The sequence below is a fragment of the Antechinus flavipes genome, chromosome 1 (genome assembly GCF_016432865.1).
Source record: "Antechinus flavipes isolate AdamAnt ecotype Samford, QLD, Australia chromosome 1, AdamAnt_v2, whole genome shotgun sequence".
Taxonomy (NCBI): Eukaryota; Metazoa; Chordata; class Mammalia; order Dasyuromorphia; family Dasyuridae; genus Antechinus; species Antechinus flavipes.
Window position 1 is genome coordinate 52,251,620 of NC_067398.1, and position 127,383 is coordinate 52,379,002.

The following is a 127,383-nucleotide window of genomic DNA, read 5'->3' on the forward strand; positions in this document are numbered from 1 at the left end:
CATCTTCCAAGGATAGGGAAAGAGGGTGGGAAGAAGCTGTAGAATTTGGAACTCAAAATTTTAAGTAAAATTGTAAAAAAAAATAACTGCTAATAGGCAAAACAGATCAGTGGATTAGCTAGATATATCAGATAGCACATCAAATTGTATAAAATGTTAATGTTTAATAAATCTATGGGGGAAAAGAGTTTTCATGGTTTTGTAGATCTTTGAGATCAGTGGATTAGCTAGATATATCAGATATCACATCAAATTAAGTTAAAGATTAATGTTTAATAACACATTTTAATAAATCTATGGGGGGAAAGAGTCTGCATGGTTTTGTAGATCTTTGGGCATAGTTACAAATTCACAACTCTACCAACGGTGCATTAATATTTCATTTACCTCATATCTTTTCCAACATTAGTTGTTTTCATTTTCTGTCTTATTAGCCTATATAATAGGTATGAGGTAATACCTCATGATTGTTTTAATTTTCATTTCTCCAAACAGCAGTGAGTTTAGAGCATTTTTCCCCTTACAGGGCTAGAGATAGCTTGATTACTTCATCTGAAAATTATTCATATCTTTTGATCATTTATCAATTGGAGAATGGGTCTTATTTTATAAATTTGACTCAATTTTCCATGTGTAGGGTAAGACAGATTTTTATACCAAACTGAATGTTTATGTTATTCTTCATTTGTGCCAATTCTAATGAGAATAAGGCTCAAGTACTCTTTCTCACCTTCTCCCATCTTCCCCTCTACTGTAAAAGATTTTTCTTGCCTCTTTTATGTGAGATAATTTGCCCCATTATACCTTTCCTTTTCCCTTTCTCCCAGTGCATTCCTCTTTCACCCTTTATTTTTAAGATGTCTTCCCTTTATGTTCAACTCACACCTATGCCCTCTGTCTATTTTTATTATCCTCCTACTAACAGCCCTAACAATGAGAAAATTCTCATAAATTACAAATATCATTTCCCTTGTAATGTAAACAATTTAAACTCATGAATCCCTAATGATTTCTCTTTCCTGTTCACCCTTTTGTGATTTCTCTCTCTCTCTCTCTCTCTCTCTCTCTCTCTCTCTCTCTCTCTCTCTCTCTCTCTCTCTCTCTCTTTCTTTTTTTATCCTTCTCTTGAGTCTTGGATTGGAAAATAAAATTTTCTATTTAGCTCTGGTATTTTCATCAAGAATGTTTGAAAATATTCTATTTAATGAATGTTCATCTCTCTCCTTTCCCCTCCTCCCCCCCAAGGATTATACTCAATGTGAATCTTAGGTATAATCCTAATCCCTTTGCCCACCAGAATATCATATTCCAAGTCCTCTGATCTTTTCATGTAAAAGCTGCTAAATTTTGTGTTATCCTATGATTTTATGATACTTGAATTGTTTGTTTCTAGCTGTTTGCAATATTTTTCTCTTTGACCTGAGAACTCTGATATTTGACTATAAGATTCCTGGGAGTTTTCATGAAGTAATCAGTGGACTCTTCAATTTCTATTTTATCTTTTGGTTTTGCAATATCAGGGTATTTTTCCTTGATTTCTTGAAAGGTGACAAGTAGGCTCTTTTTTTTTTTTTGATCATGGCTTTCAGGTAGTAATAGTAGTATTAACAGTAGTAATAATTTTAAAATTATTTCTCCTGGATCTATTTTCCAGGTCATTATTTTTCCAGTGATATATTTCATATTGTCACCTATTTTTTCATTCTTTTGGTTTTGTTTTATTATTTCTTGATTTCTCATCAATTCAGTTTCCATTTACTCAATTCATATTTTTAAGGAATTATTTTTTTCAGTGAACTTTTGTACCTTTTCTCATTTGGCCATTTCTACTTTTTAAGGAGTTTTCATCTTCAGTGACTTTTTCTGCCTCTTTTTCCATTCGACCAATTCTGGTTTTTCAAAACATTTTTCTCTTTATTGGTATTTTGTAATCTATTTTGCTATTTGACTTGTTTTTTAAGAAGTTATTTTCTTCAGGCATGTATATGGGTATGAGTATGTGTGTGTTTCCTTTACAAACTGTTGACTCATTTTTCATTATTTTCTTGTATTACTCTAATTTCTCTTCCCAATTTTTCCTCTATGCCTCTTACTTCATTTTCAAAATCCTTTCTGAGCATTTCCATGGTCTGAGACCTATTCATATTTTTTTGGAGGTTTTGGATATAGAAATTTTAACTTTATTATCTTTTTTCTGAGTTTGTGTTTTGATCTTCCTAATCACACCATAGTAATTTTCTATGGTCAGAAATCTTTTCTGTTGTTTGCTCATTTTCCCAGTCTATTTCTTGATTTTTATCTCTTTGTTAAAGTAGGACTTTGCTTCCCAGGTGGAGGGTGCACTGTCCCAAGTTTTAGGCTTTGGGGCAGCTGTTTTCAGATATATTTCTATGACCCATAAGTTTTCAGTTCTTCCAAGGTGATATGATCCAAAGAGAAGTGTTTACTATTCTCCTGACCTCTATTCTGTTCTGTGAGTGATCACAAGTACTTTTTTAGCCCTGGAATTGTGATGAGGCTCCCTACTCCATTGTGATCACCAAGCTCTGGTGAGTTAGTGCTCTTCCTTGTCCTGGGACTGCCACCAAGGATTCTGACCCATATCTGAGTAAGGATAAACAATAGAATTCTGCCTCAAGACTAGTAAGGAGATCCCTGCAATCTCTTTTTGACCAGTTATTCTACTTCCTTATCATCTGTGGGCTGAGATCTCTGGAAGTCACCTTTGCAGCTGAAGATTCAATGACTTCCAAGTCCTGCTCCTGGTTTGTTGGGGTCCTGTCTGTGCCGACACAGTCTCTACAGTGCTGCACTCTCACTCTGGTGCTACAGACTTTTCTTTCTTTCTAACCTTCTAAATTGTCTTCAGCAGGATAGTTATTTCACCTTGCTCTTTTGAAGGTTCTGCCATTCCAGGAATTGTTTTATGCTATTATTTAAAGATTTTCAGAGGGATTGGGGAGAGAGCTCTGAGTCACTGAGTCACTCACAATTTGTATGTGAGTGTGTGTATATGTGGGGGGGGGTGGAATCAGGCTTGCACTTTAGAAAAAATCACTTTAGTGGCTAAATGGAGGATAGATTAAAGTGGGAAGAGACTTGAAGCAGGCAGATTTAGCAGCAGCTATTGCAATAATCCAAGTGTGCCATGATGAGGTCCTACATCAGGGTGGAGGCAGTCTCAGAGGGCAGAAGGGGGTATTATTGGAGAAAAGTTGCAGAGGGGAAATTGACAGACCTTGGCAACTTCTTGGATATGGGGGAACAAGAGTGAGAGATAATAGGAATCTAGGACGACTCCTCAGTTGTGAGCTGAAAGACTTGGAAGATGGTTTTGCCTTTCATAGTTATCTATAAGATAAGAGGTAGGGAGGATTTAGAGTAAAAGATAATGAATTTCCTTTTGGACATACTTAGTTTATGGTGTCTATGGTCATCCAGTTTGAGGTGTCTGAAAAACATTTGGAGATGTGAGTTTGGAGGTCAGCAGACTTCCAGTAGAGACTGGAGGAAGAAAAATAGACTTGAGAATCAGCAGTACAGAGATCATTAAATCATGGAAGCTGATGAGATCACTAAAGAAAGTAATATCAAAGGAAAAGAGAAGAGAGTCCAGAACAGAGATTTGAGGGATACCTGTGGTTAGAGGAGGTGATGTAGAGGACTTCATCTAAAACCATCATAAGTCAAGAAGAACTTAGAGGAAACCTGGTCTTGTCCTATCAAGGTTGACATTTTAAAAGAATAACATTCAGGAAACCTGAATTTTAGTTTTGATTTAGTCATTGGCTTGCTCAGTTCCCTCATCAGAAAATGGAAGTTCAGAAATAAACAACATCATGATACTTTTCTTAAGTACCTGCATTTTGGAAGGTATGGTCTCTCAGTAAGTACTCAGTTTTATAGAGAAGGATGAAAATAATAATTCAAGTGAGAATATGATAAGCAAATGAGTAATAGATCTTGTATTGTTTCTGACTCTCCATGAAAGTTTTCTTCAGCATTTTCTTCTCCAGCTTATTTTATAGATGACGAAACTGAGACAAACAGGATGAAATCACTTACCCAGGATCACACAATTAATAGGTATCTGAGGCCAGATTTGAATTCAGAAAGATGAGTCTTTGTGACTGTAGGAATTCCATCCACTTTGTCCACTTCCCCATCTAGCAGCCCCACTGAAGAGGAATATGAAGAACCATAGGAGATAGAGAGTGTTTTCAGCTGGAGAGAATCAAAGAAGGCTGCACAGAAACAATGCCAATTTGAAATGGGTCTTTGAAGGATGGGTAGGAAACGAAATGAAGAGGGTGGGGTCAGGGTGGTGGTGGATTTTAATACTTATTTTCCCTATTTCATGAAGTTGCTGTGAAAATGAGGTGATGTAATATCGGTAAAAATGCCACACAAATTTAAAGTGTTGTTAATTATTAATCATTCATATTCTTGTCATTATTAATTTATTATATAGTTATCAAGTGGGAAAATGGACCAGTTCTGACATTTTTTTTTGCTCCTTAGGACCCAGAGAATAACTTATGAAGATGCTTGTAGTTTCTTTTTTCTTTTAAAAATTTTCAATTTAGATTATACATATAAACTCATTTTTTTTACATATTTCCATATGAATCCTTATAGGAGAGAAAAATTAGAACAAAAAGGAAAAATCATGAGAAAAGAAGTAGAAGAAAGAAAAAAGTTGAAAGTAGTATCTATTGATCTAAAAGTTTATTACGATTGCTCTGGATTAGTGAATTGCTGAAAAAGAACGAAGTCTATCATACATATTTGATCATCAAACAATCTTGTTGCTGTGTAAAATGTTTTCCTGGTTCTGCTTGCCTCACTAAGCATCAGCTCATGTAAATCTTTCCAGGCTTTTTAAAAATCAGCCTGTTTATAATTTTTTAAAAATAATATTCTATTGCTTTCATATATCATAGCTTATTCAGCCATTCCCCAATTAATGGGATACTTGAAGTCTTTAAAAAATAATGAATCCTGTGCTAATCAGCATGATGACTTAAAAAAAATGTAATGATATAGGGTAAAGAATTCTGACCTTGGAATAAAAAACAACTGAGATTAGACCCTGCTTTTTAAGTCAGATACTTTTTAACTGTGTGACTGTGGCCAAGTCACTTAACCCATCTCAACTTCAGTTTCCTCATCTATAATACGGAGATGATGTTGATAACATTATTTATAGTTGTTATAAAGATCCAATGAGATAATGAATATAAAATTCAAAATGCATAAAATACATACCAATTATTGTTATATTCTATATAAGGTCATTTATTATCTCTGAAATAAATTGAATTCTTCCATTTTATCACCAGCACTGAGGAATGATTCCCAGTCACAAGAGAGGCAGCATGGAGTCAATTGGTTAACTGGCACTTATTTTTATTTTTTTTTATAATAATTTTTTATTGACAGAACCCATGCCAGGGTAATTTTTTTACAACATTATCCCTTGCACTTGCTTCTGTTCCAATTTTTCCCCTCCCTCCTTCCCACCCCCTCCCCTAGATGGCAAGCAGTCCTATATATGTTAAATATGTTGCAGTATATCCTAGATACAATATATGTTTGCAGAACCGAACAGTTCTCTTGTTGCATAGGGAGAATTGGATTCAGAAGGTAAAAAATAACCCGGGAAGAAAAACAAAAATGCAAATAGTTCACATTCATTTCCCAGTGTTCTTTCTTTGGGTGTAGCTGCTTCTGTCCATCATTTATTAATTGAAACGGAGTTAGGTCTCTTTGTCAAAGAAATCTACTTCCATCAGAATACATCCTCATACAGTATCGTTGTTGAAGTGTATAATGATCTCCTGATTCTGCTCATTTCACTCAGCATCCGTTCATGTAAGTCTCTCCAAGCCTCTCTGTATTCATCCTGCTGGTCATTTCTTACAGAACAATAATATTCCATAACATTCATATACCACAATTTACCCAGCCATTCTCTAATTGATGGGCATCCATTCAATTTCCAGTTTCTAGCCACTACAAACAGGGCTGCCACAAATATTTTGGCACATACAGGTCCCTTTCCCTTTAGTATTTCTTTGGGATATAAGCCCAGAAGTAACACTGCTGGATCAAAGGGTATGCACAGTTTGATAACTTTTTGGACATAATTCCAGATTGCTCTCCAGAATGGTTGGATTCGTTCACAACTCCACCAACAATGCATCAGTGTCCCAGTTTTCCCGCATCCCCTCCAACATTCATTATTATTTTTTCCTGTCATCTTAGCCAATCTGACAGGTGTGTAGTGGTATCTCAGAGTTGTCTTAATTTGCATTTCTCTGATCAATAGTGATTTGGAACACTCTTTCATATGAGTGGTAAAAGTTTCAATTTCATCCTCTGAAAATTCTCTGTTCATATCCTTTAGCCATTTATCAATTAGAGAATGGCTTGATTTCTTATAAATTTGAGTCAATTCTCTATATATTTTGGAAATGAGACCTTTATCAGGACCTTTAACGGTGAAGATGTTTTCCCAGTTTGTTGCTTCCCTTCTAATCTTGTTTGCATTAGTTTTGTTTGTACAAAGGCTTTTTAATTTGATATAATCAAAATTTTCTATTTTGTGATCCGTAATGGTCTCTAGTTCATCTTTGGTCACAAATTTCTTTCTCCTCCACAAGTCTGAGAGATAAACTATCCTATGTTCCTCTAATTTATTTATAATCTCGTTCTTTATGCCTAAATCATGGACCCATTTTGATCTTATCTTGGTATATGGTGTTAAGTGTGGGTCCACGAACTGGCACTTATTAAGTATCTGCTATGGGCTAGGTGCTGTGCTGTGAGAGCTGAGAATACAAATAAAGATTAAAAACAAACAAACCCAAAACAAACCTCCTCAAACCCAAACCTAAATTAAAACAATAACAACAAAACAACTCATTCCCTACTCTGAAGAGGGGTGGGAGACAGCTATGCAGAGGACACAATGCCAGGAGGACCTGAGTTCAAATGAAATCTTAGATACTTATTAGCTATGTGACCCTGGGCAAGTAACTTTATCCTGCCATTGCCAAGAAAATCCTAAATAGGGTCCCAAAGAGGGACCCATTTCTCAATAAGAACAACAAAATACCTTATCAGGAATCAATCTTCTAGAGGGAGATAACATGCAAATGTTTCATACAAACAAGATATCAACAGGATAAACTGGGGTAATCTCAGAGGGAAGGCACTGATGAGAGTCTGGGAAAGGCTTCCTGAAGAAGAAGGCTTTCTTTGGGACTTGAAAGAATCCAGAGGGGAATGGTCTTTAAAAAAAAAAAAAAATGAGGAGATCGCCAGGATTATCTGACCCGGATTGTCTATCTTGGAATGTTTTCTAGAGAGAGGATACAGAAAAGAATCTAGAAAAGATTGAAAATACAGGAAAGAATCTAGAAAAGATATTTTTCCCCTGAATTGAGGCTCTAGAAAAGAATGTAGAGAAGAGTATTTTCTAGAGAGAAGATCCAGAAAAGAACCTAGAAAAGAGTTTCTGGATTGAGGCACTAAAAAAAGAATCTAGAAAAGAGTTTTTAAAAGAGAGAGAATCCAGACGAAAATCTAGAAAAGATCAAGGATCCAGAAAAATTACCCAGAAAAAAAACTAGAAAAGTTTTTCTGAATTGAGACTCCAGAAAAGAGTGTTTTCTGGATTGAAGCTTTAGAAAAGTATCTCAAAAAGAAACTTTACTAGTGACCCTTCTCTAGTAAAGAGAGTAAAGAATACAGAAAATAATACAGAAAATAGGTTTTTCTGGATTGAGGCCCTAGAAAGATTGAGGATCCAAAAAATAATCCAGAAAAAAAAATCTAGAAAAAGTCTTTTTTGCATTGAAACTCTAGAAAAAAATCTGGAAAATAATTTTTTTCTGGAGAGAGAATGCAGAAAAAATCTAGAAAAGTTTTTTCTGGGTTGAGGCTCTAGAAAATAATCTGGAAAAAAGTTTTTTTCTGGAGAGAGGATCCAGAAGAAATCTAGAAAAGTCTTTTCTGGATTGATGCTCTAGAAAAGAATCTAAAAAAGAATTTTCTGGATCAAAGCTCTAGAAAAGAATCTAGAAAAAATGCAGACAAGTCTTTTCTGAATTGAGGCTCTAGAAAAGACTCTGGAAATAGTTTTTTCTAAAGAGGAAATCCAGAAAGAATCTAGAAAGAAATCTAGAAAAGTCTTTTCTGTATTGAGGCTTTGGAAAAATTCTATAAAATAGTTTTTTTCTAGATAGAAAATCCAGAAAAGAATCTAGAAAAAAAGTTTTTTTCCCCCCAGATAGAGGATCCAGAAAACAATCTAGAAAAAAATCTAGAAAAATCTTTCCTGGATCTCAATCCAGCATAAGAAAGTAACCTAGAAAATTTTTTTCTAAAGAGAGGAGCCAGAAAGAATCTAGAAAAGCATTTTCTGAATTGAGGCTCTAGCAAAGTATCTAGAAAAGAGATTTCTGGATTAAAGCTTTAGAAAATAATCTAGAAAAGAGTTTTTCTGGATTGAGGCTCAAGAAAAGAATTTACAAAGGAGTTTTCTAGAGAGGGGATCCAGACAAGAATCTAGAAAAAATTTAGAAAAGTCTTTTCTGGATTGAGACTCTAGAAAAAAATCTGGAAAATAGGTTTTTTCCAGAGAGAAGATCCAGAAAGAATCTAGAAAAGTCTCTTTTTTTGCATTGAAGGTCTAGAAAAGATTCTGGGAAAAGTTTTTTCTAGAGAGAAAATCCAAAAAAGAATCTAGAAAAAAGTTTTTCCAGAGAGAGGATCCAGAAAAAATCTAGGAAAAAATCTAGAAAAGTCTGTTCTGGATTGAAGCTTAAGAAAATAATCTAGAAAATTTTTTCTAGAGAGGATCAATAAAAATCTAGAAAAAATGTAGAGAAGTTTTTTTTTTTTCCTGAATTGAGGCTCTAGAATCTAGAAAAGGTTTCTGGATTAGAGTATTTAAAAATAATCTAGAAAAAAGTTTTTCTGGAATGAGGCTCTAGAAAGGAATTTAGAAAAGAGTTTTTCTAAAGAGAGGATCCAGAACATAATCAAGAAAAAAAATCCAGAAAGGTCTTTTCTGGATTGAGACTACTGAAAAGAATCTAGAAAAAAGTTTTCTAAATTAAGGCATTAGAAAAGAATCTTAAAAAGACTTTTCTAAAGAGAGGATCCAGAAAAGAATGTAGAAAAAATCTAGAAATGTTTTTCTGTATTGAGACACTTGAAAGTTTTTTTCTAGAAAGAGGATCCAGAAAAGTTTTTCTGGATTAAGACTCCAGAAAATAATCTAGAAAAGAGTTTTTCTACATTAAGAGTCTAGAAATTATTTTTTTTAAAGAGAGAGTATCCAGAAAAGAATCTTTTAAAAATCTAGAAAAGTTTTTCCTGCATTGAGGTCTAGAAAGGAATCCAGAAAAAGTTTTTTTCTACAGAGAGGATCCAGGAAAGAATCTAGAGAAAATCCAGAAAAGTTTTTCTTGATTGAAACCACAGAAAAGAATCTAGAAAAGAGTTTTTTTTCTTCCGGGAGTGGAGCCAAGATGGCAGAGAAGGCACACACGACTCTCTAAGATCCTCTCATTCCCCTCATAACCAACTATTTAATTCAGCCTCAAAAATAACTCTTCACTGCTTAAATTCATAAAGATTAGAAGCACTACAACTTACCAGTCAAAGTCAATCTAGAAGATCGCCAGGAAAGGTTTGTCCTGAGGGGCCAGGAATAGACTACCACAGGCAGCGAGATACTAGCATCCTGAGCAGACTAGGGGCAGGGCTGATTTCTGTGGCTAGAGAAGTTATAGGGACCACTCTGCTATAGGCTAACTACTCTGCCTTGACTACAAAGCAGTAAAGTGGCAAAGAAATTAAAGCCTAAAACAGAGGGTACTCTAAAAAACACCAGAACCTAACGAGATCTGGCTGTAACCACTCAAACCCGCAAGTGACTCAGGCAGACTTTAACGTAGCTCTGCAGCCACATCCCGCAGTTCGGGGCTTTTGCTGGGGCAGTTACAAATCTGTACTGCAGCGGGGCACAGCCTGGGCAGCCTCTAATCCGCACAGTGCGTGGATCAGCCTGGGGCAATAGAACTTCCCCAGCTGACTGTGCTTCCCGGCCAGATACTTCCTGTCCCTGCAAATCCATTCACTGCTCAACTGTTAATACCCACAGCCCCAGGGCGGGTTTTGCCTTGGGTAGTGAAAATCTCACTGCTCAGCGTCTAGCCCCAGGGCAGTCGTTATCTCACACAGCAGGGGGTTCTTTATAGGGCACTTTCCCAGCTCCGCCCTGCCGGCCTGAGTTACTCCCGGTGGGGAACTTGTTCCCAGAGCACTCCAGTACCTCACTGCTTTTTGTAGCCGGCTGGCAGGACAGCTAACCATACATACACCTTTCACTGCTCTGCAGAGGAAGCTGGTAACCTTCTGGCTTTGAAGGCAGACCCTACAGGCTTTAACAAAATGAGTAAAAAAATCAAAAGAATGATTGATAGTTTCTATACAGAAAGAGAACAGCTTTTCAACCCTGAAGAGACTAATAGTATACAGTCTCCAGACAATTATTGGTCCCCAATACAAAAGGCTCTCCTAGAGGAGACTATTAAAAACCTTAAAAGAGAGCTAGAAGAGAAATGGGGAAAGGAAAGAGAAGCCATGCAAGAGAATACAGAAAAGGCATATAACTCACTAAAAGAAAAATTTGATAAAGTGGAAAAAGAACTGAAATATGAATTGGAAAATGTAAAAAACTCCCAAGAAGTGCCGGGAAACAGAATTTGTGAATTGGAAAAAGAAAATATCTCGCTTAAAAAAAAATTAGTGAAATGGAAAAAAATTCCATAGAGCAAAACAACTCAATTGGACATATGCAAAAAGAAGTAAAAAAAAAAAAAAAAAAAAAAGCTAATGAAGAAAATAACTCACTAAAAATCAGAACTGAACAAATAGAAATGACTGATTCATTGGGACATCAAGAATCAGTTAAGCAAAACCAAAAACATGAAAGATTAGGAAAAAATGTCAAATATTTACTTGGAAAAACAACAGACCTGGAAAATACATCTAGGAGAGATAAGCTGGGGGTCATTGGACTACCTGAAAATTATGATGAAAAAAAGAGCCTAGATACTATTTTACAGGAAATCATCAAAGAGAACTGCCCAGAAGTAATAGAACCGGGAAGGTAAAATAGGCGTTGAAAGAATTCATCGAACACCTTCTGAAAAAGACCCTAAAATAAAGACTTTGAGGAATATTATGGCCAAACTTCAGAATTTTCAGACTAAAGAAAAAATTTTACAAGCAGCCAGGAAAAAAACAGTTCAAATACCGAGATGCCACAATAAGGGTCACGCAAGATCTGGCTGCCTCAACATTAAAGGATTGAAGGGCCTGGAATCAGATATTCTGAAAGGCAAAAGAGCTTGGAATGCAGCCAAGAATAAGCTACCCAGCTAAGCTGAGTATTTTTTTCCATGGAAAAAGATGGGCATTTAATGAAATAGAGGAATTCCATTTGTTTCTAAGGAAAAAACCAGACTTAAACAAAAAATTTGATCTCCAACAACAGGACTCAAGAGAAGTAGAAAAAGGTAAAAGGAACTCTTGAGAACTGTATTTCTGTTGTGGATATACATACAAACCATATGTATAATTTGATTTTACTGACATAACATAAAAAAGGGAAGTAGAAATGGAAAGGGGATAGTGTCAGAAAAAGGGAAAAGGGGAGATAAAAAGAGGGAAACTACATGTGATGATGAGGCAAAGGAAACCTATCATATCTGAGGGAACTTAGAGAGGGGGAGGAACATTGTGTGACTCCTACTCTCATCAGAGTTGGCTCAAAGAGGGAATAATTGACATATTTGTTTTACAGAGATTCTTCTCTCACTTCATTAAAAAGTGGGAGAGGAAAAGGGAAAAGGAAAAACAGTAATAAGGGAAGGGTACAAGAAAGGGGAAGGAATTCAAAGGGAGGAGGGAGGGATACTAAAGAGGGAGAGCTGCGTGACGCAAGTGGGAACAATAAGTTTAATACTAGGGAACAAGGGAAGAAGGGCAATAAAAAGAAAAGTATAATCTGGGGATATAAATAAGGATGTCAGGAAATACAGAATTAGTCATTTTAACCGTAAATGTGAATGGGATGGACTCTCCTATAAAGAGGAGGCAGATAGCAGACTAGACCAAAAGTCAGAACTCTACAATATGTTGTTTACAGGAAACACATTTAAAACAGAGAGATACATACAGAGTAAAGGTAAAAGGCTGGAGCAGAATCTATTATGCTTCAGGTGAAGTCAAAAAAGCAGGGGTAGCCATCCTTATCTCAGATCAAGCAAAAGCAAAAATTGATCTAATTAAAAGAGATAAGAAAGGAAACTATATCTTGCTAAAGGGTACTATAGACAATGAAGCAATATCAGTATTAAACATATATGCACCGAGTGGTATAGCATCTAACTTCCTAAAGGAGAAGTTAAGAGAGTTGTGAGAAGAAATAGACAGCAAAACTATAATAGTGAGAGATCTCAATCTTGCACTCTTAGATTTAGATAAATCAAATCACAAAACAAATAAGAAAGAAATTAAAGAGGTAAATAGAATATTAGAAAAATCAGGTATGATAGATCTCTGGAGAAAACTGAATGGTGACAGAAAGGAGTATACTTTCTTCTCAGCAGTTCATGGAACCTACACAAAAATCGACCATATATTAGGACATAAAGACCTCAAAATTAAATGCAGGAAGGCAGAAATAGTAAATGCTTTCTTTTCAGATCGCAACGCAATAAAAACTACATTCAACAAAAAGTTAGGTGTAAATAGACCAAAAAGTAATTGGAAACTAAATAACCTCATCTTAAAGAATAATTGGGTGAAGCAGCAAATTATAGACACAATTAATAATTTCACTCAAGATAATGACAACGGTGAGACTTCATACCAAAATTTATGGGATGCAGCCAAAGTGGTAATAAGGGGAAATTTTATATCCTTAGAGTCTTACTTGAATAAAATAGAGAAAGAGAAGATCAATGAATTGGACCTGCGACTTAAAAAGCTAGAAAAAGACCAAATTAAAAACCCCCAATCAATCACTAAACTTGAAATTCTAAAATTAAAAGGAGAAATTAATAATATAGAAAGTAAAAAACTATTGAACTAATAAATAAAACTAAGAGTTGGTTTTATGAAAAAACCAATAAAATTGATAAACCTTTGGTAAATCTGATTAGAAAAATGAGAGAGGGAAATCAAATTAGTAGTCTTAAAAATGAAAAGGGAGAACTTTCCACCAATGAAGAGGAAATTAAAGAAATAATAAGGGGTTACTTTGCCCAACTTTATGCCAATAAATTTGATAACCTACATGAAATGGATGACTACCTCCAAAAATATGGGCTTCCCAGATTATCAGAGAAGGAAGTAAATTGCTTCAATAGTCCCATTTCAGAAAAAGAAATAGCTATTAATCAACTCCCTTAAAAAAAATCCCAGGGACCAGATGGATTTACATGTGAATTCTACTAAACATTCAAAGAACAATTAGCCCCAATGCTTTATAAACTATTTGAAAAAATAAAGAATGAAGGATCCTACCAAATTCCTTTTATGACACAGACATGGTACTGATACCTAAACCAGGTAGAAAACAGAGAAAGAAAATTATAGACCAATCTCCCTAATGAATATTGATGCTAAAATCTTAAATAAGATATTAGCAAAAAGACTACAGAAAATCACCCCCAGGATAATACACCACTATCAAGTAGGATTTATACCAGGAATGCAGGGCTGGTTCAATATTAGGAAAACTATCAGAATAATTGGCCATATTAACATATGATCATTTCAATAGATGCAGAAAAAGCATTTGACAAAATCCAAAGTCCATTCCTATTAAAAAAACTCTTGAGAGTATAGGAATAAATGGACTTTTCCTTAAAATAATCAGTAGCATTTATTTAAAACCAGTAAGCATCATATGTAATAGGGACAAACTGAAACCATTCCCAATAAGATCAGGAGTGAAACAAGGTTGTGCACTATCACCATTACTATTTAATATTGTATTAGAAATGCTAGGTTTGGCAAGAAGAGTTGAGAAAGAGATTAAAGGAATAAGATAGGCAATGAGGAAAACAAATTATCACTCTTTGCTGATGATATGATGGTATACTTAAAGAACCCCAGAGATTCTACTAAAAATTTATTAGAAAAATCCACACCTTTAGCATAGTTGCAGGATACAAAATAAACCCATATAAGTCATCAGCATTCTTATATATCACTAACAAAACCCAGAAGTTAGAGTTACAAAGAGAAATTCCATTTAAAGTAACTACTGATTGTATAAAATATTTAGGAATCTATCTGCCAAGGGACAATCAGAAACTTTATGAGCAGAACTACAAAACATTTTCCACACAAATTAAATCTGATCTAACCAACTGGAAAAATATTAAATGCTCTTGGATTGGGTGAGCAAATATAATACAGATGACAATACTACCTAAAGTAATCTATTTATTTAGTGCTATACCAATCAGACTCTCAAAAAACTATTTTGATGACCTAGAAAAAATAACAACAAAGTTCATATGGAAAAACAAAAGGTCAATAATTTCAAGGGAATTAATGAAAAAAAATCAAATGACAGTGGCTTAGATCTAAAATATTATATTATAAAGCAGCAGTTACTAAAACCATCTAGTATTGGCTAAGAAATAGACTAGTTGATCAATGGAATAAGTTAGGTTCAAAGGACAAAACAGCCAATAACTTTAATAATCTAGTGTTTGACAAACCCAAAGACCCCAGTTTTTTGGGATAAGAATGCATTATTTGACAAAAATTGCTGAGAAAATTGGAAATTAGTATGGCAGAAACTAGACATTGACCCACACTTAACACTGTCCACCAAGATAAGGTCAAAATGGGTTCATGACCTAGGCATAAAGAATGAGATTATAAATAAATTGGAAGAGCATAGGATAGTTTACCTCTCAGACCTGTGGAAGAGGGAGGAGTTTATGACCAAAGAAGAACTAGAGATCACTATTGACCACAAAATAGAAAATTTTGATTATATCAAATTGAAAAGTTTTTGTACAAACAAAACTAATGCAAACAAGATTAGAAGGGAAACAATAAACTGGGAAAACATTTTTACAGTCAAAGGTTCTGATAAAGGCCTCATTTTAAAAATATATAGAGAATCGACTCCAATTTATAAGAAATCAAGCCATTCTCCAATTGATAAATGGTCAAAAGATATGAACAGACAATTCTCAGATGAAGAAATTAAAACTATTTATAGACATATGAAAATATCTCCAAATCATTATTAATCAGAGAAATGCAAATTAAGACAACTCTGAGATACCACTATACACCTGTCAGATTGGCTAGAATGACAGGGAAAGATAATGCGGAATGTTGGAGGGGATGTGGGAAAACAGGGACACTGATACATTGTTGGTGAAATTGTGAATACATCCAGCCATTCTGGAGAGCAATTTAGAACTATGCTCAAAAAGTTATCAAACTGTGCATACTCTTTGATCCAGCAGTGTTTCTACTGGGCTTATACCCCAAAGAGATACTAACGAAGGGAAAGGGACCTGTATGTGCCAAAATGTTTGTGGCAGTCCTGTTTGTAGTGGCTAGAAGCTGGAAAATGAATGGATGCCCATCAATTGGAGAATAGTTGAGTAAAATGTGGTATATGAATGTTATGGAATATTATTGTTCTGTAAGGAATGACCAGCAGGATGAATACAGAGAGGACTGGCGAGACTTACATGAACTGATGCTAAGTGAAATGAGCAGAACCAGGAGATCATTATATACCTCAACAACGATACTGTTTGAGGATGTATTCTGATGGAAGTGGATCTCTTCGATAAAGAGAGCTAATTCAGTTTCAATTGATCAAGGATGGACAGAAGCAGCTATACCCAAAGAAAGAACACTGGGAAATGAATATAAACTGCTTGCATTTTTGTTTTTCTCCCAGGGTTATTTATACTTTCTGAATCCAATTCTCCCTATGCAACAAGAGAACTGTTTGGTTCTGCACACATATATTGTATCTAGGATATACTGTAACCTATTTAACATGTAAAGGAGTGCTTGCCATCTGGGGGAGGGGGTGGAGGGAGAGAGGGGAAAATTCGGAACAGAAGTGAGTGCAAGGGATAATGTTGTAAAAAATTACCCTGGCATGGATTCTGTCAATAAAAAGTTATTTAAGAGAGAGAGAGTGAAAGAGAAAGAGAGAGAGAGAGAGACACACACACACACACAGAGAGAGAGAGAGAGAGAGAGAGAGAGAGAGAGAGAGAGAGAGACAGAGAGAGATAGAGACACAGAGACAGAGAGACAAAGAGAGAGATAGAGAGACAGAGAGAGAGACAAAGAGACAGAGAGAGACAGAGACAAAGAGAAAGAGAGAGACAAAGAGACACACAGAGAAAGACAAAGCGAGAAAGATAAAGAGACAGAGAGAGAGAGAGACAGAGACAGAGACAGAGAAAAAGGAGGACGAGGGAAAGGAGAAGGGGAAAGGGGAGAGAAAAGAGTTCTTTGTGGGTTTCTTCATTGATATTTTCTTTTTTTGTCTTGGAAGAGGTTGTTTTTTATGCTAATGAAGGATGTTAGACCCTCAAGATATACCTCACCCATTCCTGAATTAGCAGGTAATAATATTAGATATATAGACCAAATAATAAAAAATGGAGAAAAGTTAAAAAAAAAAAAGAAAAGTTTTTTTTTTTTTTTTTCTGGATCACTACTCTAAAAAAAGAATATAGAAAATAGGTTTGTTTTTTTTTTTTCCCTAGAGCCAGGACTTAGAGAAGAAGCTGGAAAATATTTAGAAAAATTTTTCTGAATTGAAGCTTTAGAAAAAAAAAGTAGAAAAAATGTTTCTGAATTGCGACTCTAGAAAAGAATTGGAAAAAAAGTTTTTCTGGGCTGAGGCTCTAGAAAAGGATCTAGAAAAGAGGGTTTTTTTTTTTTAGAGAGAGGATTCAGAAAAGAATCTAGAAACATCTAGAAAATTTTTTCTGGATTAAGATTCCAGCTCTAAAAAAGAACCTAGAAAAGTGTTTTTTTCCTAGATGGAGGTTCCAGAAAAGAATCTAGAAAATATCTAGAAAACTTTTTCTGAATTGAGGTTTTAGAAAAGAATCTAGGAAAAAATCTAGAAAAGTCTTTTCTGGCTTGAACCTCTGAAAAAGAATTTAGAAAAAAGTTTCTCTAGATTAAGGCTCCAAAAAATAATCTAGAAAGAGTTTTTTTTCCTAGAAAGAGGAGCCATAAAAGAATCTAGAAAATATATTTTTTAAAGTTTTTTTTTTTTGCTGGATTGAGACTCTAGAAAATAATACAGAAAAAAAATCTAGAAAAGGTTTTCTGGATTGAAGCTCTAAAAAGAATCTAGAAAAGTTTTTTTCTAAAGAGAGGATCCAGAAAAGAACCTAGAAAAAATCTAGAAAAGGCTTTTTTTCTGGATTGAAGCTTTAGAAAAGAATATAGAAAAGTTTTATGGGTTCAGGCTCTAGAACAGAATCTAGAAAAGAGGTTTTCCTAGATTGAGAATGTAGGGAAAAGATGCAGGAAAGTTTTTTTCTGGATCAAGGATTCTGAAAAGAATCTAGAAATTTTTTTTCTGGATCGAGTCTTTAGAAACTAATCTAGAAAGTTTTTCTGGATTGAAGCTCTAAAAAAGAATCTAGAAAAAAGGATTTTTTTCTAGAGAGAGGGTCTAGAAAATATCTAGAAAAGTTTTTCTGGATTAAGACTTTGGAAAAGAATCTAGAAAAGAGTGTTCTGGATTGAGACTTTAGAAAAGGATCTAGAAAAATAGTTTTTCTAGAGAGAAGTTCCAGAAAAGAATCTAGGAAAATCTAGAAAAAATTTTCTGATTTGAGGCTCCAGAAAAGAATTTAGCAAAGAGTTTTTCTGGATTGAGGCTCTAGAAAAGAATCTAGAAAAGTTTTTGGATTGAGGCTGTAGAGAGATTTTTGGAAGAATCTAGAAAAGAGTTGTTTTGATTGAGGCTCTAGAAAAAAGTTTTTCCTAAAGAGAAAGCCTAGAAAAGAATCTAGAAAAGAGTAGTTTCTGGAGTGAAGTTCTAGAAAACTTTTTTCTAGAGAGAAGATCCAGAAAAGAATCAGGGGAAGAAAAGGCTTTTTGTGGATTGAGGCTTTAGAAAAATATTCTTGAAAAGAGTGTTTTTCTGGATTGAAATTCTAGAAAAGAGTGTTTTCTGGATTGAAGCTCGAGAAAATAATTTAGGAGTGAGTTTTTCTGGATGGAGGCTCTAGGAAAGAGTGTTTCTCCCCAAAAAAAGAGTCTAGAAAAATTGAAAATACAGAAAACAATCTAGGAAAGACTAAGGATCCAAAAAAGAATCTAGAAAACAGTTTTCTAAAGATGGGATCCAGGAAAGAATTTAGAAAGGGGGAATAATCTAGAAAAGATTGAGGAGATTGGCAGGATTATCTGTCTTAGATTACCTATCTCAGAATACATGCCTTTGTGTTCTAGATCATCTGGACTACAAGTCTTTGTATTCTTGATCATAAGGAGTAACTGTCCCAGACTATGCATCCTTGTGTTCTAGATCATCTGGATTACATGTCTTTTCAATTACATGTCCTGGATCACCTTCCTGGATTCCATGTCTTTTATTCTAGATTGCCCAGATCATGTCTTTGTGTTCTAGTTCATCCAGATTGTGTGTTTTTGCATTTTAGATCACCCAGATTACATGGCTTTGTGTCCTAGGATCACCTGTATTAAGTGTCTTCTGTGTGCTAGATCACTTAGATCAACTACTCCAGATCACATGGCTTTGTATTCTAGATCATCTGGACCAACCACCCCATTTTACATGTTTTGTGTTCTAGATCACCCATGTTGCATGTTTTTGTGTTCTTGATTGCTCAGATCAACCACCCCAGATCACCCGTCTGTGTTCTAGCTCACCCGACTGAGGTGCTTTTTTTGTTCTAGATTGCCCAGATTATATGGCTTTGTATTTTAGATCACTCAGATTGAGTGTCTCTGTGTTATAGTTCACCTGGACCCAAATCACCACAGATCACATGTCTCCCTGTTCTACATCACCTGATCCATGTGCCTTTGTGTTCTAGATCACTCATATTAAGTGCCTTTGTGTTCTAGATCACCCAGATTGCATGCCTTTGTATTCTAGAAGGCCCATTTCATGTGTCTTTATGTTCCAGATCACTCAGATAACTCAGATTAATTCACTTAAAAGTAATCATTTGTATGTCATAGCATCATCTCCTTGTCTTCAAGAATGAAGGATAAATGAACTGCACTGCTCAAGCACTTTCAATGGTTCCCCATTATTTATCAAATAATAATTACCAAAAGTAGGAGGGGAAGAGGATCAGAGAAGGTGGTCAGAGAAGGAGGTGGTCAGAGACAGAAGGAAGGGCACATTAAAGGAGGAGTTAGTCAAAAGAACAAAACTTTTGAGGAGAGACAGAGTAAAAGGATAGAAAAAGGAATAAATAGGGGTGTGGGAATAGTATGAAGGCAAATACAATTAGCAATAGTGACTCTAAAAACAAATTGAAACAAGTGTCTCTAATAAAGGCCTCAAACATATGGAGAACTAAATCAAATTTTTAAAAATAAGAGACATTCCTCAATTGATAAATCATAAAAATATATGAAATGGTTTCAGATGAAGCAATCAAAGCTGTCTATATCTATATGAAAAAACTAACTCACTATTGGTTGGAAAAATGCAAATTATTATTCTTTGTTTTTTTGGAAAGGCAACTGGGGTTAAATGATTTGCACAGGGTCAAACAGCAAGAAATGCAAAATAAAACAACTCTGACGTACTACTTTATCACTATTAGATTGGCTAATAGGACAAAAAAAAAAAAAGAGAAAATAACCAATATGGGAGGGTATGTGGGAAAAATGAGACATTAATTCACTGTTGGTGGAGTTGTGAACTGATCCAACCTAAGAAAGATGAGATGACAAAGGAATGTATTTTAGATGGAGGAGAGAAGAGGAATTGTTTATACAAATGAAGTGAGGTTAAGATGATGGGAACAGTGATTTTTGCTTGTGGCTCTCATTTAAAAAAAAAGTTAATATGTTATAAAATTGTATATAATAAACTGTATAATATTTTAAAATAAATATTCATTTTATTATATATTTTATACTTATTTATAAATACTTATATGTATATAAAATATTTATAAATCAATTCATATTTATTTATATTTATATTATGTAATGTATACTATAAATAAAATGATATTAACATAAATTATATATAATGTATTAAAATATTAAATTTATTCCAACCAAATATGTAAATATATTAAATTAATATAAATTTTTATGCTATAAAAATTATAGATTATAAATCTAACATTGACTAGGAAGAAAAACAATTCAACTTAGTAGCTATTTACAAATAATTTTTTAAAATATAAAACATCACACAACACCTTCGAGTTTTCCAATTTCTGATCAAGATTTTGTCCATTCTCATTCCCATCTCCATACTTATGATTGTGCTTATTATGAATTCTATTCCTTTATGTATGTGTGCTTTGTTGTTGTTTTTGTTTTACTTTATTTCATAAAAGGTTCATCAGAAGATGGTTTTTTATTTGAATTTGTCATAGTTATTTTCCCTACTAGACTGTAAACTCCTTGAGGGCAGGGGATTAAAGAACCCAACAAAAACTTTGTATTAGGACAGTAAGCTCCTTGAGGGAAGGGGATTAAAAAATCAACAAAAACTTTGTATAAGGACAACCTGCAAAATGGCTGTCCTTTATAAATATTTGTTGAATGTTGCTGAAGGAAGAAAAACTATATGGTCCTTTATCTGTCCATTACTAGAATACAAAGTGCCTGAGGATGATGTGAGGAATGAAATCAGACTGAATATTAAAAATAAAACTCTGGAGAGGCACACTGGGTCTTACTGATTTTGTGATATCGATTAATGTTACAAAGAAGTCTTTAAGGTTTTGATGTATAATAATAGAGCAGAGGCTTAATTTTCCCACATTGCCCCCTTCTTATGCAATAGCTCTGCCTTCACAGGATCCAAACAGACTTGGAGTCAACAGTCTAAATCTTGGCTCTCCTTCCTGCCTTGGTGACCTTCAGCAAGTCACCTTACCTCATTTTCCTTCTCTGTAAAATCAGATACTTGGACTAGCTGATCTCAAAGGGTACTTTTAATTGAAATAATTTAAGATTTCCCTTAGTTCTGCCAGGCTGTCTACCTTTCATTGCAAACTAGTCTAGTGATTGCCGGGGATCATCACCCATCTTGCAAACCATTCTCTGAGTGACAGGAACTTCAGCTCCCCAAGGGTAGCATGAAAGTCCAGAGAGTCTTCCAGAATGTATTCCCACCTGTAGGCTATCCGCCTTGCTCAGTCCTTGCGACTCTAAGAACTCAGTAACAGTGGATGTCTCCAGTATCTTAGAATTTTAGTTAGAAGGGCCCGTAGAAATAAGACAATGTGGCCCACCCCAGCTCTCTTTGTTTCAAATGAAGGGAAGAGATCAGAGGAGTTTGACTTCTTGTCCGAAGTCACACCGCGGTAAAGGCAGAACTAGAACCCAAGATTTCTGATTTCCAGGCCAGTGCTTTTCACACTGGCTCATCTGCCCAAGAATCGCGAGAGTCTCCTGCATGTGGAGTTTTATGTAACATCAGATCTGTGAGCAGGGCCATCGTGTTGGGATGGTGGATCATCAGGAGAATGGGTGACGCGGTGGAAAATAGAGGGAAACTGTATAAGTAATAAATTTGGGATCAGAGTTTGATGATTAATAAGTGAGTCTTTAACCTTAAAAGTGTCAAGCCCGAATGAGTGCTGGTACTTTTTTGCTCCTAGCTAGCTGTGGCAGCTTCGAGCAGTGTGTTGTAAAATTGGATGCCATGACTACAGTCCCGCAGCTTCGATTGTACAGAAGGGCAGCTTAGAACCTTGACGCGACCATTAATTCGGCACATCAATGTCAAGCACGCCACGGCTACTGCTACAGATCCCGACCTACCTTGGTTGTGCAAGCAGGGATACTGCTTCCGTCATCGGGAATCTAGAGATTCAGGACTTCTCTCGGCTCTCTCGTGCTTTAAGCTCTGGGAGGGAGAAGCCAGGATATCCTACGCCTTTCGCCACAAGGAAAGCAAAGGCTAGAACCAAAGAGATAATTCAATTCACTGCAATAGACATTTATGTTTAAACATTGATTATGGGCAGAGCGCTGGGTTAGGGCAGCGTTAAGCACTGCCGGGATACAGACTTCACGTAATAATAGTAACTTAGGTGCAGTAGTTAGAATATCGGGCTTGGAGTCCGGAAGATCTGACTTCAAATCCCCTGGGCAAGGCATTTGACACCTATTTGCTCCAGTTCCTCATCTGTAAAATGGGAACACTCTGGAGAAGGAAATGGCAAACACTCCACTATCTTTGCCAATAAAATAGCATCGGACACGACTGAACAACTGTATAATTTCCCTGTTCAGTTTCACTGAGAATTATATTTTGCTCCTAATTATCATGTGTTAACTTTTTGAATACATCTATCTGTATTTTATTTTCCCCTTAAGGAAGAACGTTATCTGTTTTTTGTATCCTTTATCTTATTTTTAGCACTATTATTAATGCCATTTTCAATACCCCCAAATCTGCTTTCTCTGGTTTGCAGAATCTCTGGTGGATATCGAGAGCCTAATTTTAAATGGTGCTCAGGTTATGCCCATAAGCGACTATTATTTCACTAGAGACCGCCCCCAAGAGATCTGAGCAAATATTCTAAGCAGAATTCTGAATTATTATGGCTCTAGTGTGAAAATGGATACTTAGATGTCCTTAGATCCTATATATAAAATATTAGAATACCATGCTGGGTAGCTGGGGAGATAAAGAGCTTCAGGAGAATAATAGAATCACAGGACTTTCAAATCTAGAGCACATATAATGGTGGAAATAAGTAAATCAATTAATTCATCCCATTCTTCTTTAAATGATAAAATACTGGACATCTCTATGAGGTGAGAATCAACTAATCAGACTAACACTAGATTTAGTGAAAATGTTCTTGACAACTGGAAACTGAGTGGATGCTCATCAGTTGGGAAATGGCTAAATAAGTTATGGTAAAGGAATGTTATGGAATAATATTGTTCTATAAGAAATGACCAGCAGGATGGTTTCAGAAAGGACTGGAGAGGACGTTAAGTGAAGTGAGTAGAACCAAGAGAAAATTGTACACAGTAATAACAAGATTATGTGATGGTCAACTCTGATAGATGGGACACTTTTCAACAATGAGGTGAGTCAAGCCAATTTCAATACTTTTTTTTTTTTTTAACACACATTGCTTTATGAATCATGTTGGAAGAGAAAAATCAGAGCAAAAGGGAAAAACCATGGGAGAGAGAAAAAAAAAACTGAAAGAAATGAACATAGCATGTGTTGATTTACATTGTCTCTATAGTTCTTTTTCTGTAAGCAGATGACTTTTTCTGTCCAAAGTCTACTGGGGTTGCTTTAGATCACTGACCCACTGAGAACCAAATCTTTCATAGTTGAACATTGATTGCACATTCTTGCTGTTATTGTGTATAATGTATTCCTGGTTCTGTTTGTTTTGCTTAGCATCAATTCATGCAAATCTTTCCAGACCTTTCTAAAAGCAGCCTGCTCATCATTTTTTTATATTTTAATAAATTCTATTACCTTCATATATTATAGCTTATTCAGCCATTTCCCAATTGATGGACATCCCACTCATTTTCCAATTCTTTGCTACCGCGAAAAGAGCTACTACAAACATTTTTGCACGTGTGGGTCCTTTTCCTTCCTTTATGATTTCCTTGGGACATAGACCTAGTAATGGCACTGCTGGATCAAAGAGTATACACAATTTTATCTCCTTTGGGCACAGTTCCAGATTGCTCTCCAGAAGGGTTGGGATCATTTCACAACTCCCAATTCCAAAAGACGTGCTGGAGAAAACTATCTGCATCCAGAAAGAGGACTGAGGACTGAATGTGGATTGCAATATAGTATTTTCACTTTTTTTGTTTGCTTTTTTTTCTTTCTTTCTTTTTTCTTTTTGATGTGATCTTTCTTGTGCAGCATGATAAATGTGGTACTATGTATAGAAGAACTGAACATGTTTAACATTAAAAAAAATTAGGTCAGATACAGATTTACTCTTTTATATATTTCCTTTAACAACAACAAAATACCCCAATGACTTCGATCAATCAATAAATATTTATACTACTACTAAAAATAAAAAAATAAAAAAAAAAAACAGAAAGAAATGAACATAGCATGTGTTGATTTATATTGTCTCCATAGTTCTTTTTCTGTAAGCAGATGACATTTTCTGTCCAAAGTCTTTTGGGATTGCTTTGGATCACTGAACCATCGAGAACCAAACCTTTCATAGTTGAACATTACACATTTTTGCTGTTATCGTGTACAATAAAGAAAAAGAAAAATGTTCTTGCATGAATTGAAGTAAAGTGTTTGACTGGGCTAAGGAAATTTTAGTCATGGCCTGTGGGGTATCTATCAAATAGAAGACCAGTTCAGAACTCAATTTATTATAGCATTTAAGACAGCAAACAGGTAGTCTTGCAAGGAATCTTTTGACTTGTGATAATTTCTCTGGACTATACACAGTCTTCTAGTAATTTCCCATGAGGATAACTTGGTGTGTGGTAACTATGGGCACCTCACTTGGGATACCTTCCTGTATTAAGTATCAACAGCACTTTAGAGATGTTCCCAAAGTCTTAGTGTGGATTAAAACTATTGCAGTTTAAAAATCAAGACTTTTGGGATGCTCTGAATATAGTATGGCATTTTCTTTTTGTCTTAAAAAATTATCCAACACACTTAACTGATAAATAAAACAGGCATTTTCACTAAAAAGAACCAAAAAGAGAGAGAGAGAGAGAGAGAGAGAGAGAGAGAGAGAGAGAGAGAGAGAGAGAGAGAGAGAGAGAGAGAGAGAGAGAGAGAGAATTGTCAATGAAACTACAAATTTCTGGGTTATACAGCTTGCTTTTCCTTTCAAGCATGTAATAAATTGAATATAAATCTTCCAAATCTGTGCTACTTGTATATATCTGTTCTCTTCAGTTCATTAAAATAAAAAGGTGCTTCAATGACTCAACCATCATACTCTTCCTGTTCCTTTCTCCAGTGTGATAGTCTTGTAAAAATTAGGTAAGGAAATTAGCTTTGACATTGAAGTAGCTTTTCCAAGAGGGAGTGACTTATTCTGGATTAATTCACACCAGGATTATTAGAAATAACGTCATGGAAGGACCCAAGTGTCTTTAGGACAGGGACCTGTCTTGTAATAACACAAGAAATACTTGTCTTTTCAGTGACTGTGCCCATGACTAAGTATGTGTAAGGGAAGATTAGCCATATTATCTGTGGAGGATGATGATCAAACATTGAAAAGGTAAGGTTAATTTTTTTTTCTTTTCAAACCATATGCATGGATACTTTTTCAACAATGACCGTTGCAAAAGAGGTACCAGAATACCAGGACTATCCCCCTCAGTCCTATTCATTGTCCTTCTTTCTCTCCCTCTCAGAACCTGCTCCTAGATCTAAAAGTTAATTACATTGGATCTCACAGTAAGAATCATCTAGAATAAAGATGTCAAGACATGAACACTGTTCCTAAAACTTTTAACAAAATAACAGGTGACATTACATTTTAAAATTAATATGCAGCTAAGGGAGCTTATGTTTGGATTAAAGGCCCCATCGTTGGGGGACCTTTTTGTTAGCACTTGGCCAGAACTTTTCCCACGTCAGGTCTCTAGGTTCCCACAGGATTAAAGTTCCTGCCTCTCCCTGATCTTTTCAGATCTGAGAAGACTCAGGGTGCAATAGAAGATCTTAAAAAAAAAAGACCAGAAAGGCAGGAAACTTGCTTATTTGAGACAGAACAGTCATTGTGGTGATATAACGTGAACATAAATAAGAATAATGACTTTGGGATATGGTTCACTCCCCAAGACTGCAGATTTTCTACCAATGGTCTTGGCATTCCGTATCTCCCCTATTAGTTCCCAATAAATTTCTGTTTACTGGGCATAGTTTTACTTATACTTCTTAGGATTTATTTCAAAGTAATTCACACTAAATTATATATGTACACATATACATATAAAAGACTGAAAGACATATATTGTTCCCTATTTCCAGGATATTTGAATTACAACAGGAATTAAGGTTCTATCATGCTAGAATTCTAGTTTTAGTCAGCTTATACAGAAAGTTTTCTGATTATCTTTCTTACTTTCTTTTTGTCTTAAAAATAGGAAGCTTTTAGCTCTGAAATCACACAATCAGGAGACATATAAATCTTGGGATCCTTTTCCAGGTCTAGATCTTATGCAACTTATTTACTATGTAAAACCAGGCCTGGCATTACTTTTCTTGAGAAAAAAAATTCCTTACAAAAAGCTGAATTTGATCACTTTATTTAAAAAAGTATCAAAGCATTTTTCCAGCACATTTGGTTACAAATGCCTTGAAGAGCATAGCTACTATTTAATACAATTTGTGTAGTCCGGTCCCATCCATGTTATCAATGATTTAAATCGGTACAGGCTGAGAGTGTGCTGAGCACTTGTGATGACTCCATGTTCCTCAAAAATCAAGGTCTGATGCAATCAGAAATCTATTTAAAAAGTCAAGTCTTTTCAACTAAGACTTAGTTTTTCATGATTTTCCCAGAGCCAATCATGATATTTATTTAACTTGTGGTCTTCAGGATGGACCTGGAAGAAAACAAATGAGAAAAAAGATAAGCAGAAGGAGAAACAACTCTAAGCTGTTCATTTCTATTGAAATAAGTCTTAAAACGCGCGTTTTAAGCAGAATCATTCCAATCAGTCATCGGTGTCTTGCCCACGGTCCACTTGTAGTTGCACAATGAGAGTTTATCTAATAGGTTTAATAACTCTGAATGGCAATGTAAGAGAGTGACAACAGTGCTAGATAGGAGTCAGAGCCTGGGTTCAAATCCTGCTTCTGCTGCTTACTACCTAAATGAATACAGAATGAAACTCACCTGAGCCATTTTCTTCATCTGTAAAATGAGGGTGAACATTAAACTACTACTGGGGGACAAGGGGAAGCAGGACGGTCTCGAGGCTGAGGAAAGTATAAAAAGGAGCCATTTACTAAGACCTCACTATTTTATAGACAAAAAAGGAGGATATGAACTGGATTACAGGCCTCAGGTGGGTCCATAGCTATACAAACAACTAAACTGAAGAAACCCTCTTAATCCAGAGGGGGACTTCGACTGAGTCTGTCTTTTCAACAACGATGAGCTAATTATCTTTACAGGTGAGAATCACCTGGAAAGTAAAATTTATACATGCAATGACAGAACTGAGATCCAAAAGGATCCCCAAGGTGAGAGAGAAAACCCCAAATCTAACAAATGCTAATCTATTAAAGCTCACAGTGGCACTAGGATTTTGGGGTCAGCCCATTTAATAGCAGTGAAAAACCTTGGCAGGGACATCTTCATTTTAGAAAAAGCCAAGTAGAGGATGTTGGGAATACGGTGGCAGCTCACAAGACAAAGTCTTAGGGGGTTTGTTGCCTGAGACATCATGCTTTTGTTGTCCCGCCCAAATGAGAAACGGATGCCACGTTAGGCTGCATTACTTGAAGTGCAGGGTGCTCTCTGCAGTGTTGTGCTCTATTACATGAGCTATGATGACAAATGTCCTGAGGAGGGGGACCAGGACAGTGAAGGGACTTAAAACTATTATATCAGGAAACAAAGGGACCCAGGGAGATTTTATTTGGAGGCAAAATAATTTAGACAGAATACTACCCCTTAAATAATCAAAGGGCTTGTGTAGAGGAGGAACCGGATGGATTCTGTGAGACCCTCATAATAAAAACAGGCCTCCTTGAGAGGGAAGACCCCCGACCTGCTGCTGCTGGGAGTGCCAGAGCAGAGCAGGTTCACCTGGGGAGAGGGTGTTACCTCCAGATGGGCTCCTGTTTCACAATGGGACAGCATTCCTCAGAACAACCCTCAGGCCGATGAGGATGACCACATGCTTGTTGGTGAAGAAGCAGAGGCAGTAAGAGGGAAACCATCCAGCCAGCCCCTGCTGGGCTCTCCCCGCTTCCTGCCCATCTTCAGGACCGCATGGCCTTTTAAGCCCGAGTCAGGAGGCGCTGTGACACGGACGGGCTGGAGCTCGGATGCTGCCCAGGGATGACAGAGCCCATCCCCCAGCTGAAGCCCCCGACGGGGGCTGAAGCAAGTGGCGCTTCCTGAGGCTGTGGCTATGGAAGTTCCTCACCTGTTTCCACTCGTTGACACAAAAAATTCTGTAGGAGTCATTGCCGTATTTTCCAATTCCGTGCAGCTCGATTGGGTACTTCCACTGCTTGGTCAGATATTCATCTAGAGGAAAGACTCAGGAGATGAGCAGGTTTCATCAGCCCCAAGATGGAACACACCAGTCCAGGAAGTCCTCCCCAAAACCCTAGTACTCCTCCACTCACTCACTGCCCTCGGTTACCTCCTGAGAAGAGGTCAGGCTCTCCCTTGGTTTCTACGACACCTCTCTGGTGTTTCAAGGGGCTGTGAGCGGCACAGTGCACACAGCTCCAGACCCTAGCTCAAACGGGGGTCAGTGAGCACTTAGTAAGGCTCCGCCCTTTGACAGGCCAATTGGAGGAGGGCAAAACAGTGTCAAGAGGCAAGTTCCCTGGAGGACAGGTCTTAAGATGCTTGACCTAAGGTTAATCTGAGGCTCAGAAGAGAGCCAGCCTGCACTAGATGACCGCGTCCCTTTAACAGGTATAACAGGGGCATGCCTTCTGGCTTTCTCTGAAGATTAAACACTTTCACATTCATCTGTAAGGAAAGTACCTGAGAATTTGATGATGGTTTTGGCTCTGAGATCATAGAGCCCGAGAGGCTTGAGCAACTCGGACACTTCCTTCCAGTCTGCAGCTCTCGCCACCTCGGCCGAAGGGTACTTCTCCAGAAACTCCCAGAGCACAGGTATTGCCATCTTGCCTAGGAAGATACAGTAGCTGGTGAATACCGTCACTCAAAACGGGGGGTGTCTTGCTCACTTGACTTTTCTGTCTGTTCATTTCTTGTGCAGAGATTATGAAGTTCAAAGAGATTTAGTTTAAGAGTTGGAAAAAAAGATTTTCTGGGGTTGAACCTTTTTGCTCCTGGGCAGGGTTTTTACTGATGATACCCAGGTGATTGGGCCAAAATTAGCTTTCTCTGCTAGGGGAAGCTGCCTCTACTAGTCATTCCTGAAACCAGAAAATATCTATACTAGACAACCAATACTTACTGACAAAGAACTTGAAATACATAGAAATGATTAGTCAGGGGTTCTATGTGATGTTGAAGGTAACATCCCATTCAAGTAACAAAATAAAATCACAGTTAACCACCCCTTCCCCCAAATAAAACAAAACAAAGTGGAAATAGCAAATGATATTGGGAAATTTTTGGAAAGAAATATGCACAAATGAGATGTGGGACTTGCAGCAGGCCTGTCAAGTGAGTGACCACAACTCAAGTCAGTTCCCTCGATTACAAAAAGAATAACAAATGCAGCAAATAAAATTAGAGATTAAAAACAAAAAGGAGGGAAAAGGACAGAAACTGTTTATTAGTTCAACAGTTTTCTTATTTTCAATTTTATTAATCTCCCCTTTTATTTTCAGAATTTCTAATTTGGTATTTAATTAGAGGTTTTTAATTTGTTCTTTTTCTAGTTTTTCTACCCTGGGAAGGCTCTTTCCAGGGAGGCCAATGAAAGAAGGAGGATATTTGTAGTAATATATTCTGTCATAATGAAGAACTGAAAATAAAGTAAATGCCCATTGACTGGGAAACAGCTCCACAAGCTGTGGAACCTGAATGCAGTAGAATATTACTGACATCTGATGACTGTGAAGAAGCACGGCACAAAGTATCAATGGATGCAAAGTGGGTAGAACGAAGAAAACGACATACACAAGGACTACAACTATGTTTGCGGAAACAAATAATCTGAAACTGATCGCAGTGAAACCGTAATGACTACGCTTGCTCCCAAGGGAGAAAGAGGAGGAAGCAGGCTCCGGCTTCTCTGCAGTACGTTGTCTATAATGTCAGACTTTTTAAGGTGTGTCTTACTAACCTTTCTAATCACTAAGCACTGCAGATACAAAGGGAAAAGATGCTGACACAGTTCTGTTCTTTCAGGAGCTTGGATTCTGACTGGGGAGAAGACACATAGATGGGCAAATTCAGGATTCAGTGGCAGACCAGATGACTGGAAATAAGACTGTCCATGGAATTCAAGATGAAGAACATCAGAAGTGACGCTAGAGGAAAGATCTCACTGAAGCCTTTCTATAAATAATGACTCTGAGAGAAAGAAAAAATGAAAGATGGAAGAACAAGCAATAGAAAAGAATGTTTTAGAAATGTGAAACTTGAAGAGCCTTGACTCTATAAAGCAAAGCAACAGATGACAGAGTTGGGGATACAAGCTGAAAAGAAAAATATGAAGAAACTGTTTGAATGGATGATGTTAGACTATTACAGTTCCATTAACGACTAAAGCCTAGTAGGTTTTCTACAGAAGTAGGAAGGTAATTTGGTGAAAAAGGAATAAGGTATTTTCACCCACAATTTGGAAAAAGGAAAGAGGGACCTTGGATACCTTCTGGTTCAAACCCCTCATTCTAAGCATCAGGAAACTGAGGCTCTGAGAGACAATTTGCTTCCCCCAAGATGACATTTGGTTAGTGGGCTAAGCCAAGCTTAGAAACCAGCAAAATGTAGTTTGAACATTAGTCTCACTTACCTGAAGTCCTATTGAGAAATATAGTAGCAATGAGGAGCTTCCATGGGTCATGAAAGAGTGTTTCCTGGACAAGATTAAAAGGGGATCGAGGAGGGGTCCACTTTTTAAACAGTTTCCGTCGAGGTGGACTAAGGGCTAAACAAATACATCATGTCAATGTTAGATACTCAAAGTGGCTTTAGAATCCAACTGCTATATTTCCATACCTTCTTGGTTATATTTGTTGGAGAAATACTGGCTGGTTTTCCTTCTCTCCACTTGTGGTCGCTGGATGATGTTTTCTGGAAAGAGAATTAACAATGGATAGAGTGGAGGAACTGGAGTCAGGAAGAGCTCAGACACTTAGCATGTGATCTTGGTCTTAACTTCTATCTGCCTTAGTTTCCTCAACTATTAAATGGGGACAATAATAACATCATTTCCCATAAAGGGTTGTTGGGAGGATCAAATGAGATAACATCCATAAAAATTACTGCAAAACATTCTATAAACACTAGCTTTTAGTATTGTTATTTGGGAAATTCATGATTGAAATAAACATTATAGGAGCAGAAACAATAAAAAAGTGAGGGAAAGTGCTCAAAGCTTAATGACACAAGGGGCTACAGACACTAATGATGACTTAAACTATCATCCAGGAATAGCAGCCTGTATGGCTGTGGAGACTGAGCAAACCTTGTTGTCCTGAAAGGTTTAAATGCTGAAGAAATTGACCCCGAGGGAGGGGGCCAGCAATCAGAGTATCTGGGCAGGCCTCTTAGTCCCTGGAATTGAACTGGTCACTTTTACAGTGTTATCAAAACTCCCCAGAGAAGTTTCTATAGCCCTCATACCTTACCTAACTCTCTACTTAATATGAGTAACAGTTGACAGTTATAGGGTACTTTAAATAAGGTGAAGCAACTCATATTATCTCATTCTGATACTCATTCCTGGAGGGCTGTGAGGTTGACACCATGGACTTCAAGCTCACTAATCTTTCCATTAAGCTCTCTTTACTATTGCAGCCAAAGCCTTTCATGGGAGTTTAGCTCCTAGTGGTAGATAACACTCCCACTTGCAGAGCATGGTAACATGTTCTAGTTTTATCTCAGAATCTCAGAGCCGGAGAAAGCCAGAGTCCTTTCTAGATCTGTTCTACAAACCTCCTGCCCTGTGATTCAGTTTATGAGGGCTGCTGGGGCTTCTGTTCAACCTACTGGCACAGTTGTGGAGAACCTGGGTCCCCTCCACCACCACAATGGGTATAGGTCTGTAGAGGGTAATGAGGTATCCACTAACATCCCAATGAATATGTAAATTATTACAGAGCTGTTTAAAAGGAGTCACTTTTTAGGGATGATTGCAGAATCCATTTTCTACTGAAGCATCATAATAGTAAAAACACTGTTAAATTCTGGTCTCCATATTAAAACTAGACTGCAATTTAGAGATGACCCACATGATGATAGTCGTGAAGTATTTAATGGAATATTTTAGAGCAGTTATATAAGCAGAAGTTAAAGAAAAAAATTTTGCATGATCTATAATATACAAATAATTTGTGGACACAACATAATATACACTGAGGTACGAAGAATGTCAGAGAAGGAAGTGATTTCTACTCTTTACTGGTTCATATAGAATGAAATAAAGCACACCCAAATCCTAGCCCAGGGGGTTTGCTAAATATGTGGGAGATGGAGAGGAGTGACAGTTTAACTCCCTGGTGGTTAACCCTGCAACCCTCAGAGAATGAAGCACAGCCGCTTAAGAATTCCCAGGAGTCACTGGGATAGGGGAGGTAGAAAGGGTTACCTGCTTAGAGATCCTCCAGGGAAAGATTAATATTAATATGAATATAACAGGCAGCATTTGTCTGAGGCTGTGTTTTTTCAGACTGCCAAAATGAAAATCCTGTCACAATAAGTTATAATCTGTAAGTATTTTGAAATTACATTTACAAAAAATAAGAAAAAATTCACAAAATAATATTTGACTCAATGGGGACCTATGGTACAGAATGCTTTTGAATTTTCTCTCTCTAGATTCTTAAGTTTTAAACAATGTCTATGCAAGATCTACAGAATTCTGTAATGGTAAACCTTAACAGCTCCCCTGAGGAAATTTCAGCAGTTCTCAAAAATACAAGTATACCTTGAAATGTCGGCACAAAAGTCAAATCTTTTTCATCCTGGGAGCTGCTACTGTCTATTTCAGAATTACATTTTAAAATGTCAACATGCAAATGTTCCTTTTTTTCTCCAGTTTCTATAAAGGTCTTTTCAGATCCTCCAGAAGTACGCCCACTCTTTTCTTTATATTCTGAAACTTCACTGGCACCTAATGCATTTTCTGTACAAGTTCCATGTGCAGTATGCATCTGGGCATGTGAGCTTGAAGCAAATATTTTATTTATCAGTTCTTTTTCTTCTTCCTTTGTCACTTTTATATTCATGTTACTCATTCTGTCATCAGAACAGCAAAAGGGTCTCTCAAAGTGCTTGTCTTGTGCAATGGAAATAGCTCCTTTACCAGATGCTGCCCTTTTCTGTCTTTGAATGCAGCCAGAATGACCTTTCCTGGCCCTTTTCTTAGCCTCCTTCATGCAACTCCCTTTTGTAGTTGTTGCCTTTCCTGTGGGCGTTTTCAGATTCTGAGAGTCACTGACATCAGCACCCTTCTGGAGCCTTGGCTTGGAAGTGAAGCGAGACAGTTCACTATTCTGGTCCTGCACCTGTGAAACCTTACATGGGAGAGGAAGCACATCTTTTGCTTTCCTGTGAGACGTCCTCAGCTTTTGTTTTGGGATCAGGCAGCTTTGCTCCCCCTGGAACTGGGCTGCCAAAGCTTCCTTACTGGCACGTGGGAGTCCTGAAGGAGTGTCACTCTTGGGAGGGGCCCGGAAGTCAAAATCTTCTAGCTTAAGAGAAGTCTCTCCACTTTTGTGAAGGTAACATGCAAGTAAACTTTTGGATCTAAACTTCACTCCCTCAGGACTAGAAAAAGAAATAAGAGAACTGATTCACTGATGAATAGGAGCAAGTTAAAAAGAGAAACAAGTTTGAGAAAGTTAATCAAGAATTTCCATTCTAAGACCTGTAAAAGGCATTGAGCTTTTATTGTTGAAAATGCCTGAACTTTGATTTTTGAGTGTTCCCATCTAAACTGTGAGGTGGGGAAAAGGGAATAATCATTTATATATAGCTCCTATTGTGTGTACTAAGTGCTTTATAAATACTATCTCATTTTGATCCTCACAACAACCTTTGTAGGTAGGTGTTATGAACTCCATTTTATAGTTGAAGAAACTGAGGCAGACAGAGACTAAGTGATTTGCCCAGGGACACAATGCTAGTACTTAAGTGTTTCAGGCAGGATTTGAACTTGAATCTTCCTGATTCATACTCTGTCCCACAGTGCCTCTAAGCTGTCTCAGATGATTTCAAAGATCTCAAAGCATTTTATAATACAATAATGTAGGTCTAACTTTTGCCTTGCATTGTAGGTGGAAAAAAAAAAAAAAAAAAAGGAGAAAGCTATATTAGACTACAAAATTCCTGTTCCTGTTTTTATCACCTGCCTGGGCACATCACATAGTTGGTGTTAAATAAATGTTTGCTGAATGACTTATGAGATATCTTACCTATTTTATTTACCTGATAAAATAAACATCATATTTTCCAGCAGTTTTTCCAGATAATCTTTGCTTGACAATCCTTTCCCATCCACAAGGAACAGACTTAGAATGCTCCATGGTAGTGCCACCATCACAGTGAATGTTGGCATTAGGTTCCTGTAACTGGGGAGTTATTTCTTCTCTTTTTTCTGTCACTAACTTTCTTTCATCATCTCCCATTTTTTCAACTCCTGGAAATTCAACTTCCTCACTGAAAGAGAAATGATAAATTACTGGGCTTGCTCATTCAATCAGGAACACAAATCAGTGATTATTTGGATAAAATGAGATAAGGACTTATCTATATTGGGAAAGTCATCTATGTGAGTTGAAATCTATTCTCAGAGACTTACCAGCTGTGTGACCCTGGTGGCAAAGTCACTTAACCCTGTTTGCCTCAGTTTCCTCATCTGTAAAATGAACTGGAGAAGGACATGGCAAGCTGCTTTAGCATCTTTGAAAAATTAAAAAAAAAAAAATCCCAAAAAGGGTCAGGAAGAATTAGTCATGACTGAAAACTGAAAAATAATGTTGTGTGGAGAGGGACGGACTTCAGGTCTCCAATCTAAATAACAGGCACTGCAAATAGCATTATGATGCCTCAAACTTTTGTTTGGTTTTGTTGGCCAAAGAACACTAAAATTGTGATTAAATTTTATACAAATTTAAGAAGGCTTTGTAGGTAACTACTTGCCAATTCCTAAAGGAGAGAATCATAGAGTAGTGGAAATGGAAGGCACCTTTGGGAGGTCTTTAGTTCACTGTACAGAGAAGAGGCTGAAATAAACCGACCTGCCTAGGACCGCACAGCTGGTGACCGGCAGAGCCAAGTCCTGCTTCTTTCCCTTACAAGGAGCTTTGCCAAGGTTTTACAGCGGCTCTTTAAGCCAACCTGACTGGAAATCTTTGCAGCGAGGAATGACATCACGTACCTTTTCGCAGCTGGACAGGACCGCAATTCAGTTGCAGATTAATAAGCAAGACCGCCAGCCCTGCGATGCTTCTCCCTTACAGTCTACCTCTAAAGTTCCCTGCAGGGCACCACTCTTGCCTGCTGGCACGCAAGAGTGCTCCTCACCGAACAAAAAATTGAAAATGCAACGGCTCGGGTTGTTCAAGTGAAAAAAACAGAACTGGGCAGAGCCCAGTCCCAGCTTCGCGACCCTGAGTCCCTCTCACGTCTCCAGACGATTGCATCTGAACCAACCTCCACAGAACCCGAGGGGCTGTGACTCTGGACAAAGCTGGGCCCGCTCCCACTATTTGTGACTCCTTCCTAATGAACTAGCTTGTAATCAGATGGTGCCCAGATAATTACAGACACGCAGGCCAGCCCTGAGACGTGCGGATGAGACTGCACCAGTAGTTCGAACAAGCCACTCAGTGGCCCAGCCCAAGCCCTCGTGGGTCTTTCCTCGCCGGCTCCCCAGATTCCTCCGCTGGAGCTCACAGCGCCCGTAACATCGTCCTTTCCCTGCTTCAGACCGGTTAAGAGGCAGTGCCCAGACCTGGACACCTGGCCAAGTGCGAAGGTGGCCGGACTGGACGGAAGGGGAGGGTCGGATCGAGTGCCCGTGGGGTCGGGCTCTTAGACGAGCTCAGGGGAAGGTGGCCGAAGAGGGACGCGAGCCCTGCCGCCAGCCCGCCCAGAAGTTGGTCCGTCCCCTTGGCTGGGCTGAAAAGTGGAGGAGGAACCGGGGGAAAAGGGGAGCAAAAAGAGGAAGCTCTACGCGGGGTCGAGCGGAAATTGGGGCCGAGCCGCTTAGGCGGAGGGGGCGGGACGGGGTGGGCTTGAAACCGTACCTCCGCCTCCAGCTGAGAAGCCCGAGCTGAGGAGTAGGAGAATTTGTTTCAAATCATGATCTCTCTCTTCCCGGGGCTCCTGGGCGGCGCCATCTTAAACGGAACTGCCCGTCACATGATTCGTGGAGTCCGCTTCCCATCTCCCGCCAATTACTGCGCAAGCGCAAGCGGCCCCCGGGTTTTTAGTCCGGAGCCCCCATATGTGCAATTTTGTGCCGTGACGGTCTCTCCTAACTCCTTCATACGCGCAGTGAATTCACCACATGGGGAACGCTCTCCGTGTGCGTATGTGCGTGTCTGGGTCTTTGCCTGTGTACGTAGGTGTGAACGTAGAGATGGATTTTTTCATCTTCGCCCGACAGTTCCGTAAACTTCCTCCTCTGAGTTTCTCCGCTCTCTCCCGATAGTTCCATACACATGCGCAAAGCAGCAAGCTCCTTATCCCGCAGGCGCACTCGGAATTTCGGCGTAGTCCTCGGCTACGTAGCGGGAGGAATACATGGCGCATGTGCGTTGCCGGGGCTATTCCGTGGCACACACGGCGCATGTGCGTTGCCCGGGGTAGCCCAGGTAGCCAAAGTGGCTGCGGTTTGGGAGGGACTGAGTGACCCAGGGCCCGGCCCGGGGTCCGAGGGGAGAGGCCATGAGGGCCGTCCTGACCTGGAGAGATAAGGCGGAGCAGTGGTGAGCCGAGGGGAGGCCCGGAGGGAGGGCGGGAGCCGTAGGAGCCGGAGGCGGTTAAGGGGAGGCAACTTTGGCTGCTCAGGACTGGGGTCCTCGGGGGACTGAGGGGGACGGGGAAAAGGGAGGAGAGTGGAAGAGAGGCTCCCCGTCTCCAGCCTCCTTTGCTCCTTGACTGGCACGCCCTTCCCTCCCTATCCGTAAAATCGGGGAGCTGCCCCGGGTAACGCCAGGAGCCTCCCCCGACCCCCTCCCAGCCACCGTCAGGCTCGTGTTTCCTGTCCTCCTGAGGATCCCCTGTTACCCCCGCCCCTTTCCCTCCCTCCTCCTTGTATTGCACTCCCTTGTGCATGTGTCCACCCCCCCAGTAGAATATTGTCCGGTGGGTCAAAGGACTGGCTCACCTGGGATGGATCAGGAAACAGGAGCCCTGGGCTTGGAGTCAGGAAGGGTCTGCATTCCAGGTCTTTCTTCCATTCTTACTAGTTTACTAAGCTGTTGAAAAAATGCCTATAAAGTCCTTAATACTTTCCCAAGCCCATGGACAAGAGTGCATAAGACATATTGAATATTATCGCCCCTCAATCTGTGCTCCTGCCAACTTTGGGATTCCCAGTTCAGGACTGCATTTCCCATCCTTTGGAGACACTTGGTCGATGCCTTCAAGGCTCGCTCCCTAGGAAGCATTGCCTGAGTCCCCTGTTGTTAGTTTCTACCCCTCCCCTCGCTGCTTTGTATTTACTCTTTGTACCTGTCCTTTCTTCCCTACGAATCTAAGTTCCTTGAGGACAGGAACGGAGTCATTTTTTTTTTGACCCAGGTACCTGGCACGATGCCCGGGGTACACAGTAGGTGCTTAATAACAGTTAATTGTTGACTTGGATTTTAAGGTTTTATAGAAATGTTCTTGCCCCGTTTGTGAGATCTCTCCGGTCAAGAATAGTGCTTTGTATGGTTTCTCAGACATAGCAGACCTTCAATAAAAGTTGATTAGCATTGAATTCATTTTCCTGGACATCCTTTAATTACATTAAACGTAGAGCTAGAAGAAAGCTCTTATATATCATTGCAGGGTTTGGAAGGTAAAGTTTTCACAGGAAATACCTTAATGATATGGATGATAGAATTTTCCAGTAGTAAAAATATAATAAAGTGTAACTTTAAAAAGTGTTCTGTATGTTGTGCCATATGGTGGATCATGTTCTTCATTCAGATTACATTGTAACAGCAATTGTATTGCTTCTTCAATTGTATCTGTTATCTTATTTGTTTCTCATAGTAAGCAGCCTTCATAGCATGGTGAGACTTGACTCAATTAGCCCTGTGACTCTGGACATGTTTCTTCACCTTTCTCATCTTCAGGCGACTCTTTCTTTTTTAAATAATAGATCTCCTATACTGTAACCTATTCAACATGTGAAAGACTGCTTGCCATCTGGGGGAGGGGGTGGAGGGAGGGAGGGGAAAAATCGGAACAGAAGTGAGTGCAAGGGATAATGCTGTAAAAAATTACCCTGGCATGGGTTCTGTCAATAAAAAGTTATTAAATAAATAAATGATAGATCTTCCCCAGTCTATTCTTTTATCAAGGTAAGTATATCCCCATGTTAGAGCAGAAGCACCAGAGTCACAGAGGTGAAGTTTCTTTGTTCTTAGTTATACAGGGAGTACCAGCCAAGTCATAGAATCATAGAAATGGTGCCATAAGGGACCTTAGAGACCCTCTCTTCTAACTCTCTCTTTACAGACGGAGAAACTGAGGCTCAGATTAAATGACTTATCTGTGATCATACAAGGAGTAAATATCCAGGTCTTTGGATCCCAAATATTGTATTCTTTCTTCTATACCAAACTAGTTTCCCCTTTGGCATTGCTTTAATTCAAGTTTATTCAATTAATCATTTGTTAAGGCCTCTCCTTTGGCTAAAGTACTGTTCTAGGTGCAGGACATACAAAGACAGAAATTTTTCATCTTCCCTTGAGGATTTTACTTTCTTTTAGGGGCACAGCCTGTATACAGATAAGTGAATATAAAGTATGTACTAAATAAATACAAAGCAAGGGAGGAATGATTTTGGAGTTGAGATGTGCTTTGATATGCATCATTCATCTATGGAGCTACCTAGGCTTCCATTTGCCTTTCATACCTCTGCATTTGGGACCTTTGAATCCCCCACTACTGCTCTCTAATACCTGCTACCTGTCCTTAGGTTCAGCTAAAAATTCTGCCTCCTAACTGTTCCTTTAATATGTGCCATTTCTTTTATTTAAAATAGACCTCTATTTTCTCTCTAAAGTTAGTTGTGGTGCTAAAATTCCTGCCTAATTCCACTCACTTCTGCAACTGCAAACAAACAAAACCACAACTATTTCTTTTGTATTTGGAATCATGGACATCTTGCCTTTCAATTCTAAACATCTCAAAGAGAAACTCTCTTTTCATTGAAGGAAGCTCTTTCACTTTATTTCTGTTGTGAACAGTCTTATTCCAGATAAGTCATATAGTTGTTTTATTTTTCACTGAAAAATTGAGAACATCCTAACTTACTCTCTTATCTTCAGTAAGTCATCTTGTCCACTCTGAATCTCAGTTTACTTCTCAGAATGAAGGAAATGGACTAGATGATTTCTAGACCTTTTCCATTTCTAACATTTTGTGACTTTACTGTGATGTACAATGCAGCTTGGTCAAGCTATGTCAGATTGTAGGCAATGTTGAAGAAGCTACTAGAGACTGTATTTGACAGTATTATTTATGAATGTAGAACTGGAAGAAGATCTGTTTGCCTGTGAGGGAGTTGGAAAGAAAAATGCATTAATTTGAAACTGAAATGGATTCAGTTGAAACAATCCATGTGTTTTTAGATATGTGGAGACTGTTCAACTCTGAAATAAAATACTGAGCTCCCTGTAATTCACAGAATTCTAGCAGAGCCTAAGTGATATGAGCCAGGCCTGAATGAAGCATGTCTAGAATTCCTGACTAGAATTGAATGAAACTCAGACTTTGTAGCAGCTAACAAAAGGAGATTTACTTATCCATAATGGAAAGGATACTTAACAAAGGAACAGCACTGATTTATGTAGGTTCAGTCCAGTTTTATATATGGAAAATGAATGTTCTGGACAGTAAGTTGTATTGAGTCAGCCACTTAATAAATATTAAGCACCTACTAAATTCTAGACAATGTACTAAGCATTGGGATACAGCAAAAGGTAAAAAACTGACCTTGCTCTTAAGGTGCTCACAGGCTACTGGGGAAGGCAAACAGCTATGTATAAAAAAGGTATTATGCAAGACAAATTGGAGATAATAGGTAGGTGGAGGCACTAGAAGTAAGGGGGATATTGAAAGGTTTACACTAGTAGGTGGCATTTTAGCTGGGATTTGAGGGAAGTCAGCAGGGAGAGCATTGTAAGCTTGGAAGACCACCAAGGAAAATGCTAGAATTGACAGATGGGAGTGTATTTGAGAAACACCAGGGAATTGAAGGTCTTATGAGGGGATGATGTAAAGTGATGTAAGGAGACTAGAAAGATGGAGGCCGGTTAAGGGATTTGATTCTAAACAGGATTTTCCTGTGAGAGATAGGGAGCCAGTTTCAGGGAATATCTCCCTCCTTCTTGGGAAGGGAGTTGGAGCTGTGGATCTAGACTAGCCTACATGGCAGGGAACCTAGTAAATCCTGCCCTTCTCCTCAGAGATAGGGCCATTTCAAGTTGAAGGAGCAGGATGAATGAAGGCACAAAGTCGTGGAAACAACAAGTGACATAATGTGTGCTCTGGTCACAAAAATGGAGAGTTTAAATTCACTGAAGAACTTTTGCTAGGAAATCATGGAAAATAATGCTCCATAGGTCAGGTTTAACAGGATGCTTCCTACCATGTACATAGTAACACTTGACTGGTTGTGCTTGCTTGCATACAATAGCTTCATAAAGTAGATTGTGCAAGACTCTATTACCCTGTTACAGACATGGAAATTGAGGATTGGTAGAATTCAGGTGACTTGATCTGGTACCATAATTAGTAAATAGCAGACTTTAACACACATTGGATTCCAAATCTAGAACTCTTTCCACAAGAGTGACCAGATCAGTATTCACTTAAAAGTAGCAAACAACTGGGATTTCTGCATAAAAAGTACACAGCTGTTTTAAAAAATGATTTTTCTTCAGCATCTCAGGGAAGCCTTCTTAAAATTATATCCTGGTGGATGATTGTGCAACAATTTTTACTGTCTTTCCAGGCAAAAGGGAACAATTATAAGACCATGTCCTGGCCACAAAAGGAATAGTGACTAAGGAAGATTTTCTTACTAGTGGTAGCAGGAAATTCACCATGAAGTTCTTTGCTGAGAAGAGTTAATACATTGATCTTCCTCTTGAGAATCTCAGATTTGAAATCTCTGACTCTTCTCTTTTTCTTCCTTCTCCTTCAAGTCCCCACATCTCTTAATTCCCAAGTGACCTTGAAACCAGCTCCATGTTTCTGGTGTTTCCTTCATCCTAGTTGGTCTTCATCCCTTTTACCACAACTATTGTGAGACTCTCCTCAGTGACTTCTCTGCCTCCAGGCTCTTTCCTTTCCCATTCTTTCCTTACTAAGTTGCCAAAATAATATTAGTTTCCTTCATGATCTCTATAGTCAAGCCAAATTGAGTTACTCAGGGGCTCCTCAGAACTTGTATTCTGTCTGTTTTTGTGCATAAATGTACTACTTCATTCCCAGCTATTAAAATCTTTAAGTCTTAGCTTGGGAGTTACATTCTTCATGGAGTTTCCTAGATTCTCCCAGATGAAAATATTTTATCCTATCTCAGATCTTCCCATCCCTTTATCTGGATTTTTTTTTTCTATCATACTCTCCTTTGTGTTTTTTTAAAATAACTTTTTATTGATAGAACCTATGCCAGGGTAATTTTTTACAGCATTATCCCTTGCACTCACTTCTGTTCCGATTTTTCCCCTCCCTCCCTCCACCCCTTCCCCCAGATGGCAAGCAGTCCTTTACATGTTGAATAGGTTACAGTATATCCTAGATACAATATATGTGTGCAGAACTGAACAGTTTTCTTGTTGCACAGGGAGAATTGAATTCAGAAGGTATAAATAACCGGGAAGAAAAACAAAGATGCAAGCAGTTTATATTCATTTCCCAGTGTTCTTTCTTTGGGTATAGCTGCTTCTGTCCATCTTTGATCAATTGAAATTGAATTAACTCTCTTTATCGAAGAGAACCACTTCCATCAGAATACATCCTCAAACAGTATCGTTGCTGAGGTATATAATGATCTCCTGATTCTGCTCATTTCACTTAGCATCAGTTCATGTAAGTCTCGCCAGTCCTCTCTGTATTCATCCCGCTGATCATTCCTTACAGAACAGTAATATTCCATAACGTTCATATATCACAATTTACTCAACCATTCTCCAATTGATGGGCATCCATTCATTTTCCAGCTTCTAGCCACTACAAACAGGGCTGCCACAAACATTTTGGCACATACAGGTCCCTTTCCCTTCTTTAGTATCTCTTTGGGGTATAAGCCCAGTAGAAACACTGCTGGATCAAAGGGTATGCACAGTTTGATAGCTTTTTGAGCATAGTTCCAAATTGCTTTCCAGAATGGCTGGATGTGTTCACAATTCCACCAACAATGTATCAGTGTCCCTGTTTTCCCACATCCCCTCCAACATTCCACATTATCTTTCCCTGTCATTCTAGCCAATCTGACAGGTGTGTAGTGGTATCTCAGAGTTGCCTTAATTTGCATTTCTCTGATTAATAATGATTTGGAGCATATTTTCATATGTCTATAAATAGTTTCAATTTCTTCATCTGAGAATTGTCTGTTCATATCCTTTGACCATTTATCAATTGGAGAATGGTTTGATTTCTTATAAATTAGAGTCAATTCTCTATATATTTTGGAAATGAGGCCTTTATCAGAACCTTTGATTGTAAAAATGTTTTCCCAGCTTATTGTTTCCCTTCTAATTTTGTCTGCATTTGTTTTGTTTGTACAAAAACTTTTCAATTTGATATAATCAAAATTTTCTATTTTGTGGTCAATATCCTTTGTTTTAAATGTTTGTCATTTCCCTGCAAGTAGATCATGAGCGGGGCCTTCCTTTTTATTATCTTTGTACTCCTAACAAGTAGCATAATGTTGCACATGATTAGTACTTAATAAATATTTGCTGAGTTGAGAATCAGAGTTGAGCATTTGTTCTTAAATACTAGAGGCTGAAATTTGTGTTTTAAGAATTTTGAATTGTCTTTCTGCACTGGCCTCACAAGCTGTCCCTGAAGAGGGAATGAAAGCAATTACTAGCCAAAGGAGTCTAAATCAAGGAGCTGGTATTTCTTTTTGATGCTGCAGCAATTCAGAATGTCTTTTAGTTATTCCAAAGAGTTTGGCAAAATAAGCTGAATGTGATGGTATACTTCAGAAGTCTCTGCTACTGATGATGCTGAAGGAGGTAGATTTCTTGAGTTCAGCAATTCTGAGCTGCAATAGGGCTGAAGCCAAATGAGTATTTGCATTAAGGCTCACACCAGTATGATGAAGCTCTGGGAGCTGGGGGCTCCAAGGCTGCCTAAGGAAGGGAGAAGCATCCCAGATTAGAAGTGGAGCAAGAGATCAGACTTATGAGTAGCAGTTGCAACCCTTTGAACCTAGATGAGATAGGCAGAACTGGTCTGAGACTGCCTTCCCAACCCCCTAAAAAACCCATTTGACAATTATCTTCTTATTGAAAACTGAAATATATATCACTTTTAGGAAAAAGGATGATGCCTTCTTAGAAGTTTGGAAATTATTGCAGTAATGGTAGTGAGCAGATTACCTGATCTTTGCAGGGACAGTAAAAGAAATAATACTTTCCCCTGGTGTGATGATCCACTCCTGTCATCCCAGGATGGTGGATCTTTTGAACTCAGGATTTTGCTGTGCCAATATATGTCAACACCTAGTCAGCATCATAACAGTGAGCTCCTAAGAGCTGTGAACTGGCTCAGGTTGGTAACAGGTCGTCAAAGTTCCAGAACCAATGAATAGCAGGATTGAGTCCTGTCTATGAATAGCCCTTGAACTTCCGCCCAAGGCAAGACAAGGCCAAACATTAAAAATATATATATTTTTTCATTTATGGCTTTGCCTATTTTAAATGACTATTAAATTCTTGGCAGGCAGGTTTTTGCAAGACCATAAGGACCTCATTTTCCTCATCTATATAAAATAGATGTTAGCATTGCCTGTAGAAAGACGATTCTTCTAAAGATTACAACTGTATGTGGGTCTATTGATATAATAATAGCAATAATACTATGATCACAATTAACTCTTTTTTTGGGGGAGGGGTGAGGCAATTGGAGGTCCAGGATCACATAACTGTTAAGTATCAAGTGTTTGAGGTCACATATGAACTCAGGTTCTCCTGACTCTAGGTTGGTGCTCTAGGCACTTAGCTGCCCCTGTAAGTATTTTTAAATTACCACATGACAAAGTATTTTACATTCCCATTTCACCTTTAACTCTGATAATGTTATTCTTGTCATCCTAACAGAAACTGGCGATTCAGAGGTATTGAGTTAATTGGATAGTCAAAGAGCTTGCCTGTGGTTTCAAAGACTGATTGATGCCCTATCTTATGCCGTGGGGCAGCATAATGTGATTTCATAGGGGACTGCACAGATTCTACTGAAGGATAGTGGTGAATTCTCAGGAAAAGAGTTGTGTGCCCAGTCCTGACCGAGCACAGAACAACAGAGAACAAGTGCTTTGTTAGGGAGGAGATCCTGGGATCAAAAGAGGTTAGCCCAAGGACAAGCTCCAGTAGCCAGGATTCATTAACCACCAAATTGAGCAAATATCTGCTAAGCGAAGTGTCTGTTCTATGTACAGTACTGTGGGAAGTGGGGATAATGAGACAAAAATCAGGTAGAATACAGGCCTGCCCTTATGGACCATACATTCGGTATGCATTAGGACTCATTAGCTGGGCACAGATGGACATCATTGCCATCTTCATTAATGGCCTGGCCTGAGCAGGGAAAGAGGGAGCAATGAGTTTGCATGATCTAAAAGGAAATTTCTTGTATCAAAATCATGATAAAGCAAGTCCATCAACTTAAAAAATAAATATTGCTTATTTTCATTCCCCATGAATCCTCATGTTTGGTCCCAGAGCTTCATTGATGTCTGTTTTAGGTTCAATAAGAAAAGGCCATTAATCATTGCCTATAAGGATTAGCAAGAACCAGGTTTTTCATTTTTAATAGCATGTAACTTCCACATTCTTTTTCACTGTCCTAACCTAAATGCCTCTGCGTCAGGTTTAAGCCTCATACTTGCATGTTCCATATGCTATTTCCCAGCATGTCCAAAATGGAGCCCATATTTTCACTCCAAAGGCATCCCTCTTTCAAACTCTAGTATGGAGCATTTAATTTATTGCATTTGTATCATTAGTGTTTAGTATATTGCCTGGCATATAACAAGCACCTCATAAATACTTCTTGATTGATTTCTGTTAAGGGTACCATCATCCTTCCAGTCATCTTTGACTCTTCCTTCTTTGTCACCAAGTCTTGTTGATTATGCCTCTGTCTCACATTTGTCCTTTGTCTAAGCCATCTTTCCAGCTACCTAATAAACGAACAATTCCTGAAACATGGACCATGTTACTTCCTTACTTTAAAATCCTCCGTAGCTCTCGATTGCTTCTAGTATGAGATACAAACAGCATGTTTCTCATCTTCCTATCTTGTCCTACTTCATGTTATCAACCTTCATCTTCTTCCCTTTCCAGGACCATTGGTCTTCTAAGCTGTCCACTGGATGGGACATTGCATTTCCTGCTTCTGCTCCTATGCCCTCCTCAATAGAAACTTTCTTTGTAAAATATTAGTGTAGTCACACAAAACAAATCAACACAGTATTGACCCTGTTTGAAAACATAAGCAGCTGTAGTGTTTCATTTAGTCCACTGAAGCTGCTGTTGGTCTAAGCAGAGTCACTCAGCATTGTTTTCCTTTACGTTATTGTGATCATTGTGTTCTCTTTACTTTGTTTTATAAATTTATATCTGTCTTCCCAACCTTCTCTAAATTCTTAATATTTGAAATTTCTTATAGTGCATTAATATGGAATCATCATACTTATATTCCACATTTTGACCATTTACTAATTGATGGGGTATCCATCTTCCTTGTGGTTCTTTGGTACTACGAAAAATGTCTTTTATGTATTTTTGTATATATGAAATTTTTTTCTTATTTATCCTCACTAGGGATACTGTGTATGCCTAAATGTCATATTGCTGGTTGGATCAGAGGAAGTGAAGGGCTTAGTGATTTTTAAAAGTTTAATTTCAAATTGCTTTCCCAAGTTCCCAAGGAACAATTCACAACTCCACCAACAGTGAATTGATGTGCCTGTCTTCACAGTCCCTATCACCTATCTCTATGAATCTAAAGTGATCTACCTACTTAGCTACCTATCTACGTATTTGTCTGTCTGCCTGCCTGCCTGCCTGTCTACCTACCTGTTTGTCTGTCTATCTGTCTATGTATCTATCATTATTTGTCTGTCTGTCTACCTAGCATCTATCTTAGTCCTTGAGATTGGCTGTAACCTGAGATTTTATGCAGTGCCTATGGGAGCCCTTTCATTCCTGTAGCATCTTGGAGGTAGGAGATCAGGGTTAGCTCCCAGGCTGTGCTTCTTCATACTGTCTAATCTTGGGAAACTTACTTCTTCTCCTTGGACATTTCCCACATATGCGAAATGAGGAATTGCACTAGGTCCCTTCCGATTTTACACCCTGTAATTGCATTCTTCTCTGTAGGAATTCTCCCACTGTGGCTCCTGGGTTTAGAGAAGGCTCTTTTTAATCTGATTGTTCCAGTACTGAGGTTGATGCTTTTAGAGTAAGGCTCAGCCCTTTTTTGTATCATAGATCCCTTGGGCAGGCCTGGAGAAGCTTGTAGACCCCTTCTCAGAATCATGTTTTTATGAATAAAATAAAGTACCAATTATATTGAATTGCAGTTATCAAAATATATTTTTTAAAATGTTCACTGACCCTAGGTTAAAAACTCTTGTTTTAGATAATGGCAAATTGATAATAATTAAGTATAACTACCCAATACTTTGTGCTTCTTGGAAAAGAAAGGCACTGTATAATGTACCATATTGAATTTTCGTTAATTCTACCTACCTCATCCTTCTTAATGCCCTTTGCAGTACCATCATTTATACCCCATTCTCTATGTGTAAATGTGCTCTAGGACTCGATCTTAACTCTTTCTTCACTTTTTAATTGTTCAGTTGTCACCTCTATGCACATGACTCCCAAATCTGCATATCCTGTATATTATCTTAATGCCTGATGGACATCCGCTGCCTAGTAAACATCTTTAATTCAGTATTTCTAAATCAGAATTTATTATCTATTCCCAATATTTTTATTCCTCATCTTAGTTCTCTTTTTCACTCCAGGGCACCATCATTTTTCTGGACATGGAAGTTTGCAACTGTATGAGATAATCTTTACTCTTACTCTTATTTTACCTCTGTAATCAATCAGTTGCTAAATCTTGTTGATTCCACGTCCTCATTGTCTCTCCTATCTATCTGTTTCTCTCTGTTCACACTATAATCATCCTCATCCAGACCCTTATCACCTCTTGACTATGTGATTTCAATGACTGCTAAATGATCTCCCTGCATTCAGTTTCTTCCCTTCTCAGGCCAGCTTCTAGACATCTGCCTAGGTGACATTCTAAATGCTCAGGTCTGACTATATAATCCTTCTGAGGAAAGAAGCTTAAGTGTTCCCCATTGCCTACAGGATAAAATTCAAACTTCTCTTATTGGCATTTAAGTCTGTCACAGTGTAGCTCTAGCTAATCTTTTCAGAATAATTATATAGTATTCCCCTCATCCATCCTCCATTCAAATCAAGTGGGTCCCCTTGATCTTCTTTGTACACCATATTCTCTTTCCCAACTCTGTGCCTTTACATAGGCTACATTGTCCACCTCATTTTCCCTTCTCACCTCCATCTTTTGAAACTCCTATCTCCCTTCAAGCCTTGACTCAAGTGCCTCCTCTTGTAATTTGCCTCTCTCCAGTTGTTAGTGCCCTTCTCTATTATTTATTTGATATAGTTCCTGTATTTACTTCTCTGTGAACATGTATGTATGGAGTATAATTTCCTTAGACGTCTCATTTTATATTCTTGGCGCATAATAGATTGTTAATGTCAGTGCTTATTGATTATACAATATCAATTCACAAATATGAATTGATATTTGAATTAACATAGTACTAACAATAAAAATCAAGATTTTTTTAAGGAAGAAAAATCACCATAATATCCAAAATCTATGAGATTTGACACAATTTTTAAGATTAAGAATGCAATAAAAGGTTAAGGATATAAAGAAATAGTTCTCAGAAGATATGCACGTTACAGTCAGTCATCTAAAATATGCTCCAATTGGTCACTATTGGAGAATAACAAATTAAACCAAATCTGAGTTATCAGTATCATAGATATAAAACTGAAAGGACTTCAGAAGCCTTTAGTGCAACTGTCTCATTTTACAGATGGGATTACTCAGGTTCAGGACAGTTAAGTGACTTGTTCTAGGTAAGATTGTCATGTCAGAGGTAGTTTCACTTTCATTAAATTAGCATAGGTGTTAAAATATGGAAAATTAAATATTGGTGGGTTTATGAGAAAGCAGGATCATTAATTGATTGCTATTAGAATTATGAATTTGTTTTACAAAGTTATCTGGAATTTTTATGTAAGAAAAGTTACAAAATTGTCTATATAATTTGATTTTAACATCCTCATTATTGGGTTTATGCTTCAAGGAGATAAGTGACCATCAGAAGTGTTCACACCCAGCACTATTTGCAGTAGCAAAAAGTTGAGAAGAAAAATTGGGAACAAACTTTATACCCATTAATTAGGGAAGGGTTGAAGAAATTGTGGTATATTCATAGAATAACATAATACTGTATTGTGAAGATTGATGAGTGTGAAGAATTTATGAAAAAAGTGGGAGGAAGACTCCTATGAGGGATTAGAGGATGAACAAAGTAGAGCCCAAAGAAAAGTATCATTACTACTACTCTCTAAATGAAGACAGCTTTATCTGTCAATGAAACTCAGCTCAAAAACAGGGGATATCCAAAAGAGAAATGACCAAAGCATATAAATAGGCAGTTTTTAGACGAAGAAATTAAAACTGTTAACCACAAATGAAAAAATATTCCAAATCTTTAATAATTAGAGAAATGCAGATCAAAGTAACTTTGTATCTGTTAAACTGACAAAGATGATAAAGGGGAGATTGACCAAAATGCTTGAGGAACTATGGAAAAACAGGTATGCTAGTGCTTTGTTGGTGGAACTGTGAATTGGTCCAGCCATTTTGGAAAGCAATAAGGACGGATACGTCAAAAGACACTAAACTCTCTATATATACTCTACATATATATATATATATATCCTTTGACTCATTTATACTAGTACTAGATCTGTGCTCCAAAAAATTAAAGAGGAAAAGGATCTACCTTTTACGTGGTAACAGATCTTTTTGTGGTAACCAAAGATTGGAAACTCAGAGCGTGTCCTATTGGATTATTGCTAAACAAATTGTTGTATATGACTATTGGAATATTACCGTGCCATAAGGAATGATGAAATGGACAGTTTTCAGAGGAAACTGGAATAACCAATGCAGAGTGAGCAGAACTAGAACAACTTATACAATAACAATATCAAAACAACTTTGAGAGCTGTAAGAACTCTGATCAACAAAATAATAAGCCAGGAATCCAGGAGAATGAAGATGAAATGTGTCTTTTACCTCTTGATAGAAAGAGAGAGGCAGTGAAGTGAAAATGCAGAAAGAGATATGCAATTCAGACATGGCTAACATAGGAATTTGTTTTTTGGACTCTGTAGCAAGGTATTTAGGGTTTGCTTTATCTTTTTTTCTTTTAAGTTGCTTAATGGAGAACCCAAAGAGGATTGGATAGATACTAAGATTAATACAATGTTAATTGAAAATAAAACTTTAAAAATTGGACTAATAGATATTAAGCACATACCCATTCTTTTAGTAGAAAGGAGAAGTACTTCAATTATTTGGTTGCTTCAGTGATTATTAGTCATAGTCATCCTTTTATGCAGTTTTACTTAATTGTATTTGAGGCTTACATATTGTGTTAGAGTCAGTTGTAGATGTGCTGAGGTTTTGTGTTATGTATCTAAAAACTTATTAATTAAAAAAGGTAGTTCAAGATGAGAACAGAGAGATATCATCGGACCAACAGTCACTATTTGATAAAAACTAATAAAGTAGGACCACTTATTCATATATTTTTTTTTTCATTTAGTAGAACCATTGTAAATAGCTACATAGAAAGAGCAGATTTTATACAACTAAGGGAAGTTGCTTCAGGGCCATATTTTAAATAATGTTATATTCCAGTGCCTTCTTTGTAATGGGTTTGTAAAAATGTTTGTTGTCGATGCTACTGATAAAATGTTTGGACAATGGAAAGGTGAGCTTTTTGTCAATTGGAGTACACATTAAAAGTAGCAATACTAATAACGGTGGCACTAGTAATGGGAATGTGTTATGATGTTTCTTCATATTTGTCATGTTATGAGATTTCTATCCTGACACTAAATTATTATATATATTTAGTTAATGTTACTAGTATTGCTATGCATTATTACTATATAGATCTAAACTATTAAAACAATATTAATAATGATGACAACCAACTTTGTAGGAAAGTATGCTTTTACCTATCCATACAGATCTTCAACAGCCAATTCTTCCATTCTTCCCAAACTGTATTACATAAATATTGAAACAAATTGCCAGTGTTCTTGGGCTACCATAAATTGTTGCTTGGCCAAGTGGAGCTGTGAACACACAGCACACTGCAGAAGAGTAGTGAAGAAATGGGCTGTAAAGGGGCAGTGGTTGACTGGAATTTACTGTAGTTTTTCCTTGAGGTATATGCAGCATTTGATAATGGAATTCAAATCTATTTCCTGACCATTGGCAGACCTCACCATTTGGGTTCATAATCTTCCTTTTGTCTTGTCTCCTGTTTAGTATATATGACCTTGCATTTAAGCCCGACGGAACTCAGCTGATTTTGGCTGCAGGAAACAGATTACTGGTAGGATTTATTTGACATTTCCTTTTATAAAGTGCTTTTTCTTTCCTTCTCCTAAGTGCTCCTAAAATGTGACCTTTTTTGAGATAAAAAGGATAGGGTGGAAAAATCAATCATAACTTTTTAATGGGGAATGGAAATGGGTTATTTAAAACAGGTAGGAAGAGAATCAAATAGGATCCTGTGAAATAATGTTTTCATGTTACTCATTAATCTTTTTCTTTTCTGCTCTGTGATAACTAGGCATAAATAGAAAATAGTTAATCAAGATTCCTCATGAGCAGAAGTTGGCAGTATCTGATGTTTTCTTTTTTTCTGGGGAGGAATTAAAGAAACAGGAGGGGAAAGAGCTTTTAAGAGTACATGCCTTCAATCAGTGTGACAACTTTTGGCCATAATTGCATCCAGTTGTTTGAGGAGGATCAGAATTTCTCCAGTTTTTCAGTGCATTCCAAAATTTATATACTTCTTTCTAAAAAAATTCATTTTTGGAGAGTTCCTTATGTTGAACCTAATTCCTTTTATTTAGCCTAAAACTTATAGAGATTTCACCTCACAATCCTCCTCTGACTTTTCAAAAAAAAAAAATTCATCTGTTTTTTCTTGTTCAGCTTTCCCTAGAAATGGTATAATTGAGTTCTGCTTAATAATTACCTGTCATTAGGAGCTATGGCTAAATTAATTGCTCCCTTTATTTCCTTCTCCAGGCTAAACAATCTAAGTTCATTTAATGTTTCTTTTTTTTTTTTAATGGATTTTCATTGATTTTTTTTAAATATCACTTTACATTTCCTCTTTTATCTCTGCCCTCTCTGCCTCCCAGAGAGCCAGTGCAAAGAATAGAGAGAACAAGGAAAAGATCCTGGGAAACCAATTGACCTTTTGACAAAGTCTGACTTTATTGTTAACTAATGTCCTCTGTAGCTTGCTTTTTTTTTTTTTTTTTTCCAGGAACTGAGCTTCCTTCCAAAACTGAGGTCTCTGTAGTTAGTTCCTTTTAGCAAGCAGGAATTGAACTCCCCCTTCCCCTCCCCCCAAGCCCCCCAATGCCAAATGGGACAAGGTGTCTGGGCTGTGAGCATCATTAAGTCAGAGGTGCCTGACATAGTGTATATGGACTTTTAGAAGCAAGAACAGTTTGGAATCACCCTGAGCCTTGTCAGGTGGTCTTCTCCTCTGCTTCTCCTCCTCCTTCTCTCCCCTCCCTTATCCTCCCTACCTTCTTCCCCTCCCTCCTCCCTATTTCTCTCCCTTCCCCCTTCCCAATTTAGAGATGCTACATGTTATCCCTAGCATATGGAAGTCAGCATGCTAATGCGAGATAGCTGGGACTGGGTGTCAGTGATTCCATCTTTGAGTTTTTACCCCCAGGACCAGTGGCTTGGGTGCCTTTGGTCAAATCACTTACTCTCTGAGCCTTGGTGCCTCAGCTGTAAAGTGTGCAGAAGATACCTGACTATTTATCTTAAAGACAAAAGGTTGTAGGAGATAATCTCTGTGTGAATGAGATTTACAGATGACCATCATCCTGCCTTAGATGAGTCCTACAGTGTAATTTCTCTCTGTGCTTCTGAGGGGAAAAGTAGGGCACAGCCTCTGCCACCCGGCGGGTCCCTCAGAAAAGCTTGCTGCTGCTGCTCTTGGGACCCTTTATTTTACAAGCGGCTAACTTGTCTCCTTTTTCCGCTCTAGGTTTACGACACTTCTGATGGGACCTTAATTCAGCCGCTGAAAGGGCACAAGGACACAGTGTATTGTGTGGCCTACGCTAAGGATGGTAAGGGGCCCTTGTGACTTTCCAGCCTCCTGCCATCTCTGCTGACTGCCACCTTCTGTTCATGTCCTTTTTCTCAGATGCTTCCAGGCACCCTTGAAATTTAGCTGAATCAGCATTGTAGGGAAAAAATGACCATCATCACACAATGACCTGTAAAGTGGCCTATTTCTTATACTTCACTGGATCTGTAGAACCATCCCTTTTGGGTAACACTTTCATGATTTTTGCCAACCATTTGGTACTGTCTTCTCTTTCAGATAGTTTGAGAATTGATTTCTCAGTGCCTTCAACATTGAGTTGCCTCTAGTAGATTTCCTCTGTGTACTTGGTCCAGTTTAGTTCTCTTTCTTACTTTGTTTTAAAGTGCCATTTATGTTTCCTTAGTGAGCCCATCTAGAACCGATTTATCAAGAGTTTTGCTCCTTTATGATTCCTCTCTCTCCTTTATCTCTTAGCATTGTCTTCCATCTTCCTTTGTAATGTTCTGAACATGAGTCTCTTTAAAAAAAAAAAAAGAATTAAGCAGGAGGTGAGAACAGGTTAATCTGGAAGTGATTGAGATGTTATTGGAGGAGGTAGGTCTTGCATTAGACCCTTTAGGGTAAGTAGATTATGCAAAGGAGAAGAGAACCTGAGGTATTTCACATAATGGGAATAGTCCAAGGAAGGCTTGTAGGGAGGGTTCAGTCTAACCCAGGTAAGAGAGGGTGAGGGGAGCAGTCTGGCTGGATGTGGGCTCTTCCTCGTGGTCTTCTCAGAGTGGTCCTTTGGTAAGTGTTGTTGTGGATAATGATGTAACGTAGGGGTCATTGCCTGCCAAAACAAGGACCTGCTCAGAGGGGAGACCCTTTTCTAATGGTCTCTGTATTTGGCAGGTGGAGGAAAGGGCCCTTTTTGACACTTTTGCTCTGGAGGCCAGAATTTCAACTTATTCTAGTACTTTGAAATGGTTGTTTAAAACAAATGTGAGTTAACATGGAAAATTTTCTTTTTGAAAAAATTTTAGGCAAGCGTTTTGCTTCTGGATCAGCTGACAAAAGTGTTATCATCTGGACAGCAAAACTGGAAGGTATTCTGAAATACACGTATGTATTTTTTTAATACATTAATTTGACTTTTCCATTTTGAATGATTGTAGCAAAACAACTTTAAATATTTCACGTAGAGCTCTTTTACTATAATGATTAGGCCTCTGTAAATTTCTATATCTGGGTGTGTTTGTGTGTGTGTGTGTGTGTATGTGTGTGTATTTTGTAGAGGATGGGATGACATTCCTACATTCTGAGAGTGATGAAATGTCCAAAATGAAAAGAACGAGAATGGAGAACTGAGATGTCATTCATCACTTATCGTGTAATTGGAATTTGATAGGCAATTTCTCTTTCTACATGTTCATTCTATTTCCATATCTGCAGTTAGCAAGCATTTGTCCAAATCCCAGAAAATCTCATAGGGAAGCGAGCTTTAAGACTGTCTCTGTGTTGGTCAGCTTTTGAAGAGCTAGTGGGTATGATTTAGGATGATGTTCTGACTTGGAGGACTCTTCAGTTGGAACCATTGAAATATAATATGGATATCTGTCTTTTCTTCTAGACACAATGATTCCATACAGTGCGTCTCCTACAACCCTGTTACCCACCAGTTGGCATCTTGTTCCTCCAATGACTTTGGTAGGCTTGGTTTCCCAGAGTTCTGTCCTTGAATGACTGTACCACTGAGAATGACCCCCAAATCCAAGCATGGCATGGTGGTGTGGATGCCACTCCCCTATTATGACACCATTTCTGAAATAGCCAAACATTGTAGAAAAAAGGATTTTATAAAAATGTGTTAAGGATGGGAGGGATCTTTTTAAAAAAACTTTAATATTTTATTTTTTTCCTGGGTACATATAAAAACAGTTTTTTTAAAGAAATTTTTGAGTTCCAAATTCTCTCTGTTCCCTTTCCCCCTGCAATAGGAAGGATTCTTGAGAGAGGATGGTTCTTATAGGAAGACTGGGGCTCTCAGGAAGGGAGAGGTAAAGCAAGGTGCCCAGAGGAGCTGGTGGAGCACAAAGAAAGGGCACAGATCATTTTGTAGTATCTTAGTCATAGGAGGCATCTGTTTTTTAATTCAGTCAACTAATGAGTTATCTCCACTGAAGACAAGGTATGACAGAAGTGACAATAATTTACATAAAAGTACATGACATATATAACTTCTGGTACTCACAACAACCCTGGAGATAGGTGTTATTATTGTCAGCGTTTTACAGCCAAGGAAACTGAGGTAGAAAAAAGGTAAGGGATTGGCCAAAGTCACAGTAAAGCATCTCTGGTAGATTTAGAGCTCTGGCACTTTGACCTTCACTGGACGAAGAGGAAAATAGAACTCCTTGGGCAAACCATTCAATCATACAAAGCTTCCCTTTCCTTCTCTGAAAAATAGGGTCATCATACCTGGCCAACCTCATGGGATTGTAGTTGGAACCAAATGAGAAACTAGCTGGAATCCCTTAAAGCTGGTGCTGTAAGCAAGGCTGAGGATGGGAAACTGTGACATAATCTTAAGACAATCCTGAAGTGCTTTTTTGAAGACTTGGGATTGCATTGTAGAAAGGTTTTCTTTGCACCAGATTTATCTTCCTGATTTTGTTGGCTCACACTGGTAGTAAAAACCGATTCTATTTCCTGAACATAAATTAGCCGGCAAAAGCCGGCCCACGAGCAGGAGAAAGATGTTTTTGCCAGGGATTGTGTGGGAACTCAGGAACTTATCTATTTTGAAACTTTAAAGTTGGTCTTTATTATATATATGGGAGCCAGTAGAAACCTGAGGTTTCACAAAATGGCTTCACTTCTCAGAGCGCCCTGATTGTGTTTTAGCCCAATGGAACTGAGAGGGCTTGGGAGCTGCAGGCAGGAGTGACTGACTCCCTCACTGATTTGCTGACTGCCCAGCTAGGTATGCCTGTTTTCTGAGGCTCAGTGTCCTCTCAAAAAGAGAGGAGGGACCAACTGCTTTTTAAGGGCCCTTCCAGCTAAGAGTTGATGATTTGTGGTGCTTTAAATTTCTTGACCAACAATAACAGATGGACTTTGTGGCCCCAATTCACGTCATAATTGATTTTCCTGTAATCAATTACAAACAATGACATTTTTTTGTTTGTAATTGTTTGTAATTCAGCAAATTCAGCTGAGCTTTATTTTTTTATTTTTTTATTTTTTGTCTTCCTTTCCCCTTCTCTCTCCCCAGGATTGTGGTCCCCTGAGCAGAAGTCTGTCTCTAAACATAAATCAAACAGCAAAATTACCTGCTGCAGGTGAGCATCCGAGAGTGAGGGGCAGTGGGAGAGGGCAGAGGATGAGGAAGAGGGCTGTGAGGATTCCACTTAAAGCATCTCTGGCCTTTCTTTTTCATTTCAAAGAAAAATGAATAGTAGAGATGTTTGTTCCTCCATTGCCAGTGGCGGTGGGGGGAGGGGGAAAATAGAGAATTAGAGGGGAAGAAACAGAAAGTCAGAGAGACAAAGGAAGGAGAGACAGAGAGCAAAAGATAGTGACAGAAAGGTGAGGGATGGAAGGGGTTGTATAGAGAGAGACAGAGAGAAAAAGAAGGTGGGGGAAGGAGGATAAAGAGAAAAAGAGGGGGAGAAAGAGAGACAGAGGAAAAGACAAAAACAGAAAAGGAGGATGGGGGAGGAAGGAGGAGAAAGAAAAAAAGAGAGGGGGGGAGAGAGAGAGAGAGAGATAGGGGAGAGCTCCAGATTCCCTTTGTGTAATAACTATGATATAGAGAGAAGCCTTCTTGATGAATGTCAGGTGGCTGGAGCAGAGATTCTGAAGCCTTCAGCATTGCAAAGTCTCCCTGATTTGTTGTGAGAAGGTATCACCCTGAATGAGGGCACTGGGTCCCTCTTTAGCCTCTCAGTGCAGTAGCGATCCAATAGGCTTCTTTTCCATATCTCCCTGCTGCCTGAAGAAGTCAAAAAGGTCATCACATGTGGTTCTCTCCATTTGTTCTCTGAAACTAGTCCTAGATCAATCTTGAAATTCAACTAGAATTTTTTTTCTTAAATTAACTTTTAATTTTATTTTTATTCTGAACTTTACAAACCCCAAATAAAATGGGAATTCCACATCATGCATGATAGAACAGAAAAAGAGGGTTGTACATGGAGCTGCAGGTTTTCCTGGGTACGGCCAGCCTTTCTTAGGAAATACATCATGAGGTCAGCTTGAAGCTTTCTCTGCTTTTCTTGTTTGTTCTTTGTGGCCTTTTTTCTTTGTTCTGCATTACTAAAAGGCTGCCTCAGTGGCCCTTTTTTTTCTTTCCTTTTTTCCCCCTGCTGTTGTGTCCCTATTCTCCCTTATCCTCTGTTTATGACCACTCCTTTGGAAGAAAAAAGAAAAATCCCTTATAATAAAAAGATAATCAAGAAACACAAACTCCCATTGCTTGTGTCCAGAAATGTTTGTCTTTGCCTATACCAACACCTCTGCTGAGAGGCGCCCACACGCCCACACACACCCAAGAATTCTCAAGTTCTGATTGAATTCTCAAGTTCTTCAAAGTTGTTTTTCTTTTAATCCTTCCTGATGCTTCCTGAAAGTTGTGTTCAGTTGTCACTTCTCACCCCATCTTGTCATCTGTTTGTCTCCTCGGTCATTCATCCTCTGGGGGCCCTGGGCAGCTGGACAAATGATGGTCAGTACCTTGCTCTGGGATGTTCAATGGCATCATCAGCATCCGGAATAAAAATGGGGAGGAGAAAGTGAAGATTGAGCGGCCAGGAGGATCTCTGTCCCCTATCTGGTCCATCTGCTGGAACCCTTCCAGGTACCAGTATCTGGCTTATTATTTTCTTTCAGAAAAATAGTGACTTTTATGGGAAGATTTCTTAGAAGGTTGGTCCTTGTTGCCTCCTTCCAAAGATTAGCCCTTTTCACAGAGGCCCATCGGTTTAATTCTGCAATATGCTGGATCGAAATAGAGCTTTAACTCTTTTTGGGGAAGGATGTAGAATAGGTGCCATAGGTCAAATAAGGCTAAAGCCATTTTTCAGACTAGTCCAAAGTTTTTGGATTTTTTTATCTGAATAATTCAGATCATATGAGTCCTTTTCCATTGTCATTGAGTTATGTCCCTATCTTTTCACTTTTCTTTAGCTCTTTCAGCTGTATCCTGAGATACCCCCTGGGGACTGGTTTAATAACAAAGATATGTTTTATTTTTGGATGCAGATATGTTTTGGACTTTTTTCCTTCCCCTTCCTATTAACTCCACTCCAAGCAAAGGCAAATCACTGGTCTTTCTCTGAAATGTACTCACCTAGTAATAAAGAGATAGACTCTTGGCCACCCAAGACCAAAAAAATATTAACAAACATTTGTTAAGCTCTTACTCTGTGCAGGCCACTGGGCCAAGCATTGAGGATACAAAAACAGGCTTCCATTTGTTGAGAAGTAGAAGTTTTCAAAGCAATTAAATTTTAGCAAGTGATTTCCTTGAGAATCTATAGGTGCAAGGACTTTGGTATTAACCCTTCCTGATTTGGGGCATTGAGCACCTACCTCCACAGCTGACACTCTCCTTCCACCCAAGCATTTTGAAGATGCTAAATGTAATGAGGCCCCTTGAAGGCCCCAGGGCCCTTTGAAAGTGAACTGAGAGATACCCAACTTTTCCTAGTTGATTGCTGCACTATTTTTCAGCTCAGCAGCTTTTTAAAGTAGGTGCTGCTAGTTCTTTGCTTGGTGTGTCCAGAGCTGGCTACTGCTTCCTGAGCCATTTTGTGTGACCCACGTTTCACCCTCTGGCTCTGGGGCTCATCTCGGAGATCCTGCTGTTGGACTCGGTGGCCCCAGATGACTTTGTAGCTTCAGCCCATCGTTTTTAATTCATGAAAAACAGGATACTCAGTGTACCTGATGCCCACATTCTTCTTAGATTTAGCTCTATCTCCCTGTTAATATTTTGAATTTATAGCTTTAGTGTAGTTCTAGCTAATGTGATGGTGAATGAACAATTACTGTCTACAGCCGATGGGAGAGTTTCTGGATGAACAGAGAAAATGAGGAAGCCGAGGAGGTCATTGTCAACAGATATTTTCAGGAAATACCTTCTGCTTTGAAGTCAGCCGTGTACAGTAGTCAGGGTAGTGAGGCAGAGGAGGAGGAGCCTGAGGAAGAAGAGGACAGTCCCAGGGACGACAACTCGTGAGTTTTAATAAGGAGAGTTAAGTTAGCCCTTCCCCAATGAGAACCCAGGCCTCCATGGGAGAACCCCCTGAGGTAGATACAACTAGGAGGGACCCAAAGAGTTCTCGGTGATGGAAGCCCCTGTGTTTCTGGGAGGTGCCATGTAGCACAAATCACACACACACACACACACACACACACACACACATCCCTTCTGCAATCATCCTGCCATCTCACACCATCTCTGTGAAAAATAAAGGGCTTAGGACTTTTAAGAAGAGCAGTCCTAGCATGTCTAACCTGTATTGAATTGCTTGCTCTCTGTGGGAGGGAGAAAAATTTGGAACATAAAGTTTTGTGAAGGTGAATGTTGAAAACTATCTTTGCAAGTATTTGAAAAAATAAAGAGCTGCTACAAATAGCAGTGCTAGTTTACAGCTAGTTTCTGTAACTTTTGAAATTTTGCATTCCATAAACCACATTCCTCCAGAAAATCCTTTCATTCATATCCTTCACCATCTAACCATCTCTCGCAGGAATGGGCTAAAAAGAATAAATCAGGATAATCAGGAGGAGCAAACATGCTTGGTTATGCCGCGCCGTCACTGCATTTATTGGGAACAGTGAGTTGGGGGGGTGGACCCATGGAGGGGGTCTCTTGGATCTGGGGCACTTATCTCCCTGTGTAGACCACATAGAAATCAGTGACCGTTCCTTGTGTGTCTCTTCCCCTTGTCCTCTGTGGGATGTCTGCCATCACTTAATCGGTTTGGAAACGTTTCCCCAGCCCTGGAACATGGGCTGGTTATCTCCTTCTCAGTGCCATGCCCACAGTACGGTGGCACCTGTGGCTTGTTTATAGCATGGTAACTGAGGGAAGCTGCCACAATCTGGCCACGTCATGCTTCTCTGTCCGGAACTTAGCATGGCACAGACTCTCGGGTTTTCCATCGGCTTACTCAGGACTGTGCTCTCCGCCACTGATGGGGTTCTACTCGTGTAGTCTGTTGTACTCAGGGACCTTCTCCTCCCCATCTGGACATGTCCCGGCTCTTGTGAGTTACTCTAAGTATTCGTAAGGGGATTCCTACACTTGGACATACCTACTGCAAGTGATTTTTTCCTGGAAGTATAAAATGACTTTTATTAACTTGTTCCTGATGGGGTTCAATTTATTCAAAGGGCTTAATTACCCTTTTATTAGATTTAGCTAGTGACCATTTTATCTGTGGTTAAAATTCAATGAGAGAATCACCTAAGTTTCAGGTTTTTAATCCTTTCTCTCTATTAAGGAGAAGAAGGATTGGGAAAACTTCATGTATTGATTAAAAAATAGATAGACTAGATTCTCCCACCCTACCTTGTTTGCAAAAGATCTGCTTTCTGGCTTCTTTTTCTTGCCACCTTCCCCAAAATATTACTGAATTTAAGAAGAAAAATAAAGGTCCTATGTCTTTTAAAAATAAAATCACTAGGTCTGCAGTGCTTTGAAATCCTGCATTCCATAAATCATGTTTCCTGAGAAAATCCTCAATTACACCTTTTTATTCCTAGGCTTCATTGTCTCTGACTTTGGTAGGACCCACGCAGGGGAGCCGAGGGTAAAGGATATTCAATTAAACAATAGTTCCCAGGGGGACGACGAACCTAGCCTCATCTTTACCACATTAGACTGATTGATGTATCGTGCTAAATAGCAGCAGGCTTTGGCTCCTGTACAACTGGGCAGTGTTTGGCCTCTTGCAGCCAAGAGCTATATCTTCTCCTTCCTGGTGTTTCTGAATCCCTTAGGAACGAATGCATCAATAGGCCATTGCCCTACGTGACCCTTTTTGTCTTTTGTTAATTAGAGATGAACATAATGACATCCTGGCTGTGGCTGACTGGGGGCAGAAACTCTCCTTCTACCAACTGAGTGGCAAACAGGTGGGTATCGAGTCCATTAGAACCGTGGCTGCTCTCCTGGCGTGAGGGGCACCTCCCTTCCTCCGAGACATTGCTTCTGCAGCTGTAACTCTGGCGGAACCTTCACTCTTGGGGTTGGCTTTCCACGCATCAGGCGCTGTTGTGGAGCCCAGGGGAATCAGGCCGGTTCCTCTGTGGGCTCCCCTTAGCACGTGACTGCTGGAAGACGTCCTTCTCTAAGAGGAGAAGCATGGAGCTCAGTCCTCATCATTTGTGCTTGTGTTCTTGTCTCTTCTTGATTCTTGAGTTCTCGTTTCTTCTGAGAGAACAAGGACAGATGATGGATGGTCAGAGAGTAGTTCTTTTTTTTTTTTTTTTTGGTGAGGTAATTGTGAGCAGAGTAAGTGTTAAGTGTCTAAGGCCAGATTTGAACTCTGGTCCTTCTGACTCTACCCACTGCACCATCTAGCTGCCCCCCAGAAAGTCTCCTTTCATGCCATGCCCTCCATTTGATTCTTTGGTCTCATTTCCACAAGTGCAAGGTTTTTCTGACTTTACCAAAGAAGTTTTTTCCCTTTTTGAGCAAAGCAATGTGCTAAACACCGAGGAAGGAAGAAATAGCCCCTCTTCTCGAGGGGTTTACAGTAAGGTTGAAGGGAGAAGTTGTTCACACGTGAAAGATTTAAGTCCCTAGTGTCGGGAGCACGTGCTTGCCCCCAAAGTGTTATGAATTGTAAGTGCTGCAGATATCCAGACATGGGGGAGGTCAGCCAGTCATCAGGCACTTACTCTGGACCAAGCATGGGCCCGAGCGTCGGCGGGGTATGATAAAAGGCAAAAATGCCATCTCCCAAGGAGCTTCTGTTCTAATGGGGTGGGGGAGACAACGTAAAAAATTATACGAGCAAGATATATACCTAAATGAGGGGCACTCTCTGAGCAAAGACATTAGTAACAAGGGATTGAGGAACCCCTCCTACAGAAGGTGGGATTTGAATTGAGTCTTCAGGTGGGGCAGAGAAGCTAAGAGGCAGAGGTGGGGGGGGGTGCACTCCAGGACTGGGGAGCAGCCTACAAATAGGCAGGGAGTTGGGGGCCTCCATGGGGTGCTGGGTGCAAGGAATGGCAAGTATGCGCTGAGTGGGGGTCCCAGGATTGTGCAAAAATCAGATCAGATGGGCCTGGCCTGAGAAGGCTCCAAAACCCAGCCTGGAGGTGATGGGGAGCCCCTGGAATCCACTGATTGGCTGTCCGAGGGCGTGGGGGTGTGGGCAGACCTGCAATCTCAGGAGATTGTTTTTAATTGAGTGGATTAGGGAACCTCATAGAGGAGGAGGACTTGGTCAGGCCTTGAAGAAAGTTAGAATTTGGATACATGGAGGAGAGAGGAGTAGTTTGAGAAGGAGGAGGACCTTTAGCAAATAAAGTCCTTGGAAATGATGCACTGGAAAGTGAGCTGGCCTTGGAATCGGTAGAGGGGGTTTAATCCCTCTCTTTGTGATGGGGAGTGCGAGTCACTTTAGCTCAGTTTCCTTTTTTGTGAAGTAAGAAAATAGTGTTTGTGCTACCTACACACCTCTCAGGGTTTTTAATGAAAGTGCTTTATAAAACTTTAAATACTAGATAAACGTGTTCTTTTTTATCATATCACATTGAGATTGTGAATTCAGAGTAGGGTTTTTTTTGCCTGTTTTTTTTTTTTCTCTTTAGGTTGGGAAGGATAGGTTACTGAACTTTGACCCATGCTGTATTAGCTATTTTTGTGAAGTAAGAAACAACAGTGTTTGTGCTACCTCTGGGTTTTTAATGAAAGTGCTCTATAAAACTTTAAGTTTATAAAACTTTTGCCTGGTTTTGTTTTCCTCTTTAGGTTGGGAAGGATAGGTTACTGAACTTTGATCCATGCTGCATTAGCTATTTTACCAAAGGAGAATATATTTTGCTTGGAGGATCAGACAAACAAGTCTCTCTCTTCACCAAAGATGGAGTGCGCCTCGGGACCATAGGGGATCAGAATTCCTGGGTGTGGACGTGCAAAGTTAAACCAGATTCCAATTATGTGGTAAGAAAGGAAATTCACTCTCTGGTTGTTTGATGTATAGTCCATATATTACTATATAACTGAAATATAATACAACACATATGTTATAAGACATAATTATATATCCATATATTCTGCTCTCAAGTAGATGTTGAACAAGGAGAGCGAATTGCATGTATTTGCTGCCGTCCTTGTTAAGGCCTCGAGCATTTACAGGGGATAATATTTGGAGACTCTCCATAGAGAATAGTGGGGTCCCTGGGATCTTAGGGGTCTCCTCCTTCCCTCCTCTAGGTGATTGGCTGCCAGGACGGGACCATTTCCTTCTACCAGCTCATTTTTAGCACAGTGCACGGGCTCTATAAGGATCGTTACGCCTACAGGGACAGCATGACGGACGTGATTGTCCAGCACCTGATCACGGAGCAGAAAGGTAGGGGAAGCCGCGCGGTCCGAACCCGGGGGGAGGTGGCCGAGCGGAGCCGGGTCTGCGGGCCCGACCTCTGCGTTGGACGCGGGGAGAAGAGGTGGCCCGTGGGCAGCTGCAGCCCCGCAGCCTCCCCACTAGAGGTCACTCTCAGGACGTCAGGAGGACTTGGATGCCCGAGCAGATGGTGGGTGGGAAACTGATCCCCAAGGTGCGGTGGGTGTCTGGCTAGCGTAGACCAGCAGGTGGAGCTGCGCCACTCGGTGGAGAGGCCGCCCGCGGGGCCAGAGTTGCAGATCCGTTGGGCCCCTTTCTGGTCGCCTGGGAGCTCCTGCCTCCTCCCTGCCCCATGGAGAGACCCGTGACGGGGCTGCCCTCCGCACGAGGCGGGGACTCTCCAAGGAGAGCCGGTCTCGTGCCCCGCGGTGCCTCTCCGTGGCAAGCCCCCTTGCCCCAGAGCCCTGGCGGGGCCCTGGCGCTCTGAGTCTGCCTCTGACAGTCTCTTGCTGTCCGGGCCTCCAGGAGCTCGTCCCGGCTGAGGAGCCGGCCCTTGCCACGGCCTGTGTGAAGGCCGAGGGTCCCCAGCCTCCTGGCGGCAGACCCGTGGTCTCTCTCTTGGCAGTGCGGATCAAGTGCAAGGAGCTGGTGAAGAAAATCGCCATCTACAAAAACCGGCTGGCCATTCAGCTGCCCGAAAGAATCCTGATCTATGAGCTGTACTCGGACGACTCCTCAGACATGCATTACCGAGTGAAGGAAAAGATCGTCAAGAAATTTGAGTGCAACCTGCTGGTGGTGTGCTCCGATCACATCATCCTCTGCCAGGTCCGGGCTGGGTCTGGGGGTGCATGCTCAGGTCTCCCCAAGGGTGAGCTTGTCAGCTCAGCGCAGGAAATCTCGTTTTAATGGGATTTGGCCTATACTTATTAGAATATTAGTTAGTAACACAGGACATTGAAGTTAATTTGCATTTCTGTGTAGACTTTTTGTGTGTATGTGTATACAGCCTAAAAATGACAGTTAAAGCTTAATGCCCTTTAGGTATTCAGAGAAAGAATTCTCAACCAAGAGAAGACCTCGTTTCCTGGGGAATAGTTAACACTCACAGCTGTTGACCAATATTAATTGCTATTTGGGGGTGCTTTGGAAGGAGGAGCACCTAGCTTCCTAACAGTAGAGCTGGATTTGGGTTCACTTGGAATAAAAATGGAGAAAGTCTTGCCTAAGTCAGACAGTATTACTGCAGAATGAACTATTTCTGATTCAATGTTCCTTTAAAATCCCGAGCTTTATGAGAGGCTTAGAGATGTCTCTGTTCCTAGGATAACTTCCTTGGGGAGGACTAGTAGTGTTCTCTTTGTTAACTGTCCCTGTGAATGATATTGGATTTCTAGGAGAAAAGGCTGCAGTGTTTGTCTTTTGGAGGGGTGAAAGAAAGGGAGTGGCAGATGGAATCCCTTATCCGTTACATCAAGGTGATTGGAGGCCCACCTGGAAGAGAAGGCCTTCTGGTCGGCCTGAAGAACGGCCAGGTGAAGTTTGTGTGGGGAGGATGTCCGTCTGTCTGACCATCAGTACACCGTCTGCGAAGCCCAGGATAGCCTTGACACCAGAGCGGGGTTCAGGGAGCTCTTACAGGCTCCATATTTTCCAGGGGCCTGGGGGAAGGCAAGCCGGAGGGGGCTTTGTGCCCCCGGGAGCCCGGAGGGCGGCGTTTCCTAGTCCTCGGCCCAGTGGAAGAGCATGCCTCAAATTCTTGGCGCGCTCACACACCAGGGGAATTGTCGTTGCAGCCACTGAGCTGGAGTAATCAAAAGTGGATTGGGTTACTGAAGGTCACCCCGAAATGGGAGGGTTATTAGTGCCTTGTGGGGGAGGGAAAGCCACAGTTTCTTGGGTCACATTCATTTGAGAGAAATGAATGGATCTTAGTTTGAGTCTTAGATCATGCTTCTAACTTGCAACAAAAGGCTCGCAGCCTGGCTCCTCTGCCTGAAAAATGATGGGCATGGCTCCCTCCACAGTTAGCTCGGCCTTAATGATGGATGCCGGCTCTGTGGCCTCTGCGCCCACCAGTTACCTGGGGCTGGGCCTTCCTCTTCCTCCGAACCAGAAGGGGGTTTGCTTCTTGCTAGAGCACGATGCCCTGGTTACGCCTTAGGAACTGTGCCAGTCACAGAAGTTAGATGCCCTTCAGTGCCCATCCAGACCAGCCTGAGCCTGAAAGGAATCTTCACTCCCCGAGCAGGAAAACCCCCTTCCCCCGGAGGTCTGAATTGGCTTCTTTGACATCGTTTCTGGTCTTGCCTCTGGGGCCAAAGAGAATCAGTCTCCCCCTTTTCCCACTCGACAGCCCTTCAGAAATACTGGAACCCAGCTCTTCTACCTCCCCAGTTTTCTCTAGGCTAAAGTCCCCAGTCCTTCAGCCGGGGTTCCCATGATATAGACGCCCCTTTGAAGCCCTCTGGCTTGTCAGCATCCTGGAAGTGCTCACACCCAGGAGGGGCCCCAGCTCTCAGACCCGCGCTGGGCACCTGGCAAGAGGGGAGGGCATTTGCCTGTATTGCATTTGCCTTAGCAGCTTTAGCCCAGCGCTCAATCCAGTCTCTGGGGATCTTTTGGATCCTGCCTCTCTTGCCCAGTGTGTTAGTGTCCTGCCCAGCTTTGTTGTCAGCCAGCAGAATGTTTATCATCCCTGCGAAGAAGTGATGTCGGATTGCACTTTCTCCTTCGGAATTATTTCATTGAGAAGCTGTGACCAGATGAGGAACTAAACGTGACTCAGGCCTGAAACAGTCATTAGAATCTGGGACTTGGCCAGTGTCACTTTCTCCTTTTTCAAAAACTGTCTTAATACCAGCTGGCTCATTGTCCAGCCTGCTCCCCCTGACGTGGCTCCGTCCTGTACCCCTTCTCTCCCTCCGTGACAGCGAAGTGGTGCGGCCAGGGCTCTGAGACCCATCTGCCCGCAGCCCCTTCCTGCCTGGCTGTCCTGGGCCGGCCTCTGCTTTCTCAGCTTCCTTTTGTGCGAACAGGTTTTCTGCGAGATTCAGAGGAGGTAGCTGTAAAGTGCTTAGTGCATTGCCCGGCACATTGACGTCGGCTCTCCTGGTGGCCAAGTGTCGCCATCCATGCTTTCTCCCTCGATGAGTGCATGGCTCCCATAATTTAATTATCAGCTCTATGTAAATGGCTTCCAAAGTCACCTTTCAGAGGCCCAAAGCAGACCTCAGGGTCTTCCCTGACTTCCCAGATCCACTCCTCTTCCAAACTGAAGGGCAGTCAGTGGTACAATGGAGTCAGGAGGACCCGAGGTCAGATCCAACTCAGATACTTCCTATTTGTGTGATCCTGGCTAAGTCACTTAACCTCTGTCTGCCTCCGTTTCCTCAGCTGCCAAGAGGAGTTAAAAGCCCTCCTCAGGGATTATTGTGAGGATGGAATGACATTTGCAAAAGGCTCTTAGCACAGTGCCGGCACATAGTAGGCACAGAATAAATGCTTATTGCTAGCCACTCATGTCCACTCACCACTGTATCTTTATTTCTACTTCCAGAGAGTCCCTTGCATCAGTGCCCGGCTCTCCTTCTGTAGCCAGCACCCTGGTTGGGGCCCCATTGCCCACTCTAGGCTTTCAGTGATCTTCGACTTGGTCTCCCAGTCCCTGCCACTCCAGGCTGGTCTCAGCGGGGCTGTGACGTGGTCTCCCTAAGGCACAGTTCTGAGCACTCCCCTTCCCTTCTAGCTGAATGCCTTCGCTCGCTGGTGCCTTTAGGATCAAATGTAAACTCCCCTAGGGTTTGTCTTTGAAAGCCCTGGCTCTGCTCTCCTGCTCGCACTGACACTGTCGCCTTTGTATACCTTGAGGCTTAGATGGCCTCCCTCCATGTCTCTGCTTCTTTGTAATCTCTCATTTCTTCAAGGCTCAAGTCTCATGCTGCTTTCTTTGTGAAATCTGTGCTGATTCCTCTCTGAACACCCTCCCTTCCAAATGACCATGCAAAACCGTCATTTTCCCTCTCCCCCCTCTTTTTTGCATCTAAGTTCTCTGAAGACGGTTCCTGTTTGAATCTTGTCTTTGTATTCTGGATGCTGAGTCTCTTAGTGTTGTGAGAATCTTGCACAAATTTGCCCAAGTATGGAAGTTCTGAATGGGATGTATGAGGACTTGAAAGCTCACTTGTGGCTTCCCTAGCACAGTAGCTTGTGTGCATTAGAGACAAACAGATGGTCTTAAAGATGAGGCTGTCCATACATTTTTTTTCTGAGGATAAAAACATCACCATTAGTGTAATGACCAGAAACCCTGTATGAAATTAGTGGGCACTTGAACCATTCTATATCTAAAGAGAGGAAGAGCTTGTGTGCCAGGACTTTCTGCATGATAAGGGATCAGTTCCATTCAGTTCCCAAACATGTATTGGGTATCTGTTAAAGAGTGGGGCTTTCCTTTGAAGAGAGAAGGATTGCTTTTGCCTAGAAAAATAAATTCATCATCCCATGTTAGTTTCTGACTAGAATCTCCGTAGGACAGAACATTAAACCAACCAGGGCTGAAAACATTTATTTTGAGGCATCAGGGTAGCAATTTTGCAGTGAACCCCCATTTTACTCGTTAGTATATGGTATCTCCCCCACTTAAGGTAAAAGTGACTTGAGCTCCTTGTGAAATTATCAGGAGCCATTTTCTCTGTGCTAACAGGCTTCTCAGGTGTTGCCTGTGTTTAGGGCTTCCCCAAAGGTAGTAGTAACTAACTCTTGTAACTGAAACCTTTCCAGATCCTAAAGATTTTTGTGGACAATCTGTTTGCCATTGTCCTGCTCAAGCAGGCCACGGCCGTGCGGTGCTTGGACATGAGCGCATCCCGAAACAAGCTAGCTGTGGTGGATGAAAACGATACTTGCCTGGTGTATGATATTCACACCAAGGAACTGCTTTTTCAGGTAGGAAATTGGAACAAGGCAGATGGCCCAGCGGAGAATAAAAGTCTTCCTCTCTTTATTTCACAGGAGTGTTAGTGTGCCGGGGGAGATGAGGGACAGGCTGGCTGGTATCCGCCGGCTTTCCTCTTCTCCCTCTAGGAACATTACTGCCCAGTTGTTCTCACTCTGCAGGTAGTGAGGGTCAGTTTGCACAAAGTAGGGAACATGGGGAGCTGGGATCTTGACTTGACTGTACAGCTATTCCCAAATAGCAGAGGAAGGGATTGCTCTGTTCCTTTCTTGTGCCCCTGGTGTTTTCCGGAATTCCGCTGATAGTATAACTAGTGCATCTAAGCAAGGGTGGGAGAGGATAAGTAGCATACCTGCTAATTCAGAAGCTATTTCCTGTTGCTATAACTGCTGACCTTCTAAGCTAGGGGTAGACTTGAATTCCAATGTCCTTCCCATTCCCCACTTCCACTTTTACTCCCTGGATTGAAACTACTTTCCTCGCCCTCACTCCTGCCCCTAATCCTTATCTGGGGAATACATACACCTTGTATATCTGCCAGGAGTCAGAAAACTGGTAGAAAGGGCAAATAAAATTCTTAGAACTTTCCCTTGGGTATAAAATGTCCATTGACTGCTAGTTTTGATTTCTTTTTAAAGTCTGTGTGAGGCTCAAGACTCAAGCAGGAAATTTTGAAAAAATCCCTTGCTGATTGCATTTTTATAGTATATAAATTGTATATGTAGTTTTTTCAAAAAAAATTTTTTTAATAATTTTTGACATGTTTAAAATTTTATATCCATTTGGAAATGAAAGATGCAATGTTGAAACAAGTGATAAAGGTCATATGTTCTTTTTTCTTGTCAAACTTTTATTTATTTTTTCTTTTTTTACATATATTGAGTTCCAAATTCTTTCCCTCTCTCCAGCTTCTTTTTCACTCATTGAGAAGGCAAGCAATGTAATATCAATTGTACATATGAATTAGGCAAAGCATATTTCCATATTAACTATGTTACAGAAAAAGCAAGAAAAATAAAGAAAGTGAGAAAATTATAATTCAATTTGCATTCAGAGTTCATTAGTTCTTTCTCTGGAGATGAACAGAATTTTTCATCCTGAATCCTTTGGAATTGTCTTGGATCATTGTCTTTATCAGAGGAGCTAAGTCATTTATTGCTATTGCCGTGTCCAGTTGTCTCCTAGTTCTGCTCACTTCACTTTATATCAGTTCATATAAGTCTTAGCAGATTTTTTCTGAAACCACCCTCCAGGTCATTACTTAAAGCACGAAAGTCCTCCATCACAATCATATACCATAACTGTTTTAGTCACTTGCCAGTTGATAGGTGTGTCTTCAATGTCTAATTCTTTCCCACCACAAAAAGAACTACTATAAATCTTTTTATACATATAGATCCGTTTCCTTTTTCTTTGATCTCTAGGCTACAGCCTTAGTAGAGATCATTCTGGGTCAAAGAATATGTACGGTTTTATAGTCCTTTGGGTGTTTACAATTTTACCAACAGTACATTAGTGTCCTGATTTTCCTTCATCCCCTCCAGCATTTGTAATTTCTGATAAGTGTGAGGTGGTATCTCAGAGTCGTTTTAGTGTCAGTTTCCGTAAAAAATAGGGAGAGCATTTTTTCATATGACTAGAGAGAAATATTTCTGAAAATAATTATTTAATTATTTCTGATTATTTCTTAAAAATGCCTCCTGTTCAATTCATTTGACCATTGATCAGTTGGGGAATGGCTCTTGTTTTTATACATTTGAATCATATATTTGAGGAATCAAAAGGCTATATTTTCTTAAGGGAAAAAGCCCTTCGTGCAAGTCTGATTTAGTGGTCATTGCTCTGTACCTTCTAGGAACCAAATGCTAACAGTGTGGCCTGGAACACTCAGTGTGAGGACATGCTGTGCTTCTCTGGAGGTGGCTATCTCAACATCAAAGCCAGCAACTTCCCCGTGCACCAGCAGAAGCTCCAGGGCTTCGTCGTGGGCTACAATGGCTCCAAGATCTTCTGTCTCCACGTTTTCTCCATGTCAGCAGTAGAAGTACCCCAGGTAATTCATCAGTCAGTTGGTCAGTCCTTTCTGCTAAGGACCGTACTAAGTCCTGCAGATGCAAAGATAAAACAGTTCCTGCCCCTCAACAAGCTTACAACATATAGAAATCAACCTATGGAGAAAATAATTGCAAGGTGATTTTAGAGATGTAAGAGGGGTATGGTCACTGGCAACTGTAAACTCAATGAAATAGATTCTACAGGGGTCTTTTTTGGGGTGTGTGGATGGTGAGTAGGGAAATAAGTGAATAACCCCTATAGTGTGCAGGTACTGTGCTAGAAGGAACTGGAGGTTCCTATGTGCCAGGGCAGGGAGCAGAAGAAAAAGTGAAAAACAAAGGATTTTCAAATATTATATCATTTGATTTTCCTAATGACCCTGAGAAGTAGGATGATGTGATTATCCCCATTTTACAGTTGAGAAAACTGAGGCAGCTGGGGTGAAGGGACTTGCCAGCCAGTCCTTGTCTGAGACAGGATTTTATCTCAGGTCTTCTTTGCTTCAGGCCCAGTGCTTTATCTCCTGGGCCACCTCACTATCCCTTGCAGAGAGGGGGAGAGAAGTGAGGGGAGAAGTTGGGGTGATGGGGAAGCGGCTGGAGAAGGAACATCCTGGGAGGAAGACAGCTTCCAAAGAGAAGTAGCATTTTCAAGTCTAATCCTGTTGAACTGTTTCTGGCAGTTCCTATGTGCCAGGGCAGGGAGCAGAAGAAAAAGTAAAAACAAAGGAGTCTGGGAAGAAGACTCTCCCGTGCCTCCCTTTGGCCTGCAGGAAAGAGTTCAGAAGCTCTCCGCAGGATCCAGCAGCAGCAGCGCCTGCCCCAGCCCCCCGGCCTGCTTGGTTGGAGCACAGCCTCTGGGGCCTGAGGAGACAAGCCTTTCTCCGGCCCTTTCTCTGTGGCTCACCTCCAGCACCTGTGGGGAGGCTGGGGAGGAGGGAAGAAGCCTCCCAGTCACTCTCTGGCTTCTTCTCCAAACGTGCCTCCTCTTGGCGATAGTTGGTTTGTCAGACCCTGAGAGTGTATGATGGAGGAGGAGGCCCTCGCAGTGGTGAGCACTCAATCCTGTGGCTCAGGGTATTTTTATTTTGTTTTTAAAATTTCCGTCCCTGGAGCCTGAGACAAGCCTTGGCTGTTCATTGTTAGTGTGGAGCATCGAGGGAGCCTGCCAGCACGTGCTTGGGGGTGGGGACGGACGAAGTGTGAGATAACAGCCTAAGGCCTAACTGGAGAGACAAGACATGGGCCCACAGCCCGGCCGGCTTCTCCCCTGCCAGGGGCTCCCGTCAGACAGCTCTTCCTGCGCTGGAAGTCTCCGGAGCTCCCTCGTTTGCCCCCTCCTGCGACTATCCTCCTGTGGCTCCGACTCAGAGCCTGTCACAGGGCGGGTCACGGAGGCGGGGGACGTACAGGTGCTCTGAGAGCTGTGAGCGGGAGGCCGAAGTCCCAGGGAGAGAGGCTGGGCCAGAGCCTGGAGCCAAGAGGAGGACGGCCTGTCCTCCCACCAGGGAGCAATTTGGTCTGGGGGCTGTAGGCAGGAAGGTGAGGGACAACTAATGATAAAGTGATAACCGATCAAAGCTGGCATGTATGTTGGGCTTCGAGGTTTGCCAAGCCGTTTTTAAATGGCCTTATTGCATCCCCCAAACAGCCCTGCAAAATAAGTGCTTTTAATAGTCCCATTTCACTGGAAAGGAAGGCAAGGAAGTGTCCGAGGCAGGACCCTGTCTCCGGGGCCCACAGTGCTCACTGTCAGAGCTGTGTGCGGGTGAGTTAAGGAATATGGCCGACGAGAGCAGCTCTGGAGACTTCCAGCGCAGGAAGAGCTGTCTGGGGTGGGGGTGTCCCTGGCAGGGGAGAAGCCGGTCCGGGCTGTGGGTCCTGCTCACAGCGGGGCCTCAAGGGCTTCAGGGGAGCCTCGTGCAGGGGGGCTTGTGGGGAATGGCCTTGAGCTCCCTCCCCTCTGGGCCCCGCGGCCCGTGGCTTTGGATCAGGGCCTGGCCTGATCGACATGGTGGCCAGAGACTGCCCCAGCAGGGGGATATGCCGCAGGCTGGATTTAGAGCGAGAGAGACTGGGGCCAGGAGGTGAGTTAGAGGATTGGAGAAATGCAGGCGTGAAGGAGAGGGCCTGGATGTGAGGGATGGAAGTAGGATTTCAGAAGGGACCGATGCAGAACATATGTCAGTCAGTCACCTCCCTGAGGAGGAGGGACGCACAACCCCTAGAGCTTTTATTCATTAAATAGGGAAGTGAAAGAGGGATCCAAACCAAATGCGATTTTGAGCTTAGATACCCCAAAATAAGGTTCTCTTCAGTGACATAAATAAGGACGTCAGGAGGGAAGGGCGGTCTGGAGACAAAATGAGTTGATGTTTAGGTGTTTCTAGTTTGACTTGATGGCAGGACTTACATGCTCAGCAAGCTGATGGCAATGTGGAACTCTGGGAGGAGATAGCAGGGCTGCAGACCATCCCTGGGGTTGTCTATGAAGAGGTAAAAGCTGTGAGTTTCCAAGGCTGAGGATGAAACCTTAAAAAGTTTGATTTAGAAAGCAGGAGAAGGAACGAGGGCCAGCTGAAGGAACCTTGTGTCAGAGAGCTTGGCCATCGAGCACCCTGGGGTCCACAGTGACCATCGCTGAACGTCCTGAAGGGATCTGTGCCGCAGGACGGGTTGGCCCGGGTCACTTACTCCCGACCTCCCTGCACCTTGAGAGTCTTTGATTCTGTGAGGTGAGAGTCTCAAGAAGAGAGAGATAGCCAGGTGACCTGGGAGCACAGAGAGCCTGGGGCTGCCATGATTCCTGGACCCAGAGCAGCCACACAAGGGAGGCGTGGGATCCGTCACATCCCTGCTGAGCTGCAGGATCCCTGAGTCCTTGCCTGACTTGGCTCCATAACCCAGGATAAGGCACCCAGCTTGACTGCTTTCTGCTCTCCCTGCAAAAGAAGAGGTGCATTTCCTTTGCTTTGTCTCTTGCCTCCTAAAGTCATAAGTAAAGCATCAGAGATGCAGCGGACAGCGTTGCCTCATGGAAAGGCCACCAGATTGGGAGTTTGGATATCTGGATTTATGCCCTGCCGATGCCATTGTCTGTGAGACCTTTGTTAAGTCATTTAACATTTGGGCCCTGGTTTTCTCTTTCTGCAAAGTGGATCACACCAGCTGCCCTGCTTGATGAGGATGATAATAAATATTTACTAAGTGCCAGTTATGTGCCAGACACTGTGTTAGCTCTAGGCTTGCAAATAAGAAAAAGAAAGACACAGTCCCGGCCCTCTAGGAGCTTAGAAAAATGAAAAATACATATAAGAACGCTTTGAACTCTTGAGAAGAAAAATGTAAACACATGCATTTGTCATCAGGGCAGCTAGGTGGTGCAGTGGGTAGAGCACCAGAAGTCAGGAGGACCTGAGTTCAAATGTGATTCAGACACGTAACACTTCCTAGCTGTGTGACCCTGGGCAAGTCACTTAACCCCAATTGCCTCAGCCCAAAAAAATGTTATTTGTCATCAAATGCTTGAGCTCCTGAAGAAAGATGATCTTGCAAATTTTAGTCATGCTCTGATTCTGAAAACAGCCTTTTTCTTTCCCTCCTGCAGTCTGCCCCAATGTACCAGTACCTGGACAGGAAAATGTACAAAGAAGCCTATCAGATTGCTTGTTTAGGTGTGACTGATGCAGATTGGAGAGAGCTGGCCATGGAGGCTTTGGAAGGACTGGAGTTTGAAACAGCTAAGAAGGTAACGCCTTTAATTGAGTGTCAGGGGCCTAGGTTTTGCTACCATTTGCAGCATTAAACCCACATGGTATTGATGGTTGTAAATGGAACCCTTATGAAATAAAGCCAGCTTTCTTGGCATGGCACTAAATGTGGATGAAGGGACCTCAGCGGCTGGTTAGCAAAAGGATGATTCATGTGTTTGAGTCACTTTGTTGTTTCCTTGCTTAGGAAATATTAAAAAATAGCTTTTTTAGAAAAAAGCTGCATTTATCATTTTCACTTCCCCTCCTCTCCCTTCTCCACCTGTGCTAGTCTAGCTTCTGACCGTCTTGCTGATGAGCACCCTTCCCTCCCAGTGGCCAGTGACCTCTTGATTGCCAGATCCAATGGCCTTTTCTCAGTGTTCCTTCTTCAAGACTGTCCAGTGACCATCTTCAAAACATGGGAAATCCTTCCCTTCCCTTGAGTTTGCGTGGCACCAGCCTCTCTCAGTTCTCTTTCTGCTGGCTGGGTCGCTCCCTGGCCTCCTTTGTTGGTCTGTCGTTCACCTCCTTTGACCTTGCTTAGCTCTCTCCCCTTCCATCACTTGCTGGTTCCCTCGCTCCCAGGAGCTCCGTTATCTCTCGGCAGAGGATTCCATGTCAGCTGCAGCCCCTGAGCCCTGTCCCATTCGCGCTGGCCGTGTGAGCAGCATCCCTGCTCAGGGTGCCCCGGGGGTCCGTCTCTGACCCCGCGACCGCCCTGTTTCTCCGGAGGCTGCCAGGTCCGGCCACTCAGGTTTGTGGCCCTGGTCATCCTCAGCTCTTCCCTTTCCCTCCCGCCCCCCTGATCAGCTCCTGTCGGCTTCCGCGGCTTCCTCTCAGTCTCTCCTGCCTCCCCTCTTGTCTCTGGAGCCTCATGGAGCTGCTGCCCTTGTTCCAGCCCCTCCCTCCGCTCTCCCATGAACTCTCCCGACAGCTTTCTGGTTGGGCCCCTCTGAGCCCCTTTTGGGCCCGGGACCAGGCGGAGTTCCCATAGCGGGATCCCGCACATAGCATCCTGCTTCCTCCTCTCGGCATTCCAAGCCTTTCACCTTCAGACTCCAGCGGGGCTTCTCCATTGACACTTTCCTCCCCTGCACGGACTCTGCATTCAGCCAAACACGGACTCGTGTGGAGACTCACAAATGACCATATTCTATAAACTCGCCGCTTCTTGGGCCCCTCAGGCTGTGGATGGAAGGGTAAACAGCCAGCTACCGAGGTCGTGATCACAACCTTGTCCCGCCTCAGCCGAGGGAGAGAAGACCTAGTGCCCCTCTTCTCCCGGCCCCACAAGCCGCAGGTTTGTGAACCTCGACCACTCGGTGCCAGAGCCCGCAGCTCCCAGCCTCCCAGAGTGAAGAGGGTTTGGGGCCCGCAGCGCCTGACACTGGGCAGGTGGAAGTGGGAGGCAGAGCCCGTCCCCCGGTGCCGGCCGAGTCTCTCCACTAGATGTCAGAGAAGGGCTGCTTTGTGCTCCTGCTCCCCATGGACTTTGCTCTCCATCCTGAGGCCCCCGCCTCTACCTCCCGTCCCTGGGGGGGTGAGCAGGGGACTCAGGCGTGGAAGGCCTGGGATCCAGGCGGTCCCCGCTGTCTGCGGCCTAGGAAAGCGGGGCAGGGTGGGCCCGAGCAGACTGGGACAAAGCCTCCCTGGATGCCCCCCGGTCAGTGGGAGAGCCAGGCCCAGATTCTGTCTGCCGAGCCCAGAGAGCTTCCCTGGAGCCCAAGTGGGAGCCTTCCTGGGCGCCCCAGGGCCACTTCTTCGTCTTCTTCAGGCCTTGTAGAGTGGAAAATGTAATAACTTTAATGACGACATAATGATGGCTTTTATACCGCGCTTTCGGGTTGGCCAAGTGCTTTGTGATCTCTGAGATAAATGCGACTGTCCCACGTAAGGAAGCTGAAGGCTGAGACAATGGGTAACGAAGCTAGCAAAAGCGTGGCGCGAGATTTCAGCTCGGATCTTCTGGATCCCAGGCTCTGATCACCGCACGGACTAGCAGCTTCGGGCAGAGGAACAGAAGCCTTAGATTGTCAGTGTCCTTGCAGCCACTTCAAATCTGAGTTTGTGCCAGTCCAGATGAGGGATTTTAGAGAAACACAGCCAAATTAAAGAAGGTTGGTGGTAGAGATTCTCCATGAGGAGGTCAATAGAAGGGCCATTTGCAGCCTTCAGCCTCGCAGAGTGAGAAGTGCCTTCAGAAGTCCATGGGTCCAAGTGAGCTGCTTTATTACGGTTCTCAGGCAACAGCCGGAGCATTGTGGTTTGTGCAGGGCTCAGTCTCTTGGAGAGTTTGAGTGACAACATTTTCCTCCATTTGCTAGAAGCCATCTACATCTACATCTATTGACTTTCTTCCTCTCCCTTTGTGTACGATAATGTGTTTGCCCCCATTGCACAATGTTTGCTGAGCTGTCAGGTAAAGACAGCTGTCTCCTGGTTGTCCTCTGAGTCTCTAAGATGTATTTGATGTCTTTTATCACTCAGTTACATTTTGCTCAACTTTACTCTGATGCAATCACCCTCAAAGATGCAGCACATTTTCCCCCCGTTGGAAAGGGATTCTCCCTAGAAGTGAAATCATAGAATGCAGGATCATAATTTTGTTTTGTCTAATCCCAAAGGGACTGATCTATCCAGATTTCTTTCTCTGTTTCTTTTAGAGGATAATCCTAAGGATAAAAGCTTTTCTCTCCAGGAGGTATAGCTTCCATGAAAACTCAATGATTAATTATTACCTGCTCTTTCTTCCTTGTTGCCCTTCTAAAACCCAACTTTCTACCATAAACCAGTAACAGACCTAACTGACTTTGTTTTTTTGTTTTTTTTTCTTCTTCCTTTCCTTTAGTCATTTACCAGAGTACAAGATCTCCGATATTTAGAACTGATCAACAGCATTGAGGTAAAAGACCATATGAATCCCCCTTCTTCTTAAGAAAAACCCTTCTGGTTCTCAATGAATTATGTGGAGGCAGCCCTTGTAGCAGACGGGTATTCTGAGCAGCATGGCTTGACTCCCATTTCTGCTTTATGCATCTGTGTGTCATCAGAGCCCGATATGGTAAAATAATCAAGTGGTTTCATGAGTGGATGACTCCAGGAGTCCCCAAATCTAAGTTCCATTCCCAGGCCATTTTCCCCTTCCCCCTGATTCTCTGGATGATACCACACAAAGCATTTAAACTTATGTGCCGTGGGGTCCACAGTATCTGAGAGCTCAGGGAGCAAGCCCTTTTTATGTCTCTCCCTGTCCAGCCAGTTATGTTGCACACTTTAAGCACTTACCATTTGTTGAATGGATGAGCCACAAATGTGTATTCTATTCTGGAAAACTTTTCTGTAAGTGTATGTGAGTACATAGCACGTTTGAATTTCTAAGTGGTGGCAAGCTATAAAAAACAATGAAAATGTGCATTGGGCTTCTATGAAAAAAGCCGCTTCCTAGCCGCCCTCCAGGAGGACGTGCGAGCAGAATCCTTGCTCTAGGAGCAGTGACGGAGTTGCCACAGTGCGCTCCGGTTCTTCCTACAGCGACATGCTTTACGCCAGATAACTCTTAGGATCTGAGGTCGCAGTCTGTGAGTGCCGAGGCCTTTCCCTCTGCATAAATAACGGGCCTGTGTAAGACAGCCTGTAACCTTGGCCTGGTTAACACTGTGCTGTACCTGACCCAGCTCGCTGACGTAGGCCCCAAATAATACTCTTAGGCAAAGAGCATTGATTAATGGATCGATGTCCGTTAGGGAGGAGATATCTCTGGGGTGCTTAGAGGCTTTGTCCCGTTTTACATTTTTTATGAATGGTTTGGATGAAGCCACAAAGGACATGCTTATATAATCTGTGGGGAGCGCCGAGGTGGAAGAGATAGCAGCACGTTGGGCGACAGAATTGGAATGCCCAAGGATCTTGATAAGACCAAAACAATGGGCCAGAGCTAACAAGATGACATTGAACAGAGACGAATGTAGAATCCTATCCTTAAGGGAAAAAATTGCTGCACAAATGTAGGATGTGGAAGACCTGGATTAGCAGCAGGTCATGGGAAAGAGATCTAGTTTTAGTTGAGTGCCAAGTCAGTGCAATCAGCAATGTGCTTTGGCTGCCAAAAATGCTACAGTCTCAGACTGTGTTAATAAGAGCGTCCCCAAAAGGTCCCGCCGAACTCGGCCCTGTGCAGCCCCCATCTGAAGGCTGCTCTTCCTGGGGCCACACTGTACGGGCGACCCTGGGATGTTCCCCGAGGAGACGGTGGGGAGTCTCGTGCAGAACAGTTTAAGGAGCTGGGGATATTTACCTGGGAGAAGGTAACTGGGGAGGTGGGGGACAGGCCACGAGCTTGTCCTCAAAGTGCGTGGCTGTGTGTAAAAGGATTGATTAGACTCCCTGTTTTATCAGGGGAGAAGATGAAATGACCCAGATAGAAGTTACACAGAGGCCAGATTTCACTTTAGTGGAAGAAACTTCCCAGCAGGGGCAGCCATCCAGACATGGAATGGACTGGCTTGTGAAGTAGTGGGCTCCTCATCATGCAAAGCGAAAGGCTGTAATGTACTTAAGAGAAAGCCTGCAAACAAAACTGTCGGAATACCCAGCTTTATAAATACTCTGGTCACGTAGCAGTGAATACTCTGATCTTTGAAACGGCAAGCCTGCTGTCTGGTCAGAGACTCAGAGGGTCCAGAGTCTAACCACAAGAAGCTCAGTGTCAGGAGAAGCCCGTTCTGGGCCTGGGTTTGGAGTTAGGGGAGTGTGGGTTGAAATCCTGCCTCCTCTCCTTCCTCCCCAGATCCCCTTGGCCTGGTCACGTCCCTCTGTAGAATGAAGGGATCAGAGGAGACGCGCTCAGGTCCCTTCTAGCCCTAAAATCAAATGACTTGTAGAGAGACCTCGTCTTCTGATAACTTTGCCGGGGAGGTTCCTTCCGCTGTGACCCCCTTCCCCTCCTCCCTAGCCCCCTCCCTCCCCAGTCTGGTGCTGAGTTTATGGTACTTTGCCAGACTCCTCACACGGAGCCTTTAGCTTTTGGAGGCCCCCTTCTTGAAGAAAACACCAGGGAGCCATCCAGTGAATTCATGCAGCCCACGGGGCAGACATTTGCACCTCCAGATGGGATCGTCCCCTTAAAAGTTAGCTTGTTCTAGAAAATCTGCCTTTGTTGTCAAGCATTCTCACCAGAAACCTGGGAAAGAGACAAGAATGCACAACGGTCTCCTCGGGGTCCCCGAGGGAAAGCCTGGGAGGGTACCTTGAAATAGCTCTGTCTAACCTTTGTAAAGCCTGCTTCCTGCCTAGGGCTGCGGAGCCCATTTCCTGTGCTGCTAATTTTTCCAGGAGAGGAAGAAGCGTGGAGAGACCAACAATGAGCTGTTTCTAGCAGATGTTTTTGCCTACCAAGGAAAGTTCCACGAGGCTGCCAAACTGTACAAGCGCAGTGGGCACGAGAACCTGGCTTTGGACATGTACACTGACCTGCGCATGTTTGAGTACGCCAAGGTAATCCCCACGAGGGCCCGGCCTGGAGCAGTCCAGCAGAGGTAGCAGCAGGTGGGCCCCAGAGGTCTTGGAAGCCCTCCCTGGGTTCGCTGCAGAGATCCCTCCTAGGAGACACGTGCCCAGTGCCTAGGACTGATGTCAGGGAGAGCCAGGGTGGCCCCGGGCGCCAGGCAGTCAGGACCGGGAGAGCGTGGGGCTGACCCCGCGGGGTGCTTTCTGCATCGAGTTGTGGGAGTCCTTGCTGAAAACACAGAGGGGTTCCAAGGGCGATTAGGGCTGAGCTGGCTTACTCAGGCCACAGGGTGAGCTGCGGATCCTGGCTCTGCAGCCATGCCCCATTTCTTCCCGGCGATTGTGCATTCGAGACTCACTTTTGTATTTGGAGGCGCTTGCAGACGCCCGTTCCATTCACTGCCCCGGCTGTGTGGGATTCAAAAGGGCGCTTTGCTGAAGACTTACTTGGGCCAACTCCCAGTGGCTTCAGTGAAAATTGGGCCCAATTAAGGAATAGAAAGTCATTCAGAAGCATTGCAAATTGCAGTTTAGCATTTAACCCAGAGCTAGAATTACCTTTCCGCACATTGAATAACACTGGCTGCTCCTCCGTGAATGGGTGTAATCTACCTTTACCTATAATGTCAAAGGAAGCGTGCCAAAGAATATTAAATGAACCATACATGACCACCAATTAGTTGTTACTAATAGTAATTAGCTAGCTCACAACTTTATGATAGAAATTATTCCCAGTTTTCTTTTTGATTTCCTATTCTTGAAGATCACTCTATTTTTCCCTTTTCTCCCCGCTTACTCCACAGAACCCCTGAGATCATGCCAGTTATATTTCTATGACCAGAGTCATCAGCATTTGGGAATTCTAGATACACTAACAGAATACCTTGCATATAGATAAGGGGTCTAATCACTGTTTTCCATGATCATCAGAGTAGATTGTAGACAAGTTGTGAAATGGGTGAAGTTTTCTTTAGTACCAATAGTCCCTCCTCCCTGGACCCTTCCTCTTTCCCCCAACCTCGTGAGTGTCTCCTGCTAAGGCTTCAGGAACTTCATGTTCTTTTTCATACCTTGCTGTGATCATAGAAAGTCAGACTTAGAACTACCTTAAGAATCATCCAGTTTGGCCCATTCCTAAACAGGAGTCTCCTCGCTACCACAGCACCAACAGGTGGTCATCCAGTCTTTGTGGGATGACCACTAGTGATGGAAAACTAACAACCTCCTGAGGCAGCTTGTTCCACTTTTAGACAACTCTAATTGTTAAGATGTTTTTCCACATATTGGGCCAAAAATATGCTTTTCTGCAAATTCCACCCTTTGGTCTTAATTCTACCATCCAGGGCCAAATAAAACAAGTTGAATCCCTCTTCCGCATGACAGGCCTTTACATGCTTCCACTACACACATCCATCATGTCTCCCCTAAGTCTTCCCCTTTCCAGGCCAAACATCTCCAGCTAATCCTCCTGTGGTGGGGTATTGAATCTCTTGTCCTCTGCATGTGATCCAGACTGTTAGTTTCTCTCCTTAAATACAGTGTCCAGAATTGAAGAAATTCCTTGGACCAAGCAGAGCCTTGGAACATCGCCTCTCTTGTTCTGCATGCTATGCTTTTGTTTAATTCTGGCTGCTGGATCACATTATTGACTCCTCCGGAGCTGGTAGAGGCAGAACTGATGAACAAGGGGGCCTTCACCATCTCAGCTACCCTCTTTTAGATTAGCAGTGTCCTTCCCTCGTTGTGATATACAGAACTGAATATAAAACTGCACATGGGGCCTAATCGGGGAAGAATGTGGGACTGTCACTTCCTAGCCCTGGAAATTAGGCCTCTCTTGGTGCAGTTTAGAATTGCGTTAGCTTTCTTGGCTGCCATATTATACTGTTGACTCATGTTGAGCTTTCAGTCCATAAAAACCCTCAGATCTTTTTCAGATGAGCAGCTGTCTAGTTATATCTCCTGTATTTATGAGGATAATTTAAAAACTGAAGTGTAAGTTTTTATATTTATGTTTATTCAATTTCATTTTATTAGATTTGATCCATTGTTCTAGTCCATCATAATCTTTTTGAATCTTGCCTCTACAGTTAGCGTGTTAGGTATATCTTCTGGCTTTTTGTCATCTGAAAATTTGATGTGTCTTTTCCCAAATCATTGATAAAAATGATAAACAGCACAGAGCCTGGCACATGTCCCTTGGGATTTTCACTGGAGTCCTTTCAGAATGATATCAAGCTTTTATTAGTTCACTTAGGTTCAGCTGGTTTTGAATCTCCTTAATTATACCTTCATGCCATATCATTTCATCTTATCCATAAAAATAACATGAGAGAATTTGTCAAATGCTTTGCTGAAATCTAGGTATTCTGTTGCCTTAATTATCTATCTAGTAATCCAGTCCAAAAGAAAATAAGGCCAGTCTGGCATGACCTGCCCTTGATTAAATTATGTTGGGTCTTGGTGATCACTTGTGTTTGTAGATATCTATCCCTTTAATGTGAGAGAGAATTTTTCCAGGAAGCCAAGTCAAACTCATTAATTAAATCTACAGTTTGTATACTGTATTCTCTTCCCTTTTTGAAAATTAAGACCATGTTTGCCCTTCTCCAGTCCAACAATTCTTTCCCTTTTTTCCCAATCTTTCTCCATTCTTTGACATTGACTTTGCCGTCATATCTCCTAGTTCTTTCAGAGCCTGGTGATGTGGTTCATGTGGACCTGGTAATGAACTCATCACCGGCAGCTCGGAGCTCTCTTATCTCCCTGTTTAATTACTGCTTTGGAGACATATTTTATTGTGTCCTTCTGGCATAGTTTTAAATCAGTCTCCTTAGCAGAAAAACCAGGAGAAAAATAAACCTTGAGCAGTTCCACCTGTTGTCTGTGACTTTTGTCCTTGTCCTATCATCCCTGAGTGTTAGCTTTTCCTTTCTTTGATACTCTTCTTTTCCCCAGTAGAGAGCATTTTAAGGGGAAATCTTATGTTGTCCCCAACTTTAATATTAGCCTCATTTTCCCTGCCTTGCCTCGCCCCTCCAAACCAACACACAGACGACAAAGTGATTTTCCTTGTGTGGCTCCGACCAAGTTACTCCCTACGCTATAAACTCCAGTGGCAACTTCCTGCCTCTGGGATCAAATGTCACCCCTCAGTCTGGCTTTTCAAGCTTGTCCTGACGTGCCCCCCCTTTCATCTCACAGTCTGCTCCCTTCCCATACCCCCATTACTCCCCCTTTCCCCCTCGCCCTGGCCTGGCTCACACCTGACATTTCCCAGCTCTGGGACTAGACAGCCCAGGCGAGTGGGACTTGCTTTTCCTAGTCATTCTGCCAGCCAGCGCATCGCCTTTGCCTAAGCGTGCTCATTCCTCGTCGTCAGAACTGTCCGGGTGCCCTTCATTGGGGATTCCTCCCCGACTCCTCAGCTAGTGCCCATTTACCATGTGTGTGTATGCACTTAGGAGCCTCCTGTTATCTCCCTGAACAGAATGAAAATTCGTTTAGGGAAACTTGTTCTTATTTTTGGATCTCTCGCTCCTGGCACAGAGCCTGGCACAAAGAAGGCATTCATGAAATGTTTGTTGGTGCATGGATCCGTTCTGAGCATCCACATGACCAGCACTCACTGTGATAGAGGGCCACCCAAAGCCACTTGGAGCTTCCACCTTTGGTGGGGCTGCTGCATACCTAAGCTGGCCGAGGACTTTCTTTAGACAACTTTCTTTCCGTCTTTAGGTCTCCAGTCCCAGCACAGAGCTCGGCACATTGTGGTGCTTAATGAATGCTGGTGGGTGATTTATTGTCTCATTGATTCCTCCTAATCAGAATTGGTGGAGGCTTTTGTTTGTTTTTCATTTTCAGAATTTCCTTGAGAGATTCTGGTCCTTTCAAGACTGACTTCCTTCTATAGAATTTAGGCCTTTGGGCCTTTCTTATCTTTCTTCTGAAGTCACTGAAATCTGTACTTCCCAGGTCTGGGGTGCACATAAGATTAGAGCAGCTTTCCTCTTATTATTTGTCATCAATTCTAAGATGCACCAATCATTTCTCCTCAAGCTTCCCAGCATTTCTACCCAGAAGCCAGTTTTTCCTTGTGGGGAAGAAAGGGATTCACTGTTGAATTTCCCCATTGGTCCCCCTTTGTTTAAAGGGCTGATTTTATCATTAAGAAGACAGGAAAATATAAATGGCTCTGCTTGTGGCAGAGAACGAGCTTCAGCAAGTGCTTGGCTAACGCAAGTCCCTCGTCACTTTTCTTTTTGTAAAGTCATCAGCATCCTCCCTCTCTTCACCAGTTCCCTGAGGGGTTTCATGTAACTCTACAGCAGACTCTTGCTGGGGGTTCAGCCATCTTTGGTCTGGTTCAGATAGACACAAGGTTCACAAGACACAGGCTGCTTCACCTCCTTCTTCCAAATTTGTGTATTCCTCTCCCCCGTCATCTCAGGCAAATGGAGGCAAAAAAGGGAGCTGCAGCATGGCCTGGTGGAGACGGGGCTGGCCTTGGAGTTGGGGGGCTCTGAGCAAGTGACTTCCTCCCTCTCTGTCTCTGCTCCTGTCTGTCTGTCTGTCTCTCTGTCTTTTTTTCTCTCTCTGTCTCTCTATTTCTGTCTCTCTCTCTCTCTCTCTCTCTCTCTCTCTCTCTCTCTCTCTCTCTCTCTCTCTCTTTGTGTGTGTCTGTCTCTCTTCCTCTTCCTCTGTCCTCTCTCCTTTTACTCCTCCATCTCTCTTTGTCTCCTCTCTCCATCTTTCTGCCTCTGTCTCTTCTCTCTCATTTCCTCTGGTTCTCCTCTTTCCTCTCTTTCCTCCTCCGTCTCTCTGTTTTCTGTCTCTGTCTCCCCCTTCTCTCTTTTAATTCTAAACAAATATCAAATAAATTGAGCATTTTCATTTACTTACATGAAGTTGTGGCCATAGCTGGTTCCTTTTCCTTGTTTTAGTTACTGTAATTATGTCATAACATGTCTATGTTATTTTGTCTTCCCAGCTGCCTTTCTCTTCTTGAGTCCTTCTCCTCCTCTTCTCCTTCATCTTGAATCCTTTTATTCTCATTAAATCCTCCTTCAATTCTTCTCTTTTAACTTGAGTAGTTCTTCCTTCTCCTACAACTTCTCAGATTATCCTAGAATTCCTTCCTCCCTATGTTCAATTTCTATTCTTCACAATTTCAGAGTTTTCCAAATTTCTTGTTTTTCAGCTCAAACTCTCCCACGAAAATTGGGAGTAGTCTGAAATTTACTTCAATCTTTTATATAAATTGTATTGAACCATAGTGACCCAGCCTTGTACTTATAAGGTGACTTTTTTTAACCCAACGGTAAGGCTTTACACCTATTCTTATTAAATTCCATCTGAGTTGGATCAGTAGTTCTGGCTTATTGAAAATTATGGGAAGGATTTATTCCCCTTCTCTTACCTTACTCTAATCTGAATATGTAACAAGTAGGCCACCTGTGCCTTCTTCCACTCATCCATAAGAATATTAAATAAAATGAAGATAGAGACTTAGAGCACTGCACTAACGACCTCTCTCAGGTTGATATGAATCATCAATCTTGGAATTCATTGGTGCAGCCAGCTTCCAATCCACCTGCCCATCCAACAAGTCAAACAAAAATGTTTTGTTAAAATGTAGGCATACTGTATTTTTTGGCACACTTCTCACCTAAGAATACGGTAAACAAGGAAACAAGATGAAAAGGAAACAAGATGAGTCAGATGTGACTGGGGTTTTGTTTTTGTTTTTGTTTTGGGATTGTTTGCTTTTTTGCCCCAAAAAGATTTACTAATGGAATTTCTTTATTGCTGACAATGGAATGATAAAGGTTTCCAAATCTGTATCCAAATCAGATTGGTGAGATGATAGTATCCCATATTTATGTGGTGTGGCAGCTCCAAAGACATCTTTCCAAATTTATATTGTTTTACATAGGAAAAGACTGATGTCTGAAGAGTGTTGGAGATACTCCACTTCTTTGAGGGGTACCTAGTATCTAGGGGAATCAAAGTGTTATTTCTTACCTCTACTTCCAAGTATGGGCTTTGGAATATTTGAGCACAAAAATTGCCTGAAAGGGATGACAAATCAGTTCCAGGATTTTTGCTAATTTAGTCCAGGTGAGTTAACAAGAGAGTATGGGATGCAGGAGTCATAGCTCTGATGAGCACAGATGTGCTCTATGAGAGTTTATCTTTGAAGTTAAGACAAAAAGGGGAAGAGATCTTGGTAAGTTTTAGTGATGAAAGTAAAAAGCAAAGGAGAATTAACATTTACTGTGTGCATGTCAATTATCTGGTGAGATTCTAAGAAAGTGATTTTGGATTATTTCTGGAATGAAGAATCAAAGGCTGTATAAAAGTACTTAGGATATTAAAAATTGGAATTTTAAATTTGAAATACTAATTCTGATTCAGTAGAGTAAGGGAAAATACATTTCTAATACACAAATTCTCATAAAACTTCCTGTTTATTAATATTACTTTGTAATATCTAAATATGTACATCAATGTATCCATCTGTCTGTATTCTAGAACAAATGATAGCGATTCATTTAAATTCCAAAGCCGAGAAAGGGCAGCACTTGACATAATAGATATTTGCCCATCATTGTTTTGAACACTGATGGTCTTTCTTTTTTTTAACTCTTCAAAAATGTCATTATTTATAACCTTTAAAAAAAAAATTTGAGTTCCAAATTCTCTCTCCTTCCCTGCCACCTCCCCCACCCCCCAACCCCATGCAGAATTTCTAATAGGTGTGAGATGGGACCTCAGACTTGTAATGTGTATTTCTCTAAGCACTAGTGATTTAAAGCATTTTTTTCATATAACTAGAAATAACTTGGATTTCTTCTTCTGAAAACAGCCTATTCCTATCCTTTGACCATTAATAAGCAGAAACAATGTGATTTGTTCTTGATGAACTCAAATTGGCTGTTTGATCTGATCATATGTTCTTTTCTGAGTGTTCACAACCCAAAGACTGAAATATCCCAAAGGCTCCTCTCCCATTGTGGATTCCTTTTTATGGGAAAGTATCTTCTTCAGATACTCAGTACCACTCTTATCTCTCAAAATCTGTTTTCCAGAAGGAGCTGACAAAACTAAGTCACTGAGGTATAAATGATCCAACCAGTTTAATTAAGATGAAACTGGTGATCAGGAGGCCTGGGAGCATCATAGAAATGTGCAGGGAGCTTTGGAAAAGTAGAGAAAAGGACCAGGTTTTTCATCCTTTTTCTGTCACTAACCAGCTATATGACCTTAATTAAAGCTCTCTTTCTCATTGGCAGAATGAGGGATTTGGACCAGATGGTATCTGAGCTCCTCTCCATGTAAACTGGAAATTCTAGGTTATTCTTCTCCAGGACATTTGCATTTTTCTTTTTACATGGGGCAAAGTCAGAAGCCTGATGATAGATAGATTTTGGGTTTTCAAGAAACAGGTGGCAGAGGTATTCTAGGGGATGTATTGGACGCCTTCTTAACATGCCTGAAAGCTCTGTTGTGTCAACTGCTGTCATAAGACTGGCTGACCTTCACATTCAGATCTTGGGCTTCTCTTTCCGCCTACCATACTTTAACTACTTCTGCTATATCAGATTCATTTATCTTTATATTTCTCTTTCCTCTGTCCTCCATAGTACTTCACCTTGAAAATATAGCCTATTTACATTCCATATGGCACATCTGCCTTAAACTCGAATACTTAGGGATTCATTTTAAAAAGTTTTTTGATCAGAATTCAATGAGAATTATTTCTCATTCAGCTCCTTTCCTGTATCACAGTTTGAATTTAAGAAAATGTATACATATATAAGTTTTTTTTGGGGGGGGGAGATGTGGAATACATAGCTTATTAGCATGGCATATTTTTGTTGATTCACAAATTTGTTTCTTAGGAGTAAGTCTGTTTTTCAGAATTTTAAAATTACATTCCCACATACAAATTAATTGTATACTTTCTGGATAAGTGACATGTTTCTTTGATGACAAAGAGGATGATAATTCTTTTAAGTCTTACATAGTGTATCTTTATCAGAATCACTAAGAATGAAAAACACCGTTTAATCTCATTCATCACACATCTTCTTTCTACCTGCTGCAAGACAGAGTCTTCACCATAACCCCTAGATGAAGTATGAATTAGGTCCATTGAACTAAATGTCCCTTAGAAACCCAGTGTATTAAGCCTTGAACAAATAGTTTAGGATTCTGATGACTACAAGTCAGCTCTTCCTAGATTGGAGGGTAGAACTAAAACTGGCCACCGTTGTAAAGATCTTATATTTCTTCTACACAAATATTTCCCCAGGGCCTTTGAACTGTACACCAAGACAGTGCTCCTCAGACTAGCTCAGGACTCAGATCTATGCAATCTCTGTGCCCCTTTTAGGGGATTGAGACCATTGAACAGGTACTAGGGTAATTCAGAAGGAAATGCAGGCTCTTGTGTCATACTGTGTTAGCCCTGTTTAATTGACCAGATAATCACTTGTTACAGCTTTGTGTAGAAAATGGAAAGTGAGTCTGTCTACATTATCCTCAAATAGTCTTTAATTGATAATAGGTGGTACAACATGCCCCTAAAGGCTATTTCCTCTCCCCTTACCTTCTCTTCCACTTTAGAAGTTGTAAAATCAGTAAGGTAGAAAGCCTCTTGTCCTTGTGGGCCCTTCCTCAGTAAATGGTGACCATTTTCACATGATCATCACATTAACCACATTATTAACCACAATCACTCCCATTTAAAAGACTCTTTCCTCACATCACCCCTAGAGTATAGTATTATAATTTCCATTTTATTGATGAGGAAACTGAGGCCAGGAGTTTCTAAGTGAGGTCATCACAATAGTGAGCAGCAGAGTTTGAGTTTTAGCTGAAATCTTCCATCAATCCAGAAGCAATTTTTTTCTTGCTATCTCCAGACCGCCCCTATTTCCTTATTATCTACATAGTTTCTCTTGGAAGAAACACAAGTTAATTTTCAGTGGATTTTCAATATTTTCTGACTATTTTTTGGAGAAATTATATATATATATATGTGTATATATACATGTATATATATGTTATATGTTCATCTCCGTATGCTATCCCAACCACTGTATGGTTGTGAGGACACAGTGAGATAATAAAAGTGTAATATGTGAAGTGCCCGGTACATTGTATATTATTATATATAGTGACGTGTTCACCATTCATTTTGTGGGATTTAGGTGGAGTACTCTGCAAGTATATTAAAAACAGGATAAATGCTTATTATTAGAAAGAGGAAGGAAAGGCCTTTGGTCTCTGTCTCAATTCCTGCCTGGGTCCCAGGCCCCCACGGGCTGTTTTCTCCGCCTACGCCCCCCGCCCCTTATTTCGGGCCTCGCCCCCACGGCTCGCTCGGGCCGCGTGATGGTTTGGGCGATGGGGGCTCACGCGCTGGTCTTCAGTGCCTGCGCTCATCCTGACTGAGCCCTGCCGATGCTGAAGGCAGGAAGCGCTAGAGGTTGTTGTTTGCTCTGCTTCCTCAGGATTTCCTTGGATCTGGAGACCCCAAGGAAACCAAGATGCTGATCACCAAACAGGCCGACTGGGCCAGAAACATCAACGAACCCAAGGCCGCGGTGGAGATGTACCTCTCGGCGGGGGAGCACATCAAGGCCATAGAGATCAGCGGCGATCACGGCTGGGTGGACATGTGGGTGTCCAGTCTCAGACTTGGGAGGACCTGCCATCGTTTGTCAGCTCCTTGGCTCTGACCAATGGGGAGGGGGAGGAATGAGTGTTTCTTCAAAAAGTATCAAGTCCTCTTCCTCCTCAGGCGGGCTGGGAAGTGGATTCCAGGGCTCAGAGTCGTGGTTCTCAATAACTGTTACTGTTAAAGCGTAAGGCAGCTGCTGCCCCCGAAGGGCGGCCGAAGCGGGGGGTGGGGGCAGCCAAGACCCGGAGCCGTAGACCTGGGCAGAGAGCTGACAGTGGCACTGGCTGGGGAGGCTCCTGTTGGCCTTCAGCCCCTTCAGGCTCCCTCATGGCCACTGGGCCTCCCGCATCCTTCCCCGACCTGTAGCAGAATCTCTAACAACCGCTTCGGGCCAAGACACGGGTTTTATGGGTTAAGATGCATTTTTCTCACCAGGAGGACGCGGCTTTGAAGCTTGTAGGAGCCCCGTGGGCTTAGGGCTCCCTCCTCCTCTTAGGGTGCCGCCTCACCCAGCAGTCCTTGCCGAGTGTCTCCAAAAACACTCAATGCAGAGGAGAGGCCTTAAGCGCGTGTTGTATTTGTCCAGGTCTGTGGCCGTTTCAGGGGCGGAGCGGCCGCCTGGGCCGTTTCTGGCTTATCGTGCGGCCCTCTGCTGCTGTTTTTAGGGGTTGTCGCTCTCCTCTGGGCCGCTGACGCCCCGTCAGACAGGAGGCTCTCCAGAGGCAGCTGCTCCTCCCCTGCCTCTCTGCTCGGGGGGGCTGCTGTCCTGTAGCTCTGGCCCCCACTCACCCCCCCCCCCCGGGGGTTGTAAAGGCACCGACGCGCCGTCTCAGGCCATCGGGGCTGCGGGGTCTGACTGGGGGAAGCTTACGGGGCGACTCCGGCCTCCGCTTCCCTTGGGGATGACGACCCCGCTGGGCTGGGCCCGGTGAGGACCGAGCGGGTCCTGTTGGATAAGCAGGCCGCCCACCTGAAAATTCCTCTCTGGGGTGGCCAGACGTGCCCCAGCTGCGCCCTCGTGGTGAGAGAAGGATAGATCTTTGCAGAGATGACCGGAGTAGCCAGAGCAGCGCGGGGGGAAGGGGACTGACCTTGAGGTCGGAGGTCAAATGCTGTCTCCCTCACCTCTATGACCCTTAAGCCCTGGGCCTCAGTTTCCCCACTTGTGAAATGAGAGGGTTAGACTCAGTGGTGTCTCAGGTCCCTTCTGGCTCTGGACGTCTGTTAGTTATGAAGAGCCTTTGAGGTCCTTGAGGGTCAGAAGTGCAGGGCTCCAGCTGCCCTGGAGGTTGTGTCCCAGGGGAGGACCCTAAAAAGTGAAGGACAGAGCCGGTCAGGCAGGGTAAAGTTCATGGGCTGCGTCCCCCGCCTGCCGCCCGGCCACTAACAGCTGCCTCTGCTCTCCCTGACTCCAGGTTAATTGATATCGCCCGGAAGCTGGACAAGGCGGAGCGGGTGCCCCTGCTGCTGTGTGCCCAGTACTTCAAGAAGCTGGACAACCCCGGTACGCGGCTGAGACCTACCTGAAGATCGGGGACCTGAAGTCCCTGGTGCAGCTTCACGTGGAGACTCAGCGCTGGGACGAGGTGCGCACGCCCCGCCCGGTCCCCGAGTGCTGGCTGAGACCGCGAAGAGCCTCGGTGGTCCTCGGCTCTGGGGGTGGGGAGGGAGCGGCGGGGCTCTGCAGGCAAGCGGCCCAGGTGCAGACGGGGGTTTCCAGCTCTGGGGAAGCTGCTTTCCTTCCTGGCCGTGGCTGCCTGGTTTCCATGGCAGCCTCTCTAGAAGTTTCCCTGACTGGGAGCTACACCTGGACCCTTCACGAGCCAGACGCAACCCCACAATTGTCACGTGCAGTTTGGCTTCCTGACCCCCTCGGACCTGGAGTCGCCGCTCCGTTGGCTCGGGGCAGGGCACAGGGGTTACAGGGACAGCTGGAAGGGCACCGGTGTGCCCCTTGTTTGGTCCCCTTGTTTGAATGCTCCCAGTCCTGCTCTGGCAGGCTCCCGGGACCGCCTGCTTGTGCATGAATGGGGGGCCTTTGGTGGAGCAGTGGAGTTCTCTGCTGTCCACTGCCTGGTTTAGTCAGGGAAGAGGAGCTCACCGACTTAGATTGATAAGGAGATTTTTCAAGAAGCATAAATTATGGCGTCTTGGAGCCCGTCCATCCAGACTGTGCAGCAGGCAGCTCTTGGTTGCCTCATACAGCTTTCTGCTACAGCTTGTTTGTGGCCGACCGATTCCTTTTCTTTAAAAATGACTGGTATGTCTGGAGTGGATGCCTCAATTTCTGATACTTCAAAGGCAGAGAGAATGGGGCAGAGGGCGGGATTTTACAGTGGATTCTGGGGCTCAGGAGAAATGGCTAATCTGGCCCATGCGGCACTAAGGCCACAGTTATCACTCAACAGACAATAAGCAGCGATGATGATAATGTCAATTATATTTCCTTAGGTGTCAGATTCAATTAAAAGAAATCTGTTTTCAGCACTACCAAAGCCCACGCAAGCCCTCAAAATAAAACGTTTCCGATTTGGTATAGCTTCTGTGGTCCAGAAACAGACTGTGTTGTTATTGAATCCAGTCTTCTGCATATTGCTGTTAATTGCCTTTTGTTTTCAAAGAGCCTGTTTTGTTTTTGCCTTTCTGGAGGCAGGGAGGAGGGGAAAGAGCCCCTCCCCGTATGGGGTTGTCATGCTGGAGAAATCTGACAGCTTCATAATTAATTCAGCCAAGTACAATGTTTTCATAGGACAAAGTAAGCTGGTTCATTAAGAACACATTTGTTCCTTCTTGTAGGCCTTTGCTTTGGGTGAGAAGCATCCTGAGTTTAAGGATGATGTCTATGTGCCCTATGCCCAGTGGTTGGCAGAGAACGATCGCTTCGAAGAAGCCCAGAAAGGTAGGCTGACCAATCGAGAGCCGTTGCTGGGAGCGGAAATCTAGCTTTCGGAATTGGCCGTGGCTCCCCCTCCAGCTTCCCCAGAGCCAGGGATCTCGTGCTCATCTTTCAGAGATGGTTTCAGTGGCAAAAGCCTGAATTCTCTGTCGGGTTCTGTTCCTGGCTCTGCCTTGAACCATGGCATCACACAGAGTGGGTGTCATACAGGAAGTGTTTGCTTAGGTGTGGTGATTTTCTGTTCTCAGAAGCTTCAAAGGGAGCTTATCCCCCTGTAATAGGGATGCAGGAGATCCTGGGAAAGGAGAGCTGTAAAAAAGCCATTGCTGTTCTCTTGAAAATGGGTTCCCATTCTATTCCACAGCATCTCATCTCTACTTAGATACATTCAGGAACAGTGGCCACCTCCTTACTTCATAGAGGGATTGTGAGAATGCAGGAAGGAGAGACTTGAGTGGTCTTGAGGCATTATGAAGGACAGAGTGTTCTCTCATGATGTAAGCATTTCCAGAGTACCCAGTTGCTGAAGTATCTGCATGTTTGGGCAAAACATATCAATCTCTCCATCTGTCTGTCTCTGCATTTCTAAGAATCCATTGCCATAGTAACTTGGTGCTCAAACAAGAGACTTGAGGCAGAATTGGAACAAAGACAAGAATCCCTTTCCTTGCTTTAAAATGAATTTGGACATTGTAAGTTGAGAGGGATGGGGGAGTGTCCCAGGAGGCGTTCTGTGTGTGGTGCTCAGGTGGAAAGCCTGTTTTAGAGAGGATTCTCATTTATCCTTATATTTTGATGCACTGTCTGAACCAGTTTGTCAAGGACCAGGATCCCAAAGATCTGTAGAGAAGAATAGGCAGGGGGAAAAGTCATCAAGCCCAGAGAAAGACCTTTTAAGGTTTGGCTCAGCAGCAAGGTGGATAGGACTACCTGGAGGTCAATGGAAATTTAATCTTTGTAGGAAATCTGGTACTAAATGGTCTGAGCACTAGTTAGGTCAAAAGGTCCCTTAGTATTGGGCTCTTTTGCCACTCAGGTATAAAAGCTGGGTGCAGCTGTACTTTGGGGGGGGCTCTTGTTACTGTTGATGATAGACCTTGGAGACAACCTAATTGGGACCCAATAACCGCAGGTGCTTTTTATAGATACAAATGTAGTTGGAACAACCTGCAAGCCAGGATTCCCCGTTTTTGAGTCCTCTTTCTCTTCCCTGAGCTATGCCATTTCGGGGACTTGATTGCATCACCCTCCCGACGTTTTGCTTCCTGCAGCATTCCACAAAGCTGGCCGTCAGGGCGAGGCAGTCAGAGTGTTGGAACAGCTCACTCACAATGCTGTGGTCGAAAGCAGATTTAATGACGCAGCGTATTATTACTGGATGCTCTCCATGCAGTGTCTTGATATAGCTCAAGGTAAGTAAATATCAGAGGGCAGGCTTGTTTCATCTACCCCGACTCTAGCATGGAGATAAACATCTAATGAGCTGGAACATTTTAATTAAAACCTAGGGCTTGTTTATTACCTGTACATCTAGAACCCCTGTTGAAGCATAATCTAGCATGTCATCTTTTTCCAGTTTGCCTGTTTTCCAGTTTGTAGGCATTAACAAAATATCTGAATGCCATGCAAGAGCCCTTGGCCTACATGCTAATTCAGAACATTTCCCTCCTCAGCAGGGAACTGGAGCTGCAACCATCTGAGCACCAGTTTGGGTTGTTTTTTTTTTTTTTTTTAATAAAAAGAAAAGCAAATCACATGGAATAATACACTGGAATTTTTTTTATTTGGCTCTTATGTATGATGGAGAAAAATTGCTGCCTGCTAGCATTGGTACTCATGTAGAAGGTTTCTCCCAAAAGGATGGCCCTGAATGAATGGTAGTTTTGGGAGAAGAAATGCTTCTCCATTTGTCTGAGAACAAAGCCTGTGATTTGCTCGTGCCCCTCTTTGCATTAAGAAGGATGAGGGACAGTAGGACAAGGGATGATATTGGACACTGCCCATTCTTCTGTTGCTCTGACAACCCAGCTCTTTCCATTGATGGTGGGAATTGTCCTAAAAGGATATGACGAGGTACTTGTTAGTGTCCTGCCATGATCAGTCTAGCAAACTGGGGCCATTAAAAACTCAGACTCCCATCTTGCCACATCTCAGAGGCAGTTGAGGATTTGGTCTGATTGGTCTTCTCCCTCTCCCTCCATTCCTGCAGCAGACCAAGGCCAGAAGGAGGAGATGCTGGTGAAGTTTCACCACTTCCAGCACTTGGCCGAGCTGTACCACGTGTATCACTCCATTCAGCGCTATACGGTGAGGCTGGGGGTGGGACTCACCGAACTGGGGGCTCCGTTCTGTTTTAATGAGCAGCAGACCTCGAGATACACAAGAAACCAATTTAGACACAAAGAACTGCTGAGTAATGTCTGTTTTTTTAAAGTATTCTTTAAAAACCTTGTGGGTTTTTTTTCCCCAGTAGATTTCTTAATTAGTATATAACTAGAATTCTGGAGTTACAACTTGTACTGGTGATTCAGATGATAGCCAGAAATGTTGGTCTCCTGTTTTTTTTTTTTCATAGGTTACTAAAGATGCAAATTCCAATTAGTCCTTCCATTATTTAATTCCTGTCCTAATCAAGAAATCTTCAAATCTAACCAAAATCTCAGAGTCCAGGCCCAGCAATGCCACTTACTCACTGTGGCCTTGGGTGGCCTTCATGACCACGCAAGCTTGTCAACCTCCTCTTTATAACTATCTCATTTCCTCGGCTTCTTGGATTTTTCCCCTAGAGATTAGGGTTTCTTCATCTCTAATCATTTTGTTCCTCCTCTCTGTACCTTCCTCACCAGACAAGTCCTTTTCTAGTAGTTACTCTGACTGAGAAAGTGGGCCAAGGACTGACTCAGATCTTGATGGTGCTGCTGCCCTCACAGTCCCTCTTGGCTTGCTCACCAACTGCCATGAGCTTCTCAGTCTCTACCAAGGCTTCCATCTTGTGGGTGGGGTCTGGGGAGGAAAGTCACCAGGTGTTCATCTAAACTCAACAGATTCCCAGAGACTGATGTCCTCCTTTGATTCAGCAATCATTAATCAAGCTAAGAGTGATGTATTCCTTGCCTTTAAGGAGCTCGTATCACTGCTGAGATATGACTTTATTTCAGTAAGTGGTTAGAAGATTCAAGGTTTGTTATTTTTGTCACTTTCTTATCACATATCCGATAATTGTTCTTCAGAATCAAGTCAAACAGTCGGCATTTATTAGGCACTTACTATATGTCAGTACTCTGTTGAGTTCTGGGAATATAATCACTTACTATATATCAGATACTGTCTTGAGTTCTGGGGGAAAAAATCGCCTACAGACACTTACAGCAGCTTTGCTTTGTGCCCCGCTTGAGACACTGGTCTCCCTCTGGTCTGGCCAGTTCTGTTATATTTAGGTTCTGGATTATCTGAAACCCAGGGATGAGTTTCTCTTGTGCTGGGGGAGGGGCTGTTCCACAGGAACAAGGTCCAGTAAGGAGCATCCTCCTCTCTTCCAAACTAGCATTGGAATAATGTAGGTGCCGTCTGAAAATGGACAGCCCAGCCCCTTCTTCCAGAATCCAAGGGGGCGAGGCTAATGAGAGGGCAGTGACTGGTTTGACTTAGGATAGTGCTTTCCCCTCACACTTAGTGCTGTCAGGTCAGAATCTGTTTTTATAGCCAGTTTTAGCCTGACAAAGAAAGCAACCTCAGGATACAGAGGTTTTTATTAGAACTTTTTTGGAATTTTTTTTCTAATTAATAAGCATTTATTTTCTCTTTCTCTTACCTCCCTTGCTAGAAAAAAATTACAGCAGAATCCTCAGAAGTAAGATAACATTTCACTTTCTTAGGGTCAGCTGAGTACATAGAAAAAAATAAGGTAGTTAAAAATTCAATTAAAATTGATTAAACACCTACTGTGTGCCAGCCTAAGCACTGATGATGCAAATAAGAAAAGGAAAAACAGCCTTTGCCTTCCAGGAGCTCGCCATCTGAGGGGAAAGCTAATATAGCAAAGAAAACTGGAAAGAGGCCGGTACCCTCAGGGGGTGCCTGGCTGGGGCCACCAGGTTCTGGGGAGTCCAAACCAAGCAGAGTGGCTTATGGAAAGTGGAGAGGGGACTGGCAAGTACTAAGGGCCTGGGAAGATAGAAAATAATAATAATATAGTTAACCTTTAAAAAGTTCCTATCAGTTTGGGAGAAGACCTTAAAATATGGGGAAGAGCCTGAGTTAAGGAATATAGTTGTATCACCATTGAGGGTCCACAACAGTTATAACTAACTTGGCCAAGTGTGGCCAAGGAGGGGCTTGGCCTGGTGTTTACTTGCATCAGTCTTATCTAAAGCCCAATTAAAAGCTTATATGTGCTTACAAACAATGGATGTGCCAAATTCCTTCAGGATGGTTTGTTTTAAGTCAATTAGGCCACCCTTTCCCTAGTTTATATGACAGATTTGCCTAGTAAGGCCTTTTGTAGCTCCTGCCGAGATAGAATTCATCACGGCATAAATTGAATTATCTCAGCATTCAGTGAAATGCATTCTCGATCTGATGTGCCATGGATTTAACTCTGTCTCTGTCTGTCTCTGTTTCTATCTCTGTCTCTGTCTCTTTTTGCTATTTTCTTGCTGCAGGAGGAGCCCTTCAGTTTTCATCTTCCTGAAACCCTCTTCAACATCTCCAGATTCCTGCTCCATAGTTTGTCTAAGGAGACACCCTTGGGTATCTCTAAAGTGTATCCTTGCTCCGGGCCTCACCCCCTCCTTCCCCCCCGGTTCTAATTGCCCATCGCTTTCCTTTTAGAGCACTTTGCAAACAAAACCATTTATCTCTCAGCAGCCTCTGAAGAGGGAGCTAGCCATCCTCAGTCCTGTTTTATCATCCAGAACAGCCAGGAAAAGGAAGGTGTCTGTGCCAAAGGGGGAATTAGCACAAGAGGACCTCCTGGGTTCTGGCCCCTGGGGACCCCCTCAGGCTTCTGGACTCATTGGTCTTTCTCTGTCAACGCCCTGCAGAGTGATAGTATGGGAGCCCTCATTCACCCAAAACCTTTGTAAATATACCCTATGTGCAAGGAGCACTGGGGCAGGGGTCTTCAGGAATTGGAAAATATGTCCTCCTTTGTTATCAGAGAGACAGTGTAGATGACCTGGGCTCAAGTCCTGCCCCAGCACCAGCCTGACCTCTGCTACCTCAGGAGCTCTCCGAGACTGCCTGAGACAAGTGAGGGGCTAATGTGCTTCGGTGAAGGGAAGTGTCCCACTAGGAGATCCATGTATCCGGATCTGTGTCCGATCTAAATATACCAGTATTCGGGTCAGTGCTGCAGACCCAGCTGCGCCTCTCCCCAGAGAGGACTCTGACTTAGGCCGAAGGCTTTATTCTAGGTTTGATTTTAGTTTTTTTGTTTTGTTTTTTACAGTTATTTAATTTTAGTACATCCGTTAAGTTAGCTATCATCCCTTTCCCTGTCACCCATGTGAAACAGTTAAGAAACAGTCTAAGCCTGTGTTAACTTTTAGGAGTTTAGAGATGGGGAATGAAAATGAAAAGAAGCAAACCAGGAAGGCTTCTTGGAGGAGACATCGTTGGGTGTGAGCCCTGCAGGATGGGTAGGATTTGGGGAGGAGGCAGCCTAAGCAAAGTCCCAAAAGGCCCAAGTGAGCAAGCAGGGAGCAGAACATTGGGCTCAAAGAGCCGAGAAGCTGCTGGAGGCTGATGGGTGGGACGGACAGCACAAGGGTCCGGTCCTGGGGGGTCCCGAGGGCTTGAATGCAGGCCCCGGGCAGGAGGCAGCCGGGTGAGGAGGTGGCTCCTGCTGGGGCCGAGGGTGCAGAGGGAGAGGAGATGGAAGAGGCGCTTGTCAGGGCTGACCCAGCTCGTCCTAGCCTTCAGCCTCTCGTCTCTGCCAGAAGTACGGGTCACGGGCCATTGCTGAGTGCCCGAGACGTTCTGGCCCGAATTTAGGGAGCGAGATGAGCCTGCAGGAGGCCAGAGAACCGGGTGGTTAAAATATTAATGGAGACTGCACCGTCTTTATCTTTGGAAAAAATCGTATGCTCTGCATCCGAGAAATACATTCACATCTCACAAATGTGCAAACGCATTTCTCGAGCTTCTGCCCACACCTTCCTGGCACTGGGAAGAGCTGAGCTCTGAGGCAAAGCTCGCTGCACAAGTAACCCTTGGTTACCTCACGGCTTCTCGCCGCCTTCTTCCTCAACTCGGTCACAGAAACACGCTGTTCACCCTGGCCAAGCAGAGCAAGGCTCTGGGCGCCTACAAGCTGGCTCGCCACGCCTACGACAAACTGCAGGGCCTGCAGATCCCCGCCAGGTTCCAGAAATCCATCGAGCTGGGCAGCCTGACGATCCGCTCCAAGCCCTTCCACGACAGCGAGGTGAGTGCGGGAGCCGCCCGGGGACCGCCCGGCCGGCCCTGGCCCCACGACCTCCCGGCCGTCTCCACATCCAGCTTGGGAGCTGGGCTGGCTTTTAACTGCTCCCCCGGGGTTCGTTCTGCCCTTCCCTCACGGACCCCAGCCCGGCCTCCTGCCGCTTGTCCCTCTCTGCCAGCTCCTTCATATGCATAGTCATCTTGTTTCTTGTACAATATTCTCTTGGTTCTGTTCACTTCACTTAGCATCAGTTCATGACAGTTTCTCAAGGGCTCTCTGAAATCACCCAGCAATATAATTGTTTCTTATAAAACAATAATGTTCCACAATACTCATTTACCATAACTTATTCAACCATGCTCCAACTCATCCACTCAGTTTCCTGACCAGTGGTTTCTAAGAACCTTCTTCCCAGCGTTGCCCTGAGTCATTCCTTATGAAAGAGGAGCAGCAGAAGAGCATGTTGAATGAAGCCTTTGAGGGCTTCCCCTCTCCTTCCTTACTATCCCCAGCCTCTCTAAGGTGGGCCCATAGGCAAAGGAACCCTTGAAGCCGAGCTGGAATAACTGGTTCCTATCCAGCCTTTCCCCATATTTCCATGTACAGCCTGGTTACTTCCCCTTTTGGCCAGTTTCCTCCTCAGTGAAATAAAAGGGCTCCCATGAAGGCCGGCCAGAAATGACCCAGTACGTGGGTGCACCAGAGCTCCCCTCTCACTGCCCACACAACTGCCAGCCCCATTGCTTGCCCCCTCAAGACACATAAACGGCCCTTTGGTCCAGTGCCCAGCTTTCTGCGGAAACAAAAGAAAGTGGAGGAGGGAGAGGTGGAGGAGGAGGAGGAGGAGGAGGGTGGCCTGCTTTGGCCCTGCCTGTGCCCCTGCTGAAGGGGGAGGGCAGTCTGTGCACTTGGCTCCAGGGGGTCTTGGGGATGGTTCTCTCTTTGTAGGAGCTCGTGCCCTTGTGTTATAGGTGCTCGACCAACAACCCTCTGCTCAACAATTTGGGGAACGTGTGCATCAACTGCCGGCAGCCCTTTGTCTTCTCGGCCTCTTCGTATGGTGAGTTGGGGAGCCTCCCTGCTCCTGGGAGCCGGTGGGGGAGGCTTAGTGCTCCTGAGCCCCCTCGGGGGGTGGTTGCCAGGGAGTGGAGTCTGCTGACGCCGTGTAAAGCCTTCGGGGACCTGAATGTGGGCCAAGGTCCACTGCTGAGTACACTGAGCTCTACTGACATCCCCTTTATTCCTGGCCGGTGACGCCTGCTCTCCAGAGGTTTTGCATCTGGTGGAATTTTACCTGGAGGAAGGAATTACAGATGAAGAAGCTGTGGCTCTCATTGATTTGGAGGCCCCGAGGTTAATCAAGAAGGAGAGAAAATGGCAAGAAATAACCAACCCTAGTATCCTTTGTGGGCAAGGAGGTCGGGAGGCCTAGGGAGGCAGCAGGGGAGGTCTGAGGGAGACCCTGGAGAAGAGCACCTGGAGAGCCCCGAGCAGCTTCGCCCGTGCCGGTGGTTTTATCGTTTAACCCAGGGGCCTTCTGGTCATGTTGCTTGTGAGGAGACTCGAGTCCCGTTGTGTGCTGGTGACTCACTGGTGGTTTTAGGCAAGTTTTAGTCTGTCCCCCATCCGAGAGGATGGTTTTTAAGATGCCGTGGCCGTCTCCTGCCAGAGACGTGCAGGTTTTCTATGTAACGCCTTGTGAAGTTCTTGAGAGTAAGCCCTGGGTGGACAGGGAGGGTCATTTGGAGGCTCCGGCACGCGGTGGGGGCTGCCCAGAGCGCCTCAGATGCTTCCTTTGACGGAACCCTCCAGATTCACAGACTTTGAGACTAGACGAGACCGTGGAGCACATTGAGGAGGACGACCCCTTCACTGCCAAGCTGAGTTTTGAGGTGAGAGCTTTGGGGTGGGAGCGTGGCAAAGGTCCCTTCCCTTGGCTTCAGGACTTGGGGCAGCCACGAAGGCCTGGGTGAGATTAGGAGAAGGGAATGTGCAGAGAGAGCCTGGCCTTGCTGAGGCGGGGCTCCCTGCGGCAAAGTCAGCGGGCATGGGGGAGGGATGAGAATTAGCGTCAAGTCCAGTTCCCCGGAAACCCTCAGTTACTGTCTGCTGGGAACCGAGCCGGACGCACCTGGAGTGTTCTGCTGGGTTCTGGACACTGGCAGGGGTGACCGGAGGGTTTGGCCTGGAGAGGAGGAATGGAGGCCCCAATGTTTGAAGAGTATTCCATGGGGCTGCCGGCCCCCTAGTCACCAGAGGATGGGACCGGAACCACCTGGTGGGACGGCGGTTACACGGTGCCCTTGGGAATGGACTGGAGGAACCTGAGAATGCATCTCAGGTCAGGGTGCTGGAGAAAGGCTCCTTTGTGGGAGGAAATGGTCCCCTAGACCCCGGGTCTCTGACAGCCTTGGGAGTGTTGAGATAGGCTGGGACCCTGTGGAGCTGAAGCCCCGGCACTCTGCTCCCCTCTGCCTCTCCCCTTCTTGCAGCAAGGGGGCTCCGAATTTGTTCCCGTGGTGGTGAATCGGGTGGTCCTGCGGTCCATGAGCAGGCGGGACGTGCTCATTAAGCGCTGGCCCAAGCCGCTGCAGTGGCAGTACTTCCGCTCTCTCCTCCCCGATGCTTCCATCACCATGTGCCCCTCATGCTTCCAGGTAGGAAATATGTCACGGCCCCTCCCGGGCAGGGATCCACCTTTACCCCTCCAACTCTAGCCTAGACCCCTCACATGGACTAGTTTCAGTTGATTGGACATAATTTCTCCCCTTGGACCACCTGCTCAACAACCTGGTTTGCTCCTCTTGGTAGATGTTTCACTCAGAAGATTACGAGCTTCTGGTGCTTCAACACAACTGCTGTCCATACTGTCGGAGACGTATCGACGAATCGAATCAGTGACCCCTCTCTGTCCCTCCTCACTCTGGCCCCAGCATCTCCCCCGGCACGCCCTCCCAGTTATCTGAAAATCCTGCCTTTGTTATTCCCAGATATTTTCAGATTTGCAAGATATTTATATGAAAAAGAAGAAATGGTTAAAACCATCAAAATATTTTCTGTCCAGATGAAATTTTTTATTGGATGGGGTGGGGGTGGGGAGGAAAGTGTAACTATGGAATTTCTATTTATGGCATTTTCTGCTTTGTAAATAGCACCATGAAATGGAAAAGAGAATGTACATATATTTTCTATTAAAAAAATCTGTTACTCTTTAAGTTGATTGGAGTTGTTCATAGCAGCCTGCTGGAGTCCACAGATCTGTCAGACCATTAGCATGTACACTTTGCGAACAGATTGCCTCAATAATTACAAATAAAAGGGCTACTTATTTTCATCAGTGTCTGTATTTTAGCAAATCTTCATATTGTCTGCAACTTAATTTCCTTATGCAAAAGTGCACCTGTTTCTAATTTAATCATAGAGGAACATTACATTTGTGTGCTCTTAAAATTTAATCTAATTTGAAATGACAGTATGGGGCGGGTTAAAATTTTGTTTTTATATTACCAAGAGCAGTATTCACAAAGAAATAAATACCTATCTCAGCCACAAACAACAAAAAATATTAAAAAGAGACCCAAGTCATCTCTTGTCTTTCTAGATTGAGTCAGGATTTTTTTAAGTTCTTGTATAAGAAAATGGGGTGAGGGAGGAATGGAAAAAGGGGAGAAGAAATAATTCTCCAAGCAGAGATAAGGAAAGCCATGTTGCCCTTGAGAAGATTACAGTCTAGTGGGATACACAAGCAAGTATCTGCAACATCATTTCTCAAAAAAGGGAGTACTAGAAAAGCTATTCCTTAGGAGTAATATCTTGCACAGCACTTTGAGAGAAACCAGGGATTCTAGAGTGCAGAAGTACAAGAGATTGCATTCCAGATGTGGGGGACCACTTTGGGGAAGACACAAAATGAGATGATATGTGTTCAGGGAACAGCTCACCAGCCACTTTGGAACTGTGGGAACATGGCCTTTCTATTGGTAATTCTTTGAGCCTTAACCTGAGGCCTCAAGGGATACCCTGAATTTGGTCCCCTCACTTTCTTTCCGCTGAGGACTTCTAAGACTGAATCTTTCTCTAGCTCACCTGCAGATCTAAGCCATAGTCCTAATGTCTTCCATCTTTTCTTCCTTTAATCAAACATTCTGCTTTTCAAATTTTCTAAAAAGTCAATACTATTAGAAACCATAAGGGAACACAGAGGGGATGACAGCTGGGGAAAATCCAAAGATACGGTTACAGTGCAGAATCCTACAAGGTAGCCATCCTTGAATCTTGAGTGGGTTGCCAAGTCCTATTCCTAGCTTGCTTCTTCCAGGCTGCTTTCAGCCTGCTCTCTCCCACTCCATTATAGACTCTTAATTTCCTGGCCTTTCACTGGAGTGAAAATGGAGTTTTTTGATAGATTCTAATCTTTCTTAGCTCCTCAAAATTTTGCAAGGACACTGCAAGAGAAAAACAAGCAGAAGAGGGATAGCCAAACTGTCAGGAAACAACAAATCCATTAGAGTCAAAATAAATGTTACAGAACCAAAGTATGATTACTTTCAAAGCCAGGAAACTTGTCCACACTATTGTCCCAACTTTGGACCAAGTATCCGCTCAATCTCCCTCAGTGAGCTCACATTTCTGGTTCTGAGCAGTCCTAGTTTCTGCCCAAGTCTCTAATACATTCTGTCCCCAGACAGTTCCTTCACCTCAGGACAAATAATAATAAGTTGTTCCTTATATGTGTAAGGAATGTGATATTTTCTTTTTTTATTGACGCTTTTTATTTACAAAACACATGCATGGGTAATTTTTCAACAATGACCCTTGCAAAGCCTTCCGTTCCAAATTTTCCCCTCCTTCCCCCATCCCCTCCCCTAGATGGCAGATAGTCCAATACATGTTAAATGTGTTAAAAATATATGTTAAATCTAATATATGTATATATATTGCTGCACAAGAAAAATTGGATCAATCCAGGAAAAAAAACGGAAAAAAAATGCAAGCAAACAACTACAGAAAGAGTGAGAATGCTATGCTGTGGTCCACGAATGTGATATTTTTCAAAACCCATTCTTAACAAATGTCTTATTAGATTCTCTTAGCCCCTTGGTGAAGGCTGGGATTCTTGTTCTCCTAAAACAGAAGAGGGACAGTGAATAGAGAGCTGGGTCTGGAGTCCGGAGGACTCATCTTTCTGAGTTCAAGTCTGACCCACAGATGCTTACTAGCTGGGCAAGTTGCTTAAACCTGTTTATTTCAGTTTCCCCATTTGTAAAATGAGCAGAGAAGGAAATGACGAACCATTCTAGTATCTTTGCCAAGAAACCCAAAATGGGGCCATGAAGAGTCAGACATGACCCAAACGACTGAACAGCAACCAAACAGAAGAAGAAAAACCTCAGAGTGATGTGATTCAGGGTCATGTCGCTAGGTAGCAGAACTGTGACTAAAATCTAATTTTCCCAACTCCCACTCTAAGGTACTTTTCTAAAACCAGGCTGCCTTTGTTAAAAGAGTTTCCTTTGTTCTGTGATAGAATCCTAGCCTCTTAGAATTGGAAAGGGTCATCTTGTTCAACCTACCCCTGAATAGAAATCTCTTTAAAAAAAAAAACCTTCCTAAACAAGTGGTTATCCAGGCTGCACTTAGATCTCCTTTGGTCTTCCAAAAATGCTCTTGCCAATTTCGCAAACATTCATGACACTGCATTATGCCATGTTTGTTAGGAAGTTTTTCTCAAATCAAGCTACTTCTCTGCGGCTCCCACTCATTGTTCCTAGTTCTGCCCCCCTGGGTCAAGCAGAAATAGTCTAATTTCTCTTCCTCGTGACAGTCTTTCAAATACTTGGAGACTGCCCCTTCCGTGGTTCCCTAATAATCTTTCTCTTTTCCACGCTGAACATACCCCAGTCCCTTCCACCCTCTCTTAGCACTCCCTTCTTTACCTGCAAGAGCCAAGATGGAAACCACATTTAGGAAATGTGTGTTTTATGGAGGAAAAAAATGAAGGAAAAGCATAAGGAGAGCTGTACCAACAGAATTCTTGCCATTAGAGTATCTAATTACTTAAAATCATGCATGCATGCTTTCTAGCTAAACATTTATGAATGTGTTAGGATTTTCATCAGTGTGTTACTTGAACTGAAGTCATCTGGCTGGGAAAAAATAGGGGGAAAACTACTACCTAGCAACATGTCAATCATGCTGACAGATCAGATGGTCTGTGGTTGAAGGCAGCGGAGTGGGATGGGAAGACTAGACGGAGACGGAGATGTTTACAGCCTCAGATAGTGATTCCAAAATCACCTCTGCGGTTCCTTCAGTGAGGGCATCATGGGAATTAGGAGATGTCATTTCAAAACCTAAGCCCAGTCTACTAAAAGGTCACTGGACTGGGGACCGGGAGACTTGGGGTTTAAACCTGGCTGACAGTCAGTAAATCAGCAAGAATTTATCCAGCACCTGGAACGTGCCAGGCCCTCTGCTAGGTGCTTCTGCTGACTAGTAGTCTTGGACAAGTCACTCCCCGCCTATCAGCTGTAGCTCTGTAAAAAGGAGATACGTGTATGTAAGTGGGGAGTTGGAAATGACTGCAAGATGAGCTCTTCCGACTCCGAGTTTCTATTAATATATCTGCCACTGTTGAGCTAGATGGATTTCATCTCTCTGGGCATCTTTTACCTGTGAAATAGAGATATATGACAATCTGCTTCCTCAGAGGGAGATTGTGAAGACAAGAGAGGTAGAATTCATCAAGAGCTTGGAGCTTTTTAAAATAAAGGCTCTCTCTGTTTCCCTCTTCTCTCTGTGTATTTCTGTCTTTTTCTGTCTTTATCTGTCTCCCTCTCTTCTGTCTCTTCTCTCTCGTTCTGTCTCTGTCTCTCTCTCTCTCTGTCTGTCTGTCTCTCTCCTCCCCTCTTAGTTCTCTGTCTGTCTCACTTTCTTCCCTCTGTCTCTCTGCTTTCTTCTTTCTCTTTCTCCCCCTTTGTTCTGTCTTTGTCAACCTCTCTTTCTTCTGTCTCTCTCTTTTCTCTCTCTCTTCCCCTCTTAGTTCTCCCTCTTTCCCTCTCTCTTCTTTCTCTCTCCCTCTTTGTTCTTTTCTTTCTCTTACCCTCTTTGTTCCCTCTGTTTCCATCTCTCTTCTTTCTTTCTCTTTGTTCTCTGTCTTTCTGTCTCCCTCGCTTTCTTCTGTCTATCTCTGAATTCTCTTTCTCTTCCCCTCTTAGTTCTCCCTCTTTCCCTCTTTCTTCCCTCTGTCTCTGTTTCTCTTCTTTCTCTCTCCCTCTTTTGTTTGTTCTCTCTCTCTCTCTCTCCTCTCTTCTTTCTTCCCTCTGTGTCTATCTCTGATTTTGTCTGTCTCTATCTTCTCTCTTTCCCTCTGTTTTCCCTCTCTCCCTCTTTCTTTCATCTCTCTCCCTTCCCTTCCTTCTTCCCTTCTTTCTTTCCATCTCTTCTCTCTCTTCCTCTGTTCTCCTACCCATCTGATAGTTCTTCCTTGGTTCACCTTCTTCCTCCCACTTTTAAGAATGGGTATCCTGGAAGACTGCATCCCTTCCTTCTCTCTCCTGTTCTCCCATGCTTCACTCATCGTGTTTGTCCAGTTTGAGTCCCTGTGAATTTCTCCTCTTAGTTCCCCTCATCTTTTTCTAAATGCCTCGTGAAGTTCTCCATCTAGATGTCCCTCCTGCCCCTCTAACTCATCTAGAATTGAATCTATCTTTCCTAAAAAGTCCCCCCTCCCCTTAATTTCTCTATTGCTGGCTCTCTCTGGAGGTGACCTCCTTCATGCTCACATTCTTCAATCATACCTTGGACAAGCTGGGCCAAGAGCCAAGCTTTCTTCTGATACTTCTAACCCTCCCTCGGCTACCTTTGCTTTGCTTCTTGAGGGGAGTCTCTTGAATTTGTTATTGAATCCACAGTACCCGGCACATATTTGGCATATAACAGGCACTCAATAAATGCCCATTTGCTTAATTGACAACCTCTTCTTTAAGTTTATTTCCATCTAATCGAATAATCCAGTCCAGACTTTTGTTGCTGTAATCTCCCTCCCTTCTTTCCAAGAGATTTCATCACTTGACATCGAGTTCATGGGCCTTAATCTCCACTCATCCCATTGATTTCACACACAGACCGATTTCCCCCTTTCAAATCTTGTTAGCTTCATCAACTGCATTTCTACTTCACTCATAGGGTTGGCCATGCCTTAGCTCTCACTCCCATCATCCTCCACAACAGTGAGCATTTATTAAGCACCTGCTTTGTGCTGGGCCTTGTACTAAACCTGGAGATACAAAAACGCAGTCCCCATCCTCAACGATGTTCCATTTTAATGGGAGAGAAAAGACACACGTGCTTATGTACTTACAAGACATATGGAGTGTGAAGAAAACCGTGCTCTTCCCTAACCTCAAACTTTGTAATTCCCTTCTGTCATCATCATCATTTTCCATCTTTTCCCCCTCACTCCTAAATATTGGATGGTGAATTCCCTGGGATGGAGACAGTATCAAGCACATGGTAGGTGCTTGTTGACTTGCCAACCACAAGCTCTAGTCTCTGCATCCATCCCTCTATTCTCTCCATCTCTGTTCTATCTCCATTCCTCTAATTTTTATTCCTATTTTTGATCAGTTTAAGTATACATTATCTTCTACCCTTGAATCCCTCACTTGAGAAATGTTTTTAGAAGTGGATTGAATAGCCTTCCTATACAGGTACCTGTATTTAATTACCCTGCTAATAATAACTTCTGAATCATCCCCACTATCCACTTTGTCTGCTCCTCTTCTTGAACTGTTGAATGGATTAGGTATACTACCATTTCATGTTATTTAATTCTAATTAAGATCTCCTGTTGTATAGGCTGATTGTTGCCTGATTGACAATCATGCTATCTCTAGTAGCTTCTCCTTCAATCACTCCCAACCCCTACAACCTAGATTCTCTCAGCAGATGAGAGAAAGGGGCCTTCCCCTTTTCAGAAAAAAAATGAAACCATCCATAAGTTCCCTTATCCCTTTTATTATGCTTCAAATCATTCTTTTTTTAGACATTGCCTTTTTAAAATTGAGATATTTTCATGATATGTTTGAAGAACTGAAGGAGTTTTTTTGTTCAGTTATTTCATGCCTGACTCTTTATAATCCCGTTTGGGGTTTTCTGGCACAGATACCAGAGTGGCTTGCTGTTTCCTTCTCCGGTTCATTTTATAGAGTAGGAAACTGAGGCAATCAGGATTAATTGACTTGCCTAGGATCACACTACTAATTAATGTCTGAGACTGGATTTGAACTCAAGTTTTCCTGACTCCAGGCCTGGAGCTTTATCTATTGCATCACTAGCTGCCCCAAATCTTTCTATATTTCCACTTGTCCTTTCCCCTTTGTTCTAGACTCTGAGGAATAGGTGGTCTTTGTGCCCTTGTGTCATCTTATCTCTTCTCATTTGAGGATCTCCCATATCAAACCTCTTCCTTCCCACAGGATCTTTCTTTACTGACTAGAAATATACCCAGATTCCCTGACCTTTAAAATTTTTTCACTTAATCATCCAATCTCTTCAAGCTGTTGTTGCATGTAAATTAATAAATACATTTAATTTAAAAAGTTTTTGATAAATTTTTTATACAAATACTTCCTCAGTCACATGGATCTAAAAGAAAGCAAATAAGAGATCCTTGCCCAATTCAAGAATCTCTGGAAAGAGTTCTCATTATTAGAGCCTTGAGCTCTAAGTCACCAGTACAAATATAATAATATGTTCAATGCTGGATATGTGTATATATATATATATATACATATATATATATATAGAGAGAGAGAGAGAGAGAGAGAGAGACATATACATGTATGTATATATTTAGATATACACATATATACACATACATATATGTTTATATATGTGTGTATATATACACGTATATATATATTTGTAATGCTCTCAGGAAATTCACATTCTAATAGCAGGAAACAGCAGAAAATGAGGGATTCCAGAGATGAGAGGCTTAAATCCTCCTCCTTCCAGTTGAAAGGATTCAGTAGGAGGACATTTGGTGATACTGAGATTACATCAGCAGCCTTAGCGGATGACAAGAAGGTCATCTCCATTTTGTTTATAAATTCCTAGACTTTAAAAAGAACTGTTTACTCTCTTCCAATTTGGTACCCCATCACTTCTCAACCTCTTGGAACCAATGTGGAGATGTCCGGCAGGCACTTGTCAACGTGAGATTTAAATTCAAGAGCGTGATGGAGGGTGAGAAGATAGAACTGGGAGTCATCTGCATGGGGATGAGGTTTGGATATATGAAACCCTTAGTAAGGGAGAGAGTTGAGATAAGAAAATAGCCAAACTGAGGATGAGTTCTGGGGGGCACGGATACTAGGATACAGAGGGTGTTGATGATCCAGCCAAAAAAGACTGAAAAGGAGGCTTCAGACAGTGGGAAGAGAAGTAGGAGAAATCAGTGTCTCAGAAGCCAAGGGAGTAAAGAATATCCAGTAGGAAGGGTTAGCCAATAGTTTCAGGAGCTGGAGAAGTAAAGGAGAAGGGGAATGGAGGTAAGGCCATTTTATTTAGGACACTCTCAACTTGGGAAGGAACAGTAGTGAGTGTGTGTATGGGAAAAGCAAGGGCATCCAAAAAAGAGCATTTTCTAGGAATCTGGTGCTGAATGGGAAGAGAAAGAACAATAGCTTAAGATGATAGCAGATTTATATGAAGGGCTCTTGTTTTTTTTTTTTAAGATGACTCATATGTATATAGGTCTTTGACTTTTTTTTGGTATCATGACTCCTTTCACAGTCTGATGACGCCAGAGTCATGTTTTTAGATTCATTAAATACAAAACAGATTATAAATCAATTTATCAAAACACAGCTATCAAACAATTTAAATTTTTATTTATTTTTAACATTTAAAAATATTAGTTTCTGTTTCTACTGGGCCTATACCCCAAAGAGATCCTAAAGAAGGGAAAGGGACCTGTATGTGCCAAAATGTTTGTGGCAGCCCTGTTTGTAGTGGCTAGAAGCTGGAAAATGAATAGATGCCCATCAATTGGAGAATGGTTGGGTAAATTGTGATATATGAACGTTATGGAATATTATTGTTCTATAAGAAATGACCAGCAGGATGAATATGGAGAGGTTTGGAGAGACTTACATGAACTGATGCTTAAGTGAAATGAGCAGAACCAGGAGATCATTATATACCTCAACAATGATACTGTTTGAGGATGTATTCTGATGGAAGTGGATTTCTTCGATAAAGAGAGCTAATTCAGTTTCAATTGATCAAGGATGGACAGAAGCAGCTACACCCAAAGAAAGAACACTGGGAAATGAATATAAACTGCTTGCATTTTTGCTTTTCTTCCCGGGTTATTAATGCCTTCTGAATCCAATTCTCCCTGTGCAACAGGAGAACTGTTCAGTTCTGCACACATATATTGTTTCTAGGATATACTGTAATCTCTTCAACTTGTATAGGACTGCTTGTCATCTAGGGGAGGAGGTGGAGGGAGGGAGGGGAAAAATCGGAACAGAAGTGAGTGCAAGGGATAATGCTGTAAAAAATTACCCTGGCATGGGTTCTATCAATAAAAAGTTATTAAAAAAATATTAGTTTCTGCCTACTGTCTTAAGAATAGGGGAAAAGGAGGATGGAGAAAACTTTGGAACTCAATCTTATAAAAATGAATATTAAAAATTTTCTTGATATAACTGAGGGAAAATAAAATATTATTAAAATATTAGTATCAAATTTTCTTCCTCCAGTTCCTCCCCTATCCACTGAGAAGGCAAGGAATATGATATCAATTATACACATGAATCATGCAAGACATATTTCCATATTAGCTGTATTGCCAAAAAAAAGCAAGAAAAATAAAGTGAAAAAATTATGCTTCAATCTGCACTCAGAGTTCATCAGTTCTCACTCTGTATAGGGCAATACTGTTTTGTTTTGTTTTTTTTTACCATGAGTCCTTCAGAATTGTCTTGTTTAGCCATTGCCCAATTGATGGGTATCCTCTTAATTTCCAATTCTTTGCCACTTCAAAAAAAAAGCTGCTATAAAAGAGACCTACTAGTCTATGCTGGATCAAAGAGCATACACTGTTTTGTAGCCCCTGGGCAGAATTCTCCAAAGCCAGTTCACAATTCCACCAGCAATATGTTAGTGTCCCGATTTTTCCACATTCCCGCCAGCATTTGTCATTTCCTTAAATAATCTGACAAAATAAAAATATTTTTTAAGAGATAAACAAGTGCTCAGATTCTGGTGTAAGAATTCTTGATTTAGAGACTTACAAAATGGTTTCTTTGCGATAACTTTGTGCAAGTCTTATAATTTCCATTTTGTAGGTGAGGACACTGAGGTTCAGTGTCTTGCAGTATTCATACATCTGGTAAGTATCAGAATCAAACCTGAAATTAATATTTATGGTATTTGAATTTGAAAACTTTATTGGTCCGCAGTTGCAGGCAAAGCACTGAGAATTTCTGGGCACTGACCTGTTCAAAATTGCTAGTAGCTGATCCTTTTAGAGGGATGTTTTCCATTCAATGGAGATGACACACAAAGGCCCTTCCACACCCAAACAGGCAAACAGAAGTAGGTCACTGAGCCCAAGAGGGCAGAGCTGCCTGGGGAGTCAGCACTAAAAATGATGGCTGGATTTCCCATTTGTTTATTCGCCTCTTTTCAGAGATTGCCTGTTTTCTTCCTGACACCACTCATAAACACAGCTGATTGTACTCGCTCTTAGCTGCCAGCCCAACACCCAAGAGAGGACGATGGCCCCCAAAATAACCATTATTATATACCAAGCAATTCCCAGTTAGAAAGATGAAAAGGCATCAGTATGGGGTCCTTTTTTTCTCCCTTGTTTACTTTCTTTCTTCTTCCTTCTCTCCTTCTCGCTCTTTTCTCTCTTTCTCTTTCTCTCTCTTTCTCCCCCATCCTCCTCTTTCTCCCTCTCCTCCTCCTCCTCCTCTCTCCCTCCCTCCTTCTCTCTCTCTCTTTCTTCTTCTTCCTCTTCCTCTTCTTGTCTCTCTCCCTCCCCCTCTCTCTCTTTCTCCTTCCCCATTCTCCTCTTCCTCCCCTTCTCCTTCTTCTCTTCCTTCTTATCCTCCTCCACTCTCTCCCTCTTTCTTTCTTTTTTCTTCCTCCTCCTCTTCTTGTCTCTCTCCCTCCTTCTCTCTTTCTTCCTCCTCCTCTTTTCCCTTCTCCCCTTCCTCCTCCTACTTCTTATTTCTCCTCTCTCTCTGTGTGTCTTTATCTCTCACTCTGTCTCAGTCTCTCTGTTTCTCTCTCTGTTTCTGTGTCTGTGTCTGTTTATCTCTCTCTCTCTCTCTCTCTCTCTCTCTCTCTCTCTCTCTCTCTCTCTCTCTCTCTCTCTCTCCTCCTTATTATCTTTTCTGAACTTCTCGGGCTCTAGGATGCATTTTAGGCGCTGAGCCAAGGGGCTGGAGTTGCTATCTCAGCAGGATCTTACTACCCTAGGGCTGAAGAGAAGTTCTTTGTACCTCTGGGCTAAGCTAATCCTCCACCGGCCCCAGGGCTGAAAGCTCTGGTGAGCTGAGCTGAGAGGTTTGAACAAACACTTCTATGTCCTGGAGACAGCAACATCTGTTGGAGAAGATGGAGGAACACCTGGAGCATCTCTCTTCCTTCTTCCCCTTCCCCCCTCTTCCTCCACCTATAAAATTTATGCTTTTGCTTTGCTTACATCTTGCTCAGGTCACTGAGTTGGAAGCTTTGCTCTCAGGAGAAACCAAACAAGTGGATTACTTAGAAAGTTTCTCATTTGCCTGTGCGGTCACTCAGCTAGAGATTCTGACTTCAGACATATCTCTTCTCTCTGGGCCCAAGCTTTGGTGAATGGAAAGAAAATATTGAGCTAAACTTTCTGTCTGTTGCCAGCTCTAAAATACCTCCCAGCTCTGACATGTTAAGATGGGTATTCTTAAATTTAGGGGGTAAGGGGGGTGGGGGGAGGAAATCTAGGAAAGTCTATGAATCTCTTCTTAGAATAATGGTTTTAAATGAATAAAATGAAATGGATTACAAGGAAATTGCTTATGTGGAAATAAAATGACCCAAATCCAACAAGTTTCATGGACTCTAGTTGTTGTTCTAGTATCCCTTCTATCTCTAACACTCTCTGCTCTGGAGTCTCTTCCTTCTGCAACATTCTGTGGTCTAAGATCTTTCCCAGGTCTGATATTTTCTGCTTTAAGGTCCTTTCCTCCTAATATATCATGGTTCTCTCTGGGACACAGACCAGTTTCCAGCAGCAGTGTCAGAAGATGGGGCTAGAGAGGGCCAGGAAGTAAGGGCGGCTGCAGAAAGGAAATAGAGCCCACGTTAGATGCTAGAAGGAATGATCTTGTGGCCAGCTGTGAGGCTGAAGAGTGAAGTCTGTCCATCTCCAAAATGGTGGATCTAATGATGGGAGAAAAAGGATTACAAGGTATCAGTCACTTTGTACATAATGCCAAATCTGAAAGAGTGGGCAAACCACAGATCCTTGCCCAGGTCAAGCCCTTCTGGAAAAGTTTTCCTTTATTGTAATCCTCCAAATCTGAGTTACCTCTATTACTATTATTAGTACTTCTTCTACTACACTACTACTACTACTACTACTACTACTACTACTATACTACTACTACTACAACAATTACTACTACTCTACTACAACTATCATTACTACTATATCACTACTACTACTATTACTACTAATACTATTCTATTACTACTACTACTACTAGTACTACTACTACTACTACTGCCATTTACTACTACTACTACTACCACCATTATTCCTACTACTACTACTACTATTACCATCACTACCAGTAGTACTACTACTCTACCACTACTACCATTACTACTATTACTACTACTACCACCACTACTACTGCTACTATTACTACTACTATTTACTGCTACTACTACTGTAACTACTACAACTACTACTACTAGTACAACTACTACTCTACTACTTCTACTACTACTACCACTATTACTACTACTACTACTACTCCTCCTCCTCCTCTAGTACTACTACTACCATTACTACTATTACTACTATTACCACTACTACTACTACTGTACTACTATTATTACAATACCACTACTATTACCATACTTGAAAATATCAATACTTAACATATTATAATTAATATGTAATATAATTGTTATTACCATGACATTAATATAATATGATGTTATTATTATAAACTAATGGATGACAAATCCCCATAATACAAATTTACATAATACAAAATTACAGAAATTCTCCTGAGAATCCAACAAATAAATTGCACTGGAACCCCAGATGATCCGAGACAAATCTGTTGCCTACAATTGTCCAGATATAACATCACTCCATAAAGATTTTAAAACGGCGTTTTCAATAGGTGTTACCATGCCAAATTATAACAATCCCTGAACTATATATAATGAAAAGTTTTCAAAAGATAGAGAACATGTAGGGGACATCAAACTAGGAGGAAACAGTAGGAGGTCCCTGCCACCCCTAAGGTTCTATAGCTCTTAGGATTGTGCTTCAGATGCTGTCAGGGAACCTACCAAAAAGGATATTACTTCCAAAACTTATTTTTAATTTCAAAATATCAAAAAGTCTAACATCTATAGAAGGTGTTGCAGTGGATAGAGTGTTGGCTCTGGAGTTAGGAAGACCTGAGTTCAAATGTAGCCTCAGACTCTTACTAGCTGTGTGACTCTGGACCAGTCACTTCACCCTGTTTGCCTCCTTTCCCTCATCTATAAAATGATCTGGAGAAGAAAATAGCAAGTCATTCCAGGATCTTTTCCAAGTAAACCCCAAAGAAAACTTCAATAGACATGATTAAAATGACTCAGCAACAACAACCACCACCTCCATAGAATATGAAACATGAAACTCCTCACCTGCTTCTGTCTGTACTTCATCAAATAACATGAGAACACGCTGATAACAGTATCTGACAATTATATAGCACTTTAAGATTTGCAAAATGCTTATATAGATATCTCACTTAAGATTCCCCTCAACTTTGTAATATAGGTAGCAGACTTGAAGTAGATATTTCCTAAGCTTCTTTCAAGTTAGCAGATCTTTTTAAAGGGTATTTTATTTTTCCAAATACATGCAAAGATAGTTCTCAATATTCATCTTTGCAAAACTTTGCATTCCAAATTTTTCTCCCTCTCCCACTCTCCCCGAGACAGAAAGCGATCCAATATAGGTTAAAACATGTGCAATTCTTCTAAACATATTTCCATATTCATTATGCAGCACACAAAAATCAGATCAAAAGTGGGAAAAAAAAAAAAAACTTGAGAAGGAGGAAAAAACCTAGCAAACAGCAACAATGAAAAGGTGAAAATACTTTGCTTTGATCCATATTCAATTTCCATAGTTCTCTTTCTAGATGTGGATGGCATTTTCCATCATAAGTCTATGGAATTACTTTAAATCCCCTCATTGTTGAAAAGAGCCAAGTCCATCACAGATGATCATCACATAATCTTGCTGTTTCTGTGTGCAATATTATTCTGCTTCTGCTCTCTTCACTCGGCATCAGCATCAGTTCATTTAAGTCTTTCCAGGCTTTTCTGAAATCAGCCTGCTCATCATTTCTTATAGAATAATAATATTCCATTACATTCCTATACCATAACTTATTAAGCCATTCTCCAATAGATGGGCATCTAGTAGATTTTTAAAATTATCATCATTTACATTCCTTTAGTAGTTTCTTCACAAAAATCTTTAAAGTAGGTTGTGTATCCCCATTTTATGGATAATAAAATTGAGGTTTAGAGAGGTTAAGTAACTTGCTACAGAGCTAAGTAAGTGTTAGAAGCAAGTTTTAAACCCAAGTCTTCCTGAATACACGTCTATTCATTTAACAAATATCTATTGAGCACCTACTGTATGCCAGAAACAATTTAGTTAGTCCGTTTTCAAAATACTTCCCCATGTTACTCCATCTGATCATCACATTAACTGCTAGATGAGGTGAGTAATGGAGGTTCTTCACCTGTAGCGTGAAGGTGTCATCGTAGCAAGGGAGATAGACATCTCCAGCTGCTGCTACTGCTGCTGCTGCTGCTTCTCCTCCTTCTACTTTTGCTCCTCCTCCTCCTCATTCTTCTCCTCCTCCTTTCCCCTTCTCCTTCGTTCTCCTCTTTCTCCTCCTTCTCCTGCTCCTTCTCCTGCTCCTTCTCCTGCTCCTTCTTCTCCTCCTCCTCCTCCTCCTCCTCCTCCTCCTCTTCCTCCTCCTCCTCCTCTTCCTCCTCCTCCTCTTCCTTTCTTCTTCTTCTCATGCCTAATGCATAGATTTGTTCCCTCTTTCTTTTGTGGATGAAAGCATGTTTAGAAATATAAAATTCCCCCTAAGGACTGCTTTGGCTACATTCCAGAAGTTTTAGCATATTGTTTTCTTGTTGTCATTTTCTTTGATGAAATTTTACATTGTTCCTATGTTTTATTCTTTGACCCATATGTTCTTTAGAATTAAATCACTTAGGCTAAGTCTGAATCCTTTCGTCAAATGCCCTTTGTTGATTGTGCTTCTCATTATGCTGTATTCAGTAAAGGATGTGTTTAATATTCCTGCTTTTCTTGCATTGGTTTGTGATGTTTTTAATGCCATAGCCCCATGGTTTCCAAACTGTATATTGCGGTGCTGTGGTGAACTCACAAGAGTATCATGCTATTTTAAATTTTCAAGAGAAACACAGGAATATTTGACATCTGTCAGACACTGCATGAACTACTGAATAGGAACTACTAGCTTGAGGTAGGTCACAGTTTCAATATTAGATCTCATATATTCCTTCTGATGACATTCTCAGATGTCGGAGATATGTTTTTATTTACTTGTACTTTTGGCCACATCGGTAACTTCTTGAACTTCCTCGTTTATGACTTCATTACTTTGTGAAGCCGGGTTTTTGGTGGTTGCTGTGATAAAAAGCAAGTGCTGTACAATAATCAGTGTGGAACAGGAAATGAGGGTGGTGGTATCCAATTTGATTCCAAGGTCTGAGAAGCTGTAAGTATCCAACAAATTCACACATTCCACTCTTAAGTAATTGTGGTTTTTAAAGAACGAAATAAAAATATTTTTTCTTTCAGTTTATGACTACTAAGTTCTTAGGGCATAATTCTCAAGTTGTTTGGATATATGGATAATATATAGAACTGTAAGCTATTTTCTTTGGCCTAGGGACTCTATGAAAAATTGATTGAGACATTAAGAATTCTGTGAATCAAATTTGGGAACTTTAGTATGTGGTCAATTTTTGTAAAGGTACTACACACCCCTTAGATATCCATATATTTTAAATACCCGTTCAGTAACCACCAGAGATTCATCATATTTAACTTTTCTAGAATTATATGTAGGTCTTTAACTTCTCTCTTGCCTGTCTTTTTTGTTATACTTGTCTAGATTTGTAAAGGGAAATAAAGGCAATTAATTGATTACCCAGTGTAGGAATTAATTGTTATATTGAAAAGAAGATTGGGGATAACTAGAGTGATCAGAAGGACCTGAGTTCAAATCCTATCTCAGACACTTAACATAATTGTGTGTCCCTGGTCAATTAACCCCAATTGCAAAGAAAAAGAAGAAAGAAGAAAGAAGGAAGGAGGAGGAGGAGGAGGAGAAAGGAGGAGAAGGAAGAAAGGAGAAGGAGAAAGAAGAAATGGAGGAGGAAGAAGAAAGGAAGAAAAGGAAGAAAGAAGAAGGAGGAGAAAGAAGAAATGGAGAAGAAGGAGGAAGAGGAGCTGGAGGAGAAAGAAGAAGAAGAAGAAGAAGAAGAAGAAGAAGAAGAAGAAGAAGAAGAAGAAGAAGAAGAAGAAGAAGAAGAAGAAGAAGAAGAAGAAGAAGAAATACATGTTACCCAAGAGAAAGAAGGCTCTGCCAAAAATATCCACTGTGATGTGAACTGGAAGGGATGTTTCATTTCACCGGATCCTGAGCCGACCCCCACCTTGTTAAGAAGCATTAAGCTACTTTAAGCAAGGCTTAAGGAAGGGCTGTCATTTTGCTTTGTAAAATCATTTTTCACTCATCTTTTCTGGGCCAGATCTGGCTGTGACTACAGCCTGTGAGTCTCCTTTCAGCTCCTCATAATGCAGTGCAAAGTGCACTGACTTTGGAACCAAAAGACTTGGCTCAAGATCTGAACTTCACCACTTCGAGGCTGCTTGACCACAGACAGCTCATAACCTGTTTTGAGAAATGACACGGGATAATCTATAAAGACCCCTTAGAAGCACACGACAATCTGGCTTCTTTCTAATTGTCTTTTCAGCTCTAAATCTTAGTGTTCTGTGATCCTCGGAGGTGATAGACAAGAGCTAACTTAATGTGGATTCTTTCCCATGGGTGAAAGGGGGTGTAAGGGACAAAAGGGGAGGCTCCGCTGGCCCACCCTCATGTGAAGAGCCTCCAGTTCTGTCTGTGCCGACAGAGGTCCCCCCAACTTTTCTATGTGTCCTCTCAATTCAGTCTGTGGTCAGCATTAGAACTCAGCCTGTCGGGGAAGGTTAGGAATCAATCTGTGAATGATGTTAGTTCAGCTTCAGTAGATTAGTCTATGGGGAGAGGGAGGGCTCAGTCTGAGATGAAGTTGAAGCTTTTAAAAATAATGTTTTATTTTTTAAAACAAATTTACTTTTAATAATTATTTTAAAATAATTTTATTACTTTTAATGGTTATTTAAAATAATTATTTTACTTTTCCCCCAGTTATATGTAAAGAAAAATTTTAATATCTATATTTTTAAATTAATTTTTTAAAAAGAATTTTGAGTTCCATGGAGTTGGGGCTTTAATTTAGGAAGTGGTCTGATCCCAGGTTGACCTGGTTATGGGTAGGGTTAGTCCTCCTTCTGTGGCTAGGGGCCTAGGGCTCAGCATGTAGGAAGGTGAGACATTGGTAGATCTCCACAATTATTTCTCCAATCCTTCTCTTTCCACTCACATAGCCATCACTCTATTTCAGGTCCTTATCACCTATAGTGCAGTGGTACAGTAGATAAGGCACTGGGACCTTGAGTCAGGCTAGATCTGAGTTCAAAACCAGCCCAAGATACTTACCAGCTCTATGACCTTGGGCAAATCACTTAATCTCTGCCTCAGTTTCCTCATCTGTAAAATAGCGCTAATAGTAACAGCACCTCCCTCCCAGGGTTGTTTTGAGGATCAAATGAGATGATATTTGTAAAGTGCTTTGCAAACCTTAAAGGGCTCTATCAATGGGAGTTTTTATTATCAGTATCATTTTTCACTTGAACTATTACAATAACTTCATAATCAATCATCCAAGATAATTCCAAAAGACCCATGGTGAAAAAGGCTTTCCAACTCCAGAGAAAAAAACTGATGAATGCTAAGTACAGATGGAAACATGCTTTTCACTTTCTTTTTCTTTGTTCATTTTTTGTTCTTCCAGTCTTCCTTCTCTCCCTCTCTCTTTTCTTCCTCCCTCCCTCCCTCCCTTCCTCCCTCCCTCCCTCCCTTCCTTCCTTCCTTCCTTCCTTCCTTCCTTCCCTCCTTCCTTCCCTCCCTCCTTCCCTACTTCCCTTCTTCTTTTCCTCTCTCCCTTCTTCTCTCTCTCTCTCCCTTCCTTTTTTACGTGTGCGGTTTCTTTTTCAACATACCTAATATGGAAATATGTTTGCATATCTGTATATATCTTTTACATATATATTTTGACTTCACATGTATATTGGTTACTTTCTTGTGAGATGGAAGAGATGCACATGGTAGGGAGACAATTTGAAAATCAAAATTTTAAAAAAAGTTCACAAAAATTTTTAATCTAACTGGGAAATAGTTAACACAATAACTATATATTAGAAGTTGTAAAAAACAACAACAACAACAACAATAACAACAAATAAACCTTCTAGCTTTTAATAGATTTCTCTGTTTCCTCCACCTCACCTCTGCATCATCTACCACACAAATGCCAAATTATTTCCTAACACGTCAGATCCAACTGTGTCACTCCTGGAGTTGCTCCCTTTTGCTTTACTCTGCTTGTGGGCAATTAGAGCTAAAAGCAGACAATCCTAAATCTAAAGTTAAAATCGACCTTAGAGGCCACCCAGCCCAGCCCCTTTTGAAGATGAGGAAACTGAGGCTCACTGACCATACTGATTCAATTTCCATCCTCCACACCTTTGAGGCTATCCCTCAAGCTTAGAATGCATCCCCTCCTCAGTTTAGGTTTTAACCTATATCTTCCTTAAAAGCTTCCTTCAAAACTCTGTTCAAGTCTCCTACATGAAGCTTTTCTTGATTTCATTATTCCCTCTTATTCCCTCTTGTAGAGTATAAGGTCCTTAAGGGCAGAGACTGTTTATTTTTGCCTTCCTTTCCGCATTTTCTAGCACAGGGCTTGACATTGAGTAGGTGCTTAATAAATGCTTATTAATTGATGGATGGGTTGGTAGCAGTAACCAGAGTTACAGTCCCATTTATGATCAGGATTAATGTTATTACTTAGTCTGTGATTTGTGTTAGGGGTCAGTTTGTTATCTAGATTAACCCTCTCCCCATCCAATAAACTATAGTGGCTCCCTAGTACCTCCAGGATCAAATAAAAAATCCTCTGTTTGGCACTCAAAGCTCTTGCAACCTTTCAAGCCTTCTTATATTTTGCACCTCGCATCCCCACGTCCTCTTCCATTCAGCAGATTCCAGTCTCCTTGCAGGTCCTTATACTTGGGGCCTCCGAGTCCTCCTGGCTTGGAAAACTTTCCCTCTTCATCCCTGCCTCCGACCTTCCCTGATTCCTCAGCCACAGAAAGCCTGTTCACATTTCCCTTTCCTTTGTTGATGCTTTCTATTTCATCCTGTCTCTATTTTGTATGTACAGCTTGTTTTTCCTCATTAAACAGCAAACTCCTGCAGAACAGCCACCGTCTTTTACCTTTCTTTGCATTTCCCCTGTTTAGCAGAGCCCCTGGCAATTGCAAGAGCTTAATGCATGCTTGTTGAGCTATGGTTCCGTTTAGGAGTCACTTTGTAGCCGGGATAAGGGTTTGAATATTTAAACACCTCAGTTTAAGAAATGACCAGCAGGATAAATACAGAGAGGTTTGGAGAGACTTACATGAACTGATATTGAGTGAACTGAGCAGAACCAGGAGATCATTATATACCTCAACAATGATACTGTTTGAGGATGTATTCTGATGGAAGTGGATTTCTTCGACAAAGAGAAAATCTAACCCAGTTCCAATTGATCAGTGAAGGACAGAAGCAGCTACACCCAGAGAAAGGACACTGGGAAATGAATGTATAAACTGTTTGCATTTTGGTTTTTCTTCCCGGGTTATTTTTACCTTCTGAATCCAATTCTCCCTGTGCAACAAGAGAACTGTTCGGTTCTACACACATATATTATATCTAGGATATACTGTGACATATTTAACATGTATAGGACTGCTTGCCATCTGGGGGAGGAGGTGGAGGGAGGGAAGGGAAAAGTCGGAACAGAAGTGAGTGCAAGGCATAATGCTGTAAAAAATTACCCAGGCATGGGTTCTGTCAATAAAAAGTTATAACTATTAAAAAAAAAGATAGAGGAACATTTTTTTCTCTATGCCTTCCTAGACCTCCACTCTTGAGCTCTTTAGTCTTGAGCTGTAACCTCTGGGATAATCTGTTTATTTAGTGAAAAGTCATTTTAGTGAGTGTGGAACCTGGGGCAAGTGGAAAGGGCCCAATGCCTCTGGAGTATTTGAGGCTTGTTACCTGGATGACCCTGGACATCACTCTTTTGGTGTCTCCCTGGACTCTGTAATGAGGGAGCTGGATTAGATGACTTGTGACCTATAGTATGGGCTTATGATCTGATTCAGTATTTTCTCCCGGGTCGGGGTCCTTTCCCCGGGTTTTCTCCTTAACTGTGATCCCATCCTTCCCCTCCCCTGGCATTACTGGCACCAGTGAGTGCCCCAAACCCCCAAGACCTCATTTCTATTGTTCCTTCTCTTGGGGCAGCCTATCTTCCCCCCTTCGCTGACTCCCCCTTCCTGGGGAGACTATCTCTCAAATGTTACCAACATCCCAATAAAGTATTCCCAGATCTGAGAGTACACACACACACACACACACACACACACACACACACACACACACTCACTCACAAACTAGAGAGGAAAGCTTGTTTTTTTAAGCTTTCACTGACAATGAGTGGGCGTTGCTTTTAATGTGCAAATGAGTATTGTAAAATCCTGAAAGAAAATGTGCCATATGGACTGGGCAGCAGGGAGGAGGAGACCCTTAACTGGGCCAGGGAGGTGGGTGGGTGGGTGAAGCCTGAGGGGGCACACTAGTGAAGAAAGGGTGAAAGAAAGATGCAGGGCTGGGCACAGAGCCCAGAAGAGAGACACGTGGCTAAAGACTAGGATTGAAAGGGAGAGAGGACTCAAGATGGCAGATCCCAAGGGAAGATCCAGTGCACATGTTTTACAAAACAAATTGGGAGTAACTCAGGAATCATGGTTTGACAGGCACACATCCTTCATTTTATTTGCCTCTGACTGTTGGTTTTTGTTGACATTTATTTAGTCTAGAATAAAAGAATTTAAGGGGAAAAAAAACCAATTACAAGGGTGAGGGATAGCAGGATGGCTTTGGAATAACTGGTGTCAAAGGCTGGTAGAAGAGAGAGGAAAAAAAAACAGTTTTCTTAGGGAAGGGATCAATTGAATACAAACAGTATTTGAGAGGGAGGTTACTATGACCTCAGTAAGATTTTACTTGGAAGCTGGAGGGCCCTAGAAAGGAAAGATACTCATTTAAACCCCACGGGATATAATAGTAATAATAATAATGCTGATAATTAACATATACATAGCATTTGCTATTCACCAAGCAGTGTGCTAAGTGCTTTACAAATTTTATTTGATCTTCACAACAACCCTGGGAAGTAGGTACTATTATTGTCCCCATTTTACAGATGAGGAAACTAAGGCAAACAGAAATTAAATGCCCTGTCCAGGCTCACCGAGCTTTTGAATGTCTGAACTTGGATTTGAACTCCGTCTTCCTAACTCCAAGAACGGTACTCTGTTCAGTGCACCACTTGAACAAATCTTACAGATTATCATGTGCAGCCCCTTCATTAAATAGAGGAGGAAATGAAGGTCCAGAAACCATTAGTTGACTAACAGATAGTTAGCCAAGCCTGAAGTCAATCTCAGGGTTAGAAAGGACTTTTGGACATCTATTATCACTCTTCCCTAAGCAAGGGTTTTTTTTCCTCTTTGAATCCCCTCAATCAGCTCTACAATTTCTCTCTTCCCAGAATTCCCTGGTATCGCCCTCTCGGTATTTTTCCCATGCTCACCAGTTCTCCCCATTCTTCCAAATCTCCACCCACCCTGGAAATACCATTTCCTTCTCTTACTCCAAAACGAGAGCTTTCCCCCATCCTCTACACTGTTGCTCCTCCAGAGACCAGGTTAAACAAGTCCTGGGACTTGAGAGTAGACAAGTCAGAAAAAAAGCTAGGGCCTAGAGAAAGACTAATTGGGAGGCATGGTATAGGAAGTCTAGAAGATACCATTGGTGCTTTCAACAGTGGCTACAAATTATGTACCAATGAGCTTACTTCTGATTCCTAACAAAATTATAAAATATATCATTAGAGAGAAACTTTGTGAACACAGAGCAAAAGAAGCTGTGATCACAAAGACCCAACTTAACTTCAAGAACAGATTGTTCTAAACTAATTTCATTTCTTTGTTGTTGCTATTGTTGTTGTTGTTGTTGTTGTTGTTGTTGTAGAGTTATAGGCTGGTAGGTCAGGGGAGCGCTAGATTCAAACAAAGCATTTGACAAAATCTCTCAAGTTTTTCTTTTGGAAAAGACACATGCAAGATGATGGTTCAGAACCCAAAGAACACTTTTTGTCAATTTAGATGAAGATTATGGTGGAGTGCCTTAGAGTTCTGAGCTGGAGTGCTGTGATGCCCAAAGGAGATGCTTTATGCAAAGCACTATAAAAATGCCAATTATTATCATTATTGTTGCCATTAGTCTATAGCTACCATAACTCAAGCCGGATAGTGACCAATTCTTGAGCCTTCCTCTATTGCACTCCTCTTGGAGGATCTTTCCATCCCATCCTTGACCTGGACTCTGTTATTTCTCCTCCATCACAAAGATGAAAACTTTGGGTGAATTACATCTTCTTGTATTATATTTCACTGAAGATTCATCTTCAGAGGGTTGTTAGACAATTTATATTACTAGGATATTGCAAGAAATCTTGAAATCTTGATATATAGATAGGAAACATTTTGTTGTATACATATACATAATGGTAATGTTGATAACAACAATAATAATAGCTAGCATAATTTTTTTATCCTCACAACAACCTTGAGAAGTAGGTCCTATTATTGCCCCTATTTTACAGATAGGAATCTGAGGTAAACAGGGTGTGGTGTTTTTCTTCTTTAAAATAATAGTTCTCTCTGTGAGCAGGTTTCTTGGGGAGGTTTTCTGGAGGCAGCCTTAGTAATAATTACTCCACATGCAGCTAGGTGTTAAAAGTTCAGATCTTTTATTGCTTCCTCCAAAATAGCCTGGTTAGTTTTTCTTAGAGACCTCTCTCTCTCTCCTTGGTTCTAAGAACTCTTACAGCTTGGTCCTTTGCTTCTGCCTCTGTTTTCTTCAGCCTCCAGCCAGCCAGGAAAATGGAATGAATTTCTCTTGTCTCCAAGAGAGGGCTTCTGGCTGAACTCACCTGATGCTCATACTGAACCATGCTAAATTAGATAATTATTGTCTCTATCAATTCTAATGACTTAACAGTTTGTAAAGATTCCAACAACAGGGTTAAGTGACTTGCTTGGGGTCACACAGCTAGTAAATTAAATTAAATTTGAAGTCATGAAGATGAATCTTCCTGAGTGTTCTGTGCACTATGGCCTCATCTAGGTACTCCATTCACATATAAGTGATCTGTATAAAAATGAAAGAATAGGCGATAATGATCTATCATTTTGGGGGGATATTAACAAGATTCAAAACTGTTTCATGCCTTTGGTATGTTCTGCTCCTTGAGATACCTTGTTATTAATTCCTCAGTGTACATCACCTTCAGCTTGGATTTCCTCTATTTATAGTTGGCCCCTTCCAGCTCCTTTTCTTTTTTTTTCTTTAATACTATTTCTTTCCTCTCCATAAGCACCTTTGGGACTGTAATGTTGGAGACTTCCAAGTATCATGGTCCTATTATCCTTGTTGGAAAAGACAGCTGGTTCAAATGATTTTTGCAAATCTTTCAGATTTTTCTTCTGTTTCTATTTCTTTTTCATTTTCTTTGTTTAGTTGGATATTTTACCAAGCTTTCTTTAAACTGGACTTACATGGACAAATTAGTATATCTTTTCTCTCTTCTCTGCGTCTCTCTCTTACTGTCACTCTTTCTCAGTTAGTCAATCTGTCTATCTGTCTGCCCCTCTCTGTCATACACAGACACACAGAGTAAACACAAAGCAATTGGAAATCCAAAGGGCTACAACTGTGGAGATCAGCAGAAATCTGTTACAGGAGGTGACATTTGTGTGAAACCTTGGAAAACTTAGCCATGGAGGTGAGAAGAGAGTGCAGTCCAGGCCTGGAGAACACCTGTTCAAAGTCACATAAGCAGGAGATGGAATATCATTCATGAGGCATAAGCTAACAGGGTGGTATGGCTGCTTGAGGGGGAGTAATGGGATTTCAGTCTAGAAGGAGAATGAATCCAGATTGTGAATGACTTTCAATGCCAAGTGGAAGCATTTATTTGATACTGGAAGCAATAGGAAACCGCAGGAGTTCGATATGAATCAGCGAAGTGAAACAACAGCCAAGAGAGCTAATTAGATCTTAGGCTGCATTAAGAATGCAATTATGTGCACTGACTGACTGACTGACTGGGAGAGGGTATAACCCCCCTTGAACCCATCCTGGCTGGACCACATCTAGAATGTCATGTTTAGTTCTGATACCACATGATAGGAAGGGACTGAAGGAAGAGTTGGAGAGCAGTAACTGTAAAGAAGGACAATTTGGATAGTGAAAGGCGAGATCATATCCCGCGAGGTTCAATTGAAGGATGTATGGATGTTGAGAAGAAAAGGCTTCTCTAGGACACGATGGTGGTCAACGAGTGTTTGGAGGGACATTAGGCTGAAGATGGATTAGATTTGGTCTACTTGGTCCAGAACTAAAGGCATTGGGGAATTGCAAACTTTCACTAGGTTTAAAGACAAACTTTCTTACAATTAAAGCTCTCCCGGGGTGGAGCAGGTCATTTTGGCCGTGTGGTGGGATGTCTCACTGGAAATCTCCAAGTAATGGCCACTTGTCAGGTGTGATGTAGAAGGGATTCATGATTCCAAGTATGGTGGCCCAGTTGGTTCAAATGATTTTTGCAAATCTTTCAGATTTTTCTTCTGTTTCTATTTATCTATTTCAGCACAAGTTGGCCTGGGTGAGGTGAGATCTCTTTGAATCCATCTATGAAATGCCTCATCTATAGGTATTTTTGATTCCATAGATCTCATGAAGGTCAAACAAGATAATCTCAAGTCCCAAATTGTCTAGAGCAGAGAGCGTGTGACCCTGACCTCTTTGGTAGGCTGCTGAAGCATACAGATGCTTCTTGGAATCATATTTTAAATGTATCCAACAAAAAGCACAGGATGGCAAAGGATACTGATTATTTTGCAATTATTTCAAAAATTAAATAAATAACAAATAAATTTTAAAAATTAAAATTATTAAAAAATTATTAGCACAAGTTCATGGATGTCAGATTAAAAATTCCTTCCTTTGGAATTGTTTCATTTTGTTCTTGTATTATTGGCTCTGATTATAGGCATCAGTGTCTATTATTGATGGAAGTGAGCAGAATGAGGGGGTCAGTTTAGGGCTAAAGTTAGGGGCTCACTCTGGGGTTATAGTTAGAGGGTCAGTTAGAAACTGAGAGAGAGCACTTTTTTTTTCTGAGCATCCTACGGGCATCCCATGTTCTGCAGATCAAATCCACAACCTTGACCTCATTCATGAACACTCTTAACTCCTGAGTTAATCCACTTACACACAAGAGGTTGTCATAATGCTTGGGCCAGCCCCTCCATGGACTGTTTCCCTCCTGCTCTAAAAGGTCTATTTCTGCCTGACCCAAGCCTGCTTCAACACAGAGAAAGATCACTTATCAGGGCAGCAAATAGCAATTAATTCATAATCAAAGATGCCCCCACTAAATATTCATTGTAGACTTTGAGGCAATGTGATCTCTCATTCCTGGCTTCCCAAGGGTCCCCAAAATCTTGGCCCAAGAGGGGATTCATTAAATTTCAAACAATCAAAAAGTTAAATGCCTCCTATGTGCTAGGAATTTAAATTAAATTA

At 41.8% G+C, this 127,383-nt stretch overlaps 2 protein-coding genes across 6 annotated transcripts; one reads left to right on the forward strand and one right to left on the reverse strand.

Moving 5' to 3' along the window:
- Positions 1-26,561: 26,561 nt before the first annotated feature.
- On the reverse strand, positions 26,562-36,889 carry MBD4 (methyl-CpG binding domain 4, DNA glycosylase). 5 transcript variants are annotated; one of them, XM_051982766.1, is made up of 9 exons: positions 36,419-36,879; positions 34,596-34,826; positions 33,094-33,935; positions 31,164-31,238; positions 30,958-31,092; positions 29,007-29,156; positions 28,432-28,535; positions 27,171-27,253; positions 26,792-26,877 (listed from the first exon to the last, which is right to left on the reverse strand). In XM_051982766.1, exons 2-8 carry the CDS (start codon positions 34,793-34,795, stop codon positions 27,209-27,211), a joined length of 1,551 nt encoding a protein of 516 aa, XP_051838726.1. In that variant the 5' UTR covers positions 34,796-34,826; positions 36,419-36,879; the 3' UTR covers positions 26,792-26,877; positions 27,171-27,208. The 5 variants fall into 5 exon arrangements, 4 of the variants coding, with proteins under 4 accessions (XP_051838694.1, XP_051838704.1, XP_051838726.1 ...); XM_051982734.1 differs by lacking the exon at positions 27,171-27,253 and having other exon boundaries at positions 26,562-26,877; positions 36,419-36,875; XM_051982744.1 differs by lacking the exon at positions 27,171-27,253 and having other exon boundaries at positions 26,562-26,877; positions 35,548-36,875.
- A 73-nt stretch (positions 36,890-36,962) lies between these two features.
- On the forward strand, positions 36,963-102,266 carry IFT122 (intraflagellar transport 122). Its single transcript, XM_051982722.1, is given in 30 exon segments — positions 36,963-37,102; positions 51,261-51,327; positions 53,017-53,101; positions 54,108-54,186; positions 54,695-54,771; positions 56,339-56,405; positions 57,777-57,922; positions 61,134-61,209; positions 63,059-63,250; positions 63,524-63,662; positions 64,279-64,481; positions 65,051-65,188; positions 68,436-68,600; positions 70,466-70,663; positions 74,272-74,412; positions 77,265-77,318; positions 79,748-79,909; positions 89,443-89,609; positions 91,028-91,113; positions 91,116-91,198; positions 92,409-92,511; positions 93,780-93,920; positions 94,718-94,815; positions 97,170-97,270; positions 98,770-98,935; positions 99,881-99,992; positions 100,201-100,329; positions 100,745-100,824; positions 101,425-101,589; positions 101,744-102,266. Coding segments are annotated over 24 exon segments (3,102 nt in total). The 5' UTR covers positions 36,963-37,102; positions 51,261-51,327; positions 53,017-53,101; positions 54,108-54,186; positions 54,695-54,771; positions 56,339-56,405; positions 57,777-57,809; the 3' UTR covers positions 101,834-102,266.
- Positions 102,267-127,383: the final 25,117 nt, after the last annotated feature.

Coding starts and splice junctions, on each gene's coding strand:
- MBD4 (XM_051982734.1), bottom strand. CDS start 34,795: ATGGGAGATGATGAAAGAAAGTTAGTGACAGAAAAAAGAGAAGAAATA. Junction 33,936..34,595: donor TATGATGTTTATTTTATCAG/GTAAATAAAATA, acceptor TTCTTTTTCTAG/TCCTGAGGGAGTGAAGTTTA. Junction 31,239..33,093: donor TTTTGTGCCGACATTTCAAG/GTATACTTGTAT, acceptor TTCTCTTTCCAG/AAAACATCATCCAGCGACCA.